The sequence below is a fragment of the Lactuca serriola genome, chromosome 1 (genome assembly GCF_051521515.1).
Source record: "Lactuca serriola cultivar US96UC23 chromosome 1, Lser_US96UC23_V15, whole genome shotgun sequence".
NCBI lineage: Eukaryota > Viridiplantae > Streptophyta > Magnoliopsida > Asterales > Asteraceae > Lactuca > Lactuca serriola.
In genome coordinates, this window is record NC_136408.1 from 256233406 (window position 1) to 256377584 (window position 144179).

A 144179-nucleotide genomic window follows, 5' to 3' on the forward strand; every position below is an offset into this window, starting at 1 on the left:
ACCCCTTTATTTAATTAATCTCTTTTAGTCACCAAATAATTCCTAATTAATTTTATGACTAATACTAATTAAATAAATATGATTTGTCCTTTAATATATTATTCTTATAATATATTAATAAACCATAATACTCTCTCTTTCTCCTTAAATTACCTTGTCAAGTTGCTTAGGAGAAGGCAACCCAAAAGGACCATGTACAACTGGGTCAAGTACATACCAAATATAGTTACGGGCTTAGACACTATTCCAACACTAATGAACCTCTATATTACTATCTTCGACATGATGCTTGATAATAGTAAAGAGCTATGTGTTATGTATTTAAATGTTGAGCTGTATTAGGTAGATGTGTATGACACTTTGTGAATCACAACATAAATGAATATTCTTCATATTGATCGCATAATCATGAAGTTGGATTTGAATCCATATGACTTGAGAAGTGCAAGCTACACCAGCAACATACTATGCTTTTGCTGTGGAAATCGAAACACATGTTTGTTTCTTCGATTGCCAGCTTACAAGCTTCCCGTCCAAAAGTTAACATCCACCAGTTGTGAATTTTCTATCAAGTTAACCCCCACCAAGGTCTGCAGCAGAAAACGCTTGTATGAAAAATTCAGTCTTCTAAGGGTACCACAAACCTAACGACACAGTTCCGTTGAGATATGTACATATGTTCTTCAAACCCGGTAGATGGGGTTCTCTAGGATTTGATTGATACCTGGCACAATTGCAAACATCGAACATGATATCAGGTCTACTATCAGTTAAGTATAAATGAGAACCTATCATGCTTATATGCAATGTGAGATCCACAACAAGCTTATCCAATGAAGGAGCTAAGCACGTGCTGACTGCCAGCGGTGATGGTTTTTGAGAAAAACATACCATCCTATGTGTGCATGCAACCCTAATTGAAGATCTATGTTTTCTCTAACATAATATACAATATGTAACATCCTAAATTTCAAGACCAAAAATTTCATTTTTAATTTAATAATTCATAAAACAGATTATTGAAAACATCATGAAGTTATCTCATATCATAAAAAGCCCATAATTCATATGTCTCAAAACATGTCATAATATAATAGTGTCAGAGTACAAATCGCAAGAACATCATAGTGCCCAAAATTGTGGTGTGATGCACTGCTATTGTGTTGGCTCCTTTCCCATCGAAGAAGAAGGACCTGAAACAAAAACTGAAAACCGTAAGCACAGAGCTTAGTGAGTTCCCTCATCATACCACGTACCATACAATAAATATACTGTCTAACATGTCCGGGTACTTAACTACCCCTTCGGTCTCTTTCAACCAGTGACTACCTAGCATATTAGGGTGTTGGCCTACCCCTTCGGTTTGTTTCAACCGGTAACTTGCCTAGCATATCAGGGTGCTGGCCTACCCCTTCGGTCCTTTCGATCGGTACCTCGCCTAGCACATCAGGGTGTTGGCCTACCCCTTTTGTAACGACGTAAAAATTTAAAACAATTTTTCATTTAAAAAAAACAACCATAACTCATATAATAGTTCTCATAATCTCATAATGTCAAATGTCATAATAATAACAAATCCCAGAATCTCAAACAACTCCTCTTCCAGTGTGTACAGATCATGTCGGCGCCTTCCCGTGATCCTCGCTAGTACCTGAAACACATATCACATAACAAGGTAAGCATAAATTCTTAGTGAGTTCCCAAAAATACCACATACGACACTCAAGGCTATATCCCAATACGACCCTCCGGCCGATGTGTCTCAGCAGGACCCTCCGGTCCCGTAGCTCGTTGGACCCTCTGGTCCGGTCATAGCTCGTTGGACCCTCCGGTCCAGTCTGATTGAGGACCCTATGGCCTCTTGAGTCGTTGGACCCTCTAGTCCGGTCTATATAACACATAACATACATATAGCACAATACACATATTCTCAATCATACACATAATACATAAGACCCTCCGGTCTGCGTATAACTACCACTCTAGGTAATGTATAGTGAGAAGACTCACCTCGTATGAAGTCGGATAAACTCTCGTGCTCGAATATCCCGACCTAATCTCCTCTTATCAACAGGATAACATCTCTAATCACCTTGTATGAACTCGAATAAACTCTCGTGCTTGGACCCTCTCCGATGTTGCCACTGGACCTGAACCAGGGGCACCTCCTTGTTCCTCAGAACCTTGATCCTCCGATCCAGGATCCCGATCGGCCTCTCAACATAATTCAGGCGCGGATCCACCTGAATATCGTCTAGTGGCACTACTGCCGACTCGTTGGCTATACACTTCCTCAAATGAGACACGTGTAAGGTATCATGTATCTGGCTCAACTCCGCAAGTAGCTCTAAATGATACGCTACCCTGCCTACCCTCACGGTCACCCTGAAAGGACCAATGTACCGGGGTCCCAGCTTGCCCCTCTTCCTGAATCGGATCATTCCTTTCCAAGGAGATACCTTTAGGAGTACAAAGTCACCAACCTGAAACTCGAGCTCAGATCGTCGCCTATCCGCATAACTTTTCTGACGAATCTGAGCTGTCAGCAACCTTTGTCTGACCTTATGTATCTGCTCATTCTTCTGAAGCACTATCTCAGTGCTACCCATCACTCGCTGCCCTACCTCTCCCCAACAGATGGGAGTCCGACACCTCCTCCCATACAATAACTCTAAGGGAGGCATACCAATACTCGAATGGTGGCTGTTGTTATAGGAAAACTCAGCCAATGGTAAGTACGTGTCCCAAGTTCCTCTGAAGTCCAACACACATGCTCGAATCATGTCCTCGAGCGTCTGAATCGTCCGCTCACTCTGTTCGTCCGTTTGTGGGTGGTAAGCGGTGCTGAAATGCAACCTCGTACCCAACTCCTCATGGAACTTCTTGCAGAACCTGGAAGTGACACGCACGTCTCGATCTGACACAATCTAGATTGGCACCCCATGCCGCGACACCACCTCCGTTACGTATATCTCCACCAGCGTCTCTGTGGAAGAGCTTTCACTGATAGCAAGGAAGTGAGCGCTCTTCGTCAGCCAGTCAACGATCACCCAAATTGCATTGACACCCCTCACGGTCCTTGGCAATTTGGTGATGAAATCCATAGATATCTATTCCCACTTCCACCGGGGAACTTCAAGTGTCTGCAACTTGCCATGCGGACGTTGGTGCTCAGCCTTAACGTTGCGACAGGTCAAGCACCTCTCGACAAACCACGGCACATCCCTCTTCATACAGGGCCACCAATACTCCCTCTTCAGGTCCAAATACATCTTAGTGGCCCCGGGATGGATCGAGAACCTTGATATGTGCGCCTCCTCCATCAGGATGGTGCGTGTCCCGCCCGCAAACGGTACCCAAATCCGACCCTGAAAGGTCAAAAGCCCTCGACTATCAGTAACGAACTCAGATACATGCCCAATCACCCACTCTCTCTCGCGGTTCTCTAGACTCACCGCCTCTGCCTGGGCCTCTCGTATGGTACCCAACACCGGAGTCATCACTATCATCCTTATACAAATATATCGTATCGGGGGACTCTCCGCCCTACGGCTCAGGGCATCGGCTACAACGTTAGCCTAGCCCGGGTGGTACAGGATTTCGCAGTCATAATCCTTGACCACATCCAAGCATCTCCTCTGGTGCATGTTCAGGTTCGGTTGGTCCATCAAGTACTTCAAACTCTCGTGTTCCGTGTAGATGATACACCGAAACCCATACAAATAGTGACGCCATATCTTGAGGGCGAACACCATAGCCCCCAACTCCAAATTGTGGGTGGGATACCTCACCTCGTGAGGCTTCAACTGCCTCGATGCGTACGCTATCACGTGCCCTCTCTGCATGAGCACCGCACCCAACCCTGATATCGATGCGTCGCAATACACCGTGAAATCCTCCATTCCCTCTGGAAGGGCTAACACCGGGGCTTCACACCGTCTCTAGCGAAGAGTCTCAAACGAGGTCTGCTGCTCTGGACCCCACGTAAAAGCAACACCATTCTGGGTCAGCCTGGTGAGTGGCACGACAATCTTGGAAAAATCCTTGATGAATCTCCGATAGTATCCGACCAACCCCAGAAAACTCCTAATCTCGGTGGGGGATCTCGGCACCTCCCAACTCATCACCGCGTCAATCATGGCCGGATCGACTAGTATCCAATTCTGATTAACGAGATGCCCCAAGACCTGGACCTCTCGTAACCAGAAATCACACTCGGAGAATTTGGCGTAAAGCCTCTTCAATCGCAAAACCCCGAGGATCTCCCTCAAATGCTCCTCATGGTGCTCTCGGAATCTCGAATACACCAGAATATCGTCGATGAACACGATCACCGATCGATCCAACATCGGTCTGCATACTCTGTTCATGAGATCCATGTACGCTGCTGGAGCATTGGTGAGCCTGAAAGGCATCACCATGAACTCGTAATGCCCATAAAGAGTCATAAACGCTGTCTTCTGGATATCCTCATCACGCACCCTCATCTGGTGATATCCAGACCTCAAGTCTATCTTGGAGAACCAAGATGCTCCCTGGAGAACCAAGATGCTCCCTGTAACTGATCGAACAAATCATCGATCCTCGGTAATGGATAACGGTTCTTGACCGTCAACTTGTTCAACTCCTGGTAATCAAAGCACATCCGGTGTGAACCATCCTTTTTCTTGACAAAAAGGACCGACACTCCCCACGGCGGGCTACTCGGTCGAATAAACCCCTTTCCCAGCAGCTCCAGAAGATGCGAGGATAACTCCTGCATCTTCAACGGCGCAAGGCGATAAGGCGCCTTGGCAATAGGCGCTGCCCCCAGAACCAAGTCGATGCGGAAGTCCACCTGCCTCTCGGGAGGTACACCCGAAAAATCCTCGGTAAAAACATTTGGGAACTCACGCGCTATCGGAACATCATCAATCGAACTCGACCGCTCTGCGGCCACTCGTGTATCCATCACATAAGCTACAAACCCACTGCAGCCCTGTTGTAAACTCTGTCTCGCTCTGGCAGCTGAAAAAAATGCTGACCCACATCGGGTACCCTCGCCACATATAGTCAACATTCCCCCACTAGGGTCTCGTATCGTCACCATCTGTCGCTCGCAGTCTATAACCGCCCCAAATTGGCTCAATCAATCCATGCCCACTATAACGCAAATGTCCCTCATCGCAATCGGAACTAGATCTATCGGGAACTCAACACCGAAGATTTGGAGTACACATCCTCGAATCATGTTAGTAGCATACACCGGTCGCTGGTCAGCTATGGAAACTCGCAGAGGTCGACTCAACGCCTCTTGTCGAATAATGATGTGCTAACCAAACGCTAACGACACAAATGATCGACTCGCACCCGAGTCAAATAACACCAAAGAAGGTACAAAACTCACAAGAAAAGTACCTACACATATCATTATATAAGCACAATATCTCAACTCAGCATAAATAAATGAAAGAATACATACCAACCACGACATCGGGCGTTGCGCGGACCTCCTCCGCTGTCAACCGGAAGGCTCTCCCGCAAGCCTTTGGTACCTCGGCCTTCACTGTCCGACCCTTAGTAGCTCGTGCAGTAGTAGGCATATATCCCTACGCTGATCCTTGTAACAACTATGGGCACTGGCCTTCCGGTGGCCGGTCTGGTTGCAATGAAAGCAAACCGAGAATCCCTTGGGGCAATCCCTCGTAAAATGCCCCTGCTTACCACACTTCTAACACACCCCAACTCTACACACTCCCTCGTGACTCTTGCCGCACTTCCCACAAGTGCGGCACTTCGAACCTCCAGATCTCGAATCAGCGGGCTTTGGTCGCTTGGCGGCCGGCTGAGCCTACGCCGATTGTCTGTCCCTCCTCTAAGACTCAGCCTCCTCCCTGACCTGAGTCTCCGGCTCAATCTCCCTCTTCCGGGAATTCTCTTGGAGCTCAGCAAATGTTTGGTACGACGAGTTCACCACAAACTCAGGAATGTCCCTCCTCAGTATGCTCAAGTATCGGCTCATGCGTGCCTGCTCAGATGACACGTGCTCAGGGCAAAACAACTCCCTCTCGTGAAACATCCGTGTGATCACCGTCACGGACTCCATCCCCTGCTTGAGGGACAAGAACTCCTTAGCCAATCGTTCCCTCTCCACCAGGGGAACATATTCACCCCTGAACAAGGTGGTGAACCTCTCCCAGGTTACCGCCGAAATCTCCGCAGTAGTGAAATCTGCCGTCACAAACTTCCACCAGTTCTTCACTCCCAAGCGAAGCTGGTTCAGTGCAAACCGAACCCTCAGATGCTCCGGACACGAACATGTGTAGAAGCATTCCTCGATATCAGAAATCCATCTCATTGCAGTAATCAGATCATGTGTCCCATCAAAATCCGGTGGCTTCGTGTTGCTGAACACCCGGAACAGAAACGAGTAACCCCCTTGAGGCCTAGCAGCAGCCACAACTGTAGTAGCTTCAGTAGCCGCAGCCTCAGTAACCGCTGCGTATCTCTCTATAACACCGTAAAAGATTTAAAACAATTTTTCTCATTTTCAAACACATTTTCCAAACACATTCATTAATAAAATGTCATAGTATCATATCTTTGTTTCACAAAACATCCCCCAAGATCGAAATACATAAAATCCCATGTGTGTACGAATCAAGTCGACGCCTTCCCGCGGTCATCGCTGGTACCTGAAACACATAACATGTAACACTGTAAGCATAAGCTTAGTGAGTTCCCCAACATACCACTCTAACACATTTCAGCCACTCGAGGCTATAACTCTGTTGACCCTCTGGTCAATGTGTCCCAGTGGGACCCTCTAGTCCCAACTCTCTGTGGGCCCTCTGGTCCTAACTCTGTGGACCAAAAGGTCCTAACTCTATGGACCCACTTGTCCTAGCTTTGTGAACTCTGAATCATGCATATCACATATCACAACAATTATCATACATAAATAGCATGCAAATACACTAGCACATAGCTCTAAAGTATACTGACACATAACCCTGTTGCCACTCTGGGTAAAGTATAGTGAGAAGACTCACCTCAGGCGTCTCGGTAAATCTCTGACTCAGTAGAAATATTGCCTAGCCTCCTCCTATTCACATAAAGTAAATACTCTCATAAATATAACTCTCGAGACTCAACTCAACCTTCCATTGGCACCCTCAGAAGGGTAAAAGACTATTTTACCCTCCTCTTGACACAAGGACTCCATTGTTGACCAAACCCTAAAAGTCAACAAAAGTCAACGATCACACATTGACCCTACTCACCGAGTGCACTCTGGTGACTAGGCGAGTTCACACATGTCCACTAACTCTTTGTCCCGCTTAGCACATCGAGTCCCTCCCTATGCTCGACGAGTCATACCAGGTATGAATCGCGGGGCCACCCCGACTCAACTCGCCGAGTCTCAAGAACAACTCGGCGAGTACCGCCTTGAACTCTAGTCCTATAACCCACTTTTGACTCATTGAGTCATCCCCCAACTCGGCAAGTCTATTCACTGAGTAATTTATGTGAAACCCTAACCCTACTCGCCGAGTCTCAAGAACAACTCGGCGAGTTCATGCCATGCACAAACTCTATTGACCTCCTGAGGTCAAATCTGTGCCCTTAAACCATAGATCTGGCCTCCCCAAGCATGAATGTCACGCCAAGTCCGAATCTTGATGCTTATATATCAACAACAAGGCATCAAAAGGAGATTTAGTCCCAAAAATGGCAACCTAATTCCAATAACCCCAAACTGATCCATAAAGCTCCAAGGGTTAAGGTCTCTGGACCTCTTTGAGTCCAGATCCAAGGCACAAACTCGAAGAGGGACCACTTGCTCCACATAATCACTCTCCAAAGGGGTTAGAAAACCCTATCTCTAATGATCAACACCAAAACTGAAGGAGGTTCGAACCATTACCTCAAAATGAAGTCTCTGAACTCTGGAACTGCTAGAATCGCACCTCCTCTTTGCTCTTGGTCACCTTCTTCTTGCTAAACCAAAGGTACAAGGATCAAAAGTGACTTCTTCTTCCTCACAACGATTTGGCTCACTTAGGGTTATCTGAAGGGACTGGTAGCCGCAATGGGAGGCTATAAGTGCCCTTAAATAGGCTCCAAACCCGGGGGATTAGGGTTTCATTAAACAGCGTGGACTCGCCGAGTCCGGACGTCAACCCGGATGAACATCCGCGACCATACTCGGCGAGTCTTGGATCCAACTCGCCGAGTTCCTCCACAAACTTCAAAATAATTAAATAAAATAATATACATGGGAATCCGGATGTTACACTCTTGACAAACGTCTCAATCAAGGTGGTCTTGGTAGACCCAAACATCTCCGGTATCTCTATGCGGATAGCCGCAACGACCTCATCATGGATCATCTGACGGAGCTCCTCATCACTCACGTCGTTGGTCTCTGGTCTGTGGCGTGTCCCAACCATGACGTCTCCGAAATACAATATAAAATACCAGTGAATTTCTCGAGTATACTCACACTCGATGACTCAACCCTACTTGCTCCTTAGTACCCTAAGGATTCTTACTTGGACTGCGCACTGATCCGGTGTTTTCAGTAGTACGGGCCCGATACTACCTTCCACACCGCATCAACATTCCTTCCAAGTCCTCCTTCTAGGATCCCAGATCACAAGTACTCTACATCTCGCTAAGCTTAGGCTACCCTTTGGTAGACTTCTCATACGCTCCTCACTACTACCTACTCAATCTCGAAGTATCTCATAGCAACAGTAATCTCCTTGGCTAAGGCATCACAAATCAATCCATTCTAGTCCTAATAGGAATACCTAGCCTACTCTGGCATGCATAACATATCATATCATATCTCAAAACACATAATGTAAGGGTATTTTGGGAAATCACCGTTCGGGCACTGGCTAATCGTACACACTGCCTCTTTCCACTTTCCTCACATTCCTTTACTTTTTAGAAAAATTGCTTCTTTTATGGAAAACTTTCTCAAATCCACAGTTTAAGTTCAAATCCACTCAAAGGTGCATCCGAATCCTTCAAACCAAGGCTCTGATACCAATTTGTAACGTCGTAAAAATTTAAAACAAATTTTCATTTTAAAAAAACAACCATAACTCATATAATAGTTCTCAAAATCTCATAATGTCAAATGTCATAATGATAAAAAATCCCAAAATCTCATACAACTCCTCTTCCAGTGTGTACCGATCATGCCGACGCCTTCCCGCGATCCTCGCTAGTACCTGAAGCACACATCACATAACACGGTAAGCATATATGCTTAGTGAGTCCCCCAAAATACCACATACAACACATACGCCACTCAAGACTATATCCCAGTACGACCCTTCGGTCGATGTGTCTCAGCGGGACCCTCTGGTCCGGTTTGATTGAAGACCCTCTGGCCTCCTGAGTCGTTGGACCCTCCGGTCCGGTCTATATAACACATAAAGTACATATAGAAAAATGCATATAATCTCAGTCATACACATAACACGTAAGACCCTCCGGTCTGCATATAGCTACAACTCTAGGTATTGTATAGTGAGAAGACTCACCTCGTATGAAGTCGGATAAACTCTCGTGCTCGAATATCCCGAACTAGCCTCCTCCTATCAACAAGATAACATCTCTAATCAAAATCCTATCATGTCCTCATCTCTAATAATGGGCAGAAGACCATTCTACCCTTCTCTGACCTCTCTTGAATCATCTTGACCAAAACCCCACGGTCAACTCGAGTCAATGATCAAACTTTGATGAGACTCGTCGAGTGCACATGAGTGACTCGGCGAGTCCAAGCGTGTCTTCTAAATCCTTCTAAGGCCTCACTTGACTCGTCGAGTGAACCTTCCACTCGACGGGTTACCACTGGTCATGAATCGCGGGGCAATCCCGACTCGACTCGTCGAGTTCTATTATGGACTCGACGAGTTTCTACCATAGCCACACTCAAATGACCTTCTGAGGTCATATCTGTTTCTCTAACATATAGATCTGACTTCTCAATGCTCAATAATCATGTAAAGGTCCAATCTTGGCACTCATGCAACGTCCATAATGCTTCCTTTGGTGAAATAGCTTCTAAAATGGCACCGTAGGTTCATATCTCCAAAGGAATAGCATAAAGCAGGATGGTTGGGACTCTCTGGACCTCTTAAGGTCTAGATCTAAGAGTTATTCCACCATGGGACCTCAAAAGCTTTGAATCCAAGCTAAAGAAGGGGAAAGAAAACCCTAGATTCAAGGGGATCACGATAAACACGAGATTGAGCATAGATCCATACCTCTAGTAGCCTCCTCTGATAAAATGGTAGTAAATCTGAGCACCTTAAGCCGTTTAGCTTGCCCTCCTTCCTTGTTCCTTGCAAAATCACACTAGAGATGATGAAAATGGCTTCCCCCCCCTCTCTCTCTCTCTCTCTCTACGCTCTCTGGTTCTCTGGTGCTCTCAAGGGTGAAGGTGGCCGCAAATGAGGGCCATAAGATCCCTTAAATAGGTCACAAGCCCTGGGTTTTAGGGTTTCTGCCCACAGGGCGGACTAGTCGAGTCGACTCCCCGACTCGTTGAGTCCCTTCATTAAATCCAGTTAGCAAATCGCGATCCTACTCGACAAGTCTAGGCGTCAACTCGTCGAGTCCCTCCTTTTGACAAAAATAAATAATTAAAATATGATACCTGGAATTCCGGATGTTACACCTTCGGTCCTTTTTACCGTTACCAGGGACTATTTCACCCCCTACTCCTACCATATAACATCCTAGTACATAAACACATAAGTCATATACTGCCTAGATTATCAGGGTGCTGACATACCCCTTCGGTCCTTTCGACCGGTACTAGGGCCTATCCTACCCCTCGTACCACTATCACATAATATCATAGCATACTAGCACATAAAGCATAACAAATAGTGGCAAACCAGATAATTATCACAAATACAATCATCTCTACTAGACTCTTACTAATGGGCCAACATTGGTGCCTGCGACCCACTTCTACTGGAAGGTAACTCACCTCAAATGTCGTGTAGTAGTTGAATTGTCCTCGGATCTGGGATCAACTCCTCTCAAATTTCTACACAGAAAAATCTCCATTAATTACCCTTTCATACTCATAACCCCCTTTATGGGTCAACTCTGGTCAATGGTCAGAGTCAAAGTCAACATCCTGGTTGACTCAACTCGCCGAGTTGGTCCATTAACTCTACGAGTTCCATGATCCATAAAACCTTAGAAATATCAACCCAACTCGTCGAGTTCTTTCATGAAGTCGTCGAGTTCCTCCTCTGACAGAGTCGGGACATTTTGCTCACAACTCGCCGAGTTCCTCCTTGAACTCGTCGAGTTACTCAATCTTCAAAACCCAAAAACCATGTCCAACTTGCTGATTCATCTCCTAGATATGATGAGTTTGCCAGTAATAGAAAAGGTTGGGGGACCACGACCCAACTCGCCGACTTGGAAGAACCACTCGTTGAGTCCTCCTTAGTCTAAATCCATTCATTCACTTCCAATCGAGTTCAATGCTTCGAAACCACATATCCGGTCCCCTAGGACTAAGTTACCACGTAAATTTGCTAACTTTACGATCATGCATGGTGTCATGAAGCTAGAAACACCAAAACTAATCTATATAAGAGGTCTAGCGCATGGGGAAGGGCCAAGGCTTGATAAAGCTAGTAACTTTAAGCCTCATAAGCTCATGAGTGCCTAGATCTGAAGTCACAACTTCATGACACACTCAAATCCAGAAAATGACTTCAATATGGCCTAAAAGTAACAAAATACAACCCTAAATGTAGATCTAAGCAATAGAAAGCCAAGGTATGAACTTTATACCTCAAATGAGTCAGAAATGCAGCTCAACTTCTGGATCTACTGACTTCCTCTTGAATCCTCAAGCTTCTCCTTCCTTCTCAAGCTTCAAAATCACCAAGAACACACAATAATGGCTAAAAAACACCCAAAAGTGGATTAGGGTTTCGTGGATAGGGTCTGTGTTGGGTCAAAAATATGGTTTACACTTTACTTTTGAAGGAAAATGTATTTTTATGTCTAGGACCATAAACAGCTTGGTGTTTATGGTTGTATATGTGTTTACGGTTATGTTTACGGCCGTAAAGAGGTTTATGGCCATGAACCTGTTCACGGCCCATGTCTCATATATATAGAGAGAGGAGTGCAAGAGCATATGGTATAGAGTGTAAGGCTAGAGAAGGAGAGCATATTGTAGAGAAAGAATTAGAGAGAAGAATAGTGTGTGTATGAATATTTTGTAAGGATCTTCATTCATATCATCAATACATTAGATTCATTCTATTCTTCTTCTCCTTCTTCTTCATTAGATCTGGCATCATCCGTTTGATTGGGATTCTGCACCATCAAATGGATCTGATTGATACACAAGCAGATTTGGGGACTTACAATTGGTATCATAGCAAGGATTGTATCAATCAATTTTGTCAGATCTGGAGCTTATTTGATCTTATTTTTAAGGATTTCTGCGTTTTTGGAACGATCTTCGAAAAATAAGGGGGTTTATTCTTCTTGTTTTTGATAAAAAGGGGTTTTTGATCGATTTTTGGAGCTAAAAAGTTGAAAAACGTTGTTTTTGGTCGTAACCAGTGAGGGGGTGGCGGCGTGTACGACCAGCGACTAGGGTTTCCGAGGAGTTTACGGTCCGAGGTCTCGCGAGTTTACGGTATGAAGACACTTGTTCGGTCCGAAGTTCACGGCCAGCATCGCACGTGTACGGTTGGGGGTTGTGGTCCTCGCCTTGGATTCGTGGTCAGCCTCGCATAAGGTCCGAAGTTCGCAACAGTCGTCTTCGCAAGCAACTATGTCTCATTAAAAAAATGGGGGAGCGATTTTGCGTTTGCCAAGAATCGAACCCGGATCATCCGCCTCCTTTCCTCTCTGCCTTAACAGTTGAACCGACCTGTCACATGCTATAAACTTGCTGTTGCTTCTAACTCAGTTACTCCTAATAAACCTGCTGTTGAGAAGTACAGGCCACCAGCTGCTGAACAAACCTGCTGTTAAGAAGTACAGGACTCCTTGAACTCTGAATATATTGCTTCCAATGGCTCCTTGAACTCTGAAACAGCCGACTTGCTGCAAGTGTGCTTGTGGAAACAATTAGAGACAAGGAAAGGATACGCCACCAGGGGCAGGAAGAAACAACTTCACAGTGAAGAAAAAGACTTGCTTTCACTGTGGAACACCTGGACACATTGACATAAATTGTCCTAATCGTGCATACGTTCCCTACTACGCATAAGGCTAGAAGAACGCGCCAAGAGGGAGATACTTCAAAAGAAACTCCTTAAGGTCACGTTTATACAATGGCGACTGGAACGCGTAAAAGGAGAAAATCAAAATCCTAAGGACAAGAAGGGAAAGTCGGCCAAGATACCAATTCCAAGAGATGCTCCAGTGAGCGAAGATCGGTTAGGTCAAAGTCATATCGGCAGCCGACTACAAATTCAAAAGCAAGTACCGAGCCACCCATCATATCAAAAAAGAAATGGGTTAAACCCAAATACAAATGGGTTCCGAAGGATCAATCTCCCAAATCATCTAATGCTTCTACTAATTCTACCCTTCTCTGACCTCTCCTGAATTATCTTGACCAAAACCCGATGGTCATCTCTAGTCAATGGTCAAACTTTGACCAGACTCGTCGAGGGCACATGTGTGACTCGGTGAGTCCAAGCATGTCTTCTGAATCCTTCTAAGGCCTCACTCGACTCGTCGAGTGAACCTTCCACTCGACGGGTTACCACTGGTCATGAATCGCGGGGCAACCCCGACTCGACTCGTCGAGTTCTCTTATGGACTCAGCGAGTTTCTACCATAGCCATGCTCAAATGACCTTCTGAGGTCAGATCTGTTTCTCTAACCTATAGATCTGACTTCCCAATGCTCAATAATCACGTAAATTTCCAATCTTGGCACTCATTCAACGTCCATAATGCTTCTTTTGGTGAAATATCTTCTAAAATGGCACCGTAGGTTCATATCTCCAAAGGAATAGCATAAAGCAGGATGGTTGGGACTATCTGGACCTCTTAAGGTCCAGATCTAAGAGTTATTCCACCTTGGGACCTCAAAAGCTTTGAATTCAAGCTAAATAAGGGGAAAGAAAACCATAGATTCAAGGGGATCACCATCAACACGATATTGAGCATAGATCCATACCTATAGTTGCCTCCTCTGATAAAATGGTAGCAGATCTGAGCTCCTTAAGCTGTTTAGCTTGCCCTCCTTCTTTATTCGTTGCAAAATCACACTAGAGATGATGAAAATGGCTTCCTCTCTCTCTCTCTCTCTCTCTCTCTCTCTCTCTCTCTACGTTCTATGGTTCTCTGGTGCTCTCAAGGGTGAAGGTGGCCGCAAATAAGGGCCATAAGATCCCTTAAATAGGGAACATACCCGAGGATTTAGGGTTTCTGCCCACAGCGCGAACTAGTCGAGTCGAATCCCCGACTCGTCGAGTCCCTTCATTAAATTCAGTCAGCAAATTGCGATCCTACTCCACGAGTTTAGGCGTCAACTCGTCGAGTCCCCCCTTTTGACAAAAATAAGTAATTAAAATATGATACCTGGAATTCCGGATGTTACGATTCTCCCCCATTGGAATCAGACTTCGCCCCCAAAGTCACACTCTGCAAATAGCTCTGGATACTGCTCCCGCATCTCCAAATCTAGCTCCCAAGTCAGCTCAGACCCTATTTGATGTTGCCACTGGACATGAACCAGGGGAACCTCCTTGTTCCTCAGAACCTTGATCCTCTGATCCAGGATCCCGATCGGCCTCTCAACATAATTCAGGCGCGAATCCACCTGAATATCCTCTAGTGGCACTACCGTCGACTCGTTGGCTATACACTTCCTCAAATGAGACACGTGTAAGGTATCTGGCTCAACTCCGCAGGTATCTCTAAATGATACGCTACCCTGCCTACCCTCGCGGTCACCCTGAAAGGACCAATGTACCGGGGTCCCAGCTTGCCCCTCTTCCTGAATTGGATCACTCCTTTCCACGGAGATACCTTTAGGAGGACGAAGTCACCAACCTGAAACTCGAGCTCGGATCGTCGCCTATCCGCATAACTTTTCTGACGAATCTGAGCTGTCAGCAACCATTGTCTGACTTGCTGTATCTGCTCATTCGTCTGAAGCACTAGCTCAGTGCTACCCATCACTCCCTGCCCTACCTCTCCCCAACAGATGGGAGTCCGACACCTCCTCCCATACAACAACTCGAAGGGAGGCATACCAATACTCGAATGGTGGTTGTTGTTAAAGGAAAACTCAACCAATGGTAAGTACGTGTCCCAACTTCCTCCGAAGTCCAACACACATGCTCGAAGCATGTCCTCGAGCATCTGAATCGTCCGCTCACTCTGTCCGTCCGTTTGTGGATGGTAAGCGGTGCTGAAATGCAACCTCGTACCCAACTCCTCATGGAACTTCTTCTAGAACCTGGAAGTGAAACGCACGTCTCGATCTGACACAATCGAGATTGGCACCCCATGCCGCGACACCACCTCCCTCACGTATATCTCCGCCAGCCTCTCAGCGGAAGAGCTCTCACTGATAGCAAGGAAGTGAGCGCTGTTCGTCAGTCGGTCAACGATCACCCAAATTGCATCGACACCCCTCGCGGTCCATGACAATTTGGCGATGAAATGTAACACCCCGAGATTCATGTACATTTCTTTGATCCTTGTTCTTTGTCGATTGGTCATGATTAGTCCTTGAGTGGAGGATTTATAGAAAGTGAGTACGCTGGGCATAACTCTGGGCGTACCCAGAGTTACGCCGGGCGTACCCAGCCCAGATGCAAAAACCCTAATCCGTCTTGTGCACTATTTAAAGGGTGCTAAGGCTCATTTCTCAGCCTCCATATCAGTGAGTGAAACCCTAAAAGAGAGCCTCCCATCGTCCTTAGTGTGTGAGAGTGTTGTTGGAGCTAATTGTGCTTTGGTGACCTAGTGAAGGAGAAGGAAAGGAGCTCTTGGAAGCTAAAGCTTGAGGTGCCATTTTGGATCTGAGATCTACAGAAAAAAGGGCTACACTTGGAGGTATAAAGTTCAAAACTTTCCTCTTCTTTTGGTTGTTGTTTCATGTGCCATTTCTAGGGCTAAAACCCCAAAGGTGGAGACTTTATGAGTGTAAAGTGCTCCATGGTCCAAGATCTGTCCCATTTCAGTGGTATTAGTGATTTAGAACCATAAAGTTTCCATCTTGGATGTTAGTTTGAGGTCATGCTTGTGTAATAATCCTTCTAGAGTTAAAGGATGGGACATTATGGGAGTTGGTGGCTTGTTCAGCCATGCAAAGGCTTAAAGTCATCAACTTTATGGATTAAGAGGCTTAGATGTGGTCAGATCTAGAATTTGGACGTGGGTCTTAACTGTTTAAGACCTCAAGAGCTAAGGGGATGAAGATGGGGAGTACGCCGGGCATAACCCCAGTACACGTCGCGTACTGGGTGGCATTCCCCGATTCTGAGATGCAACCGGTTACGCTCAGCGTACATATCTGGTACGCGCAGCGTAACCCAGAAAGTTGACAGCTGGTTGACTTTTAGGGTATGGTCTATTTTGGGGCCTTTTGAGTTACGAGAGGGGTAAAATGGTCCTTTACCCTTATGAGAGTGTCATAAGAGGACATAGTCTAGCCTTTGAGAGTTATATTAAATAGAGTATTTATTTCATATGATTAGGCGGAGGCTAGGCCAGCGTTTACCGAGTCAGAGATTTACCGACATACCCGAGGTGAGTCTTCTCACTATACTTTACCTAGTGTGGTAACAGAGTTATGTGACAGAGTGCTATAGAGTTATATGCCAGTGTATTTGCATGTTATTTATGTGTTGTGATTTATTGTGATATCTGATATGCATGATTCAGAGTTACAGAGTTGGGACTTTCGGGTCCCTAGAGTTAGGGCCAGAGGGCCCACCTAGAGTTGGGGCTGGAGGGCCCCACTGAGACACATTGACCAGAGGGTCGACAGAGTTACAGCCTCGAGTGGCTATTATGTGTTAGAGTGGTATTTTAGGGAACTCACTAAGCTTATGCTTACAGTGTTATCTGTTATGTGTTTCAGGTACCAGTGATGACCGCGGGAAGGCGCCGACTTGATTCGTACACACACATGGGATTTTATGTATTTTGATCTTGGGAGATATTTTGTGAAACAAAGACATGATACTATGACGTGTTATGAATGAATGAGTTTGTAAAAATCTGTTTGAAATTGCGAAAAATTGTTTTAATTTTTACGGTGTTATCCATAGAAATCTATTCCAACTTCCACTGGGGAACCTAAAGTGGCTGCAACTTGCCATGCGGACGTTGGTGCTCGACCTTAACCCTGCGACAGGTCAAGTACCTCTTGACAAACCATGCCACATCCCTCTTCATACAGGGCCACCAATACTCCCTCTTCAGGTCCAAATACATCTTAGTGGCCCCGGGATGGATCAAGAACCTCGATATGTGCGCCTCCTCCATCAGGATGGTGGGTGTCCCGCCCGCAAACGGTACCCAAATCCGACCCTGAAAGGTCAAAAGCCCTCGGCTATCAGTAACGAACTCAGATACATGCCCAATCACCCACTCTCTCTTGCGGTTCTCTAGACTCACCGCCTCTGCCTGGGCCTCTCGTATGGTATCCAACACCAGAGTGATCACCGTCATCCTTATACAAATGTCTTGTATCGGGGCACTCTCCACCCTGCGGCTCAGGGCATCAGCTACAACGTTAGCCTTGACCGGGTGGTACAGGATTTCACAGTCTTAATCCTTTACCACATCCAAGCATCTCCTCTGGCGCATGTTCAGGTTGGGCTGGTCCATCAAGTACTTCAAACTCTTGTGGTCTGTGTATATAATACACCGAACGCTATACAAATAATGACGCCATATCTTGAGGGCGAACACCACAACCCCTAAATCCAAATCGTGGGTGGGATACCTCACCTCGTGAGCCTTCAGCTGCCTCGATGCGTACGCTATCACGTGCCCTCTCTGCATCAGCACCGCACCCAACCCTGATATCGATGCGTCACAATACACCGCGAAATCCTATATTCCCTCTGGAAGGGCTAACATCGGGGCTTCACACAGTCTCTGGCGAAGAGTCTCAAACGAGGTCGGCTACTCTGGACCCAACGTAAATGCAACGCCCTTCCGAGTCAGCCTGGTGAGTGGCACGACAAACTTAGAGAAATCCTTGATGAATCTCCGATAGTAGCCGGCCAACACCAGAAAACTCCTAATCTCGGTGGGGGATCTCGGAACCTCCCAACTCATCACCGCCTCAATCTTGGCCGGATCAACCAGTATCCCATTCTGATTAACGAGATGCCCCAAGAACTGGACCTCTCATAACCAGAAATCATACATGGAGAATTTGGCGTAAAGCCTCTCCGATCTCAAAACCCCGAGGATCTCCCTCAAATACTCCTCATGCTGCTCTCGGGATCTCGAATACACCAGAATATTGTCGATGAACACGATCACCGATCGATCCAACATCGGTATGCATACTCTGTTCATTGGATCCATGAACGCTGTTGGAGCATTGGTAAGCCCGAAAGGCATCACCATGAACTCTTAATGCCCATAACGAGTCCTAAATGCTGTCTTCTGGATATCCTCATCACGCACCCTCATCTGGTGATATCCAGACCTCAAGTCTATCTTGGAGAACCAAGATGCTCCCTGTAACTGATCGAACAAATCATTGATCCTCGGTAATGGATAACGGTTCTTGAACGTCAACTTGTTCAACTCCCAGTAATCAATGCATATTCGGTGTGAACCATCCTTTTTCTTGACAAATGGATCGGCGCTCCCCACGGCGAGCTACTCGGTCGAATAAACCCCTTCCCCAGCAGCTCTTGAAGCTGCGAGGATAACTCCTGCATCTTTGGCGGCGCAAGGCGATAAGGCGCCTTGGTGATACGCGCTGCCCCTGGAACTAAGTCGATGCGGAAGTCCACCTGCCTCTCGGGAGGTACACCCAGAAACTCCTCGGGAAAAACATTTGGGAACTCACGCGCTATCGGAACATCATCAACCGAACTCGGCCGCTCTGCGGCCACTCGTGTATCCATCACATAAGCTACAAACCCATTGCAGCCCTGTTGTAAACACTGTCTCGCTCTGGCAGGTAAACAAAATGCTGAACTACATCGGGTACCCTCTCCATATACAGTCAGCATTCCCCCACTAGGGTCTCGTATCGTCACCATCTGCCGCTCGCAGTCTATAACCGCCCCAAATTGGCTCAACCAATCAATGCCCACTATAACGCAAATGTCCCGCGTCGCAATCAGAACTAGATCTATCGGGAACTCAACACCGAAGATCTTGAGTACACATCCTCGAATCACGTCAGTAGCATACACCGCTTGCTGGTCATCTATGGAAACTCGTAGAGGTCGACTCAACGCCTCTCGTCGAATAATGATGTGCTAACCAAACGCTAACGACACAAATGATCGACTCGCGACCGAGTCAAATAACACCAAAGAAGGTACAAAAGTCACAAGAAAAGTACCTACGCATATCATAATATAAGCACAATATCTCAACTCAGCATAAATAAAGGAAATAATACATACCAGCCACGACATCGGGCGCTACGCGGACCTCCTCCGCTGTCAACCAGAAGGCTCTCCAGCGAGCCATCGGTGCCTTGGCCTTCACTGGCCGACCCTCAGTAGCTCGTGCAGTAGCATGGGTAGATCCCTACGCTGATCCCTGTAACAGTTGTGGGCACTCGGCCTTCCAGTGGCCGGTCTGGTTGCAATGAAAGCAAACCAAGAATCCCTTAGGGCAATTGTTAGGCGTGTCAAACCCAACAAATAAAGGGGTACGATATACTCCAAAAGAATCCCACTATATTGCACTAAAAGGTAGGACAAGGCAAGCAGGGTCGATCCACAGAGACACGAGATAATTAGTCTATACCTCTTTGCACAAGGTACTGTGGTCACCAATAGTAAAGAGGGGGGTTTAGAATGAAATAATTAAAACAAACAATTAAAAACACCAATAATCAACAAAAAGGGTGAATTAAATTCAGAAATGGTATGGAGTCCAACCTCATGTATGACAACTTAGCAATGTGATTCCAAGATAACATGATATTTGCTCAGTTCTATCTAAGTTGGTACTTGAAAGTGTTAACAAGCTCTAACACTTCCCATTCACCACATTAATTAACCAAAACACGCTCTTTGATTAACCCTAACCTTACTAACCTAATCTAAACACGCTCTTAGAATTAGATTGAAAGATTGAATTAAACTTTATGTGAATGTTCCTAACAATACCCGATACTCCTCACAAGCTAGCGTAAGAGCGTGTGAATAAGATTTACACTGAATTCATTCAATGGAAATCAGTTTAGTGCTTGTTAGTTGTTCAATTTCACAAAACAATTACGGATTTTGTAAAAGAGATAACTTGAATGACCTAACCCTAATTCAAATGGCCAATAAGAATCACAATTAGAATCGAACATTTGCTTAAATCAAAATCAAATTCACTAGATAGAAATTAAAAGCAAACATCAAGTCATATGATTGAAATCACAACTAAGAAGTCAAGACATGAAGTTGGAGAAACTAGGGTTCTAGCCACACATGGATAGAACAAGATCACAAGAATAGAAGATGGAAATAATGTGCAATTACAACTTACAAATAAGAGAAATAATGTTTCCAAATCATAAATGATCAAATCCTTGAAAAAACCTTTGAAATCCCCTCTCAAATGTGCTATGATATGTTGTGTGTCCCCAAAATGACCCAATTTTCTGTAATATGAAAAATAGAAAAACTGCCAAAAGGTAGTTTTCTTGGGTCGAACTGTTGGATTAATGTCTAAGTCCATAACTATAATTGGTAAGACTTGATCCGACCTGGCATGGTCCATTTGGGTTGCATGACATCATGCACTTGGATAGACTAAAATGAGAGAAATAACACTTAAGGTTTATTAATATATTATAAGTTCTAATATATTAATAAGATTATTTAATTAGTATTGATCCATAATTAATTTAGAATTAATTATGTGATCAAAAGAAGGCTAATTAAATATATGGGTTGATTGTGTAAATCATCCATACTTATATAGTGGGCTAATGCTCCATGGATTATCAAGTTGGGCTAAAACCCATTGGATGGTCCATGGTGTATTTGAACCCATGGATCCATGGAAATGGATAGCCATGACAATTAGGGTTTACCCTAATTGTAACACACTATATAATGATCTCTTTGTTGGGAAAATTGGCGACTATGATATGCATGGAGGGCAAGCTGATTCTTGAAGTGTTCTAATTTCTCTCTAAGTTATTCCAAGTGCTTATGGTGTTGTGTGAACCATTTGAGGTGTCACACTTGGGGCACTAGGCACTCAAGCTTCATGAAGACAAGCACCAACAAAAGGTATGTGATTCTAACTTGTGTTATTCAAAGTTTTGTATGCTAGAATAGAACAATACCTTGGAAAGTTGATATTTGCTTGTATAATAGAGAAAACATAGATCCAAGGTATTTAGGGTTGCATGTACACCTAGGAGTGTTAGATTTCTCAAAACCCAACAGTGGTATCAGAGCCTAGGCTTGTTTTCTTGTTGTACATGCTTAAACTGCTTAAAAATCGACTTTTGGTGCTGTCTGCCCAGCAGACTCGCCGAGTCCATGAAGGGACTCGACGAGTCCAAGGCAAAATGCATGCAACTCACCGAGTTTGTTCATGCACTCGACGAGTTGGACCCCCAGACAACATATTTTTGAGTTCTGGTGCTGGAATTGGTCTGGAATCATTACCTTTGACTGTTTTGTGCTTATAAAACTTGTTTTGAATGTGGTAATGATTATGTTAAACCAATTTCAATGCTATAATAAAAGTTTCAAGTTTATATGTGTTCATGTTATTCTTGAAAATTGTTGATTATGAATGATCATGCTTATGAGTTTTGCTAGATCATAGGAATTGTGTGCAAATTGTTTGGTGATATAATTCATGATCTTGTTGAAAATTGTATGGAGTTCATAAATTGTCCTCAAGTTATGAATTTTCAAGAATTTTATGTTTCCTTGATTTATGAATTAGTTTAGATTGATAATGAAAAAATTATGTTTTAGTTGTTTTCAATCCATATTAGTCTAAAAGAAGTTCATAAAATATGTTTTTGTAACTTGTCTTCAAGTTATGTGAAAAGTCATATTTATGAATCTTACAAACTCATAAAAGTTTTGTAGGTTACATAAAATGTAAGAGTTTTTTCCATTAAATAGTTTAATGACTCCATAACTTGTCCTCAAGTTATGGATGTTGAAGAGACACTTCTTTAAAGTGTTTTTAAAGAATAAGGGGTTACATTAAAATGAAGAGTCTTCATTTTAATAAACCATTAAACTCATAAGTTATGATTTAAAGAGTCTTGAAATAGTTTCAAAACTTGCCCTCAAGTTTTGGAATTTGAAAAGTTACTCCTCATGTATACTTTAATTCCAAATTGAACATTGAAATTTTAAAAAGTTTAAAATTCAACCCTTATACTATTATTATAATTTTAATTATATAGATATGTATAAGATGAAGTCAATCTTACCGTTAGTAGGCCTCATTCACGAAGCCGGTCTATAAGGGGGGGGTATAAGGTTACTTCCTATAAAATGGCAGTTTAATGGGTGTCCACTCTCACCCACCGCTTCCTTGACTGGTAGAGGGTCGTTAGCCGAATGGGTAGGAATGGACTATAATTCTCCCTTCATTAAAAGTATAATGAAAAATACTAAGTAACTAAACACTTATAAATTCCCAATCTTAGTTACTTAGGAAAATGTGAAAAGGTGCTAGCCCATAAAATTACACTTTGTACCTTACCAAGTTGTTAGTGGAGCATGTGTGGTTAACCGGCACACTAACATGGACTAGTAAGAGTGGCAAAGGGTAACTTGACTTTATTATAGATCGGTGGAGCATGTATGGTTAACCGGCACATCGATTAGGTAATATTGTTCAGGTACCAAGTCAATTTGTATGGTTATTCACACCTTGTTTGTGATCCTCGGCATCCCAGTCACAAATTTGAGAGGGCACAATCGAGATTCAAACATGTCATTGAAAAGTTCAATGTATCTCAAAAGATCTAGGAGTTTCAAAACTAATAAAACCTAATAATAAAATATTTCGTTTTCATGGTGGAAATTGGTAAATCGTCATTTACCTACCTTCAACTATTTTATAATTTGGATTACGACATCCCTCTTCCAGTTATAAATAGGTTGCTGGGTCCTAGCCTTAATATTTCATATTGGGTGTTATATTAAGGACTTTAAATCAACTAACTTGAATTTCTCCCATTATAGATGTCTAGTTTAGACAGCTATGGTCTTCCCAGATCTTTAGGAACAAGCTTCCTAATGAAGATGATATCCCAAATGGCAATCAAGGTGAAAGATCAATCCCTTTGTTGGGCATTTGTGGGACTACAAATCATACTTCACTTCATCCACCTCCTCCAATAAATCTCCCTATCCCACAAGTTTTAAGACTTGATAAGTTCTAAGTCACTGAATCCCTATTGACAAGAAAAGTCTATATGTGCTTAGATCTTGGGGATTAAACCACATTTTGACAAGTCGGGAGAGTCGGGTGTTGAAGTCTCGAGGTAGCTGGCTGCTGACTTGGTTCTTCAGTCACTCCTTGATGACAAGTCGCGACAAGACCCTTAATGATCTTACCTGTTTGCTTGATGATGCTAAATCAGCAGTGATTTGGAGCATTAGTAAAGCAAATTGGATTGGAAGATCTACTTTCCAAATCTATTTGGACATTGAAAATGGTGACATTGGAGGTCCAGGAAAAAACTTTCTCTTCCCAATGGAAAGGGATCGGCCATAGTCAACTCGGTTGACCAAATGGTAAAGAGAAAGGTTAAGTCTGTGATAGTCCCGTGTACCGTTTCCAAAGAGTCCATATGATTCTATTGCCAAAGGAAAGACATTGGTTGCGAAGCTGCTAAATTTACCTAAAACATCTTAAGGATGGTAAAGTCAATAGGTTTGACTCTACTTCAGGTAAAGTCCATTATCTAACTCTATTAAGTTTCTATTCTGAGATTCTTATTGCATAATGTGACGCGGTCACATGTTGATGTTTTAAGAATCAAAGAAAAGGTGAAGAAACTTAAAGGAAGTATATACTGATTCTGATCGCAAAGATGGATTTCGATCGCATGGTTCGGTGATCAGAATTTTGAGTTGCTACTTAAAGAGTTATGATATATTGCTTAGGAATAGATAACAACAAGTTTTCCATATGGATTGTAAGGATAAATTTTTCCGCAAAGTTTTAAAATAAAAGAAAAAATGGTTTTGATTTTATTTATTTTAAGTATCCTTACAATGGAATTTGTGAAAAATTATTGATTATATGTTTCCATTGATAAGCAATACGGGTAAATGGATTTGATTCTTTCATTAGTGGAAGTGTCATAATTTACCAAATAAGGAAAGATTCTCATCACCCAAGTTTCAGTTAGATAGAAACTTGGAATCATGCAACTTGTATTGTATGATCATGAGAATTTTTGTATATATTTGGGAAATTAAATCTAATTCCTTGTTTACATGTATATGTGAATCAAGTGAAGGACAGAGGGATCGGATACACTTGGGTGTGCGCTGATCAGGTCCACCACAAAGTTGATAAGATTATTCATTATGATTTACTAAAGTTTAGTAAATATGGTTATACTTACAAGTTTAAGTATAGTTCTGGGTCATTGGAGAAGTTTCAATGATAGACATAATGAGTAAGAAGAAAAAAATAAGGCGGAAAGATAAAAGTTTCTCTAATCTGAAGAGGTGGGAGAGTACTTGAGTATCTTGTTTTATGATTATCTTAGTGATTATGAGACCATGTCACAATTGATCCTCTAAGGACACCTTAGTTCATTTTGTTTGGCTAAGGATAGGAATCGTGAATTGTTGAAATGGTTAGATCAAAAGATAAATTATACTTCGTTCCAAAATTAAATCTTAGAGTCATACTCCAAGATTAAGCCTTGAGTGACATAATCTTAAGAAATGTTTAAAACACTTGTTAAATGTAGAGTAAAATGTGTTCTTACTCTTATACATTTGAAGTTGGTAAGTTGTGATGTTTTGGATAAAACAAAGACCAACTAAGACCAATTGTGAGAAGTGTTTAACTTGATAAGAATCTGCACTAACTCTTGAATATTCGTTTTTGTCAAGGAATGGTTCTTGACAAAGAGAATCTTATATGTCAAGAGGTCAGTGGGAGTGTTAAAAGGATCTTAAGATAGATTCAAGAACTAATCAAGAGTTTTGTTAATCACTAGACCACGACTTGAGGTTTGTAACCTATCGTGTCGACAGATTCTATGCCCATTCCAGTTAAAGTTGGTTTTGCATTGGAGTTCTGAGAGTTCTCAACTGGTTGCATAACAACTTGGAAGCAATGGCAGGCCCTTAAGCTGCCAGGTGGCAAGAAATTAGATTGAGTTCAGTCCATATGAATTTGGATTTGTCATTAACCTTGTCGTGTGATTATGGTTATGTCAAATTCAAATGGATAGGAACACATATACCATCAAAATCTAAGTGTCATAAGGTTTCTCTCCGATTCATGAAAATGATAGTGAGGAAACTCTTTCACTAAGTAGATTTAAGTGGATAGCAAGTGTGAAGTTTGCATTCTCATGTCGTTAGTGGAGCGTGCGTGGTTAACCGGCACACTAACTAATGAGAATGGCAAAGGTTTAGACTCACATGTGAGATATCTAAGGAAAGGATTAGACTCCAGGTGTATGATTTGATAAAGTCTTATCAAGGCAATCTAGTATCAGAAATCTGACTGATTTCTAGGTACATGTCAAAGCTAGTGGGAGCATAAAGTGTTATGCTAGTTAGATAATAATCATTATGCTAGTGGGAGCATGATGATTATGTTGCAAGTTAGCAATGTTAATTATAGAAGACAAAAATTTTCAACTCGCTTTGAAAAAAGTTGTTTTACTATAATTAAGGGAGAGAAATTTATACTTCATTCCAATTCTTCAAACTCAGATTGAGATTTTAATCAACTTTAGTCAAGAATATATATGAATGTTATGTTGGAATGGTTCAACATAAGGAATTTCTATATATGTTGCTTTCTCAAAATTCGATTATGATTACGACATCCCTCTTCATAGTTCGAATTATGAGAAAATGGCAAATAAAATTTTTATAGCATGAATCGTATCCCATATGCTTCGGAAATAGGATCGATTGCATGTGTTATAATATTCATCCATTCTAAATTTTCCTAATGCTTAGGGCGTTAAGAAGGGAAAAGGGATTAGAACTGGATATAACTAAGATGATTAAGCAATTGTCGAGAACAATTTGGGGTTTTCCAAAGTTTGGTTACTCATGGACAATTGGAAGTATAGAGTAAGGATCGTCTTGACATATTTTGGAAAGAGGCAACTCTTGTTCAAAAGTGATGGTCAAGATGGGAATATGGAATTGTTTCCATAGGTGGAAGTTATTCTTTGAATATGTGTAAGATTAAAGAACTTAATGCAATGAAGGATGTTCAAAGGAATGTACTTTGAATTTGAGACTTCATCTCCATGGAATTGCTTTCCATTGGAATACTTTGTAATGTTTGTTGCCAAGTCTTTGTGACTTGTGTGAATATCATTACAAGAGGATCATTGCATAGATTACGGTAAATGATAAGAACTTGGTATTCTTACATTTACAATAAGGATTGGGATTGTGAAATGAGAATCATTGAAGTCATGTTCAATTGATATTTCACAAAGAGATGACCACATGTAAACATAGTGTGCATAATTGGAGTATAGCATAGCTATTGTTTAGAGAAACATAGTATGCATGCTTGGAGCATGGCATCACTACTATTTCAATTCAAGTATTAAGTTGATTAATCGAAACATGAATAATGAGTGATCAATATGGTGCTTAGATAAAAGGTGTTTTATTTACGCTCAAATTGTTGAGGCCATATAGGAGTAGTATTATTTTGTGTTTCACTTTGCATGTTTTGACTTCCAGAATAACTAGGTCATTCTCCCGAATGACCAAGTTATTCAAACCATCCACAGTCGGTCATATGTTGGAAGTAGATATGAATCAAGACTGTCGTGAATTTGGCTTGTATGATTTGTGTAAAGTGCCTTAGACAATGCAATAGTTGCTACAACATTCATGAGTACTCATAAGGGCTGAGTATTGGATTCAACCCACGCTCATTTGGATTCACTTCATGGATTTTATCATGAGTGAATCATGAGACGATAATATCTTATATTCTTCAAACCTAGAGATATGAGTTGTTGACTATGAGTTGGTTATACATTGATTGCACGTAAATGCATTGGTAACTCGATGTTATAAAACGTGCCTTTGTGTATGATTCAACAAATAGTTGGTACAAGCATATGAGTCGAAGTTTATCCATTCCTTTTACCTTCGGGATAAAAGCGATATCTGTGGGCCCCTCGATGATTTGATGATGACAAAAGTAAGTGCTCGACCGGGCCTGGACTGATTTGATTTGTTCAATTAGTTAGTCGTCATAAATAAAAAACCAGGAACCAACAAATGGACAGAGAGAATGATTAAAATCCATGTATCAGTCCATATGATATCTAGAATGGAGGAATATATGATTACTTATCTAATGGACAAGTCATTGACAGAGGTCAGAGTTCATCGACAAGGTCAGAGATCGATAGAAGCTTTTGAGAGCTACGATTGCTAGTCGGGTTCTGAAGTCATACTTGCAATAATAGTTTTAGAATTATCCAAGTGGGAGACTGTTGGATTAATGTCTAAGTCCATAACTATAATTGGTAAGACTTGACCCGACCCGGCATGGTCCATTTGGGTTGCATGACATCATGCACTTGGATAGACTAAAATGAGAGAAATAACACTTAAGGTTTATTAATATATTATAAGTTCTAATATATTAATAAGATTATTTAATTAGTATTGATCAATAATTAATTTAGAATTAATTATGTGATCAAAAGAAGACTAATTAAATATATGGGTTGATTGTGTAAATCATCCATACTTATATAGTGGGCTAATGTTCCATGGATTATCAAGTTGGGCTAAAACCCATTGGATGCTCCATGGATGCTCCATGGTGTATTTGAACCCATGGATCCATGGAAATGGATAGCCATGACAATTAGGGTTTACCCTAATTGTAACACATTATATAATGATCTATTTCTTGGGAAAATTGGCGACTATGATATGCATGGAGGGCAAGCCGATTCTTGAAGTGTTATAATTTCTCTCTAAGTTATTCCAGGTGCTTATGGTGTTGTGTGAACCATTATAGGTGTCACACTTGGGGCACTAGGCACTCAAGCTTCATGAAGACAAGCACCAACAAAAGGTATGTGATTCTAACTTGTGGTATTCAAAGTTTTGTATGCTAGAATAGAAAAATACCTTGGAAAGTTGATATTTGCATGTATAATAGAGATAACGTAGATCCAAGGTATTTAGGGTTGCATGTACACCTAGGAGTGTTAGATTGCTCAAAACCCAACACGAACACGGCCCGTGTTCAGCATAGGGCAAAAAGGGCGCGACCCGTGTTCAGCTTGGTCAACAACTTTCATTTTTGGTCAACACTACCCGTGTTGATTTTTCAGTGTAAATCCAACACGGCCCGTGTACCCTTCTGACTCTGACTCCCAACTTGATTTTTTTCAACTTTTTCGTTCTTCGCCCGATCATCCCGAAATCTTTACCAATGCTTCCCGACATCTCCCAAAGCGCATTCCAAGCTCCGGTTTGCCTGAAAAAGGCATGAAAGTGTGCAAATAAGGTTGTTCTAGAGACTAACATGAATATGATGAAATGAAAGAAAAAGGAAAGAACAATTATGCTAAATAGATGCATAAAATGGGACTAAAAGGTGCACAAATTGCACCTAACAAATCTCCCCAAGCTTAGACCTTTCTTGTCCCCAAGAAAGAACAAGAATCAAACAAAACAGGACGATTTCTAGATGGAAAGACGAAACATAGAGTAAAAAGGGACAGAAGGATCCTAAAGGCTAGGAATGAATGCATGCAATGCAAACAATGAAAAAGGAAAAGAAAAAATATGTACAGAAGCACTAAACAAACAAAATGTATCAAAAAGAAATTTAAGTCACAAGTAAATAATTTGTACAAGTACGATCAGACTTTACATCAATATTGCTCCAATCATTAATACCTAGGAAACCATCCTGCTTCCTTCTATATATCACAGACTCCCAAAATGAGGAAGACCCGAAACAGTGTAACCTAATAATCCAACCCTAGTTTTATTAAAACTAGATGGACAAGAATCAGAATCGACGCATCCTTAAGAACCCGTCACGGCGAATCAGCTTTCGCTAAAACAGCGAGCCCACCCGTAGGGGCCCAACTCCTATGCTTTCACTTTTTCGAGATCCATAAGTATCATATCACACAGTTCTTCATTCGCCATATTTGACTTTGAATTGGCTTTTAATTTGGTTGAACATTGATTTGTACTTCGTTTTGAACTTGGATTCTTCAATCTTCATTTTTGGAATTTCTTGAGATTTCTTCGATTTGGCACTTGAAATTCTGATTTGGGTACTAGATATGACAATTATACCCTTCCTTCTTTCTTGACTGTGTGGATCTGATACTTAAGCTCTCTGTTACCTCGGGGGTAACGCGTGTCAACAAATAGGTCCGTGTTCTGTGGGTCTAGAGTTGTCGATAAAGATTCTTTTTATACATTCAGAAGCAAATCATCCTAAAGCTGTTATTACCGCCCAAAAACGTTTCAATATAAATTCTTTTTATTATCTAAGGCTAGGGTCTCGGATTACGGTGTTTGGGTCCCCTATTTATAACAACTGATTCTACACTTTCGGTAACAAACCGGTTGCTTCGGTATTTTTTTCATTTTGATTTTTCGTTTTCCCACTTCATGGAGCACTTGTATGTAAAGAGTGTCATCATCTCGTACTTTTTTTTTTTTTTGAAAATGCATGCATGAATATGAAATGGAAAAAATGGTAAAAGGCAAAAACTTAAAATAAAAATTTTAAAAAATTTTTAAATTTTTATTTTTTATTTTTGAAAATGCATGAATGAACCTAGTGTACAACTCTACCCCTCCCCAACTCTACCTCTGACTAGTGAATACTACGGCTCCCCGTAGCTTCACCCCATACTCTCATTCTCATCACAACGACACAATACACCCACTAACTCATGCTCCGTAGACTATCATATATAGCTACACACACTTGCTCCACATATGCATCACAGATTCCGGCAGCAACCGCTATAACAAAATACCTACCTCTGCGGAGATCCACTTTCTTAAATAATCCCTCTTGATGCCAATACCCGAAGGGATCCCACTGGAACTGAAAATACATGATACACCACTAGTCGTCCCATCTCAAGATTCTAAATAACTCCGAAATCGGGACATTATTGTTGGATATAGTGTCTAAGTCCATAACTATATTTGGTATGTACTTGACCCGACCCGGCATGGTCCATTTGGGTTGCACTTCACCCGAACAATTTATGGATAATATTTGAGAATAGTACAGGTTATGATTTATTAATATATTATAAGTTCTAATATATTAATATAAGATCATATTATTTAATTAGTATTGATCTATAATTAATCTAGGATTAATTTAGAGATCAAAGATATTACTAATTAAATATGGGCTTCTATATTTATATAGTGTGGGCTAATGCTTATTTGGAATGGGCTAGGCTTGCATGGAAAAGTCCATGGATACTCCATGGAGCTTAAACCCATGGATATCATGGAAATGAAGAGACATGGGTATTAGGGTTTACGTGGATGTAACCCTAATCCATCACACTATATAAAGGAGGCTTTGGTTCTTGAAATCACACTAGTTGACACTTGTTGAGGTGAGGGCCGATTTCAAGATAGTAGTGACTATTCTCTCAAAGTTCCAAGTTTGTGGTGATTTGTGATTTCCATTTGAGGCGTCCACACTATTGGTGCTAGGCTCTAAAACTCCAAGGAATCAACTACAACTACAAGCTAAGTGTTTCTACTAGCTTTATTTAATTGAAGTTCCCCATACCATGCTAGTTAGGATATGAACCTTGGAAAAATGATTATTTGCATGTATCTTAGACAAACATAGATCCAAGGTTTATTAGGGTTGCATGTACACTTAGGATGTGTTAGAATGCTCAAAACCCATCAGTGGTATCAGAGCCTAGGCTTGTTTGTTTGATACTTGATGCAAAATAGTTGAAAAAGTCGAAAAACTTGCTGTCTGCCTGATGAAATCGCCGAGTCCATGGGGGACTCGCCGAGTTCATGTGAATCTTCAACCTACTCGCCGAGTAGGTTCATGCACTCGGCGAGTAGGAGCCACAGAGTGCAGATTTTCGACTTTAGTTGCTGGAAATGGACTAGGAACATTACCCTAAATTGTTTTGGTACTTGAAAACTTGTTTTAGATGGTGTAATGTTCATGCTAATCCATTTACAACAACAAGATATCAAAATTACAAAGTATTTAGTGTAGTTTTGATTCATGAAAGTGTTCATGTTCATGTTCTTGATCTTATGATGTTTAGATGATCATAGGAATTATTTGTAACCTATGTGGTAGTTTAATTCTTGATCATAATGTGTTTTAATGGAGTCCATAACTTGTCCTCAAGTTATGGAAAACCAAAAGACACTTGAATTAAAAACCATTAAAAGAACACAAGAGTTAGAAAAATGAAGAGTCTTCATTTTCTTACTCTAATAAACTCATAAGTTACAAGAAATGAAAAGTTTTGAAAGTTTACAAAACTTGCCCTCAAGTTTTGGAACAAGTAAAGTCATGCTAAAAATTTTAGTTCTAACCCTTAGAATTTTAAAAGTTAAAATTCAACCCTTATACTTATATTATTATGATTTAATAATTATATATATGTATAAGAACAAAGTCGTCTTACCGCTAGTACGCCTCATTCACGAAGCCGGTCTATAAGGTGGGTATAAGGTTGTTGCCTATAAAATGGCAACTTAATGGGTGTCCACTCTCACCCACCGCTTGCTTGACCGGTGGAGGGTCGTTAGCCGAACGGGTAAGACAAGGACTTATAAATTCTCATTAAAAGTATGATGAATATTATAAAGTAACTAAATGTTTTTATTAAATTCCCAATCTTAGTTACTTTAGGGAAAATGTGAATAAGGTGCTAATCCATGAAATTACACTTTACACTTTGTCTAAGTCGTTAGTGGAGCGTGTGTGGTTAACCGGCACACTAACTTGGACTTAACAAGGTAGGTAAAGGGTGACTTAATATTTATCATAGTATCGATGGAGCGTGTGTGGTTAACCGGCACATTGATTGAGGGGTAATTTATTAAGGGTACCAAGTAATTTGCATGGTTACTTCACACCTCGTTTTGTGATCCTCGGCATCCCAGTCACAAAACTTGGAGGGCACACTCGAGATTGAAACATGCCTTTGAAAAGTTCATTGAATCTCAAAAGAATCTAGGAATTTCTAAGTACCAAATCAAAAACTTAATATTTAATATTTCGTTTTTTGGTGGAAATTGGTGAATCGTCATTCACCTACCTTTCAAATATGTTATTACTTAGATTACGACATACCTCTTCTAAGTTATAATATATTGTGATTGGATCCTAGCCTTAATACTACATTTGGGTGTTTTATTAAGGACTATCTCTATATCTAAACTAAAACCTTCTTTCTTCTTTTTTAGATGTCTGCAAACACTACTGCTTCTGGCTCTAATCCCAATGGCTCCTTTACCCTTATGAACTTATGTGGAAAGTCACCTTTGATGGATCCAACTTGAATGAATGGATCAGAAACGTCAGAATGATTACTCGCTACAAGGACAAGGAATATGTCCTCGATAAGGAGCTTAAGGAGATTGATGAGTCAGTTTCTACTCCTCAAGAGATCGCTGAGTTTAGGGCACATGAAAGAGATGCCACCAAAGTGGCATGCATCATGATGGCCACAATGACCGAGGATCTCCAAAAATCCTATGAAGATTTCTACCCCTATGAGATGCACCAAGACTTGATGGAAAGATACCATCAAAGTGCTCGACAAGAGAGGTATGAAATCATCTCCTCCATGATAACAACTCGCATGAAGGATGGTGAACCCATCACGGCCCACATGTAGAAAATGCAAAGATTTGTGGACGGTTTCTGAAGCTTAATGTGAACTTCCCCGAGGAGCTTGCAATAGATATCATTTTGCACTCCTTACCTTCATGTTATGATCAATTCCGCATGACATACCACATGAACAAGGAAGAGGTCACACTCAGCAAACTTCAAGGACTCTTAAAGATCGCGGAAAGTGGTCTTAAGGGTAAGGCGGTTGTTACTACTCCTACTCCTACAAACTCCGCCCCTGTCTTGGCAATCGGGAAAGGACGAGGGAAGAGGAGAAAGAGTTCTTCGAAGGGTACCAAGGTTAGGACCCTTGATGGATCTTCTTCAAGTGGAACCAAGAAAGGTTTCATCACTCCTTCTTCTGACCCAAAAGAGGCTAAATGCTTCTATTGCCATGAAAAGGCACATTGGAAGCGGAACTGCCCAAAGTACCAGCAAGATGTAAAGGATGGGAAAGTTAAACCCAACCATGCAGGTATTTACACTATCATTTCTAATAACTCACCCCATTCTAAATCTTGGGTCCTTGATACCGATTGTGGTATTCATATTTGTTGTGACTTGCAGGGACTAAGAAGAAGTGAGAATGTGGAGCAAGGAAGAATAAACTTAATCATGGGGAATAGGAAAGTCACACCTGTCACCAAGATTGGAGTTTATACTTTGTCGCTAAGTAGTGGGTTTAGTTTAGATTTGAATAAATGTTGTTATTCTCCAGAAATGGCAAGAAATATTATTTCCTTTCATGCATTGTATAAACAAGGTTTTACCTTTTCATTTAATAATGAAGTTGGTTCTATTGATGCTTTCTTTAATAATGTTCTTTATTTTAAAGCATTACCTTGTGATGGCATGTATGAAACAGTATCTGTGGTTGATAACTTAGGAAATAATGTCATGTGTATTGATTCTATTAATAATAATAACTTGGATAAATCATCATTATGGCATTGTCGACTTGGACATATAAGCAAGAAGCGCATAGGCCAACTCCAAAAGGATGGAGTGTTGGAATCATTTGACCTAAAGTCAGATGATAGTTGCGAATCGTGCTTACTTGGAAAAATGACAAAGTCACCCTTCACAGGTTCTTGTGAGAGGGGTGAAGGTTTGTTGGACCTAGTACACACGGATGTGTGTGGACCATTCAAACATGCCACAAGGGATGCTAATCGTTATTATTTGACTTTTACTGATGATTACAGTAGATATGGATATGTCTATTTAATAAAACATTAGTTAGAGACTTTCGAAAGGTTTAAGGAATTTAAACAGGAAGTCGAGAATCAATTGGGCAGGAACATTAAGATGCTTCGATCCGATCGTGGTGGTGAGTATCTTAGTTCAGAGTTCCTCGACTATCTAAGGGAATGTGGGATAGTCTCACAATTGACACCTCCCAGGACACCACATTTGAATGGTGTAGCTGAGAGGCGTAATCGAACCTTGTTGGATATGGTTCGTTCCATGATGAGTCGAGCTTCGCTACCAATCTCATTTTGGGGGTATGCCTTAGAGACTGCCGCCCATATCCTTAATCTAGTCCCTACAAAGAAAGTTGCCAAAACTCATCACAAGATGTGGACTGGTAAAGTACCCAAACTAGACCACATCAAGATTTGGGGTTGCGAAGCTTTTGTGAGGCGCGAGTCTCATGATAAGCTAGAACCCCGAAGCGAGAGGTGTATTTTCATCGGCTACCCACAAAGATCCTTTGGTTACCTCTTTTACAGACCTAGTGATAATGTGGTCTTTGTAGCAAGAAGACGAGTCTTTCATGAGAGAGAATTTATAAGCCAAGGAGACAGTGGGAGGCAAATTGACCTTGAAGAACTTCAAGAGTCAAGTGGTGAAGGAACTTCAAACGCTAGCCCTCAACTTGAGGAGGAAACTCCTGTTGATCCAATTGACGAATCTGTACCTCTGAGGCGTTCCACGAGAGTTAGGAGTGCACCTGAGCATTACTATGGATTCCATATTACTGCAGAAGGTGAGACACTTATTAGTGATGAGACACTAGTAAGTCAAGATGACCCTAACAGCTACGAGGAAGCCATGGCAGGCCCCGAGTCTGCTAAATGGAAAGAGGCTATGGATAGCGAGATACAATCCATGTATGACAATCAAGTTTGGAACTTGGTTGAAAATGTACCAGGTCGTAAGACAGTAGGGTGCAAATGGGTCTTCAAGAAGAAGACCGACATGGATGGTAAAGTACACACTTATAAGGCTAGACTGGTTGCAAAGGGCTTCTATCAAATTCCTGGAGTGGACTATGATGAGACCTTTTCTCCAGTAGCCAAGATTAAGTCTATTCGGTTTCTGTTAGCCATAGCTGCATTTCATGACTATGAAATATGGCAAATGGATGTCAAAACCGCTTTCCTTAATGGAAAGTTGGCTGAAGATGTTTACATGAGTCAGCCTGAGGGTTTTGTCAGCAACGAGTATCCTAATAGAGTGTGTAAGCTTGAGAAATCCATTTATGGATTGAAGCAAGCACCTCGCAGATGGAATCTTTGCTTTGATGAAATTGTCAGGGAATTTGGCTTTTCTAGGAGTGAAGATGAATCTTGTGTTTATGTCAAGGCTAGTGGGAGTATAGTCAGCTTCTTGGTATTGTATGTGGATGACATACTACTCATAGGAAATGACATCCCAACTTTGCAGGAAGTTAATGTTGGATAAGGTTTCTAAGTCCATAACTATTTCGGGCTTGTACTTGACCTGACCCGGCATGGTCCATTTGGGTTGCATGGCACCATGCAATTGGATAGACTAAATGAGAGAAATAACACTTGGAGATTATTAATATATTATAAGTTCTAATATGTTAATAATATTATTTAATTAGTTGATCAAAGAATTAATTTGGAATTAATTAAGTGATCAAAGGATGACTAATTAAATATATGAGTTGATTATGTAAATTATTCATATCTTGTATAGTGGGCTAAGAGGCTCCATGGACTATCAAGTTGGCTTCTACCCATAGGATGCTCCATGGATGCTCCATGGGAGTTACAAACCCATGGGTCATGGAAATGAAGAGTCATGACACATTAGGGTTTACATGGTGTAACCCTAGATGTGTCAACACTATATAAGGATCCCATTCTCCACCAAAATTGGCGAAGGAAAAAGAAACTAGATGGCTTGGCCGATTTTGAGAAGTGTGTGTTATCTCAAGAGTCTTTCCAAGAGTATTTGGTGTTGTGTGAAGCATTTGAGGCATCACACTTGGGGTGCTAGGCTCACAAGGTTTCAAGGAACACAAGCAACAACAAGGTAAGTTATTCTATCTATGATTCAAGTTAAAATTGTTCCCCATGTATGCTAGATAGGAATATAACCTTGGAATGCAACTTTGCATGATAATTAGACAAACATAGATCCAAGGTTATTAGGGTTGCATGTACACTTAGGAAGTGTTAGAATGCTCAAAACCCATCAGTGGTATCAGAGCCTAGGCTTGTTTGTTTGTTATTTGTGCTTAAAAGTTGAAGAAAGTCGAAAATCTTGCTGTCTGACTGATGGACTCGGCGAGTTCATGTGTATCTTCAACCTACTCGGCGAGTAGGTTTATGCACTCGGCGAGTAGGGTCGACAGAGTGCAGAATTTCGACTTAGGTTGCTGGAAATGGATTAGAATCATTACCCTAAAATGTTTTGGTACTTGAAAACTTGTTTTAGAAGGTGTAATGTCTTTTCTAACTCATTTACAACAACTAGTTATCAAGATTACAAAGATTAAATGTGATTTTGATTCTTGAAGGTGTTCATATTCATATTCTTGTTCTTATGATGTTTAGATGATCATAGGAATTATTTGTAACCTATGTGGTAGATTAATTCATGATCATAATGTGTTTTAATGGAGTCCATAACTTGTCCTCAAGTTATGGAAAACCAAAAGTCTCTTGGATTAAAAACCATTAAAAGAACACAAGAGTTAGGAAAAATGAAAAGTCCTCATTTTATTACTCTATTAAACTCATAAGTTACAAGAAATGAAAAGTTTTGAAAGTTTACAAAACTTGCCCTCAAGTTTTGGAACAAGTAAAGTTAAGTTAAAACTTTAGTTCCAATCCCTAGAATTTTAAAAGTTAAAATTCAACCCTTATACTTATATTATTATGATTTAATAATTATATATATATGTATAAGAACAAAAGTCGTCTTACCGCTAGTACGCCTCATTCACGAAGCCGGTCTATAAGGTGGGTATAAGGTTGTTGCCTATAAAATGGTGACTTAATGGGTGTCCACTCTCACCCACCGCTTGCTTGATCGGTGGAGGGTCGTTAGCCGAACGGGTAAGACAAGGACTTATTAATTCTCATTCAAAGTATGATGAATATTATAAAGTAACTAAATGTTTTATTAAATTCCCAATCTTAGTTACTTTAGGAAAAATGTGAATAAGGTGCTATTCCATGAAATTACACTTTACACTTTGATTAAGTCGTTGGTGGAGCGTGTGTGGTTAACCGGCACACTAACTTGGACTTAACAAGGTAGGTAAAGGGTGACTTAGGGTTTATTATAGTATCGATGGAGCGTGTGTGGTTAACCGGCACATCGATTGAGTGATAAACTTTAAGGGTACCAAGTGATTTGCATGGTTACTTCACACCTCGTTTTGTGATCCTCGGTATCCCAGTCACAAAACTTGGAGGGCACACTCGAGATTGAAACATGCCTTTGAAAAGTTCATTGAATCTCAAAGAATCTAGGAATTTCTAAGAACCATTCAAAAAACCTAATACTAAAATATTGCGGTTTTCGTGGTGGAAATTGGTGAATCGTCATTCACCTACCTTTCAAATATGATATAGCTTAGATTACGGCATACCTCTTCTAAGTTATATTATATTGTGATTGGATCCTAGCCTTAATACTACATTTGGGTGTTTTATTAAGGACTCTCTTATATCTAAACTAATCTTGTCCTCTTTCCTTCAGATGTCTCTCAACAATGCTTCTGGCTCTAATCCTAATGGCTCCTTTACCCTTATGAACTTGTGTGGGAAAGTCACCTTTGATGGATCCAACTTCAATGAGTGGATCAGAAACATCAGGATGATTACTCGCTACGAGGACAAAGAATATGTCCTTGACAAGGAGCTTAAGGAGATTGATGAGTCCACTGCAACTCCTCAGGAGATCGCTGAATTTCGGGCACATGAAAGGGATGCTACGAAAGTGGCTTGCATCATGACGGCCACGATGACAGCGGAACTCCAAAAGTCTTATGAGGATTTCTACCCTTATGACATGCACCAAGATTTGATGGAAAGATACCATCAAAGTGCAAGACAAGAGAGGTATGAAATCATCTGCTCCATGATAACAACCATGATGAAGGACGGGGAATCCGTCACGAGCCACATGCAGAAAATGCAAAGGTATGTGGATCGTTTGCTGAAGCTTAATGTGAACTTCCCGGAGGATCTTGCAATAGATATTATTTTGCATTCCTTACCATCGTGCTATGATCAATTCCGCATGACATATCACATGAACAAGGAAGAAGTCACCCTCAGCAAACTTCAGGGACTTCTCAAGACCGCAGAATCAGGTCTTAAGGGAAGTCGGTTGCTATCACTCCTACTCAAAACTCTACTCCGGTTTTGGCAATTGGGAAGAATCGATGGAGGAAGAGAAAGAGATCCTCGAAGGGTACCAAGGCTCGGACCCTTGATGGCTCTTCTTCAAGTGGAACCAAGAAAGGTTTCATTACTCCTTCTTCTGACCCAAAAGAGGCTGAATGCTTCTATTGCCATGAAAAAGCTCATTGGAAGCGGAACTGCCCAAAATACCAGCAAGATGTGAAGGATAGGAAAGTTAAACCCAACCATGCAGGTATTTACACTATCATTTCTAATAACTCACCCCATTCTAATTCTTGGGTCCTTGATACCAGGTGTGGTATTCACATTTGTTGTGACTTGCAGGGACTAAGAAGAAGTGAGGATGTGGAGCAAGGAAGGATAAACTTGATCATGGGGAATAGGAAAGCTATACCTGTTACCAAGATTGGAGTTTATACTTTATCGCTAAGTAGTGGGTTTAGTTTAGATCTGAATAAGTGTTGTTATTCGCCAGGAATGGCAAGAAATATTATTTCCTTTCATGCTTTGTACAAACAAGGGTTTACCTTTTCATTTAATAATGAAGTTGGTTCTATTGATGCTTTCTTTAATAATGTTCCTTATTTTAAAGCATTACCTTGTGATGGTGTGTATGAAGCTGTATCTGTTGTAGATAACTTAGGAAATAATGTTTTGTGTATTGATTCTACTAATAATAACTTGGATAAAGCATCATTATGGCATTGTCGTCTTGGACATATAAGTAAGAAGCGCATAGGCCAACTCCAAAAGGATGGAGTCTTGGAGTCGTTTGACCTAAAGTCAGATGATAGTTGCGAATCATGCTTACTTGGAAAAATGACAAAGTCACCCTTCACAGGTTCGTGTGAGAGGGGTGAAGGTTTGTTGGACCTTATACACACGGATGTGTGTGGACCATTCAAACATGCCACAAGGGATGCTAATCGTTATTATTTGACTTTTACTGATGATTATAGTAGATATGGATATGTCTACTTGATCAAGCATAAGTCAGAGACTTTCGAGAGGTTTAAGGAATTTAAACAGGAAGTCGAGAATCAATTGGGCAGGAACATTAAGATGCTTCGATCCGATCGTGGTGGTGAGTATCTTAGTTTAGAGTTCCTCGACTATCTAAGGGAATGTGGGATAGTCTCACAATTGACACCTCCCAGGACACCACAGTTGAATGGTGTGGCTGAGAGGCGTAATCGAACCTTGCTAGATATGGTTCGTTCCATGATGAGTCGAGCTACGCTACCAATCTCATTCTGGGGGTATGCCTTAGAGACTGCCACCCATATTCTTAATCTAGTCCCTACAAAGAAAGTTGCCAAAACTCCTCACGAGATGTGGACTGGTAAAGTACCTAAACTAGACCACATCAAGATTTGGGGTTGCGAGGCTTTCGTGAGACGCGAGACTCATGATAAGCTCGAACCTCGAACCGAGAGGTGTATTTTCATCGGTTACCCACAGCGATCCTTTGGTTACCTCTTTTACAGACCTAGTGACAATGTGGTCTTTGTAGCAAGAAGAGGTGTCTTTTGAGAAAGAGAGTTTATAAGCCAAGGAGACAGTGGGAGGCAAATTGATCTTGAAGAAATTCAAGAATCAAGCGGTGAAGGAACTTCAAACTCTAGCCCTCAACTTGAGGAGGAAACTCCTGTTGAGCCAATTGACAAATCTGTACCTCTGAGACGTTCCACAAGAGTTAGGAGTGCACCTGAGCATTACTATGGATTCCATATTACTGCAGAAGGTGAGACACTTATTAGTGATGAGACACTAGTAAGTCAAGATGACCCTAACAGCTACGAGGAAGCCATGGCAGGCCCCGAGTCTGCAAAATGGAAAGAGGCTATGGATAGCGAGATACAATCCATGTATGACAATCAAGTTTGGAACTTGGTTGAAAATGTACCAGGTCGTAAGACAGTAGGGTGCAAATGGGTCTTCAAGAAGAAGACCGACATGGATGGTAAAGTACACACTTATAAGGCTAGACTGGTTGCAAAAGGCTTCTCTCAAATTCCTGGAGTGGATTATGATGAGACCTTTTCTCCGGTAGCCAAGATTAGTTTATTCGGGTTCTGTTAGCCATAGCTGCATTTCATGACTATGAAATATGGCAGATGGATGTCAAAACCGCTTTCCTTAATGGAAAGTTGGCTGAAGATGTTTACATGAGTCAGCCAGAGGGTTTTGTCAGCAACGAGTACCCTAATAGAGTGTGTAAGCTTGAGAAATCCATTTATGGATTGAAGCAAGCACCTCGCAGATGGAATCTTTGCTTTGATGAAAAGGTCAAGGAATTTGGCTTTTCTAGGAGTGAAGATGAATCTTGTGTGTATGTCAAGGCTAGTGGGAGTATAGTTAGCTTTTTGGTATTGTATGTGGATGACATACTACTCATAGGAAACGACATTCCAACCCTGCAGGAAGTAAAGTCCTGGCTTGGGAAGTGTTTCGCTATGAAGGACCTTGGTGAAGCTGCCTATATTCTAAGGATAAGAATCTTGAGAGATCGGAGTAAAAGACTAATTGGACTTAGTCAAAGTACCTACTTGGATAAGATGCTGAAGAGATTCAGCATACAGGATTCCAAGAAAGGAGAGTTACCCATCCAGAGTAACACCAGATTGAGTAAGACACAAAGCCCTAGCACTGAGGCTGAGATAGCAGAAATGAGTCGAACACCTTACGCTTCGGCTGTAGGATCGATCATGTATGCTATGACGTGTACTCGACCCGATGTAGCTTTTGCCTTGAGCATGGTTAGCAGGTATCAGGCGAACCCTGGCAAGGCACACTGGACTGCGGTAGAGAATATCCTCAAGTACCTTCGAAGGACTAAGGACTGGGTCCTTACCCTCGGTGGGAGTGATGACTTGAGAGTTGTTGGGTATAGTGATGCTAGCTTCCAGACTGATAGGGATAATTTCCGCTCTCAGTCGGGCTGGGTCTTTACCCTAAACGGAGGAGCAATTTCTTGGAAGAGTTCCAAGCAAGAGACAGTGGCAGATTCTACTTGTGAATCAGAGTATATTGCAGCTAGTGAAGCAGCAAAGGAGGCGATATGGCTGAAGAACTTCATTGGAGACCTTGGAGTTGTACCAGCTATTAAAGAGCCAATGGAAATTTTCTGTGATAGTGAAAGTGTTGTTGCCTTAGCCAAGGAACCAAGGGATCACGGGAGATCCAGACACATCAACAGAAAATACCATTTCATCAGACATCGGATCGAAGAAGGACTCCTCGTGGCAAAGAGGGTATCATCGGATGAGAACCCAGCAGATCCCCTCACGAAGGGACTGAGTAGGGTTAAGCATCTTCAGCATGCTCGGAGCATAGGGCTGAAGGATGATATAAGTTTTAGTAGTTAGATAACCCGGAAATTTGTAAAGTGTAATTGACATTTGATGATGAATAAAAGGTGTTTTATTTATGAGTAAAGTGTTGCTATCTCTTGTCAATCGTTTACTATATTTCTTTTGCATGTTTTGACTTCCAGAATAATTTTGTTTGGTATAACATATTATTCAAACCTCCACAGTCGGTCATATGTTGGAAGTAGATATGAATCAAGACTGTCATGTTTGGTTGTAGAGGTCTTGGACAAGGCTACAACAATCATGAGTGCTCATAAGTTCTGAGCATTGGACACAACCCACGCTCACTGGAATCACTTCATGGAATTTTATCTCGAGTGATCGTGAGACGGTAATATCATATAAGTCTTCAAACCTAGAGATATGATTTGTTACTTACAAGTTGGTTATGCATTGACTGTACGAAACCGCATTGGTAACTCGATGTTATAAAACGTACTTTTGTGTGTAATTCAATAAGTGGTAGAACAAACATATGAGTCGAAGTTTATCTGTTCCTTCTTGGATTAGAAGCTGGTATCTGGGCCCCTCGATGATTTTGTTTTGACCCATGTACCGGGCCCGGTCAGAACTAAGTTGATGTGTTCAATTAAGTTCTATGTCAAACAAATCGGAAATCGGGAAACAAATGCTGGACAATAAGCAAGACATGTTCCATGTATTTGTCCGGCTGATATCTAGAACAGAGGATTATATGATCACTTATCTTAAATGGCGTATCATCATCTTCTCAGTTCCGAGAGACCTTGAAAGAGCTACGATTGCCGGTCGGTTCCTGAAGTACTAGAGATATAGTTATTAGACTTATCCAAGTGGGAGACTGTTGGATAAGGTGTCTAAGTCCATAACTATTTCGGGCTTGTACTTGACCCGACCCGGCATGGTCCATTTGGGTTGCATGGCACCATGCAATTGGATAGACTAAATGAGAGAAATAACACCTGGAGATTATTAATATATTATAAGTTCTAATATATTAATAATATTATTTAATTAGTTGATCAAAGAATTAATTTGGAATTAATTAAGTGATCAAAGGATGACTAATTAAATATATGGGTTGATTATGTAAATTATTCATATCTTGTATAGTGGGCTAAGAGGCTCCATGGATTATCAAGTTGGGTTCTACCCATAGGATGCTCCATGGATGCTCCATGGGAGTTACAAACCCATGGGTCATGGAAATGAAGAGTCATGACACATTAGGGTTTACATGGTGTAACCCTAGATGTGTCAACACTATATAAGGATCCCATTCTCCACCAAAATTGGCGAAGGAAAAAGAAACTAGAGGGCTTGGCCGATTTTGAGAAGTGTGTGTTATCTCAAGAGTCTTTCCAAGAGCATTTGGTGTTGTGTGAAGCATTTGAGGCATCACACTTGGGGTGCTAGGCTCACAAGGTTTCAAGGAACACAAGCAACAACAAGGTAAGTTATTCTATCTATGATTCAAGTTAAAATTGTTCCCCATGTATGCTAGATAGGAATATAACCTTGGAATGCAACTTTGCATGATAATTAGACAAACATAGATCCAAGGTTATTAGGGTTGCATGTACACTTAGAAAGTGTTAGAATGCTCAAAACCCATCAGTTAAGTCCTGGCTTGGGATGTGTTTCTCTATGAAGGACCTAGGAGAAGCTGCCTATATTCTAGGGATAAGGATTTTGAGAGACCGGAGTAAAAGACTAATTGGACTTAGTCAGAGTACCTACTTGGACAAAGTGTTGAAAAGATTCAACATGCATAACTCTAAGATAGGTGAGTTACCCATTCAGAGTAACGCCAGATTGAGTAAGACACAAAGCCCTGGTACTGAGGCTGAGATAGCAGAAATGAGTCGACTTCCTTATGCTTCAGCTGTAGGATCGATTATGTATGCTATGACGTGTACTCGACCTGATGTAGCCTTTGCTTTGAGCATGGTTAGCAGGTATCAGGGGAACCTTGGCAAGGAACACTGGACTGCGGTAAAGAATATCCTCAAGTACCTATGAAGGACTAAGGACTGGGTCCTTACCTTCGGTGGGAGTGATGACTTGAGAGTTGTAGGGTATAGTGATGCTAGCTTCCCGACTGATAGGGATAATTTCCGCTCTCAGTCGGGCTGGGTCTGTACCTTAAACAGAGGAGCAATCACTTGGAAGAGTTCCAAGCAGGAGACAGTGGCTGATTCCACTTGTGAATCAGAGTATATAGCAGCAAGCGAGGCAGCAAAGGAGGCTATATGGCTAAAGAACTTCATCGGAGACCTTGGAGTTGTACCAGCTATAAAAGAGCCAATGGAGATTTTCTGTGACAGCAATAGTGCGGTTACCTTAGCCAAGGAACCAAGAGATCATGGAAGATCCAGGCACATTGACAGAAAATATCACTTCATCAGACATCGAATAGAAGAAGGAATCCTCGTGGGAAAGAGGGTATCATCAGATGAGAACCCAGCAGATCCCCTCACGAAGGGACTGAGTAGGGTTAAGCATCTCCAGCATGCTCGAAGCATAGGGCTGAAGGATGATATAAGTTTTAGTAGTTAGATAAATTATGAAATTTGTAAAGTGTAATTGACATTAGATGATGAATAAAAGGTGTTTTATTTATGAGTAAAGTGTTTCTATCTCTTGTCGATCGTTTACTATATTTCTTTTGCATGTTTTGACTTCCAGAATAATTATGTTTGGTATATCATATTATTCAAACCTCCACAGTCGGTCATATGTCGGAAGTAGGTATGAATCAACACTGTCATGATTGGTTGCAGAGGTCTAAGGTGTTGGACATGGCTACAACAATCATGAGTGCTCATAAGTTCTGAGCATTGGACTCAACCCACACTAATTGGAATCACTTCATGGAATTTTATCTCGAGTGATCGTGAGACGGTAATATCATATAAGTCTTCAAACCTAGAGATATGATTTGTTACTTACGAGTTGGTTATGCATCGATTGTACGAAAACACATTGGTAACTCGATGTTATAAAACGTGCCTTTGTGTATAATTCAATGAGTGGTAGAACAAACATAAGAGTCAAAGTTTATCTGTTCCTTCTTGGATTAGAAGCTGATATCTGGGCCACTCGATGATTTTGTTTTGACCTATGTACCGGGCCCGGTCAGAACTAAGTTGATGTGTTCAATTAAGTCCTTTGTCAAACAAATCGGAAATCGGGAAACAAACTGCTGGACAATAAGTAAGACATTGTTCCATGTATTTGTCCGGCTGATATCTAGAACATAGGATTATATGATCACTTATCTAAATGGCGCGTTCTAGTTCAACAGAGTTTAAAGAGCTACGATTGCTGATCGGTTCCTGAAGTCATACTTGCAACTATAGTTATTAGACTTATCCAAGTGGGAGACTGTTGGATATAGTGTCTAAGTCCATAACTATATTTGGTATGTACTTGACCCGATCCCGCATGGTCCATTTGGGTTGCACTTCACCCGAACAATTTATGGATAATATTTGAGAATAGTACAGGTTATGATTTATTAATATATTATAAGTTCTAATATATTAATATAAGCTCATATTATTTAATTAGTATTGATCTATAATTAATCTAGGATTAATTTAGAGATCAAAGATATTACTAATTAAATATAGGCTTCTATATTTATATAGTGTGGGCTAATTCTTATTTGGAATGGGCTAGGCTTGCATGGAAAAGTCCATGGATACTCCATGGAGCTTTAACCCATGGATCTCATGGAAATGAAGAGACATGGGTATTAGGGTTTACATGGATGTAACCCTAATCCATCACACTATATAAAGGAGGCTTTGGTTCTTGAAATCACACTAGTTGACACTTGTTGAGGTGAGGGCCGATTTCAAGATAGTAGTGACTATTCTCTCAAAGTTCCAAGTTTGTGGTGATTTGTGATTTCCATTTGAGGCATCCACACTATTGGTGCTAGGCTCTAAAACTCCAAGGAATCAACTACAACTACAAGGTAAGTGTTTCTACTAGCTTTATTTGATTCAAGTTCCCCATACCATGCTAGTTAGGATATGAACCTTGGAAAAATGATTATTTGCATGTATCTTAGACAAACATAGATCCAAGGTTTATTAGGGTTGCATGTCCATTTAGGATGTGTTAGAATGCTCAAAACCCATTAATTATACCCAGTCACCACGGAACACTATTGCAGAACATCGTGATGTCTTGCCTTAACCACTGATCTCCTACTCCCAACACCGTACAGATACGACAATACATTTCCTCTGAAATCCATAAATAATTCCTCATTTTACCCAATGTGCAACTTTAGTGTATTCAAACACTCAATTGGAATACAAAGAAGGTGCTAACGCTTCAGAACACGCTGATGATCCTCCGAAACCCTTTCCCCTACTACTCAAAATCCAAGCAAGAATACACATACCGGCCCGGGAGTTGGCTGTTTGATAATATTCTATCCACCCTAAAAAGGTCATAAATAATCCATACTTCGACCCAGAAGTTCTCAACTGCCCATACCATTGTTACGAGTCTTCCCTTTGAAACAGCCCTGGCCATTACCGGCTTCCTGTCCAATGGCCAACTGCCGAGGAGACACCCATCCTTTCTCAGACACATACGACATGTATTATCTCGCTCTGCACCTTTCTTTGATCACCAATGACCCTGGACTCATGAATTCGAGCCACAGGTTTCTGTATCCAACCCCTAACTGCTCTTCCACAAATCTCTGGTTCCCTCAATAAAATACCCGGTTCTCCCCCACTTAGGGTTCGAACCATCACCAATTGATGCACACACCATCCCACAGACTGTTTCCACTAGAAATATCGCACCTGCCCTTGGAAGGTGCTACGCAACGCCCGATAACCTCCTTTAAAGAGATCAAGCAACCTCAAATACCCTGAATCTCAGAATAAATTCTTAGGAGCTTCTCATCACGACTGACTCTAGTCGTTCAAAGTCTCATACCATCCCAATACCGATCATCTCAACTGTCCAGTAGAATCACTGACTGTTAGACTGAACAATAAATCATCGTACTCCTCAACCTCGACTTCTCAAACCCAAGTTCCAACACCTGAATCATTACAAGAACATGGACTCCACTCCCATACTCAATATCCATCATAGATAGAAGAGTCGTCGCCCTGATCTACTCGACGGGATTACCCGCTGATATCGTCACCCCACGCCCTACTATACTCAATTAGGGTGTAATGTGGTCCTTGACCATCTCAGTCCCCACTGACTACCTGCTCATGGTAGATCATTTCCACGCGGCGGACATGCTGCCTGATACTTTGGTGAAAAAAATCGACATCAATGCCAACCCGCAGGGTTTTACTCCTATACCCCAAAACCGAAACCTCACGTTTCTCCTATTTCCCAAAGAAACATAAATAGCACCCATCAGGTCACAGAAGGAGACATCTCCCCCATTGACTGATCGCTCACTCAGGCCGCAGTCCCCCATAAATGCCTTCTCTACAAATCCACGAGTCTTGCAACTACATCTGACATCTTACCAATAATACTCTGAAATGCTCCGACCTCCCTCTCAAGGGATGCCTCTACGGACTCAATCATGGCCCTCAGGCCTAAAACCCCATCGCGTCCAAAATCCACCAATCAATCCTGACCTGACAACCAGAGAATCACAGGCATCAATTGCTAAGAAGCATGGTACTCAGCCCCTGACATCTCTTCTCAATCTGCTACAATGTATGGTACTCGAACCATGACATCACTCCTCAATATGCTACTTAGAACCTTCAGAATACTCCCTGTATCGAGTATGGGTCCTCTGCTTTCGGTAGTACGGGCCCATACTACCTGACACATCTACCCATACTTTCCACACGGACCATCCCAGAACTCCTAAGTAGCTGCTCAACCTTCTCGTTCACCAATTCCGCTACACGTGCCCGCTCCTCAGTGAAATGCTCTAATCCACCAGCGTACTCATCTGGCTAAGGTCACTCCCACTTCTCCGTCATCAGCTGTTGAAGAGCTCCTAATGATGCCAGTCATCTACCTCCTGAATATCGTCATATTCACTTGGTAGCCGACTCCCATCATCGAGAGTTCCACAAAGCATGAAGCAAGCAACATTCGGGCATCGAAGAATACATAGAGCTCACTCTGGATGATAACTCCGCTTGCTCTGCTCTTTCTCAAGGTACCACCGAACTCTGCAACTCTGCCCCTTTCGGGTTTTAACTACTCTTCGATAAACACCACAATACTCATCTGGGTGTCTCTCCTAGATTACTCCTCTACTCAAATCCCCTAAAAGGATTTCATCTGAATAGTCTCACTCATACTCAAAAGCACATCACATATAACAGCAACTCCTAGACTAAGGCATCACAAATTAGGCCACTCTAGTCCTAAGATATGAAATACCTAGCTTGTCTCTAGCATGCATAATATCTTATAAAATGTATCATAAATATCTCATAACACAAAAGTAAGGGTATTTTGGGAAATCACCATTCGGGCTCCGGCTGATTGTACACACTGCTCTTTCTTGCTTCCTCTTTGAACTCTTATTCACTTTTAGAAAATCATTTCTTTTGAAAAAAATTTGTACTTCCTCAGCTTGAGTCCAAATTTACCTGAAGGTGCATCCGAATCCCTCAAACCAAGGCTATGATACCAACTTGTAACACCGTAATTTTTCAAACAAAATTTTGAAAATTAAAATAGTTTATCTCTTTAATGCTTTTCATAAAAATCCCATTTGTTTAAGTTACAACACATAACTCTTTTGTTCAATCAATTACTAAACCAGGATCCTCAAACAAACGCTTCCCCCGGTGTGTACAATCGAGCCGGTGTCATCTCGTGAACCTGAGAAACCTGAAACGCATAACACAAGACACTGTAAGCACAAAGCTTAGTGGGTTCCCCAAAATACCACTCTAACACATATTAGCCACTCAAGGCTATAACTCTGTTGACCCTCTAGTCAGTGTGTCTCAGTGGGACCCTCCGGTCCCAACTCTCTGTGGACCCTCTGGCCCTAACTCTATGGTCCCAAAGGTCCAAACTCTAATAACTCTAAATCATGCATATCACATATCACAATAAATCTTATAAAATAAATAGCATACAAATACACTGGCACATAACTCTAAACCTAACTCTGTGGACCCTCTGGTCCTAGCTCTGTGGACCTTGCGGTCCTAACTCTGATCTACACACAACATAAATCACATAGAAATAATGCAGTGCCACACATCGCATAGATAGCATACAATAACTCTGTCACATAACTCTATTACCACTCTAGGTAAAGTATAGTGAGAAGACTCACCTGCTACTGCCGACTGAAGAGCAAGATCACGCTGCTCCGACCACCGTCACGAACTCCACCACTGAATCACCGAAACCAATAAATACCAATAACAACCAAAATACCCCTGGAAGTCAACTGGTCAACTCTTGGTCAAAGTCAAAGTCCACAGTCAAAGCCAACCCTCCTGACTGACTCTACTCGCCGAGTCGTCCCACGACTCGTCGAGTCCCACACCCCTGAGTCAAACCGTACTCAACTCATTGAGTCATCCCTTGACTCACCGATTCTCAGCTTAACCAGAAAAGGTTAGGAACTCAAGACCAGACTCGCCGAGTCCAAGAACAGACTCACCGAGTCCAAGGCTATCTTCAACCAACTCGCCGAGTTGTTCTTCCAACTCGCCGAGTTTCTGCCTATCTTCATGCAACTCACCGAGTACACCCATGTGACTCGCCGAGTACCTCCATCTCTTAATCCATTCAGTGGCTTTCCAAGCCATGCAGGGGCTCCAATCCATAGATCTATCCTTCCACAAGCTATTCCTCACGTAAAGTTGCAAGCTTTACGTGAATCCAAAGAGATCTAAGCATAAGACACTCTTGGGCTAGGATTTGGGACAAGAAGGCTTCACTAACAACTCTTGGGCATGAAATTTATGGCTTCCTGGACCACTACAATCCTAGATCTGTGGTAGCAACCTCAGATCTTACACCAAACTCGAGATGGACCTCATTTATGCTCCAAAAACCCCACAATTGATAAATCTAGATGCACAAAAGCTCAAGAACAGATCTCTTACCTCCAATGGAAGCTCCTACAAGAGAATGAACCAAATCTCTGCAAAGCCCCTTGCGCCAAATATTCTTGCTCTTCAATTCCCCTCCAAGATTTCCTCATCCAAGGCTCTAATTACTCACAAAGGAAAGCTCACACGAATCTAGGGCCTCTGGAACTCAAAGGGAAGGTAAAGAGGCTGGGGAGTGGGTATTATGTTCTTTATATAGGGCTCAACCCCCGGGATTAGGGTTTTCTCCATACAGCACCAACTCGCAGTGTCCACCCATGTGACTCGCCGAGTTGGTCACTTATCACGCGACCTGAAACGCGACTCGACTCGCCGAGTCTATCCATAGACTCGCCGAGTCGACCTTCTTATTTACACTTTTAGCCCTTCAACTTTACTTCTGAAATTCCAGGATGTTACATGGAGTTAGGAGTAGTAGTCTTTGCACTGAAGATTTGGAGACATTATCTCTACGGAACTAAGTGCACGATCTTCACTGACCATAAAAGCCTGCAGCACATATTCGATCAGAAGGACTTGAACATGAGACAACGACGATGGGTAGAGTTGCTCAGTGACTATGAGTGTGAAATTCGCTACCATCCCGGCAAGGCCAACGTGGTGGCAGATGCACTTAGCCGAAAGGAGAGTTCAAGTCGCAAAGTGAAGACGCCGACAATGACCATCCATTCCCACTTATCCATGCAAATACGAGAAGCTCAATTGGAAGCCCTAAAACCAGAGAACGTACCGAACGAAGCCTTGAGGGGAATGGATAAGAATTTTTGAGATCAGAGGTGACGGAGTCTATTGTTTCATGGACCAGATCTGGACCCCAAAATTCGGAGGTTTCAGGGAGGTTGTCATGAACGAAGCCCACAAAACCAGATACACTGTGCACCCGGGCTCGGATAAGATGTACTTGGATATCAAGAAGTTGTACTAGTGGCCAAACATGAAAGCCGAAATCGCTGCCTTCATGGGCAAGTGCCTGACTTGCGCCAAGGTAAAGGTTGAATATCATAAACCCTCAGGTTTACTAAAGCAGCCCAAGATACCTGAGTGGAAATGGGAGATGATTTCTATGGATTTCATTACCAAATTACCCAAATCTCCGAGTGGGTATGACACCATTTGGTTAATTGTCGATCGATTGACAAAATCCGCTCACTTCCTGCCGATAAAAGAAACATTCAAAATGGAAAGACTCACGCGAATCTACATCCAAGAGATAGTCCGATTGCATGGTGTACCAGTGTCCATCATCTCCGACCGAGACAGCAGGTTTACCTCGAGATTTTGGCAGTCCCTACAGAAAGCTCTTGGAACTAAACTAGAAATAAGCACAACTTATCACCCTCAGACAGACGGACAAAGTGAGAGAACTATCCAAACCTTGGAAGATATGTTGAGAGCATGTGTGTAACAGCCCGGAACCCTAGGTGTTATTTATTCATATATTTTTGGTGTTTTGTGAGGGGACTCGGCGAGTTGGAGCTCAAACTCGCCGAGTAGGATTGCGGTTTTGGACGCGGGTTCGCGCCTGGACTTGGCGAGTCCATGCTGTTTAATGAAACCCTAATTTCCCGGTCCTGAGCCCTATTTAAGGGACCTTATGGCCTTCATTGCGGCTACCTTCGACCTTGGGAGCACCAGAGCAGCTGAGAGTTCTTGTGAGTGAGATAAGAGGCCATTATTCACCATTTTTGTGTGTATTTGCAAGAAGGGAAGAGGAAAGCCAAGCTAAGGGAGTTGGGGAGCTTAGATCTACTCCCATTTCAACAGAGGAAGCTAATTGAGGTAACATTCAGAGCTTATTCTCGTGTTTTTCTTGATATGGCCAAATCTAGGGTTTCATCATGCCTTGTTTGCCTTGTATTTGGAGTATGAGAGGTTCCATGGGGAAATGGTACCTAGATCTGGACCTTACTAGGTCCAGAGAGTTCCAAATGCCATGCTTTATGCCTTTCCTTTTGAGTTGGAGACTTTGGTTTCCATTTTAGATGTCATTTCATCAAAAGAGGCCTTGTAGGCGTTGCTTGGTAGCCAAGATTGAGACTTTACATGATGAATGTGCTTGGGGGGGCTAGATCTATGAGTTGTTGGAGCGGATCTGACCTTAGAAGCGAGATTGAGTCGATGCATGTCATGGACTCGCCGAGTCCGAAGAACAGACTCGACGAGTAGCATGAAGATTGTCCTAACCACTCAGCGAGTGGTCTTGCCGAGTTAAGGGATGACTCAGTGAGTCAGGGAGAGTTAGAGAGGGTTGACAGGTGGACTGAGTCAAGCTGGAACTCGCCGAGTTGTTCTTGAGACTCGGCGAGTTGAGTCGTGGTGGCCCTGCGATTATGCCAGGTGAAACTCGTCGAGTCAGAGAAATACTCGACGTGTCAAGAGAGGATCCAAGGGAGTCAGTGGACACGTGTAGACTCACCGAGTCGCCCTAGTGCACTCACCGAGTCCGGTCAAAGTTGACCGTTGACTTTTTTTGACTTTTAGGGTTTGGTCAGCGATGTGGCCTTTGGGACAAGAGAGGGGTAAAATGGTCTTTTACCCTTAAGAGGGTGTCAAGAGAGGGTTGATCCTAGACTCGAGAGTTATATTCATGAGAGTATTTGCCTTATGTGTTAGGCGGTGGCAAGTTCGAGATTCAAGTGTGGGGATATCTGCTTTCTGCTTGCCAGGTGAGTCTTCTCACTATACTTTACCTTGAGTAGGTAACCAAAGTTATGTGACAGAGTATTTGTATGCTATGTGTTGTACTGCATTATTTCTATGTGATTTATGTTGTGCATGTTTACAGAGTTAGAACCGGAAGGTTCCCATAGTTAGAACCGGAAGGTTCACAGAGTTAGAACCAGAGGGTTCATAGAGTAGGGTCCACGGACCCACAGAGTTATAGCCTCGAGTGGCTAATATGTGTATGTGTGGTATTTTGGGGAACTCACTAAGCTTCGTGCTTACAATGTTTTGTGTTATGTGTTTCAGGTTTTTCTCAGGATCACGGGACGACACCGACTCGATTGTACACACCAGAGAAAGAGTCATGTTTTGAGGATCCTGGTTTATTATGAAAGTGAAAATGGAGTTATGTTTTGTAATTCGATTATGAATGAGACTTTCAGCAAAGTGTTTTTTTTAGAATTAAACGATTATTTTAAAATGAAAAATTATTTTGAAAATTTTGGTGTTACAAGTTGGTATCAGAGCCTTGGTTTGAGGGATTTGGATGCGTCTTCGGGTAAATCTGGACTCAAACTGAGGAAGTAAGAAAAGTTTTCAAAGAAATAATTTTCTAAAGCGAATAAAAGTTCAGAGAGAAAGCGAGAAAGAGCAGTGTGTACAATCAGCCAGAGCCCGAACGGTGATTTCCCAAAATACCCTTACTTTTGTGTCATGAGATATTTATGATGCACTTTATGAGATATTATTGCATGCTAGAGACAGGCTAGGTATTTCATATCTTAGGACTAGAGTGGCCTGATTTGTGATGCCTTAGCCTAGGGATTTCTGTTACATGCGATGTGCTTTTGAGTATGTGATGAGTGAGAATATTTAGTTGGAATCCTTTAGGGGATTTGAGTAGAGGAGTAATCTAGGGGAGATACCTAGATAAGTACCGTGGTACTTAGAGAAAGAATAGTTAGAACCCGCGAGGGGAAGAGTTGCAGAGTTCGGTGGTACTTCGAGGATGAGCAGAGCAAGCGGAGTTATCACCCAGAGCGAGTCATATATATTTTTCGATGCTCGAATGCTGCTTGCTTCGTGCTTTGTGAAACTGTCGATGATGGGAGTCAGCTACCAAGTGAATATGACGATATTCAGGAGGTAGATGGCTGGCATCATTAGGAGCTCTTCAGCAGCTGATGGCAGAGAAGTGTGGGAATCTAGGAAGAGCCTAGGGAGTAACCTTAGCTAGATGAGTGCACTGGAAGAGTAGAGAATTTCGCTGGGGAGCAAGCGCGCGATGGAAATTGGTGAACGAGAAGGTCGAGCAGCTACTTAGGAGCTCCGAGATAGTCCGTGTGGAAAGTATGGGTAGATGTGGCAGGTAGTATGGGCCCGTACTACTGAAAGCAGGGGACCCACACTTGATACATGGAGTATTCTGAAGGTTCTAACGAGCGTATTAAGGAGTGATGTTATGGTTCGAGTACCATGCATCGGAGCGGATTGAGGAGTGATGTTATGGTTCAAGTACCATACATCAGAGCATATTGAGGGGTGATGTTATGGTTCGAGTACCATACATCGGAGCGGATTGAGGAATGATGTTATGGTTCGAGTACCATACATCGGAGCAGATTGAGAAGTGATGTTATGGTTCGAGTACCATACATCGGAGCGGATCGAGGAGTGATGTTATGGTCCGAGTACCATACATCGGAGCAGATGGAGGAGTGATGCTATGGTTCGGGTACCATACACCGGAGCATATTGAGAAGAGATGTCATGGGATGAATACCATGGTTCGTAGTGAATGATGCTTGTGATTCTCTGGTTATCCGGTCACGATTGATGAGGTAGAGATTGGACGCTATGGGTTTTAGGCATGTAGGCCATGATTGAGTTTGAAGAGGCGTCCCTCGAGAGGGAGGTCGAGAGCATATCAGAGTATTTTGGTAAGGAGTTAGAGGGAAGGGAGAATTTCGGTCTGAGTTGAGCAATCAGTCGATAAAGGAGATGTCACCTTCTATGACCTGAGTGTTGCTAATTATGTTCGTGTGCGGAACATGAGAAGCCTGATGTTTAAGTTTTGGGTTTGGGGGTAAAACCTTGCAGGTTGTCATTGATGATGATTTTCCATCAGAGTATCAGGTAGCATGTGTGCTGCGAGACAGTAATTTACCATGAGCAGATAGTCAGTTGGGACTGAGATTGTCAAGGACCACGTTACACCTATTTGAGTATAGTAGGGCGTATTGTAGAGGTATCAGCGGAGAGTCCAGTCGATTTAATCAGTGCAGTGGTTTTTCTATCCATGTTGGGTATTGAATATGGGAGTGGGTCCCTATTCTTGGGATGATCCATGTGTTGGAACGTTGGTTGATGAGTCAAAGTGGGGAATATGATGACTTCGTGGTCCAGTCTATGATTCAGTGATGTTATTGGACAGTTGAGTTGTTGGTATTGGATTGGTACGAGACTTGGAACGACTAGAGGCAGTCGTGACGAGAAGTTCTTGAGGATTTCATCTGAGGTTCAGAGTTATGAGATCGATTGATTTCCTTAAAGGGGATTATCGGGTGTTGTGTAGCACTTTCCAGGGGCAGGTGCGTTATTGCTGGTGGAAATAGTTCGTGAAGTTGTTGATGTGTCAGATAGTGATGGTTCGAACCCTAAGTGGGGGAGAACCGAGTGGTTTATTGAGAGAACCGGAGATTTGTGCAAGAGCGGTTAGGGGTTGGATGCAGAAACCTGCGGCTTGAATTCAAGAGATCAGGGTCATTGGTGGTCAAGGAAAGGTGTAGGGCGAGATAATGCATGTGGTGTATGCCTGAGAGAAGGATGGGTGTCTCCACGGTGGGTGGTCAATGGTCAGGAATCTGGTGGTGGTCAGAGTCGTTTCAAGTGGAAGACTCGTAATGATGGTATGGGCAGTTGAGAACTTCTGGGTTGAAATATGGGTAGCAGATTATCGAGTAGCCAATTCCCGGGCTAGGATGTGTATTCTTGCTTGAATTTTGAGCAGTAGTGGAAAGGGTTTCGGAGGATCATCAGTGTGTTCTGAAGGGTTAGCGCCTTCCTCGCATTCCAATTGAGTGTTTGGATGCACTGAAGTTGCGCATCGAGTGATATCAGAAATTATTATGGGATTCAGAGGAAATGTATTGTTGTGTGTGTATGGTGTTGGGAGTAAGGGAATCATTGGTAGAGCCAGGACATTGTGATGCTCTGTTAGGGTGTTCTGTGGTTTCCGCGTGTAGCGTCCCGATTTCAGAGTTATTTAGAGTCTTGGGTTAAGATGACTCGTGATGTATCATGTATCCACGGTTCCAGTGGGAGCCCTTCGTGTATTGTCATCAAGAGGGATTATTTAAGGAAGTGGATCTCCGCAGAGGTAGGTTCTGTGTTATGGCGGTTGCCGCCAGAGTTTGTAATGCATATCGGGGCAAGTGTGTGTGTAACTATCTATGATAGTCTTCGGTGCATGAGTTAGTGAACATAGTGTGGCGTTGTAATGTGAATGAGAGTATAGGGTGTAGCTACGGGGAGCTGTAGTATTCACCAGTCAAAGGGTGTTGTGATGCTACGGGGAGCCGTAGTACTCACAAGTCAGAGAGAGAGAGAGAGTCGTGATGCTACGGGGAGCCGTAGTATTTGCCAGTAAAAGGGTGTTGTGATGCTACGGGGAGCCGTTGTACTCACAAGTCAGAGGGAAGGAGTCGTGGTGCTACGGGGAGCCGTAGTACTCGCTAGTTAGTTGGCGTTGTGATGCTACGGGGAGCCGTAGTACTCACAAGTCAGAGGGAAGGAGTCGTGGTGCTACGGGGAGCCGTAGTACTCACTAGTTAGTTGGCATGGTGATGCTACGGGGAGCCGTAGTACTCACAAGTCAGAGGGAAGGAGTCGTGGTGCTACGGGGAGCCGTAGTACCCACTAGTTAGTTGGCGTTGTGATACTACGGGGAGCCGTAGTACTCACTTGTCATAGGCTGTCGTAATGTTGTGGGAAGCCATATTACCCACTAGACGGCAAAAGAGTGTGATGATGGAGTGTTCTCCGATAAGTGCATGATGCAGAAGAGTTTGGGGCTTGAGTAGCCCTAGTGTTGAGTTTTTGGAGCCTAGTGGTTAAACCAGGGCGAGACTGGGGTCTCCGTCTCTGTCGGGAGGGTCAGCGACGCGCGGGAGAATATGCGCAGCAAACGCCAGAGGTTAGAGCTGAGTCGATCTCCGTTTGGATTGTATTTTTTATGAGGAAAAGGGAATTTCGTGACTTGCATGTCACTGGGCCGTGATAGTGGTCACGGGGAAGAAGTTAGTGAGATGTTTTGGATCATGTTATGTGTCACCACTGGGGGTTCAGCTGAAGGGCCAAAAGCTGACCTGGTGCTTGGTATCGAGGATGAATGCGAGAAATGAGATAGAGTTTACCATGGTGATGTCTGCGGACACTTCAGAGCCAGCGAACGATTCGGATGCTCGAGGATATGTTTTGGGCTTGTGTGTTAGATTTCGGGGGGGAATCGTGGCCCGTATTTTCCATTGGCAGAGTTTTCCTACAACAACAGCCATCATTAGTGCATCAGTATGCCACCCTTTGAGTTGTTGTAGGGAAGGGAGTATCGGACCCCATTTGCGGGGAAGAGGTAGAGCAACGTGTGATGGGAAGTACAGAGATCGTGCTTCGGACGTCAGAGCAGATACAGCAGGTCAGGCAGAGGTTGTTGACCGCTCAGAGTCGTCAGAAGAGTTATGCGGATAGGTGCCGGTCCGAGCTCGAATTGTTGGTCGGTGACTTTGAACTCCTGAAGGTCTCTCCTTGGAAAGGAGTGATTCGATTCAGGAAGAGGGGAAAGTTGGGGCCCCGATATATTGGTCCTTTCCGAGTGATCGCGAGGGTAGGCTGGATAGCCTATCGTTTGGATTTGCCAGCAGAGCTGGGGCAGATTCACGACACTTTTCATGTGTCGCATCTGAGGAAACGTTTAGCCGATGAGTCGGCAGTGATTCCAATAGAGGATATTCAGGTGGATGCGAGCCTGAATTATGCTGAGAGACCAGTGGAGATCGGAGATCGGAAAATCAAGGTTCTGATGAACAAGGAGGTACCCTTGGTTTTGGTTCGGTGGCAGCATTGTAAGGGATCCGAGATGACCTGGGAGCCAGAGCGTGAGATGCGTGGGCAGCATCCGGAGTTATTTGCAGAGCGAGACTTCGAGGGCGAAGTCTAGTTCTAGTGGGGGAGAATTGTAACAGCCCGGAACCCCAGGTGTTATTTATTCATATATTTTTGGTGTTTTGTGAGGGAACTCGGCGAGTTGGAGCTCAAACTCGCCGAGTAGGATCGCGGTTTTGGACGCGGGTTCGCGCCGGGACTCGGCGAGTCCAAGGAATGGACTCGGCGAGTCCACGCTGTTTAATGAAACCCTAATTTCCCGGTCCTGAGCCCTATTTAAGGGACCTTATGGCCTTCATTGCGGCTACCTTCGACCTTGGGAGCACCAGAGCAGCTGAGAGTTCTTGTGAGTGAGATAAGAGGCCATTATTCACCATTTTAGTGTGTATTTGCAAGAAAGGAAGAGGAAAGCCAAGCTAAGGGAGTTGGGGAGCTTAGATCTACTCCCATTTCGACAGAGGAAGCTAATTGAGGTAACATTCAGAGCTTATTCTCGTGTTTTTCTTGATATGGCCAAATCTAGGGTTTCTTCATGCCTTTTTTGCCTTGTATTTGGAGTATGATAGGTCCCATGGGGAAATGGTACCTAGATCTGGACCTTAGTAGGTCCAGAGAGTCCCAAATGCCATGCTTTATGCCTTTCCTTTTGAGTTGGAGACTTAGGTTTCCATTTTAGATGTCATTTCATCAAAAGAAGCCTTGTAGGCGTTGCTTGGTATCCAAGATTGAGACTTTACGTGATGAATGTGCTTGGGAGGGCTAGATCTATGAGTTATTGGAGCGGATCTGACCTCAGAAGCGAGATTGAGTCGATGCATGGCATGGACTCGCCGAGTCCGATGAACAGACTCGACGAGTAGCATGAAGATTGTCCTAACCACTCAGCGAGTCGTCTTGCCGAGTTAAGGGATGAATCAGTGAGTCAGGCAGAATTAGAGAGGGTTGACAGGTGGACTGAGTCAAGCTGGAACTCGCCGAGTTGTTCTTGAGACTCGGCGAGTTGAGTCATGGTGGCCCCGCGATTATGCCAGGTGAAACTCGTCGAGTCAGAGAAATACTCGACATGTCAAGAGAGGATCCAAGGGAGTCAGTGGACACGTGTAGACTCGCCGATTCGCCCTAGTGCACTCGCCGAGTCCAGTCAAAGTTGACCGTTTACTTTTGTTGACTTTTAGGGTTTGGTCAGCGATGTGGCCTTTGGGCCAAGAGAGGGGTAAAATGGTCTTTTACCCTTAAGAGGGTGTCAAGAGAGGGTTGATCCTAGACTCGAGAGTTATATTCATGAGAGTATTTGCCTTATGTGTTAGGCGGTGGCATGTTCGAGATTCAAGTGTGGGGATATCTGCTTTCTGCTTGCCAGGTGAGTCTTCTCACTATACTTTACCTTGAGTAGGTAACCAGAGTTATGTGACAGAGTATTTGTATGCTATGTGTTGTACTGCATTATTTCTATGTGATTTATGCTGTGCATGTTTACAGAGTTAGAACTGGAAGGTTCCTAGAGTTAGAACCGGAAGGTTCACAAAGTTAGAACCAGAGGGTTCATAGAGTAGGGTCCACGGACCCACAGAGTTATAGCCTCGAGTGGCTAATATGTGTATGTGTGGTATTTTGGGGAACTCACTAAGCTTCGTGCTTACAGTGTTTTGTATTATGTGTTTCAGGTTTCTCTCAGGATCACGGGACGGCACCGGCTCGATTGTACACACCAGAGAAAGAGTCATGTTTTGAGGATCCTGCTTTATTATGCAAGTGAAAATGGAGTTATGTTTTGTAATTCGATTATGAATGAGACTTTCAGCAAAGTGTTTTTTTTAGAATTAAACGATTATTTTAAAATGAAAAATTGTTTTGAAAATTTCGATGTTACAATGTGTCATCGATTTTGGAAAATCATGGGACACTCATTTACCTTTAATTGAGTTCTCGTATAACAACAGCTACCACACCAGTTTCAAGGCTGCCCCGTTTGAAGCCCTCTATGGTCGAAAGTGCAGATCCCCTCTGTGCTGGGCCGAGGTAGGAGACACGCAGCTAGCTAAGACTCGAGTCCCTGACAGTGCTCTCACTGGTCCAGAAATTATCTGCGAAACCACTGAGAAGATCATCCAAATCTGAGACCGATTGAAAGCCTCTAGGGACAGGCAGAAGAGCTACGCCGATAAGCGACGAAAACCATTAGTATTCCAGGTTGGAGATCGTGTCTTGGTGAAGGTCTCGCCCTGGAAAGGCATGGTACGTTTTGGAAAGCGCGAAAAACTTAATCTGAGGTACATAGGACCTTTCGAGATCCTCGCTAGGATCAGTCCTGTAGCCTATAAACTCCGATTACCTCAAGAGCTTAGCAAGATCCATCCCGTATTCCACGTCTCTAATATTAAGAAGTGCCTATCCGATGAAACCCTCGTGATCCCTCTTGACGAGATCGAAATCAATGAAAACCTGAACTTCGTAGAAGAACCAATCGAAATCATCGATCGGGAGATCAAGCGTTCAAAACAAAGCCGCATCCCGATAGTGAAAGTTCGCTGGAATGCCAAGCGAGGTCCAGAATTCACTTGGGAGCGCGAAGACTCAATGAGACAGAAGTACCCCCACCTTTTCAAAAATCCATGATTGTATTCGTATTCCTGAATTTCGGGACGATATTCCTTCTAACGGGGGATAATGTGACAACCTGAAACTTCTATCCTATGTAATTGATTCGTGTATCAACATTAAAACTTGAATTCATCATCTGTTATCAAATCTTGTGGTTCCACATGGGTGCTCTAGGCTTAGTATAATCTAGATATAAGTCTTGGGAAGGGTTAGAAGGTGTTTAGCATCACAAAATTGGGTCAAACTCATCAAAGACGTTGTATACGGCCACACACCTGTGTGTGCGGGCACACACCTGTGTGTACGGCCGTACACCTGTGTGTGCAGCCACACACCCAACCGCAAAGACTCTCCAGCCACACACCCAGCCGCAAACACCCCTCAGCCTCACACCCAACCTTATTTATGTGTGGATACCCCCTTCATTCACTTCTTTCTTCTCTTGAATGCACGCTTTTCCTCTCTCTCTAAAAACATCAACCAAGAACACTTTGAAGGCTTCATAACTGTGATCTACTCCATCATCTAGCTGATTATAATGGTAAGCACTTGAATCCCAAGCTTGAAACTCATCATGTTCATCATGTTCATCGTCCCTTGAAGGTGTACAACCGCACACCTTCATAAGGGGGCAGCACACATTCCAAACTCCCATAAGTGAAGACTAAAGACTTCAAAAATCAACATATGGACTCAAATGAGGAGTGTATGGCCGCACACTCCTGTGTACGGCCGCACACACCCTCTGTACGCCCGCATACTCTTGTGTGCAACTCACACACAACCCTGACCATATTCCCCAACCGCACACTCACTTGGATGACCATACACCCACTCTAATGCCCATATTTGGCGCTAAACTTGCACAGATCTCTATGTTTGGAACATGAGACACTTAGTCTTAGTGATTCCAAGCCCTAAGGATAGTTTCCCATCATGTTTAGTCATGAAACACCTTAGTTCTAACTCACATGAATAATAGGGGCCACTTGCGTTCAGGGCATCCGTTGACATTCGAACCTTACGTTAAACTGTGAGTTCATACCCCTACACCTTTTTCCGTGTTTTTCATGTTTTCAAGGGGGGGGGGGGGAATACAAGCAATAGTACAATGGATCTTGTACTTAAAACTTATTATCTCGTATGAAATGTTTTCATGACACAGATGCTTTCACACCGAATACTATCTTACTAACCAACTATGAACTTAACTGCGGAATTTGGTCTTTCAAAACTAAAACAAAGATTCTTGTGAAACTCATTATAAAATGCTATGTTTTATATTTCACAAGGGATTCAAGACATTCATAACACGGATTTTCTATATTATTACTTGAAAATTTGTTATTCTTACAGTTGGAGACATGTCCTTGGTAACACTCCCCGGGTACGAGAGTGTAGGAATACCTTATAACCAGAATCTCCTGGAGGGAGAACGTGACTTCTGTGTATAGATATATACGGGGCTGACTACCCCGCACCTTGCTGCTAGCTACAGTGGGACCGACGGGTCTACGGGTGACAAAAGTCATAAATTGATACTGACCTTGTTTCGAGTCATATCTAGTCTATCGTATGGTTATAGAACTCGCAACTTAGATGACAGAAATTTACTTATAGTAATAATGAACTTAGTTAACTAACCTCAAAGTAACAACTGTATTCATACTAAAGGGTATCGGTAATACCCTTAGGTATTAGTTCACTACCTACGAATTAGTTTTATATACTTGTTAAAACTAATGTACTTTTCAAGGATAATCAGACTTTTAGGGAAACATTACTTAACAATCCAAGTATGGTGGATACTTGTACACTACATTCCGGATCGATAAATAAACACCTACTTTTAAGTAAAATAAGGGTTTTTTTCCTGGGATTTCTTAACTTTTCATAAACAGGCTGTTCAACAGATGGTTAACTAAACTTCTTTTATAAGAAAATATGAGATTTTCTTGGGAAACAACTTTTCGTAAAACCAAATGAACTTTTTCTTTCACCAGAAACAAACCGCTTATGAACTCACCAACTTTATGCTGATATTTCAAAACTGCTTGTATTCTCAGGTCCTCGTTAGACAAGTATCCCACATACTTTTGGAGAAGACAAAGCGTGTTGAAATCTCGTTTGGTCTCTCGTTTATATAATGTATATGTATAACACTTGTGTTACTTTGTCTTGAAACAAATGTAATTAATCTTATGTAATGTAATGGTTGTGTTTACTGTGCTTACTATGTACATTGGTTGTGATACTACACATGACGTCCTCCACCCCAGAACGTTTTCCGCCGTTGGTTTCGGGGTGTGACATCAGGAGCAGATAACGGTTCTTTACCGTTAACTTATTCAACTCCCTATAGTCAATGGACATCCTGTGCGAACCATCCTTCTTCCTGACGAAGAGGATCGGTGCTCCCCAGGGTGAGCTACTCGGACGAATAAGCTGCTTACCTAGCAGTTCCTGCAACTAAGATGACAACTCCTGCATCTCCGGCGGTGCCAAACGATACGACGCCTTGGCGATAGGGGCCGCACCTGGCACTAGATCAATCCTAAACTCAACCTGCCTCACCGGAGGCACTCCTGGAAACTCCTCCGGAAATACATCAGCAAACTCTCTAACCACAGGTACTTCTGATACAGAGAGCTGCTCTCTAACTCGCGTATCTACCACATATGCCAAATAACCGGCACACCCGTGCTAAATATACTATCGAGCCCTGGCCGCCGCTGATCCCGACCTGGTGCACTCACCATATACCACTAGTTCTCCCCCACTTGGGGTTCGAACCACCACCCGCTGACCCTCACAGTCGATCATGGTGCCAAAACTGCTAAGCCAATCCATTCCCACAATCACGCATACATCCCCCATTGGAATAGGAATCAAATCTATCGGGAAAGACACTCCGAAAATCTCCAACATGCATCCTCGGTAGACCAAAGAAAGAGAAATCCCATGCTCGTTGGCGATCGAAACTCGCAACGGGCACTCAGGATCATTTATCAGCACACCGAACCCTCTAGAGAAGGTCTGAGATACGAACGAATGACTCGCCCTCAAGTCAAATAAAACCAAAGCAGACAAAGAATTTACTAAGAACGTACCTGATCATAGGTACAACCAATAAGCATAGCACAAATACAACAACTGAGATAGAGAATAGAATCATACCAGCAACCACATTCGGTGCTGCCTTGGCCTCCTCGGCTGTGAGCTAGAAGGCGCGACCCTGAGCCTTCAGAGGCACCATCTTGACTGGCCTCCCATCTCCAATCCTCACAGTAGCTGGCGTGGAACCCTGCGCCGGCTTGGCGGCGAGCTACGGACAATTGGTCTTCATATTGTTGGATAAGGTGTCTAAGTCCATAACTATTTCGGGCTTGTACTTGACCCGACCCGGCATGGTCCATTTGGGTTGCATGGCACCATGCAATTGGATAGACTAAATGAGAGAAATAACACTTGGAGATTATTAATATATTATAAGTTCTAATATATTAATAATATTATTTAATTAGTTGATCAAAGAATTAATTTGGAATTAATTAAGTGATCAAAGGATGACTAATTAAATATATGGGTTGATTATGTAAATTATTCATATCTTGTATAGTGGGCTAAGAGGCTCCATGGATTATCAAGTTGGGTTCTACCCATAGGATGCTCCATGGATGCTCCATGGGAGTTACAAACCCATGGGTCATGGAAATGAAGAGTCATGACACATTAGGGTTTACATGGTGTAACCCTAGATGTGTCAACACTATATAAGGATCCCATTCTCCACCAAAATTGGCTAGGGAAAAAGAAACTAGAGGGCTTGGCCGATTTTGAGAAGTGTGTGTTATCTCAAGAGTCTTTCCAAGAGCATTTGGTGTTGTGTGAAGCATTTGAGGAATCACACTTGGGGTGCTAGGCTCACAAGGTTTCAAGGAACACAAGCAACAACAAGGTAAGTTATTCTATCTATGATTCAAGTTAAAATTGTTCCCCATGTATGCTAGATAGGAATATAACCTTGGAATGCAACTTTGCATGATAATTAGACAAACATAGATCCAAGGTTATTAGGGTTGCATGTACACTTAGGAAGTGTTAGAATGCTCAAAACCCATCAGTGGTATCAGAGCCTAGGCTTGTTTGTTTGTTATTTGTGCTTAAAAGTTGAAGAAAGTCGAAAATCTTGCTGTCTGACTGATGGACTCGGCGAGTCCATGGGGAGGACTCGTCGAGTTCATGTGTATCTTCAACCTACTCGGCGAGTAGGTTTATGCACTCGGCGAGTAGGGTCGACAGAGTGCAGAATTTCGACTTAGGTTGCTGGAAATGGATTAGAATCATTACCCTAAAATGTTTTGGTACTTGAAAACTTGTTTTAGAAGGTGTAATGTCTTTTCTAACTCATTTACAACAACTAGTTATCAAGATTACAAAGATTAAATGTGATTTTGATTCTTGAAAGTGTTCATATTCATATTCTTGTTCTTATGATGTTTAGATGATCATAGGAATTATTTGTAACCTATGTGGTATATTAATTCATGATCATAATGTGTTTTAATGGAGTCCATAACTTGTCCTCAAGTTATGGAAAAACCAAAAGTCTCTTGGATTAAAAACCATTAAAAGAACACAAGAGTTAGGAAAAATGAAAAGTCCTCATTTTATTACTCTATTAAACTCATAAGTTACAAGAAATGAAAAGTTTTGAAAGTTTACAAAACTTGCCCTCAAGTTTTGGAACAAGTAAAGTTAAGTTAAAACTTTAGTTCCAATCCCTAGAATTTTAAAAGTTAAAATTCAACCCTTATACTTATATTATTATGATTTAATAATTATATATATATGTATAAGAACAAAGTCGTCTTACCGCTAGTACGCCTCATTCACGAAGCCGGTCTATAAGGTGGGTATAACGTTGTTGCCTATAAAATGGTGACTTAATGGGTGTCCACTCTCACCCACCGCTTGCTTGATCGGTGGAGGGTCGTTAGCCGAACGGGTAAGACAAGGACTTATTAATTCTCATTCAAAGTATGATGAATATTATAAAGTAACTAAATGTTTTATTAAATTCCCAATCTTAGTTACCTTAGGAAAAATGTGAATAAGGTGCTATTCCATGAAATTACACTTTACACTTTGATTAAGTCGTTGGTGGAGCGTGTGTGGTTAACCGGCACACTAACTTGGACTTAACAAGGTAGGTAAAGGGTGACTTAGGGTTTATTATAGTATCGATGGAGCGTGTGTGGTTAACCGGCACATCGATTGAGTGATAAACTTTAAGGGTACCAAGTGATTTGCATGGTTACTTCACACCTCGTTTTGTGATCCTCGGTATCCCAATCACAAAACTTGGAGGGCACACTCGAGATTGAAACATGCCTTTGAAAAGTTCATTGAATCTCAAAGAATCTAGGAATTTCTAAGAACCATTCAAAAACCTAATACTAAAATATTGCGGTTTTCGTGGTGGAAATTGGTGAATCGTCATTCACCTACCTTTCAAATATGATATAGCTTAGATTACGGCATACCTCTTCTAAGTTATATTATATTGTGATTGGATCCTAGCCTTAATACTACATTTGGGTGTTTTATTAAGGACTCTCTTATATCTAAACTAATCTTGTCCTCTTTCCTTCAGATGTCTTTCAACAATGCTTCTGGCTCTAATCCTAATGGCTCCTTTACCCTTATGAACTTGTGTGGGAAAGTCACCTTTGATGGATCCAACTTCAATGAGTGGATCAGAAACATCAGGATGATTACTCGCTACGAGGACAAAGAATATGTCCTTGACAAGGAGCTTAAGGAGATTGATGAGTCCACTGCAACTCCTCAGGAGATCGCTGAATTTCGGGCACATGAAAGGGATGCTACGAAAGTGGCTTGCATCATGACGGCCACGATGACAGCGGAACTCCAAAAGTCTTATGAGGATTTCTACCCTTATGACATGCACCAAGATTTGATGGAAAGATACCATCAAAGTGCAAGACAAGAGAGGTATGAAATCATCTGCTCCATGATAACAACCATGATGAAGGACGGGGAATCCGTCACGAGCCACATGCAGAAAATGCAAAGGTATGTGGATCGTTTGCTAAAGCTTAATGTGAACTTCTCGGAGGATCTTGCAATAGATATTATTTTGCATTCCTTACCATCGTGCTATGATCAATTCCGCATGACATATCACATGAACAAGGAAGAAGTCACCCTCAGCAAACTTCAGGGACTTCTCAAGACCGCAAAATCAGGTCTTAAGGGGAAGTCAGTTGCTATCACTCCTACTCAAAACTCTACTCCGGTTTTGGCAATTGGGAAGAATCGATGGAGGAAGAGAAAGAGATCCTCGAAGGGTACCAAGGCTCGGACCCTTGATGGCTCTTCTTCAAGTGGAACCAAGAAAGGTTTCATTACTCCTTCTTCTGACCCAAAAGAGGCTGAATGCTTCTATTGCCATGAAAAAGCTCATTGGAAGCGGAACTGCCCAAAATACCAGCAAGATGTGAAGGATGGGAAAGTTAAACCCAACCATGCAGGTATTTACACTATCATTTCTAATAACTCACCCCATTCTAATTCTTGGGTCCTTGATACCGGGTGTGGTATTCACATTTGTTGTGACTTGCAGGGACTAAGAAGAAGTGAGGATGTGGAGCAAGGAAGGATAAACTTGATCATGGGGAATAGGAAAGCTATACCTGTTACCAAGATTGGAGTTTATACTTTATCGCTAAGTAGTGGGTTTAGTTTAGATCTGAATAAGTGTTGTTATTCACCAGGAATGGCAAGAAATATTATTTCCTTTCATGCTTTGTACAAACAAGGGTTTACCTTTTCATTTAATAATGAAGTTGGTTCTATTGATGCTTTCTTTAATAATGTTCCTTATTTTAAAGCATTACCTTGTGATGGTGTGTATGAAGCTGTATCTGTTGTAGATAACTTAGGAAATAATGTTTTGTGTATTGATTCTACTAATAATAACTTGGATAAAGCATCATTATGGCATTGCCGTCTTGGACATATAAGCAAGAAGCGCATAGGCCAACTCCAAAAGGATGGAGTCTTGGAGTCGTTTGACCTAAAGTAAGATGATAGTTGCGAATCATGCTTACTTGGAAAAATGACAAAGTCACCCTTCACAGGTTCGTGTGAGAGGGGTGAAGGTTTGTTGGACCTTATACACACGGATGTGTCTGGACCATTCAAACATGCCACAAGGGATGCTAATCGTTATTATTTGACTTTTACTGATGATTATAGTAGATATGGATATGTCTACTTGATCAAGCATAAGTCAGAGACTTTCGAGAGGTTTAAGGAATTTAAACAGGAAGTCGAGAATCAATTGGGCAGGAACATTAAGATGCTTCGATCCGATCGTGGTGGTGAGTATCTTAGTTCAGTGTTCCTCGACTATCTAAGGGAATGTGGGATAGTCTCACAATTGACACCTCCCAGGACACCACAGTTGAATGGTGTGGCTGAGAGGCGTAATCGAACCTTGCTAGATATGGTTCGTTCCATGATGAGTCGAGCTACGCTACCAATCTCATTCTGGGGGTATGCCTTAGAGACTGCCGCCCATATTCTTAATCTAGTCCCTACAAAGAAAGTTGCCAAAACTCCTCACGAGATGTGGACTGGTAAAGTACCTAAACTAGACCACATCAAGATTTGGGGTTGCGAGGCTTTCGTGAGACGCGAGACTCATGATAAGCTCGAACCTCGAAGCGAGAGGTGTATTTTCATCGGTTACCCACAGCGATCCTTTGGTTACCTCTTCTACAGACCTAGTGACAATGTGGTCTTTGTAGCAAGAAGAGGTGCCTTTCGAAAAAGAGAGTTTATAAGCCAAGGAGACAGTGGGAGGCAAATTGATCTTGAAGAAATTCAAGAATCAAGCGGTGAAGGAACTTCAAACTCTAGCCCTCAACTTGAGGAGGAAACTCCTGTTGAGCCAATTGACAAATCTGTACCTCTGAGACGTTCCACGAGAGTTAGGAGTGCACCTGAGCATTACTATGGATTCCATATTACTGCAGAAGGTGAGACACTTATTAGTGATGAGACACTAGTAAGTCAAGATGACCCTAACAGCTACGAGGAAGCCATGGCAGGCCCCGAGTCTGCTAAATGGAAAGAGGCTATGGATAGCGAGATACAATCCATGTATGACAATCAAGTTTGGAACTTGGTTGAAAATGTACCAGGTCGTAAGACAGTAGGGTGCAAATGGGTCTTCAAGAAGAAGACCGACATGGATGGTAAAGTACACACTTATAAGGCTAGACTGGTTGCAAAGGGCTTCTCTCAAATTCCTGGAGTGGATTATGATGAGACCTTTTCTCCGGTACCCAAGATTAAGTCTATTCGGGTTCTGTTAGCCATAGCTGCATTTCATGACTATGAAATATGGCAGATGGATGTCAAAACCGCTTTCCTTAATGGAAAGTTGGCTGAAGATGTTTACATGAGTCAGCCAGAGGGTTTTGTCAGCAACGAGTACCCTAATAGAGTGTGTAAGCTTGAGAAATCCATTTATGGATTGAAGCAAGCACCTCGCAGATGGAATCTTTGCTTTGATGAAAAGGTCAAGGAATCTGGCTTTTCTAGAAGTGAAGATGAATCTTGTGTGTATGTCAAGGCTAGTGGGAGTATAGTTAGCTTTTTGGTATTGTATGTGGATGACATACTACTCATAGGAAACGACATTCCAACCCTGCAGGAAGTAAAGTCCTGGCTTGGGAAGTGTTTCGCTATGAAGGACCTTGGTGAAGCTGCCTATATTCTAAGGATAAGAATCTTGAGAGATCGGAGTAAAAGACTAATTGGACTTAGTCAGAGTACCTACTTGGATAAGGTGCTGAAGAGATTCAGCATGCAAGATTCCAAGAAAGGAGAGTTACCCATCCAGAGTAACACCAGATTGAGTAAGACACAAAGCCCTAGCACTGAGGCTGAGATAGCAGAAATGAGTCGAACACCTTACGCTTCGGCTGTAGGATCGATCATGTATGCTATGACGTGTACTCGACCCGATGTAGCTTTTGCCTTGAGCATGGTTAGCAGGTATCAGGCGAACCCTGGCAAGGCACACTGGACTGCGGTAAAGAATATCCTCAAGTACCTTCGAAGGACTAAGGACTGGGTCCTTACCCTCGGTGGGAGTGATGACTTGAGAGTTGTTGGGTATAGTGATGCTAGCTTCCAGACTGATAGGGATAATTTCCGCTCTCAGTCGGGCTGGGTCTTTACCCTAAACGGAGGAGCAATTTCTTGGAAGAGTTACAAGCAAGAGACAGTGGCCGATTCTACTTGTGAATCAGAGTATATTGCAGCTAGTGAAGCAGCAAAGGAGGCGATATGGCTGAAGAACTTCATTGGAGACCTTGGAGTTGTACCAGCTATTAAAGAGCCAATGGAAATTTTCTGTGATAGTGAAAGTGCTGTTTGCCTTAGCCAATGAACCAAGGGATCACGGGAGATCCAGACACATCGACAGAAAATACCATTTCATCAGACATCGGATCGAAGAAGGACTCCTCGTGGCAAAGAGGGTATCATCGGATGAGAACCCAGTAGATCCCCTCACGAAGGGACTGAGTAGGGTTAAGCATCTTCAGCATGCTCGGAGCATATGGCTGAAGGATGATATAAGTTTTAGTAGTTAGATAACCCGGAAATTTGTAAAGTGTAATTGACATTTGATGATGAATAAAAGGTGTTTTATTTATGAGTAAAGTGTTGCTATCTCTTGTCAATCGTTTACTATATTTCTTTTGCATGTTTTGACTTCCAGAATAATTTTGTTTGGTATAACATATTATTCAAACCTCCACAGTCGGTCATATGTTGGAAGTAGATATGAATCAAGACTGTCATGTTTGGTTGTAGAGGTCTTGGACAAGGCTACAACAATCATGAGTGCTCATAAGTTCTGAGCATTGGACTCAACCCACGCTCACTGGAATCACTTCATGGAATTTTATCTCGAGTGATCGTGAGACGGTAATATCATATAAGTCTTCAAACCTAGAGATATGATTTGTTACTTACAAGTTGGTTATGCATTGACTGTACAAAACCGCATTGGTAACTCGATGTTATAAAACGTACTTTTGTGTGTAATTCAATAAGTGGTAGAACAAACATATGAGTCGAAGTTTATCTGTTCCTTCTTGGATTAGAAGCTGGTATCTGGGCCCCTCGATGTTTTTGTTTTGACCCATGTACCGGGCCCGGTCAGAACTAAGTTGATGTGTTTAATTAAGTTCTATGTCAAACAAATCGGAAATCGGGAAACAAATGCTGGACAATAAGCAAGACATGTTCCATGTATTTGTCCGGCTGATATCTAGAACAGAGGATTATATGATCACTTATCTTAAATGGCGTATCATCATCTTCTCAGTTCCGAGAGACCTTGAAAGAGCTACGATTGCCGGTCGGTTCCTGAAGTACTAGAGATATAGTTATTAGACTTATCCAAGTGGGAGACTGTTGGATAAGGTGTCTAAGTCCATAACTATTTCGGGCTTGTACTTGACCCGACCCGGCATGGTCCATTTGGGTTGCATGGCACCATGCAATTGGATAGACTAAATGAGAGAAATAACACTTGGAGATTATTAATATATTATAAGTTCTAATATATTAATAATATTATTTAATTAGTTGATCAAAGAATTAATTTGGAATTAATTAAGTGATCAAAGGATGACTAATTAAATATATGGGTTGATTATGTAAATTATTCATATCTTGTATAGTGGGCTAAGAGGCTCCATGGATTATCAAGTTGGGTTCTACCCATAGGATGCTCCATGGATGCTCCATGGGAGTTACAAACCCATGGGTCATGGAAATGAAGAGTCATGACACATTAGGGTTTACATGGTGTAACCCTAGATGTGTCAACACTATATAAGGATCCCATTCTCCACCAAAATTGGCTAGGGAAAAAGAAACTAGAGGGCTTGGCCGATTTTGAGAAGTGTGTGTTATCTCAAGAGTCTTTCCAAGAGCATTTGGTGTTGTGTGAAGCATTTGAGGCATCACACTTGGGGTGCTAGGCTCACAAGGTTTCAAGGAACACAAGCAACAACAAGGTAAGTTATTCTATCTATGATTCAAGTTAAAATTGTTCCCCATGTATGCTAGATAGGAATATAACCTTGGAATGCAACTTTGCATGATAATTAGACAAACATAGATCCAAGGTTATTAGGGTTGCATGTACACTTAGGAAGTGTTAGAATGCTCAAAACCCATCACATATGACCAACCTGATGACATTGGAAACAAATCCTCATATCTGTTGGAGGGGCGGACTGACGACAGTCCCTGTCATAGTGCCCCTCTGTGCCACACCTGTGGCACCCACCTCCTGCTCGACAAACCCCTGAATGAGCATTGCCACACTTTCCACAAGTGCGGATCTGATGACCCCCAGACCGTGTATCAACGGTTTTAGACCGCTTAGGCGCCGACTGAGACTGTGCCGGTGCCTGACGCTGCTCCTTCAGCTGAAGCTCTATCTCGAACTCACGCTGCCGCGCGGATTCCTGTAGGTCCAGGAGGGTATCACATCACTGAGTAGACACAAACTGTCGAATATCCGTCTAGAGCATACTCAGATAACGAGTCATCTGAGACTGCTCTGAAGCAAACTCCGGGCAAAACATAGCCCTCTCCGTGAACATACGGGTAATCTCCATCACAGACTCTTCATCCTGTCTCAAGGTCAAAAACTCCTGAGCAAGCCGCTCTCGTTCCACGCGCGGAATGTAGCGGGTGCGAAACATATCCCGGAACTGCTCCCAGGTAATAGCAGCCCTCTGATAATCAGTATACAACCCAGTCGTCGGCCTCCACCAGTCCTTCGCCCCAAGCCTCAGCAAGTTCAGGGCACACCTAACCTTCTGGTCAGCAGGACACGAACACGTGAAGAAACATCCCTCCACGTCAGATAACCACCTCATAGCCTGAATAGCATCCTGTGTACCATCAAATGTCGGGGGCTTCGTGTTGTCGAAGTCCCGGTACTGGAAAGCCCTGCCGGCTCCTCCTCCTTCAACCCCTGCAACTGTTACAGCCGAAGTGGCTGCAGCGACAGTAGTCTCTGCTAGAGCGGCATAACGCTCATCAAAATACTCGACCATCGCGGTCTTAATCGACCGAAACATCTCTGGCAGCTGCGCTCGGAACGCAACAACAATCCCATCGTGCATGATCTCCTGAATCCGGGCATCCAACTCCTCAGTCCCTATCTGAACCACGGGCTCAGGTGCCACCGGCACCTCCAATCCTCCGTCTCCCGACCCTGATCCTGATCCTGATCCCGATCCCGATCCCGAAGCAATACATTTCATCACCACCATACTTCAAACAAACTCAATGTCTCAGACAGATCATATAATTACGGAAGACCAATTACCCTCAAACCCTAGGGGTTTTGACTTCCTTGATACGCGTATGGGTCCTGTGCTTTCAGTAGTATGGGCCCCTACTACCCTCCACACCTACCCATATTTGTGTCAAGTATCACCACAACGCCCTAAACTGTATCTAACATAATATGCGCTCAACCTTCACTAACAGGGGACATCGCCTAACTAGTAACTGATCCTGCAGTTCCGCACCACTCACATATCCATGAAACTTCCATCATCCCCTGCAGCGCTAGTGTACACTGGCCGCACATATTGCTGGACCCGATAGACTTTCGAATATCCGATCCTTCACTAAGGTGGAATCGGACATTCTCAGGCTATAAGATCTTGACTATCCACATCCGTGGTGCATACACTGAACATCTACATTTATGATGTCAATCCCATATACAAGAAATCCTAGGCTAATAGGTATCATACAATCAGGCCAATCTATCATGCGATTCCTGAAAATACCTAGCCTAGCACTAGCATGCTGTTCTAATCATATCAGAATATCAAATAACTGTATGGTATTTTGGGGCTTACTTATCGGCTCTGGCTGATCGTACCTTCTGCATCCTCCATCCTTTATTTTGAAAACCATTTTTAAAACTTATTTCCCAAAATTCTGCTTGGTTTGAGACTTGATTCACATGAGTGTTCCTCCAATTCGCTCAAACCATGGCTTTGATACCAACTTGTAACACCCATAAAATTTACGCCAAATTTAAACTTTTAATACTAACAAAAGTGTCAAATAGTAATTGTTTTTTTTACAAAACATTTCCAATTCATTTATCATCAGAGTGTCCCAAAATAGATCATGAGGATGAGGAGCGGTACGGTCACTCCTTCGCCTTCCCTCGCTCTCCTGAAGTACCTGAAACAATAAACTGAAAACTGTAAGCCCGAGGGCTTAGTGAGCTACCCCCAAAATACCAATACCACACTGGCCGAAACCATAGCCATAACGATCAATCAAACAACATACATACTGGGCCATCGGCCGGACTGGTCCGCCCTATTGGGCCTACAGTCTATCAAAATCTATCCCGAGCCTTAGGCATGACTGGTCCGCCGCGTGGGCCTACAGTCTCCCCGGACCGCTCAGAGGGTGTGTTGGCCTTCAGCACAAAGCAGGACCGCCTCAACCCAAGCAACAAGCAACTAACCATGTATGCATACTATCATATACTGGAATGTACACATAGCAAACATATCTATCTCATTGACCATCAATCATAGAGTTTCACTCATACCTAGGGTATTGACTTAACAAGTCACTAACATACCAATCCTCACAGATCATAAAAGCATAACATACTATCTATCCTGATTCCGATCCAATAGATCAGAATCTTATGCAGCATACCATAACTACCGATCTCTAGTATAACAACCATCCTAAACAGGATAAATTCTAGCAAAGCAATAACATAACACCCATCCTAAACCAGGATGAAATCTAGCATGGCAATAACAAAGCAACCATCCTAACCCTGGATGAAATTCATAAAGGGCCGTCCTTTGTGTCGTAGACCCTATCGATATAGTGAGGATAACTCACCTCGCAGATGTCGATAGAAATGCAAACGCCAACTATCGGATCACTTGACACCAGCTCCACCACCTATAACCATAGCACAATATACTCATAAGTTTTTATTCTTATGAGACACCCCATAATCACTTAGTAATTCCTGATCGAGGTCAGAGTCCTCAGTCAAGGTCAACAGTCCATGTTGACCTCAACTCGCCGAGTGCACTCGACCACTCACTGAGTCCAAGGAGCACATTCCAACTCGTTGAGTCATCGGAGTGACTCGTCAAGTTCCTTCGAATCCTGATAAATCCTTAAGGGCCACCCGTCGAGTTTCCTCCTTGCAACTCGACGGGTACACACGCATGCATAATCAAAGGAAAAACCATCCGACTCGCCGAGTTGTTCTTCAACTCGTCTTTATGGTGATCTACATCGGACTCGCCGAGTTTTTCATCCAACTCGCCGAGTTCAATGACCATCTTCATGTGACTCGTCGAGTACATCCAGTCCTCTCCCCATACAGACTTGTTTTGAGCCATGCAGCGGCTCAAAATCACAGATCCAAGCTTCTAGGGCATACTTAGCACGTAAAGTTGCAAACTTTTACGTACATGCATGGTTATAAAGGCTCCAAATGTCTATTTTAAGTTCTTAATGGAGCTTTTAGTCCAAGAGGGACTTCATCTACAACCAGTACAACAACTTTTTGACTCTAGCACCCAAGGAGGGTCTAGATCTGAAGTTACAACTTCAGATATAGCCTATAGCTCAACATCCCAACTTGAAAATCCATAAAAAGCCCTAGAACTCAACAAGAGGAAAGAAAAGGAAGTAAGAATGGCACTTTGATACCTTCAAAAGATGCTAGCTGAGGCAAAACCCGTTTTCCCCTCCTTTCTTGCTTCAATTTCCTTTGCACTCTTAACTCCCTTCCTCCAAGATTCTCTCTTCCAGACTTTAAAACCACTCCAAGGCACACAAACACGAATTAGGGTTTATAGGGGATCTCAAAGACTATAAGGAAGTCCAAAGAAGGCTGAGGCTCCTTTAAATAGTGGTGCAAACCCCGGGATTTAGGGTTTCATCTGCCAGCTCCTACTCGCCGAGTCCCAATAGTGGACTCGCCGAGTAGGTCACTAAACACGCTGTAACACCGAAAATTTCAAAACAATTTTTCATTTTAAAATCATCGTTTAATTAAAAAAAACACTTTGCTTAAAATTGTTGGGTTTTGAGCAATCTAACACTTCCTAAGTGTGCATGCAACCCTAATAAACCTTGGATCTATGTTTGTCTAAATACATGCAAAATAATAATTTTCCAAGGTTTATAACCTATCTAACATGGCATGGGGAACATTTCAACATAAAAAGTTAGAAGAGATTACATACCTTTTTGATGAGTTTGGTTCTTGAGGAGTTTGAGGGCCAAGCACCAATAGTGTGAATGCCTCAAATGGAATCACAAAACACCACAAACTCTTGGAAAACTTTGAGAGAGTATACACACTTTGTATTTTCGGCCACACACAAGCACACACACACTAGTTCACTAGTTGCCATTTCATGCTCCATAAGCATGCTTATATAGTGTACATGGTTAGGGTGAAACCCTAATAACCCATGACTTTTCCTTTCCAAGGATCCATGGGTTAAAAGCTCCATGGATCATCCATGGACTTCCATCAAAGCCTAGCCCATTAACAAATGAGTGTTAGCCCACACCATATAAAACCAATAGCCCATAATCTAATTAGTCTTCCTTTTAATCTCTAAATTAATTCATAATTAATTTAAGACTAATACTAATTAAATAATATAACTTCATATTAATATATTGTAACTTATAATATATTAATAAACATATGTGTATAACTCTCATAAAATTATCCATAAATAGTTTGGATGAGATGCAACCCAAATGGACCATGCTGGTCGGGTCAAGTATATACCAAATAAGTTATGGACTTAGACACCTTATCCAACAGACTCCCACTTGGATAAGTCTAATAACTCTATTTGCCTATATAACTTCAGGAACCAACCAGCAATCGTAGCTCTTGAAAACTCCGTTGAACTATGAAGCGCCATTTTAAGACAAGTGATCATATAATCCTCTGTTCTCTTGATATCAGCCGGACAAACACATGGAACTATGTCTTGCTTATTGTCTGGCAGTTGTTTCTCGATTTCCGATTTGTTTGATTCACTAAACACATCAGTTTAGTTCTGACCGGGCCCGATACATGGGTCAACACAAAATCATCGAGGGGCCCAGATATCGCTTCTATTTCTAGAAGGAACAGATAAACTTCGACTCATATGCTTGTTCTACTACTTGTTGAATTGTACACAAAGGCACGCTTTATAACATCGAGTTACTGATGCGTTTTCGCGCAATCAATGCACAACCAACTCATAGATAACAACTCATATCTCTAGGTTTGAAGACTTATATGATATTATCGTCTCACGATCACTCGAGATAAATTCCATGAAGTGATACAAGTGAGCGTGGGTTTATACCAATACTCATAACTTATGAGTACTCATGAATGTTGCAGCAACCATTGCCATGTCTAAACACCTTTAGCCATCTACAAACCCAATTCATGACAATCTTGATTCATACCTACTTCCGACGTATGATCGATTGTGGAGGTTTGAATAAATTAATTATTCTGGAAGTCAAAACATGCAAAACTGAAACAATAGTAAATAATTGACAATGATAGTAACACTTTACTCATAAATAAATCACAAATTTTATTCATCATCAAACGTCAATTACATTTTACAAGTTTCAGGAAAACTATCTAATCTGTAAAACTAATATCATCCCTCAGCCCGATGCGCTTCGCATGCTGAAAATGCTTAACCCTCGTCAGTCCCTTCGTAAGGGGATCTGCAGGATTCTCATCCGACGATATCCTCCTTGCCACGAGGAGTCCTTCTTCTATCTTGTGTCTTATGAAGTGATATTTTCTATCAATGTGTCGGGATCTGCCATGATCTCTTGGTTCCTTGGCTAAGGCAATCGCACTATTGTTGTCACAGAAAATCTCCATAGGTTCTTTAATAGCTGGTACAACTCCAAGGTCTCCGATGAAGTTCTTTAGCCATATCGCCTCCTTTGCTGCTTCACTCGCTGCTATATACTCTGATTCACAAGTCGAATCAGCCACCGTCTCCTGCTTGGAAGTCTTCCAAGAAATTGCCCCTCCATTTAAGGTAAAGATCCAGCCCGACTGAGAGCGGAAGTTATCCCTATCAGTCTGAAAACCAGCATCACTATACCCTAATACTCTCAAGTCATCACTCCCACCAAGGGTAAGGATCCAATCCTTAGTCCTCCGCAGATACTTGAGAATGTTCTTTACCGCGGTCCAATGAGCCTTGTCAGGGTTCCCCTGATACCTGCTGACCATGCTCAAAGCAAATGCCACATCAGGGCGGGTACAGGTCATAGCATACATGATCGAGCCAATAGCGGAAGCATACGGTAGTTGGCTCATCTTAGCTATCTCTGCCTCTGTACTCGGACTCTGAGTCTTACTTAGTTTGGCATTGCTTTGGATCGGTAAATCTCCTTTCTTCGAATTCTCCATGTTGAACCTTTTCAACACCTTATCCAAGTAGGTACTCTAACTAAGTCCAATTAGTCTTTTACTCCTTTCTCTTAATATCCTTATCCCTAGGATATAGGCAGCCTCCCCTAGGTCCTTCATAGCAAAGCACTTCCCAAGCCAGGACTTAACCTCCTGCAAGGTTGGGATGTCATTTCCTATAAGTAGTATGTCATCCACATACAGTACCAAGAAGCTAACTATACTCCCACTAGCTCTGACATACATGCAAGACTCATCTTCGCTTCTCGAGAAGACAAACTCTTTTACCTTCTCATCAAAACAAAGATTCCAACTACGAGATGCTTGTTTTAATCCATAAATGGATTTCTCAAGCTTGCATACTCTATTAGGGTACTCTGTACTGACAAAACCCTCTGGCTGATTCATGTACACATCCTCAGCCAACTTTCCATTAAGGAAAGCGGTTTTGACATCCATTTGCCATATTTCATAATCATGAAATGGTGCAATGGCTAGCATAACCCTAATAGACTTAATCTTTGCTACCGCGAGAAGGTTTCATCATAATCAATACCCTGAGTCTGAGTAAAACCCTTCGCAACCAGTCGAGCCTTATAAGTATGCACTTTTCCTTCCATGTCGTTCTTGTCCTTAAGTTATGGAGGTTCAAGAGTCACTTCATTAATAAATAAATAAATAAAGTGTAACCTTAATTAATTCCATAAGTTATAAAATAAAGAAAAGTAATTCTTTTATTAGTTTAAAGTCTTCCATAACTTGTCCTCAAGTTATGGAACTTGAAGAGTTTTTGGATTAAACCTACTTTAAACACATAAGTTATGGAATTAATTAGTTTTGAATAGTTTCAAAACTTGCCCTCAAGTTTTGGAATTTGTAAAGTTTTCACTTATGAATACTTTAATTCCAAGTTAGCCCTTAGAATTTTAAAGAGTTAAAATTCAAACCTTATACTTTATAATATTATAAGTTAATAATATATATATGTATAAGAGTAAAGTCAGTCTTATGTTTGATTAAGTAGACATACCCATATCTACTAAAATCATCAATAAAAGTCACATAATACCGATTAGCATCCCTTATGGCGGTTTTGAATGGCCCACATACATCAGTGTGTATTAGGTTCAACAAACCCTCACCCCTTTCACAAGTTCCAGTGAAGGGTGATTTTGTCATCTTTCCAAGTAGACAAGATTCACAACTATCATCCGATTTAAGGTCGAATGATTCCAAAACTCCACTCTTTTGGAGTTGGCCTATGCGTTTCTTGTTTACATGTCCAAGACGACAATGCCACAATGATGCTTTATCTAGGCTAGTAGAAGAATCAATATACAACACATTATTTCCTAAGTTGTCTACAATCGACACAGTTTCATACACACCATCACAAGGTAACGCTTTAAACTAAAACACATTTTTTAAAGAGAGCATTAATACCACCACATTCATTATCAAACGAAAAGGTAAAACCTTGTTTGTACAAAGCATGAAAAGAAATAATATTCCTCGCCATCTCGGACGAGTACACACATTTATTCAAATCTAATTTTAACCCATTACTAAGCAACAAAGTATAAACTCCAATCTTGGAAACAGGTGAAGCCTTCCTATTCCCCATGATCAAGTTTATCTTCCCGTGCTCCACATCCTCACTTCTTCTTAGGCCCTGCATATCAGAACATATGTGAATACCACATCCTGTATCAAGCACCCAAGAGTTAGAATATGATGAGTAATTAGACAATATAGTGTAAATACCTGCATGGGTGGGTTTCACTTTCCCATCCTTTAGATCCTGCAAGTACTTAGGGCAGTTTCGCTTCCAGTGTGCCTTTTCATGGCAATAAAAGCATTCAGCATCCTTGGGAATGGCAGAAGGAGTGACAGAACCGCTCTTGGTCTTCGATGAGGAGCCTTCAAGAGACTTTTCCTTGGTACCCTTCGAAGGGTGCTTCCTCTTTTTCCCTTTGCCTTGCCCGATAGCCAAAACAGGGGTAGATGTTGGAGTAGGAGTAGGAGAGGTAACAACCGCCTTGCCCTTAAGACCGGTTTCCGCGGTCTTCAAGAGTCCTTGAAGCTTGCTGAGGGTAACTTCCTCCTTGTTCATATGATATGTCATACGAAAATGATCATAACAAGAAGGTAAGGAGTGCAAAATGATGTCAATTTCCAACTCCTCAGGGATGTTCACATTCAGCTTCAGCAAACGGTCCACATACCTTTGCATCTTTTGCATGTGAGCCGTGACGGAATCACCGTCCTTCATGCGGGTAGTTATTATGGAGGAGATTATTTCATACCGCTCCTGACGAGCACTCTGATGGTACCTTTCCATCAGGTCTTGGTGCATCTCAAAAGGGTAGTAATCTTCATATGACTTTTGGAGCTCGGCTGTCATCGTGGCCATCATGATACATGCCACCTTAGTAGCATCTCTCTCATGTGTCCTGAATTTAGCGATCTCCTCAGGAGTAGCAATAGACTCATCAAGCTCTTTTAACTCCTTATCGAGGACATATTCCTTGTCCTCATAACAAGTAACCATCCTGATGTTCCTAATCCAATCCATGAAGTTGGAACCATCAAAGATGACCCTCCCACAAAGATTCATGAGAGAGAAAGAACCAATTGGGTTAGAGCCTGAAGCATTAGTGTTGGAAGACATCTGAAGGAAGAAAGCAAGTTTAGATTAGATATATAGAATCCTTAATAAGACACCCAAATGTAATATTAAGGCTAGGACCCAATCACAATATATTATACTTAGAAGAGGGATGCTGTAATCTAAGTAATAATATATTTGAAAGGTAGGTGAATGACGATTCACCAATTGCCTGTTGGATTTTGAGCATTCTAACACTCCTAAGTGTACATGCAACCCTAAATACCTTGGATCTATGTTTTCTCTATTATACATGCAAATAAGAACTTCCAAGGTATTATCCTAATCTAGCATACAAAACAATGAGTGTAACAAGATAGAATACATACCTCTTTGATGTAGAAAGTCTTCATGAAGCTTGAGTGCCTAGCCCCAATAGTGTGGAAGCCTCAAATGGAATCACAATTCACCAAAACACTTAGAATAACTTGACAGAATTCTACACTTCATGAAATCGGCTAGCCCTTTTCTTTGCACACTAGTTTCATTTTTTTAGTAACCGATTTTGACAAGAATAAGATCTTTATATAATGTTACAATTAGGGTAAACCCTAATTGTCATGACTTTCCATTTCCTTGGATCCATGGGTTCAAATACACCATGGAGCATCCATGGACCATCCTATGGGTTTTAGCCCAACTTGATTATCCATGGAGCATTAGCCCACTATACAAGTATGGATGATTTACACAATCAACCCATATATTTAATTAGTCTTCTTTTGATCACTTAATTAATCCTAGATTAATTCTTGATCAATACTAATTAAATAATCTTATTATTCTTATTATTAATATACTAGAACTTATAATATATTATTAACCATAAGTGTCTTATTTCTCTCATTATAGTCTATCCAAGTGCATGATGCCATGCAACCCAAATGGACCATGCCAGGTCGGGTCAAGTCTTACCAATTATAGTTATGGACTTAGACATTAATCCAACATTTCCACCATGATAAACAAAATGAATTATTAGGTTTTAATTGGATTTGAAATTCCTAGATTCTTTTAAGATTCATTGAACTTTTCAATGGCATGTTTCAATCTCGATTGTGCCCTTCAAGTTTTGTGACTGGGATGCCGAGGATCACAAAAAAAGGTGTGAATAACCATGCTAATTCACTTGGTACCCTTAATATTATCACCTAATCAATGTGCCGGTAAACCACACATGCTCCATTGATCCATGACAAACATTAAGTCACCCTTCGTGATCCTTACTAGTCCAAGTTAGTGTGCCGGTTAACCACACACGCTCCACCAACGACTTGGTAAGGTACAAAGTGTGAATTCCATGGACTAGCACCATGTTCACATTTTTCCTAAAATAACTAAGATTGGGAATTAAAAGGTTTAGTTACTTTATAATAATCATTATACTTTTAATGAGGATTAAAGTCATTGTCCTACCCGTTCGACTAACGACCCTCCACCAGTCAAGCGAGCGGTGGGTGAGAGTGGACACCCATTAAGTCACCATTTTATAGGCAACAACCTTATACCCACCTTATAGACCGGCTTCGTGAATGAGTCCTACTAATGGTAGAACGACTTATTCTTATACATATATATAATAATTAACCATTAATGTTATAAATAGTATAAGGGTTGAATTTTAACTATTAAAACTCTAAGGGTTGGAATTAAAGTTTATTAAAGTGTGTGAAACTTTACAAATTCCAAAACTTGAGGACAAGTTTTGTAACTATCCAAAACTTTTCATTTCATAACTTATGAATTAAAGGTTCATAAAAATGAAGACTCTTCATTTTCATGTAACTTATGTGTTTAAATGTGTGTGTTAAAGAAAGTGACCTTTTGATATCCATAACTTGAGGAAAAATTATGGACTCCATTAAAACACATAAATGATCAAGAATTAATTCTAAACAATTCAGCAAATAATTCCTATCACCTTCTAAATTCATAAGAACATGAACATGATCATCAAAATTTCAAGAATTATATGAACACATAAAAATCATGGAATTTTGATATATGCTATTGTAAATGGATTAGAACAACCATTACACCAACTAAAACAAGTTTTAAAACACCAAAACAGTTTAGGGTAATGTTTCTAGTCCATTTCTAGCAGCAAAAGTCGAAAATCTGCACTCTGTCGCTCCTACTCGTCGAGTGCATGAACCTACTCGGCGAGTAGGTTGAAGATACACATGGACTTGGCGAGTCCCCCCATGGACTTGGCGAGTTCATCAGTCAGACAGCAAGTTTTTCAACTTTTTCAACTATTTTGCATCAAGTATCGAACAAGCAAGCCTAGGCTCTGATACCACTGTTGGGTTTTGAGCAATCTAACACTTCCTAAGTGTGCATGCAACGCTAATAAACCTTGGATCTATGTTTGTCTAAATACATGCAAAATAATAATTTTCCAAGGTTTATAACCTATCTAACATGGCATGGGGAACATTTCAACATAAAAAGTTAGAAGAGATTACATACCTTTTTGATGAGTTTGGTTCTTGAGGAGTTTGAGGGCCAAGCACCAATAGTGTGAATGCCTCAAATGGAATCATAAAACACCACAAACTCTTGGAAAACTTTAAGAGAGTATACACACTTTGTATTTTCGGCCACACACAAGCACACACACAATAGTTCACTAGTTACCATTTCATGCTCCATAAGCATGCTTATATAGTGTACATGGTTAGGGTGAAACCCTAACAACCCATGACTTTTCCTTTCCAAGGATCCATGGGTTAAAAGCTCCATGGACTTCCATCAAAGCCTAGCCCATTAGCAAATGAGTTTTAGGATCAACCCTCTCTTGACACCCTCTTAAGGTTAAAAGACCATTTTACCCCTCTCTTGGCCCAAAGGCCACATCGCTGACTAAACCCTAAAAGTCAACAAAAGTCAACGGTCAACTTTGACCGGACTCGGCGAGTGCACTAGGGCGACTCGGCGAGTCTACACGTGTCCACTGACTCCCTTGGATCCTCTCTTGACACATCGAGTATTTCTCTGACTCGACGAGTTTCACCTGGCATAATCGCGGGGCCACCACGACTCAACTCGCCGAGTCTCAAGAACAACTCGGCGAGTTCCAGCTTGACTTAGTCCACCTGTCAACCCTCTCTAATTCTCCCCGACTCACTGAGTCATCCCTTAACTCGGCAAGACAACTCGCTGAGTGGTTAGGACAATCTTCATGCTACTCGCCGAGTTTGTTCTTCGGACTCGGTGAGTCCATGCCATGCATCGACTCAATCTCGCTTCTGAGGTCAGATCCACTCCAACAACTCATAGATCTAGCCCTCCCAAGCACATTCATCACGTAAAGTCTCAATCTTGGATACCAAGCAACACCTACAAGGCTTCTTTTGATGAAATGACATCTAAAATGGAAACCTAAGTCTCCAACTCAAAAGGAAAGGCATAAAGCATGGCATTTGGGACTCTTTGGACCTACTAGGGTCCAGATCTAGGTACCATTTCCCCATGGGATCTCTCATACTCCAAATACAAGGCAAACAAGGCATGAAGAAACCCTAGATTTGGCCATATCAAGAAAAACACGAGAATAAGCTCTGAATGTTACCTCAATTAGCTTCCTCTGTCGAAATGGGAGTAGATCTAAGCTCCCCAACTCCCTTAGCTTGGCTTTCCTCTTCCTTTCTTGCAAATACACACTAAATTGGTGAATAAAGGCCTCTTATCTCACTCACAAGAACTCTCATCTGCTCTGGTGCTCCCAAGGTCGGAGGTAGCCGCAATGAAGGCCATAAGGTCCCTTAAATAGGGCTCAGGACCGGGAAATTAGGGTTTCATTAAACAGCGTGGACTCGCTGAGTCCCGGCGCGAACCCGCGTCCAAAACCGCGATCCTACTCGGCGAGTTTGAGCTCCAACTCGCCGAGTCCCCTCACAAAACACCAAAAATATATGAATAAATAACACCTGGGGTTCCGGGCTGTTACAATTCTCCCCCACTAGAACTAGACTTCGCCCTCGAATTCTCGCTCTGCAAATAACTCCGGATGCTGCCCACGCATCTCACGCTCCGGCTCCCAGGTCATCTCGGATCCCTTACAATGCTGCCACTGAACCAAAACCAAGGGTACCTCCTTGTTCCTCAGAACCTTGGTCTTCCGATCTCCGATCTCCACTGGTCTCTCATCATAGTTCAGGCTCGCATCCACCTGAATATCCTCTATTGGAACCACTGCCGACTCATCGGCTAAACATTTCCTCAGTTGCGACACATGAAAAGTGTTGTGAATCTGCCCCAACTCTGCTGGCAAATCCAAACGATAGGCTATCCAGTCTACCCTCGCGATCTCTCGGAAAGGACCAATATATCGAGGCCCCCAACTTGCCCCTCTTCCTGAATTGAATCACTCCTTTCCAAGGAGAGACCTTCAGGAGTACAAAGTCACCGACCAACAATTCAAGCTCAGACCGCCACTTGTCCGCAGAAATCTTCTGGCGACTCTAAGCGGTCAACAACCTCTGCCTTACCTGCTGTATCTGCTCTGATGTCTGAAGCACGATCTCTGTGCTTCCCATCACACGTTGCTCTACCTCTTCCCCGCAAATGGGGTACAATACTCCCTTCCCTACAACAACTCAAAGGGCGGCATACTGATGCACTAATGATGGCTGTGGTTGTAGGAAAACTCTGCCAAGGGCAAATACGGCCACAATTCCCCACCCCCTCGGAATCTAATACACAAGCCCGAAACATATCCTCGAGCATCCGAATCGTTCGCTCGCTCTGAAGTGTCCGCAGACATCACCATGATAAACTCTACCTCATTTCTCGCATTCATCCTCGACACCGAGCACCAGGTCAGCTTTTGGCCCCTCAGCTGAACCCCCAGAGGTGACACATAACATGATCCAAAACATCTCACTAACTTCTTCCCCGTGACCACTATCACGGCCCGGTGACACGCAAGTCACGAAATTCCCTTTTCTTCATAAAAATACAATCCAATCGAAGATCGACTCAGCTCTAACCTCTGGCATTTGCTGCGCATATTCTCCCGCGCGCCTCGCTGACCCTCCCGACAGAGACGGAGACCCCAGTCTCGCCCTGGTTTAACCACTGGGCTCCAAAAACTCAACACTAGGGTTACTCAAGCCCCAAAGTCTTCTGCATCATACACTTATCGGACAACACTCCATCATCACACTCTCTTGCCGTCTAGTGGGTACTATGGCTTCCCACAACATTACGACAGCCTTTGACAACTGAGTACTACGGCTCCCCGTAGTATCACAATGCCAACTAACTAGTGAGTACTACGGCTCCCCATAGTACCATGACTCCTTCCCTCGGACTTGTGAGTACTACGGCTCCCCGTAGCATCACAACACCCTTTGACTGGAAAATACTATGGCTCCCGTAGCATCACGACTCTCTCTCTCTCTCTCTCTCTCTCTGACTTGTGAGTACTACGGCTCCCCGTAGCATCACAACACCCTCTGACTGGTGAATACTACGGCTCCCCGTAGCTTCACCCTATACTCTCATTCTCATTACAACGCCGCACTATGATCACTAACTCATGCACCGAAGACTATCATAGATAGTTACACACACACTTGCCCCGATATGCATTACAAACTCTGGTGGCAACCGCCATAACACAGAACCTACCACTGTGGAGATCCACTTCCTTAAATAATCCCTCTTGATGACAATACACGAAGGGCTCCCACTGGAACCGTGGATACATGATACATCCCCAGTCATCTTAACCCAAGACTCTAAATAACTCTGAAATCGGGACACTATACGCGGAAACCACAGAACACCCTAACAGAGCATCACAATGTCCTGCCTCTACCACTGATTCCCTTACTCCCAACACCACACACACACAACAATGCATTTCCTCTAAATCCCATAATAATTTTTTATATCACTCGATGCTGAACTTCAGTGCATCCAAACACTCAATTGGAATACAAGGAAGGCGCTAACCCTTCAGAACACACTGATGATCCTCCGAAACCCTTTCCACTACTTCTCAAAATTCAAGCAAGAATACACATCCCAGCCCGGGAGTTGGCTACTCGATAATATTCTACCCATATTTCAACCCAGAAGTTCTCAACTGCCCATACCATCATTACTAGTCTTCCACTTGAAACTACTCTGACCACCACCAAATTCTTGACCATTGACCACCCGCCGTGGAGACACCCATCTTTCTCTCAGGCATACACCACATGCATTATCTCGCCCTACACCTTTCCTTGACCACCAATGACCCTGATCTCCTGAATTCAAGCCGCAGGTTTCTGCATCCAACCCCTAACCGCTCTTGCACAAATCTCTGGTTCTCTCAATAAACCACCCGGTTCTCCCCCACTTAGGGTTCGAACCATCACTATCTGACACATCAACAACCTCACGAACTATTTCCACCAGCAATAACGCACCTGCCCCTGGAAAGTGCTACGCAACGCCCGATAATCCCCTTTAAGGAAATCAATCGATCTCATAACTCTGAACCTCAGATGAAATCCTCAAGAACTTCTCGTCACGACTGCCTCTAGTCGTTCCAAGTCTCGCACCAATCCAATACCAACAACTCCACTGTCCAATAACATCACTGACTCATAGACTGGACCACGAAATCATCATATTCCCCACTTCGACTCATCAACCAACGTTCCAACACATGGATCATCCCAAGAACAGGGACCCTACTCCCGTATTCAATACCCAACATGGATAGAAAAACCACTGCACTGATTAACTCGACTGGACTCCCCACTGATACCTCTACAATACGCCCTACTATACTCAAATAGGTGTAACGTGGTCCTTGACTATCTCAGTCCCAACTAACTATCTGCTCAAGGTAAATCACTGTCTCGCATCACACATGCTACCTGATACTCTGATGGAAAATCATAATCAATGACAATCTGCAGGGTTTTACCCTCAAACCCGAAACTTAAACATTAAGCCTCTCATGTTCCGCACACGAACATAAATAACACCACTCAGTTCATAGAAGGTGACATCTCCTCTATCAACTGATTGCTCAACTCAGACCGAAATTTTGCCCTCCCTCTAACTCCTTACCAAAATACTCTGATAGGCTCTCGACCTCCCTCTCGAGGGACGCCTCTTCAAACTCAATCATGGCCTACAGGCCTAAAACCCATAGCGTCCAATATCTACCTCATCAATAGTGACCGGATAACCGGAGAATCACAAGCTGCATTCACTACGAACCATGGTACTCATCCCATGACATCTCTTCTCAATATGCTCCGGTGTATGGTACTCGAACCATAACATCATTCCTCAATCCGCTCCGATGTATGGTACTCGAACCATAACATCACCCCTCAATCTCCTCCGATGTATGGTACTCGAACCATAACATCACTTCTCAATCCGCTCCGATGTATGGTACTCGAACCATAACATCATTCCTCAATCTGCCCCGATGTATGGTACTCGAACCATAACATCACGTCTCAATCCGCTCCGATGTATGGTACTCGAACCATAACATCATTCCTCAATCCGCTCCGATGTATGGTACTCGAACCATAACATCACCCCTCAATCTTCCCCGATGTATGGTACTCGAACCATAACATCATTCCTCAATCCGCTCTGATGTATGGTACTCGAACCATAACATCACCCCTCAATCTGCTCCGATGTATGGTACTCCAACCATAACATCACTTCTCAATCCGCTTCGATGTGTGGTACTCGAACCATAACATCATTCCTCAATCTGCCCCGATGTATGGTACTCGAACCATAACATCACGTCTCAATCCGCTCCGATGTATGGTACTCGAACCATAACATCATTCCTCAATCTGCTCCGATGTATGGTACTCGAACCATAACATCACCCCTCAATCTGCCCCGATGTATGGTACTCGAACCATAACATCATTCCTCAATCCGCTCTGATGTATGGTACTCGAACCATAACATCACCCCTCAATCTGCTCCGATGTATGGTACTCGAACCATAACATCACTTCTCAATCCGCTTCGATGTATGGTACTCGAACCATAACATCATTCCTCAATCTGCCCCGATGTATGGTACTCGAACCATAACATCATTCCTCAATCCACTCCGATGTATGGTACTCGAACCATAACATCACCCCTCAATATGCCCCGATGTATGGTACTCGAACCATAACATCACTTCTCAATCCGCTCCGATGTATGGTACTCGAACCATAACATCATTCTTCAATCCGCTCCGATGTATGGTACTCGAACCATAACATCATCCCTCAATCTGCCCCGATGTATGGTACTCGAACCATAACATCACTCCTCAATCTGCTCTGATGCATGGTACTCGAACCATAACATCACTCCTCAATATGCTCGTTAGAACCTTCAGAATACTCCCTGTATCAAGTATGGGTCCTCTGCTTTCAGTAGTACGGGCCCATACTACCTGCCACATCTACCCATACTTTCCACACGGAGTATCCCGGAGCTCCTAAGTAGCTGCTCGACCTTCTCGTTCACCAATTTCCGTCGTGCGCTCGCTCCCAAACGAAATTCTCTACTCTGCCAGCGCACTCATCTGGCTAAGGTTACTCCCTAGGCTCTTCCTAGATTCCCACACTTCTCTGCCATCAGCTGCTGAAGAGCTCCTAATGATGCCAGCCATCTACCTCCTGAATATCGTCATATTCGCTTGGTAGCTCACTCCCATCATCGAGAGTTCCACAAATCACGAAGCAAGCAGCATTCGAGCATCGAAGAATATATACGACTCACTCTGGGTGATAACTCCGCTTGCTCTGCTCATCCTCAAAAGTACCACCGAACTCTGCAACTCTTCCCCTCGCGGGTTCTAACTATTCTTTCTCTAAGTACCACAGTACTCATCTAGGTATCTCCCCTAGATTACTCCTCTACTCAAATCCCCTAAAGGATTCCAACTAAATATTCTCACTCATCACATACTCAAAAGCACATCGCATATAACAACAATTCCTAGGCTAAGGCATCACAAATCAGGCCACTCTAGTCCTAAGATATGGAACACCTATCCTGTCTCTAGCATACAATAATATCTCATAAAGTGCATCATAAATATCTCATAACACAAAAGTAAGGGTATTTTGGGAAATCACCGTTCGGGCTCTGGCTGATTGTACACACTGCTCTTTCTCGCTTTCTCTTTGGACTCTTATTCGCTTTAGAAAATTATTTCTTTGAAAACCTTTCTTACTTCCTCAGTTTGAGTCCAGATTTACCCGGAGACGCATCCGAATCCCTCAAACCAAGGCTCTGATACCAACTTGTAACACCAAAAATTTCAAAACAATTTTTCATTTTAAAATAATCGTTTAATTAAAAAAAAAACACTTTTGCTGAAAATATCATACATAATCGAATTACAAAACATAACTCCATTTTCACTTGCATAATAAACCAGGATCCTCAAAACATGACTCTTTCTCTGGTGTGTACAATCAAGCCGATGCCGTCCCGTGATCCTGAGAGAAACCTGAAACACATAACACAAAACACTGTATGCACGAAGCTTAGTGAGTTCCCCAAAATACCAGACATACATATATTAGCCACTCGAGGCTATAACTCTGTGGGTCCGTGGACCCTACTCGATGAACCCTCTAGTTCTAACTCTGTGAACCCTCCGGTTCTAACTCTGGGAACCTTCCGGTTCCAACTCTGTAAACATGCACAACATAAATCACATAGAAATAATGCAGTACAACACATAACAGGCATATAGCATACAAATACTCTATCACATAACTCTGATTACCTACTCAAGGTAAAGTATAGTGAGAAGACTCACCTGGCAAGCAGAAAGCAGATATCCCCACACTTGAATCTCGAACTTGCCACCGCCTAACACATAAGGCAAATACTCTCGTGAATATAACTCTCGAGTCTAGGATCAACCCTCTCTTGACACCCTCTTAAGGGTAAAATACCATTTTACCCCTCTCTTGGCCCAAAGGCCACATCGCTGACCAAACCCTAAAAGTCAACAAAAGTCAACGGTCAACTTTGACCGGACTCGGCGAGTGCACTAGGGCGACTCGGCGAGTCTACACGTGTCCACTGACTCCCTTGGATCCTCTCTTGACACGTCGAGTATTTCTCTGACTCGACAAGTTTCACCTGGCATAATCGCGGGGCCCCCACGACTCAACTCGCCGAGTCTCAAGAACAACTCGGCGAGTTCCAGCTTGACTCAGTCCACCTGTCAACGCTCTCTAATTCTCCCTGACTCACTGAGTCATCCCTTAACTCGGCAAGACGACTCGCTGAGTGGTTAGGAAAATCTTCATGCTACTCGTCGAGTCTGTTCTTCGGACTCGGCGAGTCCATGCCATGCATCGACTCAATCTCGCTTCTGAGGTCAGATCCGCTCCAACAACTCATAGATCTAGCCCTCCCAAGCACATTCATCACGTAAAGTCTCAATCTTGGCTACCAAGCAACGCCTACAAGGCTTCTTTTGATGAAATGACATCTAAAATGGAAACCTAAGTCTCCAACTCAAAAGGAAAGGCATAAAGCATGGCATTTGGGACTCTCTGGACCTACTAAGGTCCAGATCTAGGTACCATTTCCCCATGGGACCTCTCATACTCCAAATACAAGGCAAACAAGGCATGAAGAAACCCTAGATTTGGCCATATCAAGAAAAACACGAGAATAAGCTCTGAATGTTACCTCAATTAGCTTCCTCTGTCGAAATGGGAGTAGATCTAAGCTCCCCAACTCCCTTAGCTTGGCTTTCCTCTTCCTTTCTTGCAAATACACACTAAAATGGTGAATAAAGGCCTCTTATCTCACTCACAAGAACTCTCATCTGCTCTGGTGCTCCCAAGGTCGAAGGTAGCCGCAATGAAGGCCATAAGGTCCCTTAAATAGGGCTCAGGACCGGGAAATTAGGGTTTCATTAAACAGCATGGACTCGCCGAGTGCATTCCTTGGACTCGCCGAGTCCTGGCGCGAACCCACGTCCAAAACCACGATCCTACTCGGCGAGTTTGAGCTCCAACTCGCCGAGTCCCCTCACAAAACACCAAAAATATATGAATAAATAACACCTGGGGTTCCGGGCTGTTACACACGCATTCTTACCCCACTGCTACTCGACGAGTAGGTCGACCAACTCGTCGAGTAGAGCTTTTTTCCAGAAATTCTTAATAAATAAATACTTGAGGATCGGGGCGTTACATAGAGGATGAAAACAAGGAGAAAACTATTGAACAATCCAATGACTCCTTGAACTTTGAATCTGTTGCTTCTAACTCAGTTACTCCTAATAAACCTACTGTTGAGAAGTACATGCCACCAGCTGCTGAACAAACCTGCTGTTGAGAAGTACATGACTCCTTGAACTCTGAATCTGTTGCTTCCAATGACTCCTTGAACTTTGAAACAGCTGACCTGCTGCAAGTGTGCTTGTGGGAACAATTAGAGACAAGGCAAGGATACACCACCAGGGGCAGGAAGAAACAACTTCACAGTGAAGAAAAAGACTTGCTTTCACTGTGGAACACCTAGAAACATTGCCAAAAATTGTCCTAATCGTGCATACGTTCCTTACTATGTACAAGGCTGGAAGAACAGGCCAAGAGGGAGATACTTCAAAAGAAACTCCTCAAGGTCATGTTCAGACAATCGCGACTGGAACGCGTAAAAGGCGAAAAATCAAAATCCCAAGGACAAGATGGGAAATTCGGCCAAGAAACCAAATCCAAGAGATGCTCCAGTGAAGCCAAGATCGGTTAGGTCAAAGTCATATCGGCAGCCGACTACAAGTTCAAAAGAAAGTACTAGGCCACCCATCATATCGAAAAAGAAATGGGTTAAACCCAACTACAAATGGGTTCCGAAGGCTCAATCTCCCAAATCATATAATGCTTCTAATATTTCTACATCTTCTGTTTGTGACAAGCAGGATATGTTGTAGGAGAGAGTTCCTTGCGTTGATGACAAAGGTCGACCCAGTTTCAAAATGGACTGGGTTCCAAAGACCAAATGATCCCGCTCTGTGTCGGAACAACTATGGAGGCATATCATCACAATTCGGTTTGTTGGTAGTGGTTGTTCCAGGCACAGGATAGGATGCATCTCTCAACTGTACAACACTCAGAACATTGTTTGAGAGTATGTGTCCTTTGCGGGAAGGGAAGAAAGGAAGAGATCACTTATGGGTTTTGTGCTTAACGATGTGAAGAATTTTCGGATCTGTTCTGAGATTATGCATGCTATTCTTAGACCTTCTGGATGCAAATTCAATCGGTGACTTACAATTTGAGTTTTCTTCTCGATACTCCTGAGTTTTTCTTAAGCTGATTCGCTTCAAAGATAAATTTTTGTTTTAGGATAGTTTAAATTTGCGCATTTACTTTTGTTTCTCTCATATGCACAAATTTAGGTGGAGAAATAAAAACAAAACCAAAGTTAGAAAATTTGAAAAAAAAAATCCAAAACAATTAGAATATCAGAAAATCCGAAAATATGTTGTTAATGGAATGTGCTTGTTGGTATTATTGGGAAGTGATATAAAGATAAAGTGATAACGGGTAGTCTAAAACATGTGTAAGGGACTGAATCTGAATTGTCTAGACTCTGTGTTGAATGTGCTGGTAGGCACGAAGGATTTGACAGTGTGGATTTAGATAGGATTGTTTGGACTGACCATACGACGCTCGGGTAGATTGAGTAGTGAGATAAACACGGGAACCCACAGGATACACTAAATTAATACGCATCTAGAACGGTGGTTCAACTTTTCCTTGATGTACGAACATATGTCCTTAATTCTGGTTCTAATATGGCGACTGGATGGTCCTGATAAAGTAGGTCTGTAGGATATTATTTTCTTGCTTTTTATCTGTCAGTCATATGTTGCTTCCTCTGTGTGATTGGAAGAGATCCGACCTGGATTGCAATATATGCAACTCTAATTCTACGCACCTCCTTATCTATGAAATTCTTTCTATCTGTTAGTCATATGCTATCTCCTCTGCATGATTGAAATGATCCGGCCTGGAACACAACATATGCAATATTCTACCTCTCAATACCTCTATCCTAGTTAGCCATATGTTGTCCCCTCTGCGCGATTGAAAGAGATCCGACCCGGGACACAACATATGCACCTATTTCTAAATCTTACTTCCTCCTTAATAATTGTCTACTCACCTAAAGTAAGGAGTTCTTTGGAAGTTCTTGATAACCTGGGTATATCGGGAAGTGGGGAACACGTTCTAGTGCAACTAAAATTGAATCATTAAGAGGTTGTCTGTAGATCTCGCTGTTTAATTTAAGTGGACAATAATACCCGTGGTCGTCGTCAGCTAAATGGTTTATTTAGAAAAGTTTGTCGATATCCTTCGTGTTTAAATGGACCACAATACCGGAAATTGACCAGATCTATTCATAAAGGTGAAGGTACTAATAAACAAAGTTAAGACTGTCTCATAACTTTGATCCCAATTATTTTTGTTTTTGTTAAATGTGTTCATAGTTTTCCTCTATGCACAAATTTAGGGGGAGAATTAAAAAAACCAAACAAAAATCAGAAAATTTAAAAATCCAAAAATAGTGTTATTTCTGTTTTATTTCTTGTTCAGAAAAATCAGAAAATCCAAAAATATTTTTTTTCTGTTTTACTTTTTTTAGAAAATATGAAAAATCCAAAAATATTTTGTGTTGAGTTTTATTTTAGTTTTGTTTCTATTTTTAGTTTTGTTTTGTCTTGAAAAGTGAATTCAGATGTAGATGAGACTCATGGAGACTGTATCGAGAGTTTCTGAGCCAAAGCTTCATCCGTGATCATCGAAGAATTCTCATTCGAAGGAGCAAGAAATGAAGACTGTTCTTTCAACATTCAATCTTTCAACCCTAGAAGCAAGGTCAAGTTGTTCTTGAAGATTATGTAACAATTTGCATTGAAGCCTCCTCAATCAATTTGTTGCTATCTATGTACCTACTAAATTGATCTAGAAGATTCGTTCTCTCTAATGTTCTCTCTGAAGATTCTCAAACTGAAAGCACTATCTTTCAAGAATCAGTACAAGAAGCCTCCTCGCCCAATGTGCGTTTAATGTCAAATTCTGCAGAAAATCCCAAGTGCTCAAGATGAAGTCATTTATTGAAGATTCATATGTTCATCTTGATGCTGTGAAGAAATTAAGATTTATGTTGAAGCCAAGCTCCCAATGAAGATTAACAAGAAAAGCCAGCTACTTTTTAGGGGGAGCTTGTTGGTTCAATTAGAAAAGAAAGCTATAAACCAAGGGGGGATTGTTGGGTCAAAAATATGGTTTACACTTTACTTTTCTAGGAAAATGTATTTTTATTTCTAGGACCGTAAACAACTTGGTGTTTACGGCTATATATGTGTTTACGGTTGTGTTTACGACCGTGAACAGGTTTACGGTCGTGAACCTGTTCACGGCCCATGTCTCATATATATATATATATATATATATATATATATATATATATATATATATATATATATATATATATATATATAGGGAGAGGAGTACAAGAGCATATGGTATAGAGTGTAAGGCTAGAGAAGGATATCATATTGTAGAGAGAGAAACTAGAGAGAAGAATAGTGTGTGTATGAATCTCTTGTAAGGATCTTAATTCATATCATCAATACATTAGATTCATCTTATTGTTCTTCTCCTTCTTCTTCATTAGATCTTGCATCATCCGTTTGATTCGGATTCCACACCATCAAACGGATCTGATTGATACACAAGCAGATTTGGGGGCTTACAGTTTGGGGTGATGGAGGCTGCAAATGAGAGCAACCTTTAGAGGTTAAAGTGTTTAAATAGGGTGCAAAACCCTAAAAATTAGGGTTTCACTCTAGCAGCCCTACTCGTTGAGTTGAGGCTCTCAACTTGTCGAGTACAATTCAAGTCTCGCGTCCAAATTCCATTCCTACTCGATGAGTTTGGGGCCTCCAACTCGTCGAGTCCCTTTTCAAAAATGAATAATTTGATTTAAAATATTATCAGGATCCGGACGTTACACAATAAAGGACAACAAAGCATAATCCCTAGATCTATGGATAATAATCATAAATCACATAATATGGTTATGATACATACCTTTAAGATTGTTATTGTAATCAATCTTGAATCCTTGCTTGAAAGACCTTTGGTAGTAAGCGTCACAAGTGTCGTGCCTCTAATGGTTCACAAACAAACTCATGCAGCCAATGAATTATATATATATATATATATATATATATATATATATATATAGAGAGAGAGAGAGAGAGAGTGTGTGTGTGTGTGTGTGTGTGTAATGGAAGAGAAATTTCAGCCCTTAGGCTCTTGGAGGAGTCATGGCCGAAATTTAACCTGAATGAGGGTTTATATAGTTGTTAGAAAGGTATTGGATAAGGTAGGTGTATCCAAGATAACCCTAATCCCTTCACTTCCTCCCTAAGGCATCCAAGGCACCCTTAGAGCCCAAGGAAACCCTAGAAGCACCGAGAATTCGTTCCCCCTACTATAGGGAGGTTCTAGAATCTCCTAATGCTCAACCATTGAACATTGTCACCTTTAGTCCCTGCAGGTTTAATTAATTCCTTTAATCCCAAAATTAATTCCAATTTAATTTCTAAATGATTTGTAATTAATATATTATTTCCATAATACATTAATAATCATTTATTTTGATTTCTAATTAATTTATTAACCAAGTAATATATTAATAAATCATTCTTGTCTCTCTAACAGTCAGCCTATTCAATTGTCAGGTTTGAAGGCAACCCAAAAGGACCATGCTAATATCAATTCAAGTATATACCAATTATAATTATGTGCTTAGACACCTAATCCAACAGTTTCCCACTTGGATAAGTCTAATAACTATAGCTGCAAGTATAACTTCAAAAATTAACTAGCAAATTTTAGCTACCAAAAGCCAATGTCGAACTCTGACCTAATCAGTAACGTATCCTTAGATAAGTGATCAAATACTCCTTCGTTCTACAAGATATTATATAGACATTAGACATGGGTTATAATCAATCTCATTGTCCAAGTTTTGTTTCCCGATTTCTGATTTATGACGACTGATATTAGACTAATAATTGAACATATCAATTTAGTCCAGGCTTGGACAAGCGCTTTAGAAGTCATCATCAAATCATCGAGGGGCCCACAAATACATCTTTCGCCGTTTGGGAAAAAGTAACGGATAAACTTCGACTTATATTCTTGCACTATTCACTTATCAAATCACACACACCAATACATTTTATAACTTCAAGTTACTGATGTGTTTACGTATTATCAATACACAACTGACTCATAAACAACAACTCATATATCTATGTTTCAAGAATATAAGATATTATCGTCTGGAAATTATTCGTGATAAAATCCATGAAGTAATTCTTTGAGCGTGGGTTAATCCAATACATAAATCCCATTTCAAAAGTACTCATGAATACTGCAACAAGCCATTGATATGTCTAACCCCTTAGACAATCTACAATCTGATTCATGACAGTCTCAATTCACTACTTACTTCCAAAAGTATGATCGACTATAGATGTTTGAATAATCAAATTATTTGGGAATTAAAACATGCGAAATGAAACACAAGAATAACGAAATTAACTATGGTCTCAAAACCATTGAATATAAATAAAACACTTGTTATTTAATCGCCATATGAAAAGGGATGTCGTAATCATATTGCGAATTTGAGAAAAGAATTATCACAAATGCTAATCATAATGATATTTATCTTTAAAATTTACTAGCGAAAGTGTTTCCTCATAATCATTTTCGTCAATTAGAACAAAACCTTTTGCCAGATAGATGTTATGATGTCCTATCCATGTGAATTTATCAATTCAAACCTACAGTCATATGATAAGGTAGAGGACAAAACCAAAATCAATTTTAGGTTTTTCCTTTCATGAATTGAACTTGATTATTCTTAATTTCTTGCCTTTTGGTAGCACAAGGGCCTACCAATGCTTTCGTGTTGTCAAGCAGCTCACTTCCATTGACCAATGTACAATCACTGACCAATGTTGCCTGCCATTTGCATTCAAATGAGAAGCATAGAACTCATAAGCATTGCCAACTCAACTAGAAGATGCACAGAAACAAGAATGTGTCAACTTAATGATGGGTTTTAGCCATAAGAACTTTCCTATGTGCGCATGCAAAACCCTAATGCTTGGATCTAGGCTTTCTAATTAAACATGCTTTGAATCCAAGACTTCTAATGACTATTTAGGTGTAATAACAATATTGAGACAGATCTAGATTCATACCTTTGAATTCCTTGTTGATCTTGTTGTCTTGGAGCTTCTAGAGTCACAATTGTCACTCCTCTAATGGCTTACAAACACCAGATAGCAAGGAGGATGATTTGGGAGAGAGGAGAGGGGAGGAAATCGGCCAGGGTTTTCTTACTTTAGATGAAGTGTCGATTTCCTTATGCCATAGGGTCTATTAATACTTGTAGACTCCTTAAGGGTTACAACCTAAACCCTAACTGGATAATCTTCTCTTAAGGCTATCCAAATCCATTCCTTAGATAACCCCTTGGACGATTTGAAGCTATCCTTAGCTTCTAGAATCCGTCCAATGCATATCAATATGGATTTATAGTCTAAAGTTTAACTATCAAACAATTGACAGTTTATACCCTCTTATTTAATTAATCTCTTTAAGTCACCAAATTAATTCCAATTAATTCTATGACTTATATTAATCAAATAACAATATATTATTCTTTAAATTATTCTCATAATATACTAATAATATTTACTCTCTCTTAATAAATCATCCTATCAAGTTGCTATGGTGAAGGCAACCCAAAAGGACCATGCACAACCGGGTCAATTACTTGCCTAATATAGTTTCAGCCTTAGACACTATTCCAACAGTCTCCCACTTGGATAAGTCTAGTAACTATATGCTCAAGTACAATTCGGTTTGCAATCGTAGCTCTTAAAGACGCTGTCAAACTCTGATCTAATCAATCTTGTCCTTTAGATAAGGGATCGTACAGTCCTCTGTTAGATATCATGCTGGCAATCCTATGGAATGGTTAGTCAAGCATTTAGGTTTCTCGATCTCTGATTTATTCGACATAGAACTTAATCGAACACATCAATTCAGTTCTGACCGGGCCTGACACATAAGTCAAATCAAATCATCGAGCGGCCGAGATATCGCTTTTACCTTCTTAGATAAAAGTTACAGATAAACTTCGAGTTATATGCATTTACTTATTCAATAATCAACTATACACAACAATGCGTTTTATAACATTGAGTTACCAATGCGTTTTCGTATTATCAATGTACAATCAATTAGCAAATAATAAACCATATATCTAGGTTTTAAGACTATATGATATTATCGTCTTGCGATCACCCTTTTATATCATATTCCATAAGGTGATTCCAGCAAGCACGGGTTTGTTCCAATGCTCAAAACCAGTTCATAAGCACTCATGAATGTCGCAGCAACCCTTTGCTATGTCTAATACCATTTAGACAATCTACGCACTGATTCATGATAATCTTCATTCATATCTACTTCCAACATATGAACGATTGTGGACAATTTGAACAATTCGATTATTCCTAATAAACTCAATTATTATGGAAGTCAAAACATGCAAAGTGAAACAATAGCTAAACAATTAACATAAGATAGTAACATTACTCATAAATAAAACTCCTTTATTTAATCATCAAATGTTAATTACATTTATCTATTACACGTTTCTAATACTATCTAATCTATGCTAATATCATCCTTCAGCCCAATACTCCTAGCATGCTGCAAGTGCTTAACCCTACTTAGTCCCTTCGTAAGCGGATTTGCTGGGTTATCTTCTGATGATATCCTCTTCACTACGAGTTGTCCTTCTTCTACACGATGTCTAATGAAGTGATATTTTCTGTCGATATGTCGTGATCTACCATGATCCCTCGGTTCCTTGGTCAAGGCAACCGCTCCTTCGTTATCACAGAAAATCTCCATGGGCTCCTTTATGGCAGGTACAACTCCAAGATCACCGATGAAGTTCTTCAGCCATATTGCCTCCTTCGACACTTCGCTCACTGCATTGTACTTTGATTCGCACGTTGAATTAGCTACGGTTTCCTGCTTGGAACTTTTCCATGTCACTGCTCCTCCATTTAGGGTAAAGACCCAACCTGACTGCGAACGGTAGTTGTCCCTGTCGGTCTGAAAACTGGCGTCACTATACCCTCGCACCTTCAAGTCATCACTCCCTCCGAGGACTAAGAAGCATTCCTTTGTCCTCCGAAGGTACTTAAGGGTATTCTTCACCGCAATCCAATGGGCTCTGCCAGGGTTCCCTTGATATCTGCTAACCATGCTCAAAGCGAAGGCTACATCAGGGTGAGTACAAGTCATAGCGTACATGATTGAGCCAACTGCGGAAGCGTATGGAACTCGGCTCATTTATGCTATCTCAGCTTCGGTACTCGGACTTTGAGTCTTACTCAACTTGGGATTGCTTTGTATCGGTAATTCTCCCTTCTTCGAGTTTTCCATACTAAAACGTTTTAGTACCTTCTCTAAGTAAGTGTTCTGACTAAGTCCAATTAGTCTCTTATTTCTCTCTCTTACTATCCTTATTCCCAAAATGTAAGAAGCCTCTCCGAGGTCCTTCATAGTGAAGCACTTCCCGAGCCAGGACTTAACCTCCTGCAGAGTCGGGATGTCATTTCCTATGAGTAATATGTCATCGAAATATAGAACGAGGAAGCCTACTATAATCCCACTGGCTTTGACATATACACAAGACTCATCTTCGCTTCGTACAAATCCAAACTCTTTGACTTTTTCATCAAAGAAAAGATTCCATCTGCGAGACGCTTGCTTAAGTCCATAAATGGACTTCTCAAGCTTACACACTCTATTCAGATGCTTCGGATCCACAAACCCCTCTGACTGAGCCATGTAAACATCCTTAGCCAACTTTCCATTAAGGAAAGCGGTCTTGACATCCATTTGCCGAATCTCATAATCATGATATGCGGCAATCGCTAGCATCACTCTAATAGATTTTATCTTCGCAACTGGTGAGAAGGTCTCATCATAGTCAACTCCGGGAGTTTGAGTAAAGCCCTTCACAACCAATCGCGCTTTATATGTGTGTATGTTTCCATCCACGTCGGTCTTCTTCTTGAAGATCCATTTACACCCAACGGTCTTACGTCCGGGCACATAATCAACCAAATTCCAAACTTGGTTATCATACATGGATTGGATCTCGCTATCCATTGCCTCTTTCCATTTCGCAGACTCCGGGCCTGCCATGGCTTCCTTATAGCTATTAGGTTCATCAAGATTTATTAGTGTGCCATCACTAATATACGTGTCCCCTTCGGTAGTAATATGAAAACCATAAAACTGGGGTAGAACTCTAACTCTATCGGAACGTCTAAGAGGTAAGGATTCGTCAATCGGTTCAACCGGAGTTTCCTCCTCGGGTTGAGTGCCAGCGGTAGAGGTTCCTTCATCTATCGACTCTTGAATTTCTTCAAGCTCGATTTGCCTCCCACTGTCTCCTTGGCCTATGAGTTCTCGCTCTCGGAAAACTCCTCTCCTCGCAACAAAGACAACATTGTCCTTCGGTCTATAGAAGAGATATCCAAAGGATGTCTGTGGGTAGCCGACGAAAATACATCGCTCACTTCGAGGTTTGAGCTTCTCATAAGTATCTCGTCTTACGAAAGCCTCGCAACCCTAAACCTTGATATGTGCCAACGAGGGAGCTTTCCCTGTCCACATCTCGTGAGGTGTTTTGGCAACCTTCTTAGTAGGGACTCGGTTAAGGATATGGGCGGCAGTCTCTAAGGCATACCCCCAAAAAGAGATTGATAGTGAAGCACGACTCATCATAGAGCGAACCATATCCAATAAGGTTCGATTACGCCTTTCTGCCACACCATTCAACTGCGGTGTCCTAGGAGGCGTCAATTGCGAAACTATTCCACACTCCTTGAGATAATCGTGGAATTCAAGACTTAGGTACTCTCCTCCTCGATCGGATCGAAGCATCTTGATTTTCCTGCCCAATTGATTCTCCACTTCATTCTTGAACTCTTTGAACATTTCAAAAGTTTCTGACTTTTGCTTGATTAAATAGATATACCCATATCTACTATAATCATCGGTAAAAGTCATGTAGAAGCGGTTCCCATCCTTCGTCGTTGATCTAAATGGTCCACATACATCGGTATGTATTAGGTCCAATAGGCCCTCACCCCTTTCACACGTACTTGTGAAGGGTGATTTATTCATCTTTCCAAGTAAACAAGACTCGCATGTGTCATCTTCCCTAAGGTCGAATGACTCCAACACTCCATCCTTTTGGAGTTGGGCTATGCATTTCTTGTTGACATGTCCAAGACGACAATGCCACAAGGATGCTTTATCCATACTAGTGGAAGAATCTATGTTCAAAACATCATTTCCTAAGTTATCAACAATCATAACAGTTTCATAAATTCCATTACATGGTATAGCTTCAAAGTAAAAGACACCATTTAGATAAGCCAAAATAGAACCATTCTCATTATTAAAAGAAAATCTAAAACCTTTTCTATATAAACCATGAAATGAAATGATGTTTCTAGCCATTTCTGGCGAATAGCAACAATTGTTCAAATCTAAACATAAATTATTCCTAAGCACTAAAGAATACACTCCAATCTTGGTCACAGGCGACGATCTTCTGTTCCCCATGATTAGATTTATTCTTCCTTGCTCCACATCCCTACTTCTTCTTAGTCCCTGCACATTAGAACAAATGTGGTTACCACAACCGGTATCAAGAACCCAAGAAATAGCATGATTAGAATCGTTAGATTTAATTGTATATATACCTGCGAAAGATGGCTTCATCTTTCCTTCCTTGATGGCTTGCAGGTATTCCGGGCAGCTTCTCTTCCAATGTCCTATCTTGTGGCAGTGGTGGCACTCTGCCTCCTTCGGGTTAGGGCAGGGCTTAGCGGGATCAACTTTGGTCCCGCTAGAAGAGGCACCATCTCGGGCTTTTACCTTGCGATAGTTCTTAGACGAAGCCTTCCTCTTCTTTCCCTTTCCTTGACCAATAGCCAAGACAGGAGCAGCGGGTGGATTGGGAGTTGGTGCAACAGACTTGTCTTTGAAGTTGCTCTCAGCGACCCTCAAGAGACCTTGGAGTTTGCTTAGGGTGACCTCCTCTTTGTTCATGTGGTAGGTCATCCTAAATTGATTGTACATCGGAGGCAAAGAGTGAAGCACCATGTCGATCGCCAAGTCTTCCCCAAAGTCAACATTTAACTTGCGAAGGCGGTCGACCTACCTTTGAATCTTTTGCAGGTGCACGGTAAGAGACTCTCCATGACCCATCTTAGCGGAAATCATGTTAGTGAAAATCTCATAACGCTCTTGTCTCGCATTTTGGTGGTATCTCTCCAATAAGTCTTGATGCATCTCGTATGGGTACATGTCCTCGTAGGACTTTTGGAATTCGGAGTTCATGGTGGCTATCATGATGCAATGTACCTTCGTTGCATCTCGCTCATGAGTTTCAAAAGCTGTAATTTCAGTCGGAGTAGCAATTTCAGGGTTGATTTTCTCGAGCTTCTCATCGAGGACATACTCCTTATCCTCATAGCGAGCAATGGTGCGAATGTATCTTATCCATTCGCTAAAGTTCGTTCCATCGAAGGTGACCTTTTGGCAAAGGCTCATCAACATGAAAGAACTAGCAGCAGCGTTGTTTGCTTTCGACATCTACAAATAGAAAGGACAAAGATAGATTAGAATATGAATCCCTAATTATCACCCAATAAGAAAAATTAGGGCTAGGATCCAACAACAACATTTACATATTAGAAAAAGGGATGCCGTAATCTAACATGCAAATAAATTGAAGGTAAGTGAATGACGATTCACTAATTCTCCACCATAAAACCTAACTATTAGTCCTAAATGTATTGAGAATTCCTAGGTTCGGATGAGATTCATTGAAAACTATTCAATGGCATGTTTAAATCTCGATATGCCCCTCTTGTTTGTGACTGGGATACCGAGGATCACAAAGCGGGTGTGAATTACCATGCAAATTCACATGGTGCCTTCATTGTAATGATCACCTATTCGATGTGCCGGTAAACCACACACGATCCATCAAACTATGATAAACAATGAATCACCCTTTGCCACCTTTGCTTAGAACCAATTAGTGTGCCGGTAAACCACACACGCTCCACTAACTTCTTAGCAAGGGTGCAAAGTGTAATTTCATGGGATTGCATCAATTCACTTTTCCTAAAGTAACTAAGATTGGGAAATTTTAAAATATGTGTAGTTACTTTGTATTTCCTATTATACTTTTAATGAGAGGATGAGGTTGCCCTATCCTACCCATTCGGCTAACGACCCTCCACCGATCAAGCAAGCGGTGGGTGTGAGTGTACACCCATTAAGCGCCATTTTATAGGCCGCAACCTTATACCCACCTTATAGATCGGCTTCGTGAATGAGGCCTACTAACGGTAAGACTAGCATTTTAGTTATACATATATATATATATATATATATATATATATATATATATATATATATAAATATATATATATATATATATATATATATATATATATATATATATTAATCTTGTAATATTATATTAGTATAGGGATGTATTTTAAACATTTTAAAATCTAGGGTTTGAAATTTAAATTGTCTAAATTAAAACTTTTAATCACAAAATATAAATTTCAAAACTTGAGGACAAGTTTTAAACATTTAAAACATGGAGGATCAAATAACAAATAATTTCAATTAACAATTAATTTCCTAATTATCTATATTTGATTTATTCAAAATTTCTTTCAAGATAATTACCAAAATAATCAAAATAATTAATTAATTATCATATAAGGAAATTAAATATTTTATTAATTGATAAATATCTTTAATTGGATCAAGATAATAGTCATATATATCAAAAAAATCGGATTAGGGTTGATCTAATATGATTAAGGTAAGTATCCATAAGATAATCATGAAGAAATCCCGAATCTGGCCATTCCTGACGCTTGGACTTGCCGAGTGCACCAAGTGACTCGCCGAGTTAGGCCAACTCGACGAGTCCACTATAGAACTCGCCGAGTCCATGACTCAGAAACACAAAAATCGAATTTTTCAGTTTAGTTTCAGACAATTAAGCAACAATTTAATGAAAACCAAGCTAGGCTCTGATACCACTGATGGGTTTTAGCCATAAGAACTTTCCTATGTGCGCATGCAAAACCCTAATGCTTGGATCTAGGCTTTCTAATTAAACATGCTTTGAATCCAAGACTTCTAATGACTATTTAGGTGTAATAACAATATTGAAATAGATCTAGAATCATACCTTTGAATTCCTTGTTGATCTTGTTGTCTTGGAGCTTCTAGTGTCACAATTGTCACTCTTCTAATGGCTTACAAACACGAAATAGCAAGGAGGATGATTTGGGAGAGAGGAGAGGGGAGGAAATCGGCCAGGGTTTTCTTACTTTAGATGATGTGCCGATTTCGTTATGCCATAGGGTCTATTTATACTTGTAGACTCCTTAAGGGTTACAACCTAAACCCTAATTGGATAATCTTCTCTTAAGGCTATCCAAATCCATTCCTTAGATAACCCCTTGGACGATTTGAAGCTATCCTTAGCTTCTAGAATCCGTCTAATGCATATCAATATGGATTTACAGTCTAAAGTTTAACTATCAAACAATTGACAGTTTATACCCTCTTATTTAATTAATCTCTTTAAGTCACCAAATTAATTCCAATTAATTCTATGACTTATATTAATCAAATAACAATATATTATTCTTTATATTATTCTCATAATATACTAATAATATTTACTCTCTCTTAATAAATCATCCTATCAAGTTGCTATGGTGAAGGCAACCCAAAAGGACCATGCACAACCGGGTCAATTACTTGCCTAATATAGTTGAAACCTTAGACACTATTCCAACACTTAACACGATAGGTTATCAACGTTAAGTCATGTGCTAGTGATAACTAAAAGGTTTATTCTCAATTGAATCCTGAAACTCTTCAGGATCAATAAGACTCCCACTGTCATCTTGACATATAAGTTTCTCTCTCAAGGAGCAGTCCTTGATGGGCAAAACAAATATTAAAAAGTTAGTGTGGATTCTTGTCAAGAAAACACTTCATTGAATTGGTCTTAGTTCATCCTTTGTTTTAACATCACAACTACCAATTCAAAATGTGCCAGAGTAAGAAAACATTTATACCCCATATTTTGATGAGGTGTTATAAACCTACTTAGTTTGTAATAAGCTTCAAGATACAATTTATAGTTACTAGAGTATGAATCTAAGACTTGATTGGAAATGCAGTATGATTCACCTCTCGATTAAACCATTTCACCAATACCCGATTCCTCTTAGTAAAAAAATTTCACAAAGATGTTCTTTGAGGATCAATTTATGACATGTTTCCATAATCATTAAGATGATCATAGAATATGATACTAAAGTACTCTCCTTTCTTTCAGATTGGAGAAAAATTTATCTCTCTTCCTAATAGATTCTTATTATTTATTCTATTACACTTTGAAAACTTTTCAAGTGTTAAAATTCTACTTAATCTTATAAACACAACCACGTTCACCGAAACATCTGTAAAGCATGATGAATAGAGTTATCGTTCTTTGGGGTGCATCTAAATAGTCCTCGTCAATGTGTACTAGATCCATTAGTCCTTCACTTGACTCACATAAACATGTGATCAACGAATTAGTCGTGATCTTCCAATGATCAAGATTCTCATACATCACACAATACGAATTGTATGAGTCCAAGTTATTATCTAATTGAAACTTGGGTGATGGGAATTCTTTTTCACTTGGTCAATCATGACATTACCACTAAAGATATAATCAAGAATCAAATCCACATTTAACATTGCTAGAAATGTAACCGCCAAATTACATAAATTTAAAAAAAAATTCACTTTGTTGATAATGAGCGGAAAAATTTTGTCCTCACAATAGAAATATATGATAACTATGTTTTCAGATATTTCCTAATTAATCGATCATAACTCCTAGGCAACAACTCAAAAATCTGATCATCGAACTATGCAACCGAGATCCATCTCTCACGATCATATTCAACTTACTCTTCTTAAGATTCCTTCTTTCGCTTAGATCCTAAAAAAACATCAAAATGTGACTATCACATCATGTATTAATAATCTATGAATAATAACTTAATAAAGTGGAGTTAGATAGTGGATATACCTGAAGTCAAGTCATATGAATTGACTTACCATCTCTGAGATCTTTTAGGTATTTTGGGAAGCTTCGTATCCAATTCCTCTTCAATTGGAAATAAAAAAATATGGAACTTTTAGGATTAGCACATGGTACTATCTCTGGATTAGCCTTTCTCTATACCATATGGTCAAACGGTTTGACCTTGGCCGATCCCTTTCCATTGGGATAAGAAACCTTTTCTGGATTACCAATGTTTCCATTTTCAATGTCCATGGAAACTTGGGAGATAGGTCCTTTAAACATATTCTCTTGATTTGTGCTCTTAAGCATTTCTACTTTAGCAGCAATCAACATAAATGTCAGATCAATTAGGGTCACGTCATGGTCCCTCTCATAGAAGTCTTTAATAAACTAACTATATGAGTCAGGAAGCAAAAGTAGAACCAAGTCAATGGCTAGTTCCCTTGGGGAAACGACACCCAATATTCCCAATCTGTCAATGTGAAATTTCATTTTCAGAACATGCACACACACAAACTTTTCATCTTGATGTTTACTAGCCAGTAGGGCTTGAGTTGTTTCGTACTTTTCAACTTGAAGAAGACACGACTTAGGGAGAGTCACTGGAGGAGGTGGAGGAAGGGTTAGAGAAGCATGATTTCCAGTTCCACCATTGCTTGAAGAAGGGAACATTCTTTCACCTTGATTAACATGTGGAAGATCATCTCCGGATGGAGAAGGAAAAACATTTCCAGAAGGAAGAGGAAGACCATTGATGTCTGAACTCGACATCTATAATAGGAGAAAAGAGAATTCAAGTTAGTTGATTTAATCCTTAATTATTAACCCAAAAATTTAAATTAAGGCTAGGATCCATATTTTCGATTCAAATTTTGAAGAGGGCATCGTAATAAAATTTGAATCTATTTTATGTAGGTAAAGCATTCAAATTTCAACCTTATGAAACTCCTAGATCTACTAAGATTAATTGAACTATTCAATGACATGTTTAATCTCGATTATGCTCTCACTTTGTGACTGGGATGCCGATGATCACAAACAAGATGTGAATAACCATGCATATTAGCTTGGTACTCTCGATGTCATTTATCATCTGAAATTAACGTTCAGGTTAACCACACACACTCCATTAATTCAATGATAATTTACGAGACAACCATTTCCAACAATATTAGTCCCATATTAGTGTGCCGTTTAACCACACACTCTCCAATAACGACCAATAAGGTGCAACGTGACAACCGTCAATTATGGTCAAGCAAAGTCAAACAAAGTCAAAAAGTCAACCCGGTCAACCCAATTAGTACTAGTATATTAGGGTTTACTTTATGTGTCCTAATGTACAACTTATAAATTTAATACAAAGTATCACTCGGAAAGTTCAATTATGTATCCTTTGGGAATAAAGAACACTCTTAACATGACGTAGTGGAGTTCATAATCCTAACACTACGGGGCAAAACCATAAGAAAAGCTACAAACGCCATCTTTCTAAACTCTCTCTTTCTCTCTCTACACTCTCTCTATCTCAAATCTCTCTTAGATCTCTCTTTATATGTCAAATCTCTCCCAAATCTCTCTACATGTCTCTCTCTTTCCTAAATCACTCTTGATAAAAAAAATCGCATTTCTAACCGTTCCCTTAAACATCAACATCATTCCATCCCTTCCTTTAATGAAAACAACCCAAAATGGGAGGAGAAATCCCAAAAGAACAAACCCATTTTAGAATACACTATTCATTCTTGGGGCCTCTCTTCTTGTTCTGAAACACCTTCTGACTTCGGAACTTCTGATCGACCCCGAAATTTCCTCTTGACTTCGGAGTTTCTCAAGAACCGGACAATCTCGCCTTTTGGAACTCCTCCTGTTCCGGAGCCTTTCCACTCCGGACTCCTTCGCATCTCGGAAGGTGCACTTCGGAAGCTTCGCAGCCTCGGAAGGAAACCACTCTGGAACTATGCTGACTTCGCACCTTCGAATCCGGAACCTACTAATCGAATCCGTAACCTGCTAATCGACACCAAAATCTGCTGATTGACTACGGTACCCCTCGCAGCTTCGGACCCACTCCGGATTTTAGGCCATTTCAGACTTTTTCATCATTTTAAGAGATTTTGACGTGGGGATTCCATCAAACTCATATTTTTCATAACATAGACCCTCTAAACTCCTATTTTATGCCAAATTTGAATCTTTGAAATACATTTTTGCATGGAATAATATCTAAGTTTATAAAGATATTATATTAAAGAAATCACCCACTCGGTCCACTAGTGTTGTAACTTGACGGGTTAATTTCCTTCCCAATGTGATAATCACACAAACCAACTCATATATAAAACACAAATTAGAACTCCTTCTCATTCTCTCATTCATAGTAACGTATTTCACCCCATTTCCTCTCAAATATAAAGCCTTTATTCCTTTAAAGATTTAAGTCCAAACCCTTCAAGGTTTACTATCCAAGTTAATTCAAGCGATTTTTGGTAAGTATTTTATTACCAATCTAGTGTTTAAACCACTCTCATGATAGTTTATATATTCACACATTATTATGTGTTTGAAACTAGTAGGATAAGACTAGCTTCCCGTATTCGAACTCGGAGATCACTATTTTTACCCCGTTATCAAACTGCAATCACAGTCGAGGTGAGTTCATATCCCTATATTTTTCAAGACTTTTTTTTTTTGTGTTTTAGGGGGGGGGGGGATACTAGTAACATACAAGAAAATTTACATTAAAACGCAAACATTTAAATACGTTATTTTTACGAAAAGTGTTAAATACGTGAAACGGCTTTACTACCGATCTCGTATATTTTGACACAGAACGTTTTCATAAAACGTAAAGATATGAAAAACGGTTACAAAAATACATTACATTGTTCTTATATATATATATATATATATATATATATATATATATATATATATATATATATATATATATATATATATATATATATATATATATATATATATATATATATTTGAGTACAAAACGTTCATTTCATTAAAACTTTATAAATATAGTTTATGAAACTTTACCCCCTTTGTAACCCGTTGAGCAAAGGGTAAAGATATATAAAGTGCATATATAATTGCTTTACGGAATTTTTGATATTATCCTGGAAAAGAGGATAATTTCATACACAAACGTTTCATTTCAAAAACACGTACACTCGTTGAATAAATTTGTGAGATATTGTCTTCATCGTACCTAACCAAGGTATACACGAAAGCCCTATTTTATAGCTACAATCTCCGATATGAGAGCGTGATACTTGTGTATAGATCTATACGGGACTGATGATCCCACACCCTGACTGCTAGCTACAGTCAGACCGACAGGTTATGGGTGACAAATGTCATAAACACTTCGACGCCTGAAGAACGTCGCGGCACGCAATTCATTTTTAGCACGTTTATGAAAACTCACATGGGGAAACGACCATACGTATATTTTACACGAAAACACATTTCTTCAATCGGTTTTATACATGAATAAAACTACATGTTACTACTTGAAGTATGGAAAACATCAGAACATTTAAGACAACAACACATTTCTATAAAAATATTGGATTTTCTGGAAACAAACACGATATCTTTTCATTGAAAGGCTTACTACTTTTCATACAAACTCGTATGAACTCACCAACTTAATTGTTGACACTTTTTCAAACAACTTGTATTCTCAGGAAATCGGTAAAATAGGTAACCAACAACTTTTGAGGATGGGGCGCCAAGGAATCAAACAAATCTTTTGTCATCATATTGTAATTGACTTTTTGAAACATGTAACACCTACAATGATGTAACTTTTTCAATTATATATATGATAGTTATTTTTGCTTTTGTTACTATTACTCAATTGTTATGATATAATACATGCAAGTCATCCACCCTCGGACGTTTCCGCCATCCTGGTTTGGGGGTGTGACATGGAATGTGCAATTTCATGGGTTAGCATCAAATTCACATTTTTCCTAAAGTAACTAAGAATGTGATTTTATAAAATGGTTTAGTTACTTCATCATTATACTTTTAATGAGGATTAATTGTACTATCGAACCTGTTCGGTTAATGACCCTCCACCATATAAGAGAGCAGTGGGTAAGAATGGATACCCAATGGCAGTCATTTTGTAGGCCGCTTCCTTAAACTACCCTTATAGTATGGCTTCGTGAATGAGGCGTACTAGCGATTCAACTGACTTTTCTTATACGTATAATATATATTAAACAATTTATTTTATATATATATATATATATATATATATATATATATATATATATATATATATATATATATATATATATATATATAGTATAAGGTGAATTTTAAGCATTTTAAAATTTCAAGGGTTTAATCTTTTAATAAATTAAACTTTTAATTTAATTAAATTTAAACCATACATGGACTTATTCATTATTCTTTAATTAATCATTTAATTAAATTATTAACAAAATCCATAAGAATGTAATTTAGGGTTTATATTTTAATTTCAAAAATGAAACCTTTTAATATAATTTCAAACAACCCTAAAATTAACTTTAATTAATAATCAAATTAATTATTTAGTAAACAATTAATTAAATTATTAACCATATCCATAAGCATAATTATAATCAACTAAAATCAACATTATCCAATTCATAATTATCTCCTCACATTTAGGTCATATTAAATTATCTAACATACCAAAAATCGGATTATGGCATATTTAATAAAACATAATTACCAAATATTAACCAAATAAGTCAAGTTAGGCAAGAAAATCCGAAATCACGATCTAACGCATGATCTCAACGAGTTGGAGGACCAACTCGCCAAGTTGTAGTCCAACACGTCGAGTCCGAAGAAACAACTCGACGAGTTTGAAGAACAGAATGACGATTCTATTTTCTCCTCCTTGTTAAAGTTCATATTATTATGAATTCAATAGAAGACTAAACATAGGCTCTGATAGCACTGATGGGTTTTGAGCAAAAGATACAATCCTATGTGTGCATGCCACCCTAATTGAAGATCTAAGTTTTTGCTATTTGAACATACATTAATGAAAAACAAAGAATAAACCCTAGATCTATGTATAATAATAAAAAATCACATAATATGGTTGTAATACCTACCTTCAAGATTGCTACTATAAATAACCTTGAATCCTTGCTTGAAAGACCTTTGGTAGCAAGTGTCGCGCCTCTAATGGTTCACAAACAAATTCAAGCAGCCAATGAATACTCTATAGAGAGAGTAATGGAAGAGAAATTCCGGCCCTTAGGCTCTTGGAGGAGTCATGGCCAAAATATAACCCTAAGGAGTGTTTTTATAAGTGTTAGGAAGGTATTGGATAAGGTAAGTGTATCTAAGATAACCCTAATCCCTTAACTTCCATCCTAAGGCATCCAAGGCACCCTTAGAGCCCAAAGACACCCTAGAAGAACCTAGAATTCGTTCCCCCTACTATAGGGAGGTTCTATAGTTGCCCAATGCTCAACTATCAAACATTTTCACCTTTAGTCCCCATAGTTTTAATTCATTCCTTTACTCCCAAAATTAATTCCAAATTAATTTCTAATTAAATATTAATTAAACAATATGATTTCTAATTAATATATTATTTCCATAATACATTAATAAATCATTTATTTTGATTTCTAATTAATTTATTAAAGTAATAAATTAATATATCATTCTTCTCTCTCTAACAATCATCCTATTCAATTGTCAGGTTTGAAGGCAACCCAAAAGGACTATGCTACTATTAATTCAAGCGTATACCAAGTATAGTTATGGGCTTAGACACTTAATCCAACAGTCTCCCACTTGGATAAGTCTAATAACTATATTTGCATGTATAACTTCAAAAATTAACTAGCAAATTTTAGCTACCACAAGCCGCTGTCGAAGTTTGACCTAGTCAGTAATGTGTCCTTAGACAAGTGATCAAATACTCCTCCGTTCTAAAAGATATCGTATAGACATGAGACATGGACTATAATCAATCTCATTGTCCAAGTTTTGTTTCCGATTTCTGATTTATGGCGACTGATATCGGACTACCAATTGAACGCATCAATTTAGTCCAGGCTTGGCCAAGCACTTTAGATGTCATCATCAAATCATCGAGGGGTCCACAGATATCGTTGTCCCTGTTAGGGAAAAAGGAATGGATAAACTTCGAATTATATGCTTGCACTATTCACTCATTAAATCATGCACAACAATACGCTTTATAAATTCAAGTTACCGATGCCTATACGTATTATCAAAGCACAGTTGACTCGTAAACAAAAACTCATATATCTTCGTTTCAAGAATATAAGATATTATCGTCTCCAAATTACTCATGATAAAATCAATGAAGTAATTCTTTGAGCGTGGGTTAATCCAATACTTAAATCCCCATTTCAAATGCACCATTGCTTTGTCTAATGTAACATCCCAAAATTCAAGACCAAAAATTTCGTTTTAATTAAGTTATTATATAAAACCAATAGTATAAAAAGATTCATATTAATATCTCATGTCAAACCAAAGTGTCAATAATCATAACATATTATCACAAAACCATATCAGAGTGTAATCCCAAAGATCTCATATGCGGAAAACATAATGTGATGCGCTACGATCGATCCGACTCCTTTCCTTGAAAACAAGGTACCTGAAACAAAAACTGAAAACCGTAAGCACGAAGCTTAGTGAGTTCCCCAGATACCACATACCATACATACCAACTGGTCCATACATGCCATACATAACCAACATATCCATAATCAAGTAACGTGCTATGTGCCAAGCATAGTCTTGATAAGGTGCTATGTGCCAAACATAGTCTTGCGGTTATGCCACGGGCCGCATGTGGTCTTTCTGGTCAAGCGTAGGGCCACTCCCTCGGTCTTTCAGACAAGTGCCAAGGGCCACCCCCTGGTCTTCCATGCAAGCATCACCAAGACAACTATACATACTACTCTACTAAGCAACTCATCTTATAGTGTGCCAGGAGCCACCTCTCGGTCTTTCATACATAATAGCATACAGTGCACCAGGAGCCACCTCCTGGACTTTCGTACATAATAGCATATAGTGCGCTAGGAGCCACCTCCTGGTCTTTCATACATATTTCCTAGGGCTAACCGCCGGGTCTTCCTGCCATACGTAATAACATATTATCTACCAGTAGCCGTCTCTTGGTCTTTCATGCGTAATGCCTAGGGCTAACCCCCGGTTCTTCCTATCATACATAAACTAAATGGGCCGACATTATGGCCATAGACCCGTACAAACAGTGACGAGACTTACCTTGAACTGCTGAAATTGTTGATAACCCTCTGGATACTAACCAACAACTCTCTGAACTGCTGCTCCTCTAGCTCCCCGAGCTACCAATCCCAAAAATAGCAACACTTAGCCTAACTGTCGTCAAGAAGCCAACTAAGTCAACTTTGGTTAAAGTCCTGGTCAATGTCAACCTTCCAGTTGACTCGAATCGTCGAGTTGTTCTGCCAACTCGCCGAGTGCATGCTCCTCGAGTCCCACAATAACCCCGACTCCACTCGTCGAGTCTAGCAAGAACTCGACGAGTTTTACTTCATCTAACACTTCGAGACTATCTTCAACCGACTTGCCGAGTTCATCATTGAACTCGTCGAGTTTATCTTCATAACTAAGAAGATTGCCTTGGACTCGCCTAGTTCCTTTACTAACTTCACTCACTGATCTGAATCACAAATAGAAGGGTTTGGGTTTGCGACCCGACTCACCGAATCCATGAACTGACTCGTCGAGTCAACCTTGTGACATCTCTACTTGTCACACCCCGAAACCGAAGGCGGAAACGTTTCGGGGCGGAGGACGTCAAGAATATCACAACCAATGTACATAGTAAGCGTAGTAAACACAAAGCATTACATTCCATAGAATTATTACATTTGTTTGAAACCAAAGTATTACAAGTGTAATACATATATATCATATGAACAAAAGTTAAGAAGAGTCTTCTATGCTCCATCTTCTCCAAAAGATCGTGGGTACCTGTCTAATGTGGACCTGAGAATACAAGCAGTTTGAAAATCTGCATAAAGCTGGTGAGTTCATAAGTGTTTTGTTTTCTGAAAATGAACATGTTTCCTTTGGTTTTCCGAAAAAATTTGTTATCCAAGAAAATCCCATATTTTTTTATATGTTTAGTTTAGTTATTTGTTTGGTATACGATCCGGTTGTGTACAGTTCAGTTATCCCAGGAAAAACCCTTATTTTCCTAAAAGTAAAGTTTAGTTAAATACCACAGTGTATAGTTTAATACATAAAACTATATATTGAAAACAACTTGGGAATTACCATCCAGTACAACAGTAGATATTTTTAATACATAAAAATATTGATTGAAAACCATGGGAATACTATCCCGTACTAGATATAAAATAGTTTTAATACACAAAATCTATAGATTTAAAAGCCATGGGATTACCGTCCCGTACTTGATATAAAAAGCATGGGAATACGATCCCGTACTAGATATAAGATAGTTTTAATACACAAAAACTATAGATTTAAAAGCCATGGGATTTCCATCCCGAACTAGATATAGATTCAAAACCATGGGAATACCATCCCGTACCAGATATAGATTTCAAAACAATGGGAATACCATCCCGTACTAGATATAAAAACTACAGATTGAAGATAGATATAAAATCAAATCCATGAATAAACTTATATTAATATGTATTGTGAGTCGGGTAACCATGCTAATGCGACACCGAGACCTCCTTGACGTTCGTCAGATGTCGGACGATATCCAGAATTTGTCACCCCAGGCGTGCCTGCCTAAGTGTAGCTAGCAGTTTAGGAGTGGGATTGTCAGTCCCGAATAGATGTATTCACAAATTCCACGCTCTCCCTCCAGGAGACTCTGGTTACACTTCCGGGGAGGATTTACTGATAACCCAAAAGGTTTCATAATGACGAATATCACAAGCTAGTATTTAATTATTCACGGTGTTCTCAGACATTATCAAACGTACTAATCGTTTCGAAACATAATACAGTGAAAACAGTTAAATACAATGGAATTATCTGGAAATATACTCTAGATTAAAAAGAGATAAACTGAATCAGACATAGTTTATCTATTAACTTTACATAAATCTGTGCTCGTAAAACAAGAATTAAAGATCCCAAATTATTCCCATAATAATTTGATTGATTTGATTGTTTCCTTTACTATAATTTAAATCCATGTATTTATATTCAAATAAACATCCCTTATGCTCCACATAATACATAACGAGGTAAAGATATTTAAAGGTTAGCCAGATATTTATAGAAGTACATCAGTTTTAGGCTTTGAAAACATTTATAATTTGCTTGTATTCCCCCCTGAAAACATTGAAAACACAAAAAAAGGTGTAGCGGTATGAACTCACCAGTCGAGGAATGTGTCGTCTAGGATGCTAAGTGTCAGATCGGGGCTTGATAACGCGTGAGGTTCCTATGTAATATGAAATGATACACATTTGTATCTAATTAGGATTTGAACTACATATTACACAAGATTTATACACTCCAAGACGCGAAAAACACTTCAAATAAGTGTTTGGAGGGACCCGGGTGACATCTAGGGACGTATATGGTTTGGATATGGAGTTTACCCTTCAAGAGTAAACTCATAAGAGGGTTTACGGCCCTAATGACCCACTCCCCATGAGATTACGGCCGTAAACTCATGGTGGGGTGTTCTAGGGTGCTAAAAGGCCTTATATCACTTGTGGGGTAATGCTAGGCTTGGTTTCAATGCATTGGAAGGCAATTTGGACATCCTAAGGACCATTTTTAGGAGTTTACGGCAGTAAACTTGGAGTTTACGGCCGTAAACTCTTATGTGCCATGTCTTAAAGTGTTTTGGTGGTCCTAGGTCATTTACAAGTGTGTTTAAGTCATTATACAAGCCTTGGGATGAGTTTAAGGCACCATTTGACTAAGTTTTAGGAGTTTACGGCCTAAGAACCCATTCTTGGGGGGTTTATGGCCGTAAGCTCCTATGGGGGTAGTTTTGGCATCTTTAAGGCCCTTAACTTGATTGTGGTTGCTTCTAGACTTTATTCTAAGGCTTAAGAGGTGTGTAAGTGGCATTTTAAACACCTTAAAAGGAGTTTACTCCCTATGAATTGGTATTTATGGTCCAAGCATATGCTTGGGCCATAAACTCAAGTTTGTCCAATTTGAATATGTTTTGGTGCATCTCTTGAAGGATTATAAGGTTCTATACTCTCATGGAAGCTCTTTGGAGGTGTTTAGGGGTAAACTAACACCTTAAATGGTGTTTATGGTCCATGAATGAGGGTTTACGGTCCAAGCATGTGCTTGAGCCGTAAACTCATGTTTACACCCTAAGTGTTGAGTTCAAGGTGTTCTAAGTACAATTTGGTAAGCCCTTAAGTCACATCTAAGCTCCAAATGAGGTTTGGAAGGGTTTTATGGCTCAAAAACCCCATTTACATGTGTTCACGGCCTAAGGATGTTCTAGGGCCGTAAACACATGTTTATGGTCTTATTTCTCATATAAATCACGAATTTGAAGGCTAAAGGTGTTATACTAGGAGCTAGGATAGTTACCTTGATGATTTGAAGCTTGATTTGGATGATCTTGGCTCAATTTCGAGTTTTAGAGAGAGAGTAGAGAGAGAAAGTAGATAGAGAGAGTGGAAAAGGCTTCAAATGAGGCTCTCTCAACTTTATATATGCTTAAGGTTTGGGACACGGTGGAATTCTACCCGATACTGCGTTAGACGGGGATTTTGGTCGTACCCGATTTAATTGTTTTATTACTCGACGAAATAAAACTATAATTTTTCCAAATAATAATTTGGGGCGTTTTCATGAGTTTCTAATGTGTTTGGACAATTATTAAGTCATAATATCAAACTTAAAATTAATGACTTAATTTAGAAATGAAACTGTAACACCCAAGTTTTGAGGACCAAGAAAGGAAAGAAAACACTACGTTTAGGGGTCGACTCGGCGAGTCCGAGCGGGATCCGGGCCGAGGAGTAAGTGACTGACTCGGCGAGTCGGCCAAGGTGACTCGGCGAGTCTGGTCTGTGTGAGGAAAACCCTAATTCCGGGAGTTGTATCCTATATAAAGGGTGCTATGTCCCTCCCTCAGCCCCCATATCACTCCAGAAGACCTGTAAACCCTATAATTCATGTAAGCTTCCATTATTGAGAGAAATAGCTTTGGGAGGAAGGAAACTTTGGAGAGAAACTTGAAGATCAAGAAGGTTGCTTCAAGGGAGGGGTGTGTGCTCGAGATCTACTTCAGTTTGTGTTCATCTTGGAGGTATTAAGCTGCCATTTTCCCTTCTTTGCATCTAGATCTATTTTGTCATGAGATTTGGGGGTTTTATGGTTGTTTGAGACCCAAATCGGGTTAGGGGCTTTGATGTGTTGTTACCACTTCAGATCTAGTGTTGGGTTGGTCCTTTATGTACTAAAGCATCAGGAGATGAGTAGTTGGTGAAGCCCTTGTGTCCTTAAACCAAACCCTAATGTGTTTTGAGCCTAGATCTCTTTAGTTATACGTAAAGTTTGCAACTTTACGTAGGGGTTGAGTTTTGGAAGTATGGATCTATGGATTGGAGTCCCTGCATGACTCAAACGCCCTCTGCATGTTGGGAGATCTGAATGGACTCGGGGAGTCCTTTGAGTGGACTCGGTGAGTACCATGAAGACAAGGAGGAACTCGACGAGTGGGATGAACAGCTCGTCGAGTCGGATGAAGATAGGCATGAACTCGGCGAGTTGGATGAACAACTCGGCGAGTTGGATGAAGATTGCCGTGTGCTCGGCAAGTCTGTTCTTAGACTCGGCGAGTCAGGTCGCGTAGTCCCCAAACCCTTCGTGTTAAGACTCGAGTCAGCGAGTCGAGCAAGGACTTAGTGAGTTGGACAGGACAGGAATCGGGAATCAGTAGACTCAGCGAGTCAGGGGCTGACTCGGCGAGTAGAGTTGCGAGTGGGAGGACTCTGGACTTATGAACTCGGCGAGTCAGTAGGGTGACTCGACGAGTAGGGTTGACCTGGAAGGTTGACTTTGACCAGGACTTTGACTTTGAACTGAGTTGATTTGGTTGTCTTTCGTGGGTCAGTTAGACTCAGTGTTGCTTTGATATTGGTAGGGGGAGCTAGTGGAGCAGGAGTTCAGTGAGTTGTCGGTCAGCGACAGAGGATTATCAGCAGAGTTCAGCAGTGCGAGGTGAGTCTCCTCACTGTTTGTATGGGTCTAAGGCACCAATGCCGGCCCGTTTAGAATATGCATGAAAGACCAGGGGGCGGCTCCTGGCATACAGTATGTTATTATGGATGATAGGAAGACCCGGGGGTTAGCCCTAGGCAATATGTATGAAAGACCGGGGGGTGGCTCCTGGCGCATTGTATGCTATAGATATGAAAGACCAGGAGGTGGCTTCTGGCACACTGTATGTTGTTTAGCTAAGTAGAGTTGTATGTACGGTTGTCTTTGTGATACTTGCATAGAAGACCAGGGGTGGCCCTTGGCACTTGTCTGCAAGACCAGGGGGTGGCCCTTGGCATTTGTCTGTAAGACCAGGGGGTGGCCCTTGGCACACGTCTGTAAGACCAGGGGGTGGCCCTTGGCACTTGTCTGTAAGACCCAAGGAGCGGCCCAGGTTTGACCAGGAAGACCATGTGCGGCCCGTGGCATAATGGCAAGACTATGTTTGGCACATAGCATCTTACTTGGTTCTGGATAAGTCAGTTATGTAGGGTTCTTGGTTATGAATGGTTTGTATGGTATGTGGTATCTGGGGAACTCACTAAGCTTCGTGCTTACGGCTTTCTGTTTTGGTTTCAGGTACTTCTGGTAGCGGATGATGGAGCTCGGGTTGATCGCATGGCACACACCATAGATTAGTCAGCCTGGGAATGTTTTACTCTGATAATGAATATGTGTTTTGAAAACTAATACTCTGTTTATGTTTTGAAATGATGATTTTACTTTAAGTGATACTGTATTAAAATAATTTTTTAGTCTTGAATTTTGGGACGTTACAGAAACGGAAACAATTCAAGACGACGAATTTTTAATGACGGAACGGGTTACGACGACGGAACGAACTTCGGGTTGTCACATTATCCCCCCGTTAGAGCGAATTTCGTCCCGAAATTCAAACTTTAGATGCGACTCGTGGATTTGGAAAGAGATTACGGATACTTCTGTTTCATCGGATCTTCATGCTCTCAAGTGAATTCGGATCCTTCACTTATCGGGATACGACTTTGTTTCGTACGTTTAATCCTTCGATCTATGGTTTCGATTGGTTCTCTCATTGATGTTCAGACTTTCGTTTATTTTGGTCTCATTAAGGGATTACTTGGGTTTCGTCGAATAAGCACTTCTTAAGGGCAGAGATGTGAAATACCGGATGGATGTTGCTAAGTTCTGAGGGTAGTCAGAGTTTGTAGGCAATGGATCGATCTTATTGAGGATTTCAAAAAGTTGTATGTACCTCGGAATATGCGTTTCAGAAGGTAACATGCCTTGTTCGATTACTACATGGCCAAAGAAAATGGTTAGACTGAAGGGCATCGCTACATCTTCGTAGTGACTATATCGAGTCCTGAATGCTGTTTTGGAAACATCATTCCTGTGAACTCGTAGTTGACTGGGTAACTCCTGCATTTCTGCTGGAGCCTATCGATACAGAGATTTGGCTACAGGTTTTGCTCCTAGAATTAGATCGATGCGAAACAATACTTGGCGTTCGGGAGAAATTTCCGGGAGCTCTTCGGAAAGACATCAGGAAAATTGTAGACTTCGGGGATGCAACTTCTTGTTTCTCGATGGTCACATAGACTAGGAACTTATGGCACTCCCTTCGGAGAAGCATTTTGAGCTTTGATGTACGAAATGATGCAACAGCTGAAACTAAGTTTATCGTCGCAGATTATAAGAGTTTGACCCTAGGAAGGTTGAGACGGATAGATTTTTTGGAACAAAGGATATCAGCACGATTGAGACTCAATCAATCCATGCCAATGAATAATTCAAAGCTCTTAATTGAAAAAATGGTATAAGATCGATGGGAAAAGTATGATCGCCGAGGGTAAGGGTTCAACTTATGAATATATCGCTAACGTCCTCTTTCTCATTGTTAGACATCTCGACGGTAGGCATTTCGGTTACTAATGGAGGACTAAATTTAAGATAATGCTTGATTGAATAGATAACAAATTCTCTTTCAACAATATAATCGAAAAGGTTTGCAAGTATAAGGGCTGTCGAAGAGAAATATACTTGTGGCAACGGTGGGTTCGGCGGCTGCCTCAACTTGTCCCATAGCTAGGACTCACCCGGTGTTGCCAGTTGTTGCTGCCTTGGGGCAGTTTCACTTGAAATGCCCGGCTTCGCCGCAACCGTAGCAGGCCGGACTGATTCCCGCTCCGGAAGCTTGATTGGTTGATTGGGTTGGTTTTCTGTAGTTTCGAGCAAGGTGGCCCTTATTGCCACAGTTGTTGCAGAGTCTTTCGCGACATGACCTAGGAGTACGATGATGGTAGTTGCGCTTGTCGCACCAAGGAAGGGTACCGGTATATCCACTGGTAGGAGTTTGAGCTGTGGATCCGATGGCAGAGACAACAGCAGGGACAGTATCAGCACGAATAGCCACCGTTTTCTGCTTCTTCGAAGACTCCTGAGAAAGCTGACTCTTCTTCTTTTTCCAAGATTTTCTTTTTCTCACCACTCCTCTCTGTCGGCTCAGGAGTGGTGGCTGCTTCCTCTAGGCAATCTCTATGGTCGATCAGAGTTTGTGCTAAGCATTTGGCGCTGTTGTAGGTGTCTGGCTTCATAGCCAAGACATTTCCCTTAGTTGGCTGGGTCAACCCCCAGATAAATCTCTCAATCTTCTTACTCTCCGGGGTAACCATTCCCGGACAGAGTAGCGCCAAGTCATCAAATCTTGAAGTGTAAGCGGCGATATCGGAACCCTTCATCTTCAGGTTCCAGAGTTTGTGTTCTAACTTCTGTATTTCGCCCTGAGGGCAGTACTCTGCAAGCAGAAGTTCTTCATGGCCTCCCAACCCATGGCATTGGCTATAGGTAGAGTTAAGGATTTGACTCGGACGTTCCACCAAGTCAAGGCTTTATCGGTGAAGGTACAAGCGGCAAACTTCACCTTATCAGATTCCGAACAAGTACAAATTTCAAAGATAGATTCGATTTTCTCGAACCATCGGGTAAGGGAAATGACACCTACAGTGCCATCGAAGGATGTGGGCTTCGCATTCATAAAATCTTTATAGGAACACTCCTTCCGATGTCCCTGGTTACCTTCTTGAGTTTGAGACTAAGGACCACCTCCTGAACTACCGGGGTTCATTTGCGACATGGCGGCTGCCACTGCGGCAGTAACAGTTGTCTGGAACATTACAGGATCAAATTGAGGAGGAGGTGGTGGCGGAGGAGGATTGTTGTTCTTTGAGCTGGGTCTCTTTCTTGGAGGCATCTTGATCTAAAAAGATCAGGAAAGAGAGGATCATAAGTCCTCTGAATTGAATCAAGAGATATGATACAAGGGATATCTCATTATGACAGATATATAATTCCATTAAGCGATAAAGCAGGAAAGAGTTATCAAAGCAGATAAACTATAGCTAAAGGAATCATTGAGGAGCAACGCTGGAATGAGAATTTCTATAACGGATTTGGCTCGAGAAATACTCTCATAGTATTTCATGATTTGCTGCAACGGCGGCTCATTGTTTGGGTATTGGGTAAGTTTTAGGCATGCCGCATACCACAGTCACTCCCAAGCACATGTTGGTCGTGTCTCGAATGAATATAGTTGGCCAGGCTATATTGATTCTAGACACGACTACATAACTCCCGAAGTTTAACCGCAGCGTACAACACCCATTTACTTATGTTTTGTTCTACTTGTAGTTACAGATTTCGATGGTTAGGTATACTTATATACTTTTGAAAATACTTATATTTTAAGGTATAATTTTAGTTCAGAGCACTTAGGCCCCTTAGTTTTTATAGTCTTATACCATGTATGGTTTGGTATACTAGTTCACTATAAACAAGGGCTCTGATACCAATCCGTCACACCCCGAAACCAAAGGCGGAAACGTTTCGGGGCGGAGGATGTCATGAATATCGCAACCAATGTACATAGTAAGCTTAGTAAACACAAAGCATTACATTACATAGAATTATTACATTTGTTTGAAACCAAAGTATTACAAGTGTCATACATATATATCATATCAGAAAAAAGTTAAGAAGAGTCTTCTATGCTCCGTCTTCTCCAAAAGATCGCGGGTACCTGTCAAATGTGGACCTGAGAATACAAGCAGTTTGAAAATTAGCATAAAGCTGGTGAGTTCATCACTGTTTTGTTTTCTGAAAATGAACATGTTTCCTTTGGTTTTTCGAAAAAGTTTGTTATCCAAGAAAATCCCATATTTTCTTATATGTTTAGTTTAGTTATCTGTTTGTTATATGATCCGGTTATGCACAGTTCAGTTATCCCAGGAAAACCCTTATTTTCCTATTAGTAAAGTTTAGTTAAATACCACAGTGTATAGTTTAATACATAAAACTATATATTGAAAACAACTGGGAATTACCATCCAGTACAACAGTAGATATTTTTAATACATAAAAATATTGATTGAAAACCATGGGAATACTATCCCGTACTAGATATAAAATAGTTTTAATACACAAAAACTATAGATTGAAAAGCCATGGGATTACCGTCCCATACTAGATATAAAAACCATGGGAATACTATCCCGTACTAGATATAAGATAGTTTTAATACACAAAAAATATAGATTTAAAAGCCATGGGATTTCAATTCTGAACTAGATATAGATTCAAAACCATGGGAATACCATATCGTACCAGATATAGATTTCAAAACCATGGGAATACCATCCCGTACTAGATATAAAAACTATAGATTGAAGATAGATATAAAATCAAATCCGTGAATAAACTTATATTAATACATATTGTGAGTTGGGTAACCATGCAAGTGTGACACCGAGACCTCCTCGACATTCGTCAGGCATCGGAAGATATCCAGAATTTGTCACCCCAGGCGTGCCCGCCTAACTGTAGCTAGCAGTTTAGGTGTGCGATTGTCAGTCCCGAGTAGATGTATTCACAAATTCCACGCTCTCCCTCCAGGAGACTCTGGTTACACTTCCGGGGAGGATTTACTAATAACCCAAAGGGTTTAATAATGACGAATCTCACAAGCTAGTATTTAATTATTCATGGTGTTCTCAGACGTTATCAAACATACTAATCGTTTCGACACATAATACAGTGAAAACAGTTAAATACAATGGAATTATCTGGCAATATACTCTAGATTAAGCAGAGATAAACTGAATCAGACATAGTTTATCTATTAACTTTACATAAATCTGTGCTCGTAAAACAAGAATTAAAGATACCAAATTATCCCCATAATAATTTGATTGATTTGATTGTTTCCTTTACTGTAATTGAAATCCATGTATTTATATTCAAATAAACATCCCTTATGCTCCACATAATACATAAGGGGTAAAGATATTTAAAGGTTAGCCAGATATTTATAGAAGTACATCAGTTTTAGGTTTTGAAAACATTTATAATTTGCTTGTATTCCCCCCTGAAAACATTGAAAACACAAAAAAGGTGTAGCGGTATGAACTCACCAGTCGAGGAATGTGTCGTCTAGGATGCTAAGTTTCAGATCGGGGCTTGATAACGCGTGAGGTTCCTATGTAATATGAAATGATACACATTTTTATCTAATTAGGATTTGAACTACATATTACACAAGATTTATACACTCCAAGACGCGAAAAACACTTCAAATAAGTGTTTGGAGTGACCCGGGTGACATCTAGGGACGTATATGGTTTGGATATGGAGTTTACCCTTCAAGAGTAAACTCATAAGAGGGTTTACGGCCCTAATGACCCACTCCCCATGTGTTTACGTTCGTAAACTCATGGTGGGGTGTTCTAGGGTGCTAAAAGGCCTTATATCACTTGTGGGGTAATGCTAGGCTTGGTTTCAATGCACTGGAAGGCAATTTGGACATCCTAAAGACCATTTGAGGAGTTTACGACAGTAAACTAGGAGTTTACGGCCGTAAACTCTTATGTGCCATGTGTTAAAGTGTTTTGGTGGTCCTAGGTCATTTACAAGTGTGTTTAAGTCATTATACAAGCCTTGGGATGAGTTTAAGGCACCATTTGACTAAGTTTTAGGAGTTTACAGCCTAAGAACCCATTCTTGGGGGGTTTACGACCATAAGCTCCTATGGGGCTAGTTTTGGCATGTTTAAGGCCCTTAACTTGATTGTGGTTTCTTCTAGACTTTATTCTAAGGCCTACGAGGTGTGTAAGTGGCATTTTAACACCTTAAAAGGAGTTTACTCCCCATGAATTGGTGTTTACGGTCCAAGCATATGCTTGGGCCATAAACTCAAGTTTTTCCAATTTGAGTATGTTTTGGTGCATCTCTTGAAGGATTATAAGGTTCTATACTCTCATGGAAGCTCTTTGGAGGTGTTTAGGGGTAAACTAACACCTTAAATGGTGTTTATGGTCCATGAATGAGGGTGTACGGTCCAAGCATGTGCTTGGACCGTAAACTCATGTTTACACCCTAAGTGTTGAGTTCAAGGTGTTCTAAGTGCAATTTGGTAAGCCCTTAAGTCACATCTAAGCTCCAAATGATGTTTGGAAGGGTTTTATGGCTCAAAAACCCCATTTACATGTGTTCATGGCCTAAGGATGTTCTAGGGCCGTAAACACATGTTTATGGTCTTATTTCTCATATAAATCACGAATTTGAAGGCTAAAGGTGTTATACTAGGAGCTAGGATAGTTACCTTGATGATTTGAAGCTTGATTTGGATGATTTTGGCTCAATTTCGAGTTTTAGAGAGAGAGTAGAGAGAGAAAGTAGAGAGAGAGTGGAAAAGGCTTCAAATGAGGCTCTCTCAACTTTATATATGCTTAAGGTTTGGGACACAGTGGAATTCTACCCGATACTGACGTTAGACGGGGCTTTTGGTCGTACCCGATTTAATTGTTTTATAACTCGACGGAATAAAACTATAATTTTTCCAAATAATAATTTGGGGCATTTCATGAGTTTCTAATGTGTTTGGACAATTATTAAGTCATAATAGAAACCTCAAAATTAGTGACTTAATTTAGAAACGAAACAGAAACAATTCAAGACGACGAATTTTTATTGACGGAATGGGTTACGACGACAGAACGAACTTCGGGTTGTCACTCTATTCTGCCGATTACAGCCCATTTCAACACCTTCAACCCATAGATCTGGACTTCTAATGCCAGCGTTGCACGTAAAGTTGCTAACTTTACGTGCATGCAAGGTGCTATGGAGCTAAAACTCCTAATCCAAGCTAAAATGAAGGTCTAGGACATGAAATGGAGCCATAGCTCGATAAAGCTACCCACTCAAAACTCCTCAAGCTTAGAAATGCCCAGATCTGAAAGTCCTTTTCGTCCTCAAAGGCTCAATACTCAGATTGGCCTTGGAAATGACCCAAAAAGGGGAAAAATTAAAGCTAGAAAGGGAATCCAGATGATTAATGTTGGATAAGGTGTCTAAGTCCATAACTATTTCGGGCTTGTACTTGACCCGACCCGGCATGGTCCATTTGGGTTGCATGGCACCATGCAATTGGATAGACTAAATGAGAGAAATAACACTTGGAGATTATTAATATATTATAAGTTCTAATATATTAATAATATTATTTAATTAGTTGATCAAAGAATTAATTTGGAATTAATTAAGTGATCAAAGGATGACTAATTAAATATATGGGTTGATTATGTAAATTATTCATATCTTGTATAGTGGGCTAAGAGGCTCCATGGATTATCAAGTTGGGTTCTACCCATAGGATGCTCCATGGATGCTCCATGGGAGTTACAAACCCATGGGTCATGGAAATGAAGAGTCATGACACATTAGGGTTTACATGGTGTAACCCTAGATGTGTCAACACGATATAAGAGTCCCATTCTCCACAAAATTGGCTACACAAGGCTAAGAGAAAAAGAAACTAGAGGGCTTGGCTGATTTTGAGAAGTGTGTGTTATCTCAAGAGTCTTTCCAAGAGCATTTGGTGTTGTGTGAAGCATTTGAGGCATCACACTTGGGGTGCTAGGCTCACAAGGTTTCAAGGAACACAAGCAACAACAAGGTAAGTTATTCTATCTATGATTCAAGTTAAAATTGTTCCCCATGTATGCTAGATAGGAATATAACCTTGGAATGCAACTTTGCATGATAATTAGACAAACATAGATCCAAGGTTATTAAGGTTGCATGTACACTTAGGAAGTGTTAGAATGCTCAAAACCCATCAGTGGTATCAGAGCCTAGGCTTGTTTGTTTGTTATTTGTGCTTAAAAGTTGAAGAAAGTCGAAAATCTTGCTGTCTGACTGATGGAATCGGCAAGTCCATGGGGAGGACTCGTCGAGTTCATGTGTATCTTCAACCTACTCGGCGAGTAGGTTTATGCACTCGGCGAGTAGGGTCGACAGAGTGCAGAATTTCGACTTAGGTTGCTGGAAATGGATTAGAATCATTACCCTAAAATGTTTTGGTACTTGAAAACTTGTTTTAGAAGGTGTAATGTCTTTTCTAACTCATTTACAACAACTAGTTATCAAGATTACAAAGATTAAATGTGATTTTGATTCTTGAAAGTGTTCATATTCATATTCTTGTTCTTATGATGTTTAGATGATCATAGGAATTATTTGTAACCTATGTGGTAGATTAATTCATGATCATAATGTGTTTTAATGGAGTCCATAACTTGTCCTCAAGTTATGGAAAACCAAAAGTCTCTTGGATTAAAAACCATTAAAAGAACACAAGAGTTAGGAAAAATGAAAAGTCCTCATTTTATTACTCTATTAAACTCATAAGTTACAAGAAATGAAAAGTTTTGAAAGTTTACAAAACTTGCCCTCAAGTTTTGGAACAAGTAAAGTTAAGTTAAAACTTTAGTTCCAATCCCTAGAATTTTAAAAGTTAAAATTCAACCCTTATACTTATATTATTATGATTTAATAATTATATATATGTATAAGAACAAAGTCGTCTTACCGCTAGTACGCCTCATTCACGAAGCCGGTCTATAAGGTGGGTATAAGGTTGTTGCCTATAAAATGGTGACTTAATGGGTGTCCACTCTCACCCACCGCTTGCTTGATCGGTGGAGGGTCGTTAGCCGAACGGGTAAGACAAGGACTTATTAATTCTCATTCAAAGTATGATGAATATTATAAAGTAACTAAATGTTTTATTAAATTCCCAATCTTAGTTACTTTAGGAAAAATGTGAATAAGGTGCTATTCCATGAAATTACACTTTACACTTTGATTAAGTCGTTGGTGGAGCGTGTGTGGTTAACCGGCACACTAACTTGGACTTAACAAGGTAGGTAAAGGGTGACTTAGGGTTTATTATAGTATCGATGGAGCGTGTGTGGTTAACCGGCACATCGATTGAGTGATAAACTTTAAGGGTACCAAGTGATTTGCATGGTTACTTCACACCTCGTTTTGTGATCCTCGGTATCCCAGTCACAAAACTTGGAGGGCACACTCGAGATTGAAACATGCCTTTGAAAAGTTCATTGAATCTCAAAGAATCTAGGAATTTCTAAGAACCATTCAAAAAACCTAATACTAAAATATTGCGGTTTTCGTGGTGGAAATTGGTGAATCGTCATTCACCTACCTTTCAAATATGATATAGCTTAGATTACGACATACCTCTTCTAAGTTATATTATATTGTGATTGGATCCTAGCCTTAATACTACATTTGGGTGTTTTATTAAGGACTCTCTTATATCTAAACTAATCTTGTCCTCTTTCCTTCAGATGTCTCTCAACAATGCTTCTGGCTCTAATCCTAATGGCTCCTTTACCCTTATGAACTTGTGTGGGAAAGTCACCTTTGATGGATCCAACTTCAATGAGTGGATCAGAAACATCAGGATGATTACTCGCTACGAGGACAAAGAATATGTCCTTGACAAGGAGCTTAAGGAGATTGATGAGTCCACTGCAACTCCTCAGGAGATCGCTGAATTTCGGGCACATGAAAGGGATGCTACGAAAGTGGCTTGCATCATGACGGCCACGATGACAGCGGAACTCCAAAAGTCTCATGAGGATTTCTACCCTTATGACATGCACCAAGATTTGATGGAAAGATACCATCAAAGTGCAAGACAAGAGAGGTATGAAATCATCTGCTCCATGATAACAACCATGATGAAGGACGGGGAATCCGTCACGAGCCACATGCAGAAAATGCAAAGGTATGTGGATCGTTTGCTGAAGCTTAATGTGAACTTCCCGGAGGATCTTGCAATAGATATTATTTTGCATTCCTTACCATCGTGCTATGATCAATTCCGCATGACATATCACATGAACAAGGAAGAAGTCACCCTCAGCAAACTTCAGGGACTTCTCAAGACCGCAGAATCAGGTCTTAAGGGGAAGTCGGTTGCTATCACTCCTACTCAAAACTCTACTCCGGTTTTGGCAATTAGGAAGAATCGATGGAGGAAGAGAAAGAGATCCTCGAAGGGTACCAAGGCTCGGACCCTTGATGGCTCTTCTTCAAGTGGAACCAAGAAAGGTTTCATTACTCCTTCTTTTGACCCAAAAGAGGCTGAATGCTTCTATTGCCATGAAAAAGCTCATTGGAAGCGGAACTGCCCAAAATACCAGCAAGATGTGAAGGATGGGAAAGTTAAACCCAACCATGAAGGTATTTACACTATCATTTCTAATAACTCACCCCATTCTAATTCTTGGGTCCTTGATACCGGGTGTGGTATTCACATTTGTTGTGACTTGCAGGGACTAAGAAGAAGTGAGGATGTGGAGCAAGGAAGGATAAACTTGATCATGGGGAATAGGAAAGCTATACCTGTTACCAAGATTGGAGTTTATACTTTATCGCTAAGTAGTGGGTTTAGTTTAGATCTGAATAAGTGTTGTTATTCGCCAGGAATGGCAAGAAATATTATTTCCTTTCATGCTTTGTACAAACAAGGGTTTACCTTTTCATTTAATAATGAAGTTGGTTCTATTGATGCTTTCTTTAATAATGTTCCTTATTTTAAAGCATTACCTTGTGATGGTGTGTATGAAGCTGTATCTGTTGTAGATAACTTAGGAAATAATGTTTTGTGTATTGATTCTACTAATAATAACTTGGATAAAGCATCATTATGGCATTGTCGTCTTGGACATATAAGCAAGAAGCGCATAGGCCAACTCCAAAAGGATGGAGTCTTGGAGTCGTTTGACCTAAAGTCAGATGATAGTTGCGAATCATGCTTACTTGGAAAAATGACAAAGTCACCCTTCATAGGTTCGTGTGAGAGGGGTGAAGGTTTGTTGGACCTTATACACACGGATGTGTGTGGACCATTCAAACATGCCACAAGGGATGCTAATCGTTATTATTTGACTTTTACTGATGATTATAGTAGATATGGATATGTCTACTTGATCAAGCATAAGTCAGAGACTTTCGAGAGGTTTAAGGAATTTAAACAGGAAGTCGAGAATCAATTGGGCAGGAACATTAAGATGCTTCGATCCGATCGTGGTGGTGAGTATCTTAGTTCAGAGTTCCTCGACTATCTAAGGGAATGTGGGATAGTCTCACAATTGACACCTCCCAGGACACCACAGTTGAATGGTGTGGCTGAGAGGCGTAATCGAACCTTGCTAGATATGGTTCGTTCCATGATGAGTCGAGCTACGCTACCAATCTCATTCTGGGGGTATGCCTTAGAGACTGCCGCCCATATTCTTAATCTAGTCCCTACAAAGAAAGTTGCCAAAACTCCTCACGAGATGTGGACTGGTAAAGTACCTAAACTAGACCACATCAAGATTTGGGGTTGCGAGGCTTTCGTGAGACGCGAGACTCATGATAAGCTCGAACCTCGAAGCGAGAGGTGTATTTTCATCGGTTACCCACATCGATCCTTTGGTTACCTCTTCTACAGACCTAGTGACAATGTGGTCTTTGTAGCAAGAAGAGGTGTCTTTCGAGAAAGAGAGTTTATAAGCCAAGGATACAGTGGGAGGCAAATTGATCTTGAAGAAATTCAAGAATCAAGCGGTGAAGGAACTTCAAACTCTAGCCCTCAACTTGAGGAGGAAACTCCTGTTGAGCCAATTGACAAATCTGTACCTCTGAGACGTTCCACGAGAGTTAGGAGTGCACCTGAGCATTACTATGGATTCCATATTACTGCAGAAGGTGAGACACTTATTAGTGATGAGACACTAGTAAGTCAAGATGACCCTAACAGCTACGAGGAAGCCATGGCAGGCCCCGAGTCTGCTAAATGGAAAGAGGCTATGGATAGCGAGATACAATCCATGTATAACAATCAAGTTTGGAACTTGGTTGAAAATGTACCAGGTCGTAAGACAGTAGGGTGCAAATGGGTCTTCAAGAAGAAGACCGACATGGATGGTAAAGTACACACTTATAAGGCTAGACTGGTTGCAAAGGGCTTCTCTCAAATTCCTGGAGTGGATTATGATGAGACCTTTTCTCCGGTAGCCAAGATTAAGTCTATTCGGGTTCTGTTAGCCATAGCTGCATTTCATGACTATGAAATATGGCAGATGGATGTCAAAACCGCTTTCCTTAATGGAAAGTTGGCTGAAGATGTTTACATGAGTCAGCCAGAGGGTTTTGTCAGCAACGAGTACCCTAATAGAGTGTGTAAGCTTGAGAAATCCATTTATGGATTGAAGCAAGCACCTCGCAGATGGAATCTTTGCTTTGATGAAAAGGTCAAGGAATTTGGCTTTTCTAGGAGTGAAGATGAATCTTGTGTGTATGTCAAGGCTAGTGGGAGTATAGTTAGCTTTTTGGTATTGTATGTGGATGACATACTACTCATAGGAAACGACATTCCAACCCTGCAGGAAGTAAAGTCCTGGCTTGGGAAGTGTTTCGCTATGAAGGACCTTGGTGAAGCTGCCTATATTCTAAGGATAAGAATCTTGAGAGATCGGAGTAAAAGACTAATTGGACTTAGTCAGAGTACCTACTTGGATAAGGTGCTGAAGAGATTCAACATGCAAGATTCCAAGAAAGGAGAGTTACCCATCCAGAGTAACACCAGATTGAGTAAGACACAAAGCCCTAGCACTGAGGCTGAGATAGCAGAAATGAGTCGAACACCTTACGCTTCGGCTGTAGGATCGATCATGTATGCTATGACGTGTACTCGACCCGATGTAGCTTTTGCCTTGAGCATGGTTAGCAGGTATCAGGCGAACCCTGGCAAGGCACACTGGACTGCGGTAAAGAATATCCTCAAGTACCTTCGAAGGACTAAGGACTGGGTCCTTACCCTCGGTGGGAGTGATGACTTGAGAGTTGTTGGGTATAGTGATGCTAGCTTCCAGACTGATAGGGATAATTTCCGCTCTCAGTCGGGCTGGGTCTTTACCCTAAACGGAGGAGCAATTTCTTGGAAGAGTTCCAAGCAAGAGACAGTGGCAGATTCTACTTGTGAATCAGAGTATATTGCAGCTAGTGAAGCAGCAAAGGAGGCGATATGGCTGAAGAACTTCATTGGAGACCTTGGAGTTGTACCAGCTATTAAAGAGCCAATGGAAATTTTCTGTGATAGTGAAAGTGTTGTTGCCTTAGCCAAGGAACCAAGGGATCACGGGAGATCCAGACACATCGACAGAAAATACCATTTCATCAGACATCGGATCGAAGAAGGACTCCTCGTGGCAAAGAGGGTATCATCGGATGAGAACCCAGCAGATCCCCTCACGAAGGGACTGAGTAGGGTTAAGCATCTTCAGCATGCTCGGAGCATAGGGCTGAAGGATGATATAAGTTTTAGTAGTTAGATAACCCGGAAATTTGTAAAGTGTAATTGACATTTGATGATGAATAAAAGGTGTTTTATTTATGAGTAAAGTGTTGCTATCTCTTGTCAATCGTTTACTATATTTCTTTTGCATGTTTTGACTTCCAGAATAATTTTGTTTGGTATAACATATTATTCAAACCTCCACAATCGGTCATATGTTGGAAGTAGATATGAATCAAGACTGTCATGTTTGGTTGTAGAGGTCTTGGACAAGGCTACAACAATCATGAGTGCTCATAAGTTCTGAGCATTGGACACAACCCACGCTCACTGGAATCACTTCATGGAATTTTATCTCGAGTGATCGTGAGACGGTAATATCATATAAGTCTTCAAACCTAGAGATATGATTTGTTACTTACAAGTTGGTTATGCATTGACTGTACGAAACCGCATTGGTAACTCGATGTTATAAAACGTACTTTTTTGTGTAATTCAATAAGTGGTAGAACAAACATATGAGTCGAAGTTTATCTGTTCCTTCTTGGATTAGAAGCTGGTATCTGGGCCCCTCGATGTTTTTGTTTTGACCCATGTACCGGGCCCGGTCAGAACTAAGTTGATGTGTTCAATTAAGTTCTATGTCAAACAAATCGGAAATCGGGAAACAAATGCTGGACAATAAGCAAGACATGTTCCATGTATTTGTCCGGCTGATATCTAGAACAGAGGATTATATGATCACTTATCTTAAATGGCGTATCATCATCTTCTCAGTTCCGAGAGACCTTGAAAGAGCTACGATTGCCGGTCGGTTCCTGAAGTACTAGAGATATAGTTATTAGACTTATCCAAGTGGGAGACTGTTGGATAAGGTGTCTAAGTCCATAACTATTTCGGGCTTGTACTTGACCCGACCCGGCATGGTCCATTTGGGTTGCATGGCACCATGCAATTGGATAGACTAAATGAGAGAAATAACACTTGGAGATTATTAATATATTATAAGTTCTAATATATTAATAATATTATTTAATTAGTTGATCAAAGAATTAATTTGGAATTAATTAAGTGATCAAAGGATTACTAATTAAATATATGGGTTGATTATGTAAATTATTCATATCTTGTATAGTGGGCTAAGAGGCTCCATGGATTATCAAGTTGGGTTCTACCCATAGGATGCTCCATGGATGCTCCATGGGAGTTACAAACCCATGGGTCATGGAAATGAAGAGTCATGACACATTAGGGTTTACATGGTGTAACCCTAGATGTGTCAACACTATATAAGAGTCCCATTCTCCACAAAATTGGCTACACAAGGCTAAGAGAAAAAGAAACTAGAGGGCTTGGCTGATTTTGAGAAGTGTGTGTTATCTCAAGAGTCTTTCCAAGAGCATTTGGTGTTGTGTGAAGCATTTGAGGCATCACACTTGGGGTGCTAGGCTCACAAGGTTTCAAGGAACACAAGCAACAACAAGGTAAGTTATTCTATCTATGATTCAAGTTAAAATTGTTCCCCATGTATGCTAGATAGGAATATAACCTTGGAATGCAACTTTGCATGATAATTAGACAAACATAGATCCAAGGTTATTAGGGTTGCATGTACACTTAGGAAGTGTTAGAATGCTCAAAACCCATCAATTAAAAACCAAGGTATAAGCTTTATACCTCCAAATGATCTGCAATGCTACCCCAACTCTGGATCTATAGCTTCTTCTTGCACCACCAAAGTCCTTCTTCCTTCTCCAAGCCTCAATTCACTCTCAAGGAAAGAACTAGCTCAACAATGGAGTTAGGTGGCTAGGGTTTCGAGTTCTAGACAATAGAGGCCGCAAAATGAAACCCTAGGGAGGAGAATAGGATGCTTAAATAGGGCACCAAGTCCCGGAATTAAGGTTTCCAAACCCAGACCAGACTCGTCGAGTCCACTGCCGACTCGCCGAGTTGGTCACTTAATCCGCGACACGGAACCCGCTCTGACTTGTCGAGTTCCTCCTTAGACTCGACGAGTTTATCCCTTTGACATAGGGTTTTCTTTCCTTTCCGGGTCTTCTGGATTTTGGGTGTTACAACTCTCCCCCACTTAAACTAGTCTTCGTCCTCGAAGTCCGTCACTGTCAACTATCTTACAATCCGCTTACAACTTTACGCACTTCACCCTATTAATCCATTCCTGGATACATCATTCACGGGATTATTCGATCATTACTACCTTTGAGTACAACCCTTTACCCAACCGGTATCCTTACCGGTACTCCCAGTGCACTTACACTGATACACAAGGGGTTCCCCCATTTTCCTTGCACTGCCATTGGCCTTTCCAAGGAAACTTCCTATAAGCATGATCTTTCTGATCTGCATCAAGAACAAATCTCCTGTTGAAACCGCAATCCTAGCCACTCTCAGCGTCGACCATCATACCAGCACTCATGAAATATCCCGTCATACGATACTCCAATACTGAAAACTCTAATCAGCGTGTGAATTCCGACCATCCTCCGAGACTACCTGATTTCCGCAGTGAGCAACTTAGCATTACCCGATCAACTTAGCATTATGATCATTCCTGCCTGAAGTCCTACCAACTTCCATCCACCTTCTGGATGAACCGAGACCACCCAGGTCCCAACCGATCCACCGTTACCCGAAATATCGGTCCCCCACTGGTTACTAAACGCGAGAACATTCCGTCAGTCGCTCCCAGCAACTCATGAAGATACCACGACTTCTTGAACTACTCTACCAACCTAGCCACTCTGGCTCTAGAAGATCTAGGATCCCCGATTCCTTACCTTACCCTAAGGTCTCTACCAGGTCCCACCTGTTGCTAAAAGAAAATGGGCCTCGTCCATGGGTCCCACCCATCTATACTTCGGAGCGGCCTCTCCCACAGGTCTCACCTATCCAGGGCTATTTAGACCCACTCCTCTTCAGATCTCAAATAGCTAAACTTTCCTAGTTCTTATCATGCTAACTCGAAGATACGAGCCCATTCACATCCGGGCGGCTGCCCCACTCTATCTTAAAGTATCTGAAAAACCCTGCCAACGAATCATGCATATGATACATTCATACTATCGAATAGGGACCGACAAATGCTACGGCCGCCCCGTAGTCTTACTTACTCGTTTTTCCAACTAGTGAATGCTATGGGCCACCCCCATAGTCTTACAACACTTTTGCGTTACCAGCCAACTAACGCTATGGGCCACCCCGCAGTCTCACCAGACTTCTATGCTATCTGCTGACTAATGCTATGGGCCACCCCGCAGTCTTACCATACTAATGCTACAGGCCATACCGCAATCTAACTATACTCTTATACGATTGCTACGGGCCACACCACAATCTTACTATACTAATTCTACGGGCCATCCCACAGTCCAACTATACTCATATACTGTAATGCCCCATTCTGGTATATGATTTAAATAAAGTATTTTCATTTCTTGAGGGGTACTCGACGATTCTGTAGCCTGACTCGTCGAGTAGAGACAGGATGGTCACGCGATTTAAGTTGGCTACTCGACGAGTCCATACGCTGGGAATTGGCGAGTCCGCCTGTCTGGATGAAGCCCTAATTTTAAGGGTTTTCACCCTATTTAAACACACTTATACGCCCCTAACCTCGCCTCTATCACTCTCAGAACATTTCTCTTGTAAACCCCAGCCCCATTGTTGAGTTTGAGTGTGTTTGTGCTAGCTTGGAAGCTTTGGGAAGAGAAAGAAGGAAACAAGGTCCAAAGAAGAGAAGAGAGATCTAGGAGTTAGCTTCCATCTATTCTCATTGAGGTAATGAAGTTATGACCTTGTGTATTGTAACGCCCACAGATCTGGGCTAGTCAATTTAGAGGCAATAAGTGTCGAAAATGACTTTTCGGCAAAAGATTATTAAGAATAAATAATCTCAACCAAGTTGTAGTATATGTTACAAGATTTCCGTACATATAAAGAGCGTCGGAATCCGAGTTATAACGAAGAAGTTATGACCCGTCGAAGTTTCGCGACGGAACCGGCACGGTACCGGGAAGCGTAAATAGTTAATTTATGATAGAGCGAGTTTTAGCCTTAGCAATCTAAACGAAAGTCGTAGAATACGTTAAACCTAGAGCACCATAAAAAGAACTCCCAAATCTGACTTCGTATGAGGAAGTTATGATTTTTCGAAGTTTTGGCTTAGCGGTGTACAACCTGAAATTCGAATGTTAGATCGAGCGGTTTTTAGCCAACACAACCTAATCGAGAATCGAATATCTCGTTAATAGTAGCGTAACAATAAAAAGACAGACGAACACGGACGTCGGATGAAGAAGTTATGAATTTTTAACGGACCAATCGTGTCCCGGCCTGTTAAACAATATAAGTTTTAAAATAAAATCAAAATTAGCCGACGAAGTCTAAACGAAAGTTGTAGAGTACGTTCCTGCCTTCGTGTGGATATAAAGAACGTCAAAAACAGAGCTTGTACGCGAAAGTTATGAGTTTTTAAATTTTTCTCCCGAATTTGTGAAGCCTGATGCGATGATGATGACGTGGCCGATTTCCAGCCGTTTGATGCTGATGACAGAACTCGCTTCGGATCGTGACACGTAGCCCTCGCATTACGCATTACGTACGAAGCTTGGAACACGCCGTGTACTCCTCGCAATCCTCGGCCCAGCAAGCTCCACGTCGCACCACCCGGAGACTGCCACCTCACATCTTATCCGAAGCTACGCGCAACGTAATGCTGCTGAACGCGCATCGTAGTCCGAGGCTGCTGAGGCTATAAATAGCATGCGAGCCTTTCCAAGTTCTTCACACCTTTCTTCATTCTCTCTCTAGATTCTTTCTCTCTCTAGCTCTCCAAACCCCCCTAAACCCTAGATAAAATCCCTAACACGCGAAGGTAGCCCTGAGGCTCCCGGAGTCCCGAGAAAAAGGGTCTTTCGGTTTCGAAACGCTGCTCCGAGCAAAGCCCGATTTTCTTTAAAATCCGCTGTAAGTGAGCTACGCTTACGCAATTTTTAGTATAGCTTTCGAATAATTGTAGTAATGTTAATATGTCCTTAAAATAATTATTTGGGCTATTATTATGAGTTATATAAGTGTCATTTAACGCTTATATAACAGTAATAATAGTCAGACTATTAATTTGTCGCAGTTATCGTTAGACTAAACCCTAGTGGTATTGATAATAGGTTTTATCGAAGGAAAATTGTTTTGAGAATATCGAAGTGTTGTCCGAGTGCTGAGTCACCACGTTTCAGGTGAGTGCATAGTCTCTTTCATGCACATGATTTTAATACAAGTATTGATTGAAGTACTAATTGTATGTTTATGTGTGAGTTAATTGATGTTGCCTGAAATAAGTGTTAAAGAACATCCCTGATGATATATGATAATTTAGGATAAAGAGTAGAACTAAATTAATTATGAGGAATAATTTTCTTACGAGTACAAGTGAGTTATACTCAGAAAATAGAACTTTAGTATATGTCATATATCCGGGAGCATGGATTAGACACAGTCATTGTCCCTAGTCCGAGAGTATGGATTAAGACATAGCCAGTTGTCCTTAGTCCGGGAGTATGCATTAAGACATAGTCATTCCTCCCTAACCCGAGAGTATGGATAAGGCATAACCATTCGCCATTAATCAAAGAGTATAGATTAGTCATTCATCCCTAGTCCGAGAGTATGGATTAGGCATAACCATTCGTCATAATCTAAGAGTATTGATTAGGTAAAGTCGTTCATTTCTGATCCGGGAGTATGGATTAGGTAAAACTGTTACTCTTAGGTTTGAGAGTATAGATAGTCTCGTTGTGAGGATCGACAGGGTGGGATAAGAGTTGCTTATACATATAAAGTGAAACTGTATATTTTGTGAGTTCTAAAATATATATGATATAACATTGTGGGATTGAAATCCCTATGTACTCACCAGGTTTCCCAACCTAACCCACTCAGTTTATTTATATCACAGGTGTTGATATGAAGTCACATTACACTGAGAGATTAAGTTGATATAAATCACTAGTGATAATGAATGTAAGTTCTGTTTATGCTTATGTTTCTGTATTGACAATGACATCCCAAATGTTTTAAAATGAATAAAAATACTTTTCTTTGGAAATGCTTTGATAACGTATTTATCATGTTTTACTGGGAACAAATTCCGCAACCTTTTTATTAAAAGAGATACTCTGGTTTTTATAAAGCATAAACAAAATCGGTCTTTTCTGGCCGTGAAAATGGGGATGTCACAGTTCGTATCAGAGCATTAGTTTAAGAAAACTAGGAATATGGATTTATTTCTAGACTTAACCTTAGAATGATAAGCGATGATTGTGAGGTGTGAGCACTAGCTCATTTTAGGAATTGTGCCTAAAATGCTTTTATGTGCTAAATGTTTGTGCCTGATATGCTGTTATTTGTTCGGATCTATGGTCTATTGCCGACCGGATCTAGAAATCTTATGTGTTTAGGATTCTAAGCGTTTAACTACGATATTAAAACTAGCATATAAACGTTTCAGAGTGATAAGGATGATTTAAATGTCAATCCTAAATAAAGATTTGGATTCACCTTATTTGGTGTATAGATCAGGATGGCAAGGACCCGTAACAGAAACGTGAATACAAATGGGGACCGGGATTAGCCCCCAATGATTGAGCAAATATTTGTTGTAGTAGCCGCTCCTGAGCCGATCACGATGGCTGGAGTTCAAGTGTTGATCCAGATGATGTTGGATCGTCAAATGGAGGAAAAAAGGTGTTTACTTCAACAAACTCGAGAGGAACTTACGATACCTATTGAACAGCCCGAGCTGAATGACGGGCAATCTGAGGAAGGAAACGACAGCAGGACCGGTGGTCAAGCTGATCCACCGGTGATTAGGAGGAACAATCAAGATGACGAAGTCGAGAGGAATGGATGCAAGTACAAAGATTTTCTAACTTGCAAGCCATCGACTTTCACTGGGAAGGAAGATCTGATCGGAGTCATGGATTGGATCTCAGAAATGGAATTAACCTTCATGACATGTGGTTGCAAAGGCAAGCTACAAACCACGTTTGTAGTACGTCAATTCAGAGGAGGCGCTGTTCGCTGGTGGAACACCCTGGGGAAGACTTTAAGCCCCAATGAGCCCCTACAATTGACGTGGGCATAGTTTTTGGTGCAGTTCAAACTTAAGTACTGCTCAACTTAAAATCTACTTGAGCTAGAAAACCAATTCCTAACCTTGAAGAAAGGAAGCATGACCATCGATGAATACACCAACAACTTCATGGACAAGATGGAATTTGCTTTGCGCGTTGTCCCGGACGAGCTAAAAAAAATTGACAAATATGCAAAGGGACTTCCATGGGAATATGCGGTGCCAGTACGTCAGGAACCTACTCTGGAGGTAGCTATCTGGGCTGCCAAGTTTGTTGAAGATATGATCAAGGGAAGAGCCGCCAGCAAGATGGATGTTGGCGAGATGAGAAAGTTTGAAGGATCTTCAAGGTCTGACAAGAAGAGAAAATACTCAAAGTCTGGTTCAAAAAAGTTCGAACAAGGAACGCAATGGTGTGACAAGTGCAAAAAGAAGCACATCGAAAAATGCTCTAAAGAGATGACCTGCTTTAAATGCAGGAAGACTGGTCATTACGCCAGCGAATGCACAACCATGAGAGAAGTCTGCTTTAAGTGTGGTGAAGAGGGATACTTCAAGCAAGACTGCCCAAAAAGAGAAGGGGCTACAAAGCTAAATGCGCCGCCAAATCCAAAGGAGAGAGCATTTCAAATTATCCTTGATGAAGTAGATGACAATGCAAGGATTCAGGAGTGAAGGCTTGACATCCAAAGATCAAGTTATGAAGTAGTTGTGTAGATAGTACCACGTGATGTAGCCTATTAGAGGCATAGTATAGGGTGAACTTGAACACCTATGTAATCATTTCATGGAATAATATAAAACCTTCGTTTTGATATTTGATGTGTTAAGTTGTTCTGTGATTTTCTCATATGGTGACTTGGAAAAACTGTGGGACAATACTTAGGACGAGTATGAGTAGGTGTGAATGGTAGTAGAGGCCTATATTACCGGCAGCATAGGACTCACGCTTGGATCATGAAAAGTCACAAGGTTACCATGAAGCTAGTAATTGATACTGTTTTATTCAAATATGTCGTTACCATTGTTTCGGTAAAGACTAAGAAGATGATTGTGATTGCGACCCTAGTGGTTATATCAAATTGATTCGAAATACAATAAGTATGTTACGTGGTTCAGAGAACCAAATTCAATGAAGCACCCGACTTAAGCCAGAAGAATTAATCAAAGCGATCATTAGAAGTATCGCGACGGTTGCTAGAAATGTTACCTTTTAAGATGCGGTTAGAACATGAAGGAAGGTATAGTCTATTCTGGAATTTAACTATAAGAGACCTGAGTCTAAACGTGCATCACATGATGGTAGGTCATAATTTGGAGTCTATCTAAGATAGAGAGCAGGTGCACGATCGAGTACTGCTTGCAGTCAATAAGTCTAAGAGATAGACTTGAAGGAATATAGAAGTCATAATTATTACCAAGGATGAAGAGATGACGTATGGAGTCGTTATACGAGCCTTGTTTCGTTGATGATTCCGGGACGTAATCATCCTAAGGGGGAGATAAGTGTAACGCCCGCACATTCGGGCTAGTCAATTTAGAGGCAATAAGTGTCGAAAATGAATTTATGGCAAAAGATTATTAAGAATAAATAATCTCAACCAAGTTGTAGTATATGTTACAAGGTTTCCGTACATATAAAGAGCGTCGAAATCCGAGTTATAACGAAGAAGTTATGGCCCGTCGAAGTTTCACGACGGAACCAGCACGGTACCAGGAAGCATAAATAGTGAATTTACGATAGAGCAAGTTTTAGCCTTAGCAATCTAAACCAAAGTCGTAGAATACGTTAAACCGAGAGCATCCATAAAAAGAACGCCCAAATCTGACTTCGTATGAGGAAGTTATGATTTTTCGAAGTTTTGGCTTAGCGGTATACAACCCGAAATTTGAATGATAGATCGAGCAGTTTTTAGCCGACACAACCTAAACGAGAATCAAAGATCTCGTTAATAGTAGCGTAATGATAAAAAGACAGACGAAAACGGACGTCGGATGAAGAAGTTATGAATTTTTAACGGACCAATCGTGTCCCGGCCTGTTAAACAATATAAGTTTTAAAATAAAATCAAAATTAGCCGACGAAGTCTAAACGAAAGTTGTAGAGTACGTTCCCGCCTTCGATTGGATATAATGAATGTTGAAAAAGGAGCTTGTATGCGAAAGTTATGAATTTTTAAATTTTGCACCCGAATTTGCGAAGCCTGATGCAATGATGATGACGTGGCCGATTTCTAGCCGTCCGATGCTAATGACAGAACTCGCTTCGGATCGCGACACGTAGCCCTCGCATCAAATCCCGCGTACGAAGCTCGGAACACGCCGCGTACGCCTCAGACTCCTAGGCCCAGCAAGCTCCACGTCGCACCACCCGGAGACTGCCACCTCGCGTATTATCCGAAGCTATGCGCAGCACAATGCTGCTGAACGCGCAGCGTAGTCCGAGGCTGCTGAGGCTATAAATAGCATGCGAGCCTTTCCGACTTTTTCACACCTTTCCTCATTCTCTCTGTAGATTATTTCTCTCTCTAGTTCTCCAAACCCCCATAAACCCTAGATAAAATCCCTAACACCCGAAGGAAGCCCCGAGGCTCCCGAAGTCCCGAGAAAAAGGGTCTTTCGGTTTCGAAACGTTGCTCCGAGCAAAGCCCTGTTTTCTTTAAAATCCGCTGTAAGTGAGTTACGCTTACGCAATTTTTAATATAGCTTTCGAATAATTGTAGTAATGTTATTAGGTCCTTAAAATAATTATTTGGGCTATTATTATGAGTTATATAAGTATCGTTTAACGCTTATATAACAATAATAATAGTCAGACTATTAATTTGTCGCGGTTATCGTTAGACTAAGCCCTAGTGGTATTGATACTAGGTTTTATCGAAGGAAAATTGTTTTGAGAGTATCGAAGCGCTGTCCGAGTGCTGAGTCACCACCTTTCAAGTGAGTGCATACCTGATTATATATGATAATTTAGGATAAAGAACATACCTGATTATATGTTTATGTGTGAGTTAATTGATGTTGCCTGAAATAAGTGTTAAAGAACATACCTGATTATATATGATAATTTAGGATAAAGAGTAGACCTAAATTAATTATGAGGAATATTGGGTAGTATTTTCTTACGAGTACAAGTGAGTTATACTCAGAAAATAGAACTTTAGTATGTGTCGTTTATCCGGGAGCATGGATTAGAGACAGTCATTGTCCCTAGTCCGAGAGTATAGATTAAGACATAGCCAGTTGTCCTTAGTCCGGGAGTATGGATTAAGACATAGTTATTCGTCCCTAGCCCGAGAGTATGGATTAGGCATAATCATTCGCCATTAATCCGAGAGTATGGATTAGGCATAACCATTCGTCATAATCTAAGAGTATTGATTAGGTAAAGCCGTTCATTTCTGATCCGGGAGTATGGATTAGGTAAAATGGTTAATATTAGGTTTGAGAGTATAGATAGTATCGTTGTGAAGATCGACGGGGTGGGATAAGAGTTGCTTATACATATAAAGTGAAACTGTATATTTTGTGAGTTCTAAATTATATATGATATAACATTGTGGAATTGAAATCCCTATGTACTCACCAGGTTTCCCAACCTG